This window comes from Schistocerca gregaria, chromosome 3 (genome assembly GCF_023897955.1).
Source record: "Schistocerca gregaria isolate iqSchGreg1 chromosome 3, iqSchGreg1.2, whole genome shotgun sequence".
NCBI classification, from domain to species: domain Eukaryota; kingdom Metazoa; phylum Arthropoda; class Insecta; order Orthoptera; family Acrididae; genus Schistocerca; species Schistocerca gregaria.
This window is the reverse complement of record NC_064922.1, coordinates 21,080,110-21,194,410: the sequence shown is the minus strand read 5'-3', so window position 1 is coordinate 21,194,410 and position 114,301 is coordinate 21,080,110. Positions and strand designations below refer to the sequence as shown.

Sequence of the window (114,301 nt, the reverse complement as noted above, 5' to 3'; positions counted from 1 at the left end):
TAACAGCCGGTCCCCACACTTACATCTTGCTCTCCTTATGACAGTATACATCATATCAGTCTGTGACGCTGGTTTTGCAACTTCTTGCGTGCGTTTATGTTCGCTGCGACCAACACTTACCATGCACTGACCACAAAACATGGAGGAGCCGGGGCTTGAAACCCAGACCGTTCACACGCTAAGCGAACGATCTGCCAACTGAGCTACAGCTACACACACGACCAAGCCTGGCTATTCTCCATTCTTTGCGACTCTGATGTGCACGGACACGATGGTTGGTTGGTTTGTAGCGGCGAAGGTACCAGAATACAAAGGCGCGGACACGTTCATATACACAAGAGTTCCAAGTAGTTTCGATGCTCTGGTATTACGAATGCAAATTCCGTCTGTTTTGAACGTCTTAAATTGAAAGGGCGGTCACAAATTTGTCCATTTCACTCCTTGTCCACAATCACACAGCACCTGAGGTAACAAGCACATCTCAAGCCCCATTGTGCTCTCCATTGTTCATGCCAACTCAGTGCCTCGCTCTTTGCTGCTGTGTCAAACTCTTGTCGTCCAACTGCAAAACACTGGGACACAACAAGTTTCCGCTTCCCCTTTGCACTGATCGTACTACGAAACGCTCCCCAAACTTGGCAATCACCCATGCAGATGACTTTTCCGACTTTACACGACGCTCACGCAACGCTCACGCTAGTGACAGCCTTATTTATAGTTCGACGTCGCGCCAAAGCGAATGAGCACATTTCGCCTACGGCTTAGGCCGCTCTTCTAGTGTGGCTGCCCTGTGTCTGCAGGCAGCGAGGGGCTGCAAGCTTTCTGTGTTCGCACCTATATCACCTGTGCTTCCTTGTCAGAGACAGACTATCGCAAAACATACAACTCACTCCATGAATTGATTGCTACGGCATCTGTTATCAGCAGTCACAACCAGCAACACCAGTAGCAGCCGACTGCACGCAAAGAATGGGAACGTGCAGTGGGATTTACGTGAAATCGGCGCAATTGTGGATGCTAATCGTTCGCTTGTATCTGCCTACACACCTCTGCCGGTTGGGAATTATTCCACTTGCATCGCAAGGTGCGCATGTAGGTGTGTTAAAAATTCTGGAGGCGCTGGGTATCGATCCCAGTACCTCTCGCACGCTAAGCGAGCGCTCTACAACCTGAGCTACGCCCACCCCCCCCCCCCCCCCCGGTAACTAGTAGTGCTACATACAGTCATATCAACGTCACAGACCCTTGCACTCCCATTATTCCGCAGACAAACACTACTCTCTATGTATCAGTGAGGGTGTCTTTCAGGTTTCGTGCATTCTGTATCGAATCGTAGTTGGCCACAATGAAAGTGGCACGCATAACGTCGAAAATAGAGTTCAGACACCGCTCTGAGTAAGACGAACGTGTTGTCCACCTCTAGACTTCAATGACGTTAAGCCGTGATACCTAAGACAGATCTGCACTCGATGACACCACGATAACAGCCGGTCCCCACACTTACATCTTGCTCTCCTTATGACAGTATACATCATATCAGTCTGTGACGCTGGTTTTGCAACTTCTTGCGTGCGTTTATGTTCCCTGCGACCAACACTTACCATGCACTGACCACAAAACATGGAGGAGCCGGGGCTTGAAACCGAGACCGTTAACACGCTAAGCGAACGATCTGCCAACTGAGCTACAGCTACACACACGACCAAGCCTGGCTATTCTCCATTGTTTGCGACTCTGATGTGCACGGACACGATGGTTGGTTGGTTTGTAGCGGCGAAGGTACCAGAATACAATGGCGCGGACACGTTCATATACACAAGAGTTCCAAGTAGTTTCGATGCTCTGGTATTACGAATGCAAATTCCGTCTGTTTTGAACGTCTTAAATTGAAAGGGCGGTCACAAATTGGTCCATTTCACTCCTTGTCCACAATCACACAGCACCTGAGGTAACAAGCACATCTCATGCCCCATTGTGCTCTCCATTGTTCATGCCAACTCAGTGCCTCGCTCTTTGCTACTGTGTCAAACTCTTGTCGTCCAACTGCAAAACACTGGGACACAACAAGTTTCCGCTTCCCCTTTGCACTGATCGTACTACGAAACGCTCCCCAAACTTGGCAATCACCCATGCAGATGACTTTTCCGACTTTACACGACGCTCACGCAACGCTCACGCTAGTGACAGCCTTATTTATAGTTCGACGTCGCGCCAAAGCGAATGAGCACATTTCGCCTACGGCTTAGGCCGCTCTTCTAGTGTGGCTGCCCTGTGTCTGCGGGCAGCGAGGGGCTGCAAGCTTTCTGTGTTCGCACCTATATCACCTGTGCTTCCTTGTCAGAGACAGACTATCGCAAAACATACAACTCACTCCATGAATTGATTGCTACGGCATCTGTTATCAGCAGTCACAACCAGCAACACCAGTAGCAGCCGACTGCACGCAAAGAATGGGAACGTGCAGTGGGATTTACGTGAAATCGGCGCAATTGTGGATGCTAATCGTTCGCTTGTATCTGCCTACACACCTCTGCCGGTTGGGAATTATTCCACTTGCATCGCAAGGTGCGCATGTAGGTGTGTTAAAAATTCTGGAGGCGCTGGGTATCGATCCCAGTACCTCTCGCACGCTAAGCGAGCGCTCTACCATCTGAGCTACGCCCACCCCCCGGTAACTAGTAGTGCTACATACAGTCATATCAACGTCACAGACCCTTGCACTCCCATTATTCCGCAGACAAACACTACTCTCTATGTATCAGTGAGGGTGTCTTTCAGGTTTCGTGCATTCTGTATCGAATCGTAGTTGGCCACAATGAAAGTGGCACGCATAACGTCGAAAATAGAGTTCAGACACCGCTCTGAGTAAGACGAACGTGTTGTCCACCTCTAGACTTCAATGACGTTAAGCCGTGATACCTAAGACAGATCTGCACTCGATGACACCACGATAACAGCCGGTCCCCACACTTACATCTTGCTCTCCTTATGACAGTATACATCATATCAGTCTGTGACGCTGGTTTTGCAACTTCTTGCGTGCGTTTATGTTCGCTGCGACCAACACTTACCATGCACTGACCACAAAACATGGAGGAGCCGGGGCTTGAAACCCAGACCGTTCACACGCTAAGCGAACGATCTGCCAACTGAGCTACAGCTACACACACGACCAAGCCTGGCTATTCTCCATTCTTTGCGACTCTGATGTGCACGGACACGATGGTTGGTTGGTTTGTAGCGGCGAAGGTACCAGAATACAAAGGCGCGGACACGTTCATATACACAAGAGTTCCAAGTAGTTTCGATGCTCTGGTATTACGAATGCAAATTCCGTCTGTTTTGAACGTCTTAAATTGAAAGGGCGGTCACAAATTGGTCCATTTCACTCCTTGTCCACAATCACACAGCACCTGAGGTAACAAGCACATCTCAAGCCCCATTGTGCTCTCCATTGTTCATGCCAACTCAGTGCCTCGCTCTTTGCTGCTGTGTCAAACTCTTGTCGTCCAACTGCAAAACACTGGGACACAACAAGTTTCCGCTTCCCCTTTGCACTGATCGTACTACGAAACGCTCCCCAAACTTGGCAATCACCCATGCAGATGACTTTTCCGACTTTACACGACGCTCACGCAACGCTCACGCTAGTGACAGCCTTATTTATAGTTCGACGTCGCGCCAAAGCGAATGAGCACATTTCGCCTACGGCTTAGGCCGCTCTTCTAGTGTGGCTGCCCTGTGTCTGCAGGCAGCGAGGGGCTGCAAGCTTTCTGTGTTCGCACCTATATCACCTGTGCTTCCTTGTCAGAGACAGACTATCGCAAAACATACAACTCACTCCATGAATTGATTGCTACGGCATCTGTTATCAGCAGTCACAACCAGCAACACCAGTAGCAGCCGACTGCACGCAAAGAATGGGAACGTGCAGTGGGATTTACGTGAAATCGGCGCAATTGTGGATGCTAATCGTTCGCTTGTATCTGCCTACACACCTCTGCCGGTTGGGAATTATTCCACTTGCATCGCAAGGTGCGCATGTAGGTGTGTTAAAAATTCTGGAGGCGCTGGGTATCGATCCCAGTACCTCTCGCACGCTAAGCGAGCGCTCTACAACCTGAGCTACGCCCACCCCCCCCCCCCCCCCCCCCCCCCGGTAACTAGTAGTGCTACATACAGTCATATCAACGTCACAGACCCTTGCACTCCCATTATTCCGCAGACAAACACTACTCTCTATGTATCAGTGAGGGTGTCTTTCAGGTTTCGTGCATTCTGTATCGAATCGTAGTTGGCCACAATGAAAGTGGCACGCATAACGTCGAAAATAGAGTTCAGACACCGCTCTGAGTAAGACGAACGTGTTGTCCACCTCTAGACTTCAATGACGTTAAGCCGTGATACCTAAGACAGATCTGCACTCGATGACACCACGATAACAGCCGGTCCCCACACTTACATCTTGCTCTCCTTATGACAGTATACATCATATCAGTCTGTGACGCTGGTTTTGCAACTTCTTGCGTGCGTTTATGTTCCCTGCGACCAACACTTACCATGCACTGACCACAAAACATGGAGGAGCCGGGGCTTGAAACCGAGACCGTTCACACGCTAAGCGAACGATCTGCCAACTGAGCTACAGCTACACACACGACCAAGCCTGGCTATTCTCCATTGTTTGCGACTCTGATGTGCACGGACACGATGGTTGGTTGGTTTGTAGCGGCGAAGGTACCAGAATACAATGGCGCGGACACGTTCATATACACAAGAGTTCCAAGTAGTTTCGATGCTCTGGTATTACGAATGCAAATTCCGTCTGTTTTGAACGTCTTAAATTGAAAGGGCGGTCACAAATTGGTCCATTTCACTCCTTGTCCACAATCACACAGCACCTGAGGTAACAAGCACATCTCATGCCCCATTGTGCTCTCCATTGTTCATGCCAACTCAGTGCCTCGCTCTTTGCTACTGTGTCAAACTCTTGTCGTCCAACTGCAAAACACTGGGACACAACAAGTTTCCGCTTCCCCTTTGCACTGATCGTACTACGAAACGCTCCCCAAACTTGGCAATCACCCATGCAGATGACTTTTCCGACTTTACACGACGCTCACGCTAGTGACAGCCTTATTTATAGTTCGACGTCGCGCCAAAGCGAATGAGCACATTTCGCCTACGGCTTAGGCCGCTCTTCTAGTGTGGCTGCCCTGTGTCTGCGGGCAGCGAGGGGCTGCAAGCTTTCTGTGTTCGCACCTATATCACCTGTGCTTCCTTGTCAGAGACAGACTATCGCAAAACATACAACTCACTCCATGAATTGATTGCTACGGCATCTGTTATCAGCAGTCACAACCAGCAACACCAGTAGCAGCCGACTGCACGCAAAGAATGGGAACGTGCAGTGGGATTTACGTGAAATCGGCGCAATTGTGGATGCTAATCGTTCGCTTGTATCTGCCTACACACCTCTGCCGGTTGGGAATTATTCCACTTGCATCGCAAGGTGCGCATGTAGGTGTGTTAAAAATTCTGGAGGCGCTGGGTATCGATCCCAGTACCTCTCGCACGCTAAGCGAGCGCTCTACAACCTGAGCTACGCCCACCCCCCCCCCCCCCCCCCCCCCCCCCCCGGTAACTAGTAGTGCTACATACAGTCATATCAACGTCACAGACCCTTGCACTCCCATTATTCCGCAGACAAACACTACTCTCTATGTATCAGTGAGGGTGTCTTTCAGGTTTCGTGCATTCTGTATCGAATCGTAGTTGGCCACAATGAAAGTGGCACGCATAACGTCGAAAATAGAGTTCAGACACCGCTCTGAGTAAGACGAACGTGTTGTCCACCTCTAGACTTCAATGACGTTAAGCCGTGATACCTAAGACAGATCTGCACTCGATGACACCACGATAACAGCCGGTCCCCACACTTACATCTTGCTCTCCTTATGACAGTATACATCATATCAGTCTGTGACGCTGGTTTTGCAACTTCTTGCGTGCGTTTATGTTCCCTGCGACCAACACTTACCATGCACTGACCACAAAACATGGAGGAGCCGGGGCTTGAAACCGAGACCGTTCACACGCTAAGCGAACGATCTGCCAACTGAGCTACAGCTACACACACGACCAAGCCTGGCTATTCTCCATTGTTTGCGACTCTGATGTGCACGGACACGATGGTTGGTTGGTTTGTAGCGGCGAAGGTACCAGAATACAATGGCGCGGACACGTTCATATACACAAGAGTTCCAAGTAGTTTCGATGCTCTGGTATTACGAATGCAAATTCCGTCTGTTTTGAACGTCTTAAATTGAAAGGGCGGTCACAAATTGGTCCATTTCACTCCTTGTCCACAATCACACAGCACCTGAGGTAACAAGCACATCTCATGCCCCATTGTGCTCTCCATTGTTCATGCCAACTCAGTGCCTCGCTCTTTGCTACTGTGTCAAACTCTTGTCGTCCAACTGCAAAACACTGGGACACAACAAGTTTCCGCTTCCCCTTTGCACTGATCGTACTACGAAACGCTCCCCAAACTTGGCAATCACCCATGCAGATGACTTTTCCGACTTTACACGACGCTCACGCTAGTGACAGCCTTATTTATAGTTCGACGTCGCGCCAAAGCGAATGAGCACATTTCGCCTACGGCTTAGGCCGCTCTTCTAGTGTGGCTGCCCTGTGTCTGCGGGCAGCGAGGGGCTGCAAGCTTTCTGTGTTCGCACCTATATCACCTGTGCTTCCTTGTCAGAGACAGACTATCGCAAAACATACAACTCACTCCATGAATTGATTGCTACGGCATCTGTTATCAGCAGTCACAACCAGCAACACCAGTAGCAGCCGACTGCACGCAAAGAATGGGAACGTGCAGTGGGATTTACGTGAAATCGGCGCAATTGTGGATGCTAATCGTTCGCTTGTATCTGCCTACACACCTCTGCCGGTTGGGAATTATTCCACTTGCATCGCAAGGTGCGCATGTAGGTGTGTTAAAAATTCTGGAGACGCTGGGTATCGTTCCCAGTACCTCTCGCACGCTAAGCGAGCGCTCTACCATCTGAGCTACGCCCACCCCCCCGATAACTAGTAGTGCTACATACAGTCATATCAACGTCACAGACCCTTGCACTCCCATTATTCCGCAGACAAACACTACTCTCTATGTATCAGTGAGGGTGTCTTTCAGGTTTCGTGCATTCTGTATCGAATCGTAGTTGGCCACAATGAAAGTGGCACGCATAACGTCGAAAATAGAGTTCAGACACCGCTCTGAGTAAGACGAACGTGTTGTCCACCTCTAGACTTCAATGACGTTAAGCCGTGATACCTAAGACAGATCTGCACTCGATGACACCACGATAACAGCCGGTCCCCACACTTACATCTTGCTCTCCTTATGACAGTATACATCATATCAGTCTGTGACGCTGGTTTTGCAACTTCTTGCGTGCGTTTATGTTCGCTGCGACCAACACTTACCATGCACTGACCACAAAACATGGAGGAGCCGGGGCTTGAAACCCAGACCGTTCACACGCTAAGCGAACGATCTGCCAACTGAGCTACAGCTACACACACGACCAAGCCTGGCTATTCTCCATTCTTTGCGACTCTGATGTGCACGGACACGATGGTTGGTTGGTTTGTAGCGGCGAAGGTACCAGAATACAAAGGCGCGGACACGTTCATATACACAAGAGTTCCATGTAGTTTCGATGCTCTGGTATTACGAATGCAAATTCCGTCTGTTTTGAACGTCTTAAATTGAAAGGGCGGTCACAAATTGGTCCATTTCACTCCTTGTCCACAATCACACAGCACCTGAGGTAACAAGCACATCTCAAGCCCCATTGTGCTCTCCATTGTTCATGCCAACTCAGTGCCTCGCTCTTTGCTACTGTGTCAAACTCTTGTCGTCCAACTGCAAAACACTGGGACACAACAAGTTTCCGCTTCCCCTTTGCACTGATCGTACTACGAAACGCTCCCCAAACTTGGCAATCACCCATGCAGATGACTTTTCCGACTTTACACGACGCTCACGCAACGCTCACGCTAGTGACAGCCTTATTTATAGTTCGACGTCGCGCCAAAGCGAATGAGCACATTTCGCCTACGGCTTAGGCCGCTCTTCTAGTGTGGCTGCCCTGTGTCTGCAGGCAGCGAGGGGCTGCAAGCTTTCTGTGTTCGCACCTATATCACCTGTGCTTCCTTGTCAGAGACAGACTATCGCAAAACATACAACTCACTCCACGAATTGATTGCTACGGCATCTGTTATCAGCAGTCACAACCAGCAACACCAGTAGCAGCCGACTGCACGCAAAGGATGGGAACGTGCAGTGGGATTTACGTGAAATCGGCGCAATTGTGGATGCTAATCGTTCGCTTGTATCTGCCTACACACCTCTGCCGGTTGGGAATTATTCCACTTGCATCGCAAGGTGCGCATGTAGGTGTGTTAAAAATTCTGGAGGCGCTGGGTATCGATCCCAGTACCTCTCGCACGCTAAGCGACCGCTCTACCATCTGAGCTACGCCCACCCCCCCTGTAACTAGTAGTGCTACATACAGTCATATCAACGTCACAGACCCTTGCACTCCCATTATTCTGCAGACAAACACTACTCTCTATGTATCAGTGAGGGTGTCTTTCAGGTTTCGTGCATTCTGTATCGAATCGTAGTTGGCCACAATGAAAGTGGCACGCATAACGTCGAAAATAGAGTTCAGACACCGCTCTGAGTAAGACGAACGTGTTGTCCACCTCTAGACTTCAATGACGTTAAGCCGTGATACCTAAGACAGATCTGCACTCGATGACACCACGATAACAGCCGGTCCCCACACTTACATCTTGCTCTCCTTATGACAGTATACATCATATCAGTCTGTGACGCTGGTTTTGCAACTTCTTGCGTGCGTTTATGTTCGCTGCGACCAACACTTACCATGCACTGACCACAAAACATGGAGGAGCCGGGGCTTCAAACCCAGACCGTTCACACGCTAAGCGAACGATCTGCCAACTGAGCTACAGCTACACACACGACCAAGCCTGGCTATTCTCCATTGTTTGCGACTCTGATGTGCACGGACACGATGGTTGGTTGGTTTGTAGCGGCGAAGGTACCAGAATACAAAGGCGCGGACACGTTCATATACACAAGAGTTCCAAGTAGTTTCGATGCTCTGGTATTACGAATGCAAATTCCGTCTGTTTTGAACGTCTTAAATTGAAAGGGCGGTCACAAATTGGTCCATTTCACTCCTTGTCCACAATCACACAGCACCTGAGGTAACAAGCACATCTCATGCCCCATTGTGCTCTCCATTGTTCATGCCAACTCAGTGCCTCGCTCTTTGCTACTGTGTCAAACTCTTGTCGTCCAACTGCAAAACACTGGGACACAACAAGTTTCCGCTTCCCCTTTGCACTGATCGTACTACGAAACGCTCCCCAAACTTGGCAATCACCCATGCAGATGACTTTTCCGACTTTACACGACGCTCACGCAACGCTCACGCTAGTGACAGCCTTATTTATAGTTCGACGTCGCGCCAAAGCGAATGAGCACATTTCGCCTACGGCTTAGGCCGCTCTTCTAGTGTGGCTGCCCTGTGTCTGCGGGCAGCGAGGGGCTGCAAGCTTTCTGTGTTCGCACCTATATCACCTGTGCTTCCTTGTCAGAGACAGACTATCGCAAAACATACAACTCACTCCATGAATTGATTGCTACGGCATCTGTTATCAGCAGTCACAACCAGCAACACCAGTAGCAGCCGACTGCACGCAAAGAATGGGAACGTGCAGTGGGATTTACGTGAAATCGGCGCAATTGTGGATGCTAATCGTTCGCTTGTATCTGCCTACACACCTCTGCCGGTTGGGAATTATTCCACTTGCATCGCAAGGTGCGCATGTAGGTGTGTTAAAAATTCTGGAGGCGCTGGGTATCGTTCCCAGTACCTCTCGCACGCTAAGCGAGCGCTCTACCATCTGAGCTACGCCCACCCCCCCCGATAACTAGTAGTGCTACATACAGTCATATCAACGTCACAGACCCTTGCACTCCCATTATTCCGCAGACAAACACTACTCTCTATGTATCAGTGAGGGTGTCTTTCAGGTTTCGTGCATTCTGTATCGAATCGTAGTTGGCCACAATGAAAGTGGCACGCATAACGTCGAAAATAGAGTTCAGACACCGCTCTGAGTAAGACGAACGTGTTGTCCACCTCTAGACTTCAATGACGTTAAGCCGTGATACCTAAGACAGATCTGCACTCGATGACACCACGATAACAGCCGGTCCCCACACTTACATCTTGCTCTCCTTATGACAGTATACATCATATCAGTCTGTGACGCTGGTTTTGCAACTTCTTGCGTGCGTTTATGTTCGCTGCGACCAACACTTACCATGCACTGACCACAAAACATGGAGGAGCCGGGGCTTGAAACCCAGACCGTTCACACGCTAAGCGAACGATCTGCCAACTGAGCTACAGCTACACACACGACCAAGCCTGGCTATTCTCCATTCTTTGCGACTCTGATGTGCACGGACACGATGGTTGGTTGGTTTGTAGCGGCGAAGGTACCAGAATACAAAGGCGCGGACACGTTCATATACACAAGAGTTCCAAGTAGTTTCGATGCTCTGGTATTACGAATGCAAATTCCGTCTGTTTTGAACGTCTTAAATTGAAAGGGCGGTCACAAATTGGTCCATTTCACTCCTTGTCCACAATCACACAGCACCTGAGGTAACAAGCACATCTCAAGCCCCATTGTGCTCTCCATTGTTCATGCCAACTCAGTGCCTCGCTCTTTGCTACTGTGTCAAACTCTTGTCGTCCAACTGCAAAACACTGGGACACAACAAGTTTCCGCTTCCCCTTTGCACTGATCGTACTACGAAACGCTCCCCAAACTTGGCAATCACCCATGCAGATGACTTTTCCGACTTTACACGACGCTCACGCTAGTGACAGCCTTATTTATAGTTCGACGTCGCGCCAAAGCGAATGAGCACATTTCGCCTACGGCTTAGGCCGCTCTTCTAGTGTGGCTGCCCTGTGTCTGCAGGCAGCGAGGGGCTGCAAGCTTTCTGTGTTCGCACCTATATCACCTGTGCTTCCTTGTCAGAGACAGACTATCGCAAAACATACAACTCACTCCACGAATTGATTGCTACGGCATCTGTTATCAGCAGTCACAACCAGCAACACCAGTAGCAGCCGACTGCACGCAAAGGATGGCAACGTGCAGTGGGATTTACGTGAAATCGGCGCAATTGTGGATGCTAATCGTTCGCTTGTATCTGCCTACACACCTCTGCCGGTTGGGAATTATTCCACTTGCATCGCAAGGTGCGCATGTAGGTGTGTTAAAAATTCTGGAGGCGCTGGGTATCGATCCCAGTACCTCTCGCACGCTAAGCGAGCGCTCTACCATCTGAGCTACGCCCACCCCCCCTGTAACTAGTAGTGCTACATACAGTCATATCAACGTCACAGACCCTTGCACTCCCATTATTCTGCAGACAAACACTACTCTCTATGTATCAGTGAGGGTGTCTTTCAGGTTTCGTGCATTCTGTATCGAATCGTAGTTGGCCACAATGAAAGTGGCACGCATAACGTCGAAAATAGAGTTCAGACACCGCTCTGAGTAAGACGAACGTGTTGTCCACCTCTAGACTTCAATGACGTTAAGCCGTGATACCTAAGACAGATCTGCACTCGATGACACCACGATAACAGCCGGTCCCCACACTTACATCTTGCTCTCCTTATGACAGTATACATCATATCAGTCTGTGACGCTGGTTTTGCAACTTCCTGCGTGCGTTTATGTTCGCTGCGACCAACACTTACCATGCACTGACCACAAAACATGGAGGAGCCGGGGCTTGAAACCCAGACCGTTCACACGCTAAGCGAACGATCTGCCAACTGAGCTACAGCTACACACACGACCAAGCCTGGCTATTCTCCATTGTTTGCGACTCTGATGTGCACGGACACGATGGTTGGTTGGTTTGTAGCGGCGAAGGTACCAGAATACAAAGGCGCGGACACGTTCATATACACAAGAGTTCCAAGTAGTTTCGATGCTCTGGTATTACGAATGCAAATTCCGTCTGTTTTGAACGTCTTAAATTGAAAGGGCGGTCACAAATTGGTCCATTTCACTCCTTGTCCACAATCACACAGCACCTGAGGTAACAAGCACATCTCATGCCCCATTGTGCTCTCCATTGTTCATGCCAACTCAGTGCCTCGCTCTTTGCTACTGTGTCAAACTCTTGTCGTCCAACTGCAAAACACTGGGACACAACAAGTTTCCGCTTCCCCTTTGCACTGATCGTACTACGAAACGCTCCCCAAACTTGGCAATCACCCATGCAGATGACTTTTCCGACTTTACACGACGCTCACGCAACGCTCACGCTAGTGACAGCCTTATTTATAGTTCGACGTCGCGCCAAAGCGAATGAGCACATTTCGCCTACGGCTTAGGCCGCTCTTCTAGTGTGGCTGCCCTGTGTCTGCGGGCAGCGAGGGGCTGCAAGCTTTCTGTGTTCGCACCTATATCACCTGTGCTTCCTTGTCAGAGACAGACTATCGCAAAACATACAACTCACTCCATGAATTGATTGCTACGGTATCTGTTATCAGCAGTCACAACCAGCAACACCAGTAGCAGGCGACTGCACGCAAAGAATGGGAACGTGCAGTGGGATTTACGTGAAATCGGCGCAATTGTGGATGCTAATCGTTCGCTTGTATCTGCCTACACACCTCTGCCGGTTGGGAATTATTCCACTTGCATCGCAAGGTGCGCATGTAGGTGTGTTAAAAATTCTGGAGGCGCTGGGTATCGTTCCCAGTACCTCTCGCACGCTAAGCGAGCGCTCTACCATCTGAGCTACGCCCACCCCCCCGATAACTAGTAGTGCTACATACAGTCATATCAACGTCACAGACCCTTGCACTCCCATTATTCCGCAGACAAACACTACTCTCTATGTATCAGTGAGGGTGTCTTTCAGGTTTCGTGCATTCTGTATCGAATCGTAGTTGGCCACAATGAAAGTGGCACGCATAACGTCGAAAATAGAGTTCAGACACCGCTCTGAGTAAGACGAACGTGTTGTCCACCTCTAGACTTCAATGACGTTAAGTCGTGATACCTAAGACAGATCTGCACTCGATGACACCACGATAACAGCCGGTCCCCACACTTACATCTTGCTCTCCTTATGACAGTATACATCATATCAGTCTGTGACGCTGGTTTTGCAACTTCCTGCGTGCGTTTATGTTCGCTGCGACCAACACTTACCATGCACTGACCACAAAACATGGAGGAGCCGGGGCTTGAAACCCAGACCGTTCACACGCTAAGCGAACGATCTGCCAACTGAGCTACAGCTACACACACGACCAAGCCTGGCTATTCTCCATTGTTTGCGACTCTGATGTGCACGGACACGATGGTTGGTTGGTTTGTAGCGGCGAAGGTACCAGAATACAAAGGCGCGGACACGTTCATATACACAAGAGTTCCAAGTAGTTTCGATGCTCTGGTATTACGAATGCAAATTCCGTCTGTTTTGAACGTCTTAAATTGAAAGGGCGGTCACAAATTGGTCCATTTCACTCCTTGTCCACAATCACACAGCACCTGAGGTAACAAGCACATCTCATGCCCCATTGTGCTCTCCATTGTTCATGCCAACTCAGTGCCTCGCTCTTTGCTACTGTGTCAAACTCTTGTCGTCCAACTGCAAAACACTGGGACACAACAAGTTTCCGCTTCCCCTTTGCACTGATCGTACTACGAAACGCTCCCCAAACTTGGCAATCACCCATGCAGATGACTTTTCCGACTTTACACGACGCTCACGCAACGCTCACGCTAGTGACAGCCTTATTTATAGTTCGACGTCGCGCCAAAGCGAATGAGCACATTTCGCCTACGGCTTAGGCCGCTCTTCTAGTGTGGCTGCCCTGTGTCTGCGGGCAGCGAGGGGCTGCAAGCTTTCTGTGTTCGCACCTATATCACCTGTGCTTCCTTGTCAGAGACAGACTATCGCAAAACATACAACTCACTCGATGAATTGATTGCTACGGTATCTGTTATCAGCAGTCACAACCAGCAACACCAGTAGCAGGCGACTGCACGCAAAGAATGGGAACGTGCAGTGGGATTTACGTGAAATCGGCGCAATTGTGGATGCTAATCGTTCGCTTGTATCTGCCTACACACCTCTGCCGGTTGGGAATTATTCCACTTGCATCGCAAGGTGCGCATGTAGGTGTGTTAAAAATTCTGGAGGCGCTGGGTATCGTTCCCAGTACCTCTCGCACGCTAAGCGAGCGCTCTACCATCTGAGCTACGCCCACCCCCCCGATAACTAGTAGTGCTACATACAGTCATATCAACGTCACAGACCCTTGCACTCCCATTATTCCGCAGACAAACACTACTCTCTATGTATCAGTGAGGGTGTCTTTCAGGTTTCGTGCATTCTGTATCGAATCGTAGTTGGCCACAATGAAAGTGGCACGCATAACGTCGAAAATAGAGTTCAGACACCGCTCTGAGTAAGACGAACGTGTTGTCCACCTCTAGACTTCAATGACGTTAAGTCGTGATACCTAAGACAGATCTGCACTCGATGACACCACGATAACAGCCGGTCCCCACACTTACATCTTGCTCTCCTTATGACAGTATACATCATATCAGTCTGTGACGCTGGTTTTGCAACTTCTTGCGTGCGTTTATGTTCGCTGCGACCAACACTTACCATGCACTGACCACAAAACATGGAGGAGCCGGGGCTTGAAACCCAGACCGTTCACACGCTAAGCGAACGATCTGCCAACTGAGCTACAGCTACACACACGACCAAGCCTGGCTATTCTCCATTCTTTGCGACTCTGATGTGCACGGACACGATGGTTGGTTGGTTTGTAGCGGCGAAGGTACCAGAATACAAAGGCGCGGACACGTTCATATACACAAGAGTTCCAAGTAGTTTCGATGCTCTGGTATTACGAATGCAAATTCCGTCTGTTTTGAACGTCTTAAATTGAAAGGGCGGTCACAAATTGGTCCATTTCACTCCTTGTCCACAATCACACAGCACCTGAGGTAACAAGCACATCTCAAGCCCCATTGTGCTCTCCATTGTTCATGCCAACTCAGTGCCTCGCTCTTTGCTACTGTGTCAAACTCTTGTCGTCCAACTGCAAAACACTGGGACACAACAAGTTTCCGCTTCCCCTTTGCACTGATCGTACTACGAAACGCTCCCCAAACTTGGCAATCACCCATTCAGATGACTTTTCCGACTTTACACGACGCTCACGCTAGTGACAGCCTTATTTATAGTTCGACGTCGCGCCAAAGCGAATGAGCACATTTCGCCTACGGCTTAGGCCGCTCTTCTAGTGTGGCTGCCCTGTGTCTGCAGGCAGCGAGGGGCTGCAAGCTTTCTGTGTTCGCACCTATATCACCTGTGCTTCCTTGTCAGAGACAGACTATCGCAAAACATACAACTCACTTCATGAATTGATTGCTACGGCATCTGTTATCAGCAGTCACAACCAGCAACACCAGTAGCAGCTGACTGCACGCAAAGAATGGGAACGTGCAGTGGGATTTACGTGAAATCGGCGCAATTGTGGATGCTAATCGTTCGCTTGTATCTGCCTACACACCTCTGCCGGTTGGGAATTATTCCACTTGCATCGCAAGGTGCGCATGTAGGTGTGTTAAAAATTCTGGAGGCGCTGGGTATCGATCGCAGTACCTCTCGCACACTAAGCGAGCGCTCTACCACCTGAGCTACGCCCACCCCCCCCGGTAACTAGTAGTGCTACATACAGTCATATCAACGTCACAGACCCTTGCACTCCCATTATTCCGCAGACAAACACTACTCTCTATGTATCAGTGAGGGTGTCTTTCAGGTTTCGTGCATTCTGTATCGAATCGTAGTTGGCCACAATGAAAGTGGCACGCATAACGTCGAAAATAGAGTTCAGACACCGCTCTGAGTAAGACGAACGTGTTGTCCACCTCTAGACTTCAATGACGTTAAGTCGTGATACCTAAGACAGATCTGCACTCGATGACACCACGATAACAGCCGGTCCCCACACTTACATCTTGCTCTCCTTATGACAGTATACATCATATCAGTCTGTGACGCTGGTTTTGCAACTTCTTGCGTGCGTTTATGTTCGCTGCGACCAACACTTACCATGCACTGACCACAAAACATGGAGGAGCCGGGGCTTGAAACCGAGACCGTTCACACGCTAAGCGAACGATCTGCCAACTGAGCTACAGCTACACACACGACCAAGCCTGGCTATTCTCCATTCTTTGCGACTCTGATGTGCACGGACACGATGGTTGGTTGGTTTGTAGCGGCGAAGGTACCAGAATACAAAGGCGCGGACACGTTCATATACACAAGAGTTCCAAGTAGTTTCGATGCTCTGGTATTACGAATGCAAATTCCGTCTGTTTTGAACGTCTTAAATTGAAAGGGCGGTCACAAATTGGTCCATTTCACTCCTTGTCCACAATCACACAGCACCTGAGGTAACAAGCACATCTCAAGCCCCATTGTGCTCTCCATTGTTCATGCCAACTCAGTGCCTCGCTCTTTGCTACTGTGTCAAACTCTTGTCGTCCAACTGCAAAACACTGGGACACAACAAGTTTCCGCTTCCCCTTTGCACTGATCGTACTACGAAACGCTCCCCAAACTTGGCAATCACCCATGCAGATGACTTTTCCGACTTTACACGACGCTCACGCAACGCTCACGCTAGTGACAGCCTTATTTATAGTTCGACGTCGCGCCAAAGCGAATGAGCACATTTCGCCTACGGCTTAGGCCGCTCTTCTAGTGTGGCTGCCCTGTGTCTGCGGGCAGCGAGGGGCTGCAAGCTTTCTGTGTTCGCACCTATATCACCTGTGCTTCCTTGTCAGAGACAGACTATCGCAAAACATACAACTCACTCCATGAATTGATTGCTACGGCATCTGTTATCAGCAGTCACAACCAGCAACACCAGTAGCAGCCGACTGCACGCAAAGAATGGGAACGTGCAGTGGGATTTACGTGAAATCGGCGCAATTGTGGATGCTAATCGTTCGCTTGTATCTGCCTACACACCTCTGCCGGTTGGGAATTATTCCACTTGCATCGCAAGGTGCGCATGTAGGTGTGTTAAAAATTCTGGAGGCGCTGGGTATCGATCCCAGTACCTCTCGCACGCTAAGCGAGCGCTCTACCACCTGAGCTACGCCCACCCCCCCGGTAACTAGTAGTGCTACATACAGTCATATCAACGTCACAGACCCTTGCACTCCCATTATTCCGCAGACAAACACTACTCTCTATGTATCAGTGAGGGTGTCTTTCAGGTTTCGTGCATTCTGTATCGAATCGTAGTTGGCCACAATGAAAGTGGCACGCATAACGTCGAAAATAGAGTTCAGACACCGCTCTGAGTAAGACGAACGTGTTGTCCACCTCTAGACTTCAATGACGTTAAGCCGTGATACCTAAGACAGATCTGCACTCGATGACACCACGATAACAGCCGGTCCCCACACTTACATCTTGCTCTCCTTATGACAGTATACATCATATCAGTCTGTGACGCTGGTTTTGCAACTTCTTGCGTGCGTTTATGTTCGCTGCGACCAACACTTACCATGCACTGACCACAAAACATGGAGGAGCCGGGGCTTGAAACCCAGACCGTTCACACGCTAAGCGAACGATCTGCCAACTGAGCTACAGCTACACACACGACCAAGCCTGGCTATTCTCCATTCTTTGCGACTCTGATGTGCACGGACACGATGGTTGGTTGGTTTGTAGCGGCGAAGGTACCAGAATACAAAGGCGCGGACACGTTCATATACACAAGAGTTCCAAGTAGTTTCGATGCTCTGGTATTACGAATGCAAATTCCGTCTGTTTTGAACGTCTTAAATTGAAAGGGCGGTCACAAATTGGTCCATTTCACTCCTTGTCCACAATCACACAGCACCTGAGGTAACAAGCACATCTCAAGCCCCATTGTGCTCTCCATTGTTCATGCCAACTCAGTGCCTCGCTCTTTGCTACTGTGTCAAACTCTTGTCGTCCAACTGCAAAACACTGGGACACAACAAGTTTCCGCTTCCCCTTTGCACTGATCGTACTACGAAACGCTCCCCAAACTTGGCAATCACCCATGCAGATGACTTTTCCGACTTTACACGACGCTCACGCTAGTGACAGCCTTATTTATAGTTCGACGTCGCGCCAAAGCGAATGAGCACATTTCGCCTACGGCTTAGGCCGCTCTTCTAGTGTGGCTGCCCTGTGTCTGCAGGCAGCGAGGGGCTGCAAGCTTTCTGTGTTCGCACCTATATCACCTGTGCTTCCTTGTCAGAGACAGACTATCGCAAAACATACAACTCACTCCATGAATTGATTGCTACGGCATCTGTTATCAGCAGTCACAACCAGCAACACCAGTAGCAGCCGACTGCACGCAAAGAATGGGAACGTGCAGTGGGATTTACGTGAAATCGGCGCAATTGTGGATGCTAATCGTTCGCTTGTATCTGCCTACACACCTCTGCCGGTTGGGAATTATTCCACTTGCATCGCAAGGTGCGCATGTAGGTGTGTTAAAAATTCTGGAGGCGCTGGGTATCGATCCCAGTACCTCTCGCACGCTAAGCGAGCGCTCTACCACCTGAGCTACGCCCACCCCCCCGGTAACTAGTAGTGCTACATACAGTCATATCAACGTCACAGACCCTTGCACTCCCATTATTCCGCAGACAAACACTACTCTCTATGTATCAGTGAGGGTGTCTTTCAGGTTTCGTGCATTCTGTATCGAATCGTAGTTGGCCACAATGAAAGTGGCACGCATAACGTCGAAAATAGAGTTCAGACACCGCTCTGAGTAAGACCAACGTGTTGTCCACCTCTAGACTTCAATGACGTTAAGCCGTGATACCTAAGACAGATCTGCACTCGATGACACCACGATAACAGCCGGTCCCCACACTTACATCTTGCTCTCCTTATGACAGTATACATCATATCAGTCTGTGACGCTGGTTTTGCAACTTCTTGCGTGCGTTTATGTTCGCTGCTACCAACACTTACCATGCACTGACCACAAAACATGGAGGAGCCGGGGCTTGAAACCCAGACCGTTCACACGCTAAGCGAACGATCTGCCAACTGAGCTACAGCTACACACACGACCAAGCCTGGCTATTCTCCATTCTTTGCGACTCTGATGTGCACGGACACGATGGTTGGTTGGTTTGTAGCGGCGAAGGTACCAGAATACAAAGGCGCGGACACGTTCATATACACAAGAGTTCCAAGTAGTTTCGATGCTCTGGTATTACGAATGCAAATTCCGTCTGTTTTGAACGTCTTAAATTGAAAGGGCGGTCACAAATTGGTCCATTTCACTCCTTGTCCACAATCACACAGCACCTGAGGTAACAAGCACATCTCAAGCCCCATTGTGCTCTCCATTGTTCATGCCAACTCAGTGCCTCGCTCTTTGCTACTGTGTCAAACTCTTGTCGTCCAACTGCAAAACACTGGGACACAACAAGTTTCCGCTTCCCCTTTGCACTGATCGTACTACGAAACGCTCCCCAAACTTGGCAATCACCCATGCAGATGACTTTTCCGACTTTACACGACGCTCACGCTAGTGACAGCCTTATTTATAGTTCGACGTCGCGCCAAAGCGAATGAGCACATTTCGCCTACGGCTTAGGCCGCTCTTCTAGTGTGGCTGCCCTGTGTCTGCAGGCAGCGAGGGGCTGCAAGCTTTCTGTGTTCGCACCTATATCACCTGTGCTTCCTTGTCAGAGACAGACTATCGCAAAACATACAACTCACTCCATGAATTGATTGCTACGGCATCTGTTATCAGCAGTCACAACCAGCAACACCAGTAGCAGCCGACTGCACGCAAAGAATGGGAACGTGCAGTGGGATTTACGTGAAATCGGCGCAATTGTGGATGCTAATCGTTCGCTTGTATCTGCCTACACACCTCTGCCGGTTGGGAATTATTCCACTTGCATCGCAAGGTGCGCATGTAGGTGTGTTAAAAATTCTGGAGGCGCTGGGTATCGATCCCAGTACCTCTCGCACGCTAAGCGAGCGCTCTACCACCTGAGCTACGCCCACCCCCCCGGTAACTAGTAGTGCTACATACAGTCATATCAACGTCACAGACCCTTGCACTCCCATTATTCCGCAGACAAACACTACTCTCTATGTATCAGTGAGGGTGTCTTTCAGGTTTCGTGCATTCTGTATCGAATCGTAGTTGGCCACAATGAAAGTGGCACGCATAACGTCGAAAATAGAGTTCAGACACCGCTCTGAGTAAGACGAACGTGTTGTCCACCTCTAGACTTCAATGACGTTAAGCCGTGATACCTAAGACAGATCTGCACTCGATGACACCACGATAACAGCCGGTCCCCACACTTACATCTTGCTCTCCTTATGACAGTATACATCATATCAGTCTGTGACGCTGGTTTTGCAACTTCTTGCGTGCGTTTATGTTCGCTGCGACCAACACTTACCATGCACTGACCACAAAACATGGAGGAGCCGGGGCTTGAAACCCAGACCGTTCACACGCTAAGCGAACGATCTGCCAACTGAGCTACAGCTACACACACGACCAAGCCTGGCTATTCTCCATTGTTTGCGACTCTGATGTGCACGGACACGATGGTTGGTTGGTTTGTAGCGGCGAAGGTACCAGAATACAAAGGCGCGGACACGTTCATATACACAAGAGTTCCAAGTAGTTTCGATGCTCTGGTATTACGAATGCAAATTCCGTCTGTTTTGAACGTCTTAAATTGAAAGGGCGGTCACAAATTGGTCCATTTCACTCCTTGTCCACAATCACACAGCACCTGAGGTAACAAGCACATCTCATGCCCCATTGTGCTCTCCATTGTTCATGCCAACTCAGTGCCTCGCTCTTTGCTACTGTGTCAAACTCTTGTCGTCCAACTGCAAAACACTGGGACACAACAAGTTTCCGCTTCCCCTTTGCACTGATCGTACTACGAAACGCTCCCCAAACTTGGCAATCACCCATGCAGATGACTTTTCCGACTTTACACGACGCTCACGCAACGCTCACGCTAGTGACAGCCTTATTTATAGTTCGACGTCGCGCCAAAGCGAATGAGCACATTTCGCCTACGGCTTAGGCCGCTCTTCTAGTGTGGCTGCCCTGTGTCTGCGGGCAGCGAGGGGCTGCAAGCTTTCTGTGTTCGCACCTATATCACCTGTGCTTCCTTGTCAGAGACAGACTATCGCAAAACATACAACTCACTCCATGAATTGATTGCTACGGCATCTGTTATCAGCAGTCACAACCAGCAACACCAGTAGCAGGCGACTGCACGCAAAGAATGGGAACGTGCAGTGGGATTTACGTGAAATCGGCGCAATTGTGGATGCTAATCGTTCGCTTGTATCTGCCTACACACCTCTGCCGGTTGGGAATTATTCCACTTGCATCGCAAGGTGCGCATGTAGGTGTGTTAAAAATTCTGGAGGCGCTGGGTATCGTTCCCAGTACCTCTCGCACGCTAAGCGAGCGCTCTACCATCTGAGCTACGCCCACCCCCCCGATAACTAGTAGTGCTACATACAGTCATATCAACGTCACAGACCCTTGCACTCCCATTATTCCGCAGACAAACACTACTCTCTATGTATCAGTGAGGGTGTCTTTCAGGTTTCGTGCATTCTGTATCGAATCGTAGTTGGCCACAATGAAAGTGGCACGCATAACGTCGAAAATAGAGTTCAGACACCGCTCTGAGTAAGACGAACGTGTTGTCCACCTCTAGACTTCAATGACGTTAAGTCGTGATACCTAAGACAGATCTGCACTCGATGACACCACGATAACAGCCGGTCCCCACACTTACATCTTGCTCTCCTTATGACAGTATACATCATATCAGTCTGTGACGCTGGTTTTGCAACTTCTTGCGTGCGTTTATGTTCGCTGCGACCAACACTTACCATGCACTGACCACAAAACATGGAGGAGCCGGGGCTTGAAACCCAGACCGTTCACACGCTAAGCGAACGATCTGCCAACTGAGCTACAGCTACACACACGACCAAGCCTGGCTATTCTCCATTCTTTGCGACTCTGATGTGCACGGACACGATGGTTGGTTGGTTTGTAGCGGCGAAGGTACCAGAATACAAAGGCGCGGACACGTTCATATACACAAGAGTTCCAAGTAGTTTCGATGCTCTGGTATTACGAATGCAAATTCCGTCTGTTTTGAACGTCTTAAATTGAAAGGGCGGTCACAAATTGGTCCATTTCACTCCTTGTCCACAATCACACAGCACCTGAGGTAACAAGCACATCTCAAGCCCCATTGTGCTCTCCATTGTTCATGCCAACTCAGTGCCTCGCTCTTTGCTACTGTGTCAAACTCTTGTCGTCCAACTGCAAAACACTGGGACACAACAAGTTTCCGCTTCCCCTTTGCACTGATCGTACTACGAAACGCTCCCCAAACTTGGCAATCACCCATGCAGATGACTTTTCCGACTTTACACGACGCTCACGCTAGTGACAGCCTTATTTATAGTTCGACGTCGCGCCAAAGCGAATGAGCACATTTCGCCTACGGCTTAGGCCGCTCTTCTAGTGTGGCTGCCCTGTGTCTGCAGGCAGCGAGGGGCTGCAAGCTTTCTGTGTTCGCACCTATATCACCTGTGCTTCCTTGTCAGAGACAGACTATCGCAAAACATACAACTCACTTCATGAATTGATTGCTACGGCATCTGTTATCAGCAGTCACAACCAGCAACACCAGTAGCAGCTGACTGCACGCAAAGAATGGGAACGTGCAGTGGGATTTACGTGAAATCGGCGCAATTGTGGATGCTAATCGTTCGCTTGTATCTGCCTACACACCTCTGCCGGTTGGGAATTATTCCACTTGCATCGCAAGGTGCGCATGTAGGTGTGTTAAAAATTCTGGAGGCGCTGGGTATCGATCGCAGTACCTCTCGCACACTAAGCGAGCGCTCTACCATCTGAGCTACGCCCACCCCCCCCGGTAACTAGTAGTGCTACATACAGTCATATCAACGTCACAGACCCTTGCACTCCCATTATTCCGCAGACAAACACTACTCTCTATGTATCAGTGCGGGTGTCTTTCAGGTTTCGTGCATTCTGTATCGAATCGTAGTTGGCCACAATGAAAGTGGCACGCATAACGTCGAAAATAGAGTTCAGACACCGCTCTGAGTAAGACGAACGTGTTGTCCACCTCTAGACTTCAATGACGTTAAGTCGTGATACCTAAGACAGATCTGCACTCGATGACACCACGATAACAGCCGGTCCCCACACTTACATCTTGCTCTCCTTATGACAGTATACATCATATCAGTCTGTGACGCTGGTTTTGCAACTTCTTGCGTGCGTTTATGTTCGCTGCGACCAACACTTACCATGCACTGACCACAAAACATGGAGGAGCCGGGGCTTGAAACCGAGACCGTTCACACGCTAAGCGAACGATCTGCCAACTGAGCTACAGCTACACACACGACCAAGCCTGGCTATTCTCCATTCTTTGCGACTCTGATGTGCACGGACACGATGGTTGGTTGGTTTGTAGCGGCGAAGGTACCAGAATACAAAGGCGCGGACACGTTCATATACACAAGAGTTCCAAGTAGTTTCGATGCTCTGGTATTACGAATGCAAATTCCGTCTGTTTTGAACGTCTTAAATTGAAAGGGCGGTCACAAATTGGTCCATTTCACTCCTTGTCCACAATCACACAGCACCTGAGGTAACAAGCACATCTCAAGCCCCATTGTGCTCTCCATTGTTCATGCCAACTCAGTGCCTCGCTCTTTGCTACTGTGTCAAACTCTTGTCGTCCAACTGCAAAACACTGGGACACAACAAGTTTCCGCTTCCCCTTTGCACTGATCGTACTACGAAACGCTCCCCAAACTTGGCAATCACCCATGCAGATGACTTTTCCGACTTTACACGACGCTCACGCTAGTGACAGCCTTATTTATAGTTCGACGTCGCGCCAAAGCGAATGAGCACATTTCGCCTACGGCTTAGGCCGCTCTTCTAGTGTGGCTGCCCTGTGTCTGCAGGCAGCGAGGGGCTGCAAGCTTTCTGTGTTCGCACCTATATCACCTGTGCTTCCTTGTCAGAGACAGACTATCGCAAAACATACAACTCACTTCATGAATTGATTGCTACGGCATCTGTTATCAGCAGTCACAACCAGCAACACCAGTAGCAGCTGACTGCACGCAAAGAATGGGAACGTGCAGTGGGATTTACGTGAAATCGGCGCAATTGTGGATGCTAATCGTTCGCTTGTATCTGCCTACACACCTCTGCCGGTTGGGAATTATTCCACTTGCATCGCAAGGTGCGCATGTAGGTGTGTTAAAAATTCTGGAGGCGCTGGGTATCGATCGCAGTACCTCTCGCACACTAAGCGAGCGCTCTACCATCTGAGCTACGCCCACCCCCCCCGGTAACTAGTAGTGCTACATACAGTCATATCAACGTCACAGACCCTTGCACTCCCATTATTCCGCAGACAAACACTACTCTCTATGTATCAGTGCGGGTGTCTTTCAGGTTTCGTGCATTCTGTATCGAATCGTAGTTGGCCACAATGAAAGTGGCACGCATAACGTCGAAAATAGAGTTCAGACACCGCTCTGAGTAAGACGAACGTGTTGTCCACCTCTAGACTTCAATGACGTTAAGTCGTGATACCTAAGACAGATCTGCACTCGATGACACCACGATAACAGCCGGTCCCCACACTTACATCTTGCTCTCCTTATGACAGTATACATCATATCAGTCTGTGACGCTGGTTTTGCAACTTCTTGCGTGCGTTTATGTTCGCTGCGACCAACACTTACCATGCACTGACCACAAAACATGGAGGAGCCGGGGCTTGAAACCGAGACCGTTCACACGCTAAGCGAACGATCTGCCAACTGAGCTACAGCTACACACACGACCAAGCCTGGCTATTCTCCATTCTTTGCGACTCTGATGTGCACGGACACGATGGTTGGTTGGTTTGTAGCGGCGAAGGTACCAGAATACAAAGGCGCGGACACGTTCATATACACAAGAGTTCCAAGTAGTTTCGATGCTCTGGTATTACGAATGCAAATTCCGTCTGTTTTGAACGTCTTAAATTGAAAGGGCGGTCACAAATTGGTCCATTTCACTCCTTGTCCACAATCACACAGCACCTGAGGTAACAAGCACATCTCAAGCCCCATTGTGCTCTCCATTGTTCATGCCAACTCAGTGCCTCGCTCTTTGCTACTGTGTCAAACTCTTGTCGTCCAACTGCAAAACACTGGGACACAACAAGTTTCCGCTTCCCCTTTGCACTGATCGTACTACGAAACGCTCCCCAAACTTGGCAATCACCCATGCAGATGACTTTTCCGACTTTACACGACGCTCACGCAACGCTCACGCTAGTGACATCCTTATTTATAGTTCGACGTCGCGCCAAAGCGAATGAGCACATTTCGCCTACGGCTTAGGCCGCTCTTCTAGTGTGGCTGCCCTGTGTCTGCAGGCAGCGAGGGGCTGCAAGCTTTCTGTGTTCGCACCTATATCACCTGTGCTTCCTTGTCAGAGACAGACTATCGCAAAACATACAACTCACTCCATGAATTGATTGCTACGGCATCTGTTATCAGCAGTCACAACCAGCAACACCAGTAGCAGCCGACTGCACGCAAAGAATGGGAACGTGCAGTGGGATTTACGTGAAATCGGCGCAATTGTGGATGCTAATCGTTCGCTTGTATCTGCCTACACACCTCTGCCGGTTGGGAATTATTCCACTTGCATCGCAAGGTGCGCATGTAGGTGTGTTAAAAATTCTGGAGGCGCTGGGTATCGATCCCAGTACCTCTCGCACGCTAAGCGAGCGCTCTACCACCTGAGCTACGCCCACCCCCCCGGTAACTAGTAGTGCTACATACAGTCATATCAACGTCACAGACCCTTGCACTCCCATTATTCCGCAGACAAACACTACTCTCTATGTATCAGTGAGGGTGTCTTTCAGGTTTCGTGCATTCTGTATCGAATCGTAGTTGGCCACAATGAAAGTGGCACGCATAACGTCGAAAATAGAGTTCAGACACCGCTCTGAGTAAGACGAACGTGTTGTCCACCTCTAGACTTCAATGACGTTAAGCCGTGATACCTAAGACAGATCTGCACTCGATGACACCACGATAACAGCCGGTCCCCACACTTACATCTTGCTCTCCTTATGACAGTATACATCATATCAGTCTGTGACGCTGGTTTTGCAACTTCTTGCGTGCGTTTATGTTCGCTGCGACCAACACTTACCATGCACTGACCACAAAACATGGAGGAGCCGGGGCTTGAAACCCAGACCGTTCACACGCTAAGCGAACGATCTGCCAACTGAGCTACAGCTACACACACGACCAAGCCTGGCTATTCTCCATTCTTTGCGACTCTGATGTGCACGGACACGATGGTTGGTTGGTTTGTAGCGGCGAAGGTACCAGAATACAAAGGCGCGGACACGTTCATATACACAAGAGTTCCAAGTAGTTTCGATGCTCTGGTATTACGAATGCAAATTCCGTCTGTTTTGAACGTCTTAAATTGAAAGGGCGGTCACAAATTGGTCCATTTCACTCCTTGTCCACAATCACACAGCACCTGAGGTAACAAGCACATCTCAAGCCCCATTGTGCTCTCCATTGTTCATGCCAACTCAGTGCCTCGCTCTTTGCTACTGTGTCAAACTCTTGTCGTCCAACTGCAAAACACTGGGACACAACAAGTTTCCGCTTCCCCTTTGCACTGATCGTACTACGAAACGCTCCCCAAACTTGGCAATCACCCATGCAGATGACTTTTCCGACTTTACACGACGCTCACGCTAGTGACAGCCTTATTTATAGTTCGACGTCGCGCCAAAGCGAATGAGCACATTTCGCCTACGGCTTAGGCCGCTCTTCTAGTGTGGCTGCCCTGTGTCTGCAGGCAGCGAGGGGCTGCAAGCTTTCTGTGTTCGCACCTATATCACCTGTGCTTCCTTGTCAGAGACAGACTATCGCAAAACATACAACTCACTCCATGAATTGATTGCTACGGCATCTGTTATCAGCAGTCACAACCAGCAACACCAGTAGCAGACGACTGCACGCAAAGAATGGGAACGTGCAGTGGGATTTACGTGAAATCGGCGCAATTGTGGATGCTAATCGTTCGCTTGTATCTGCCTACAAACCTCTGCCGGTTGGGAATTATTCCAATTGCATGGCAAGGTGCGCATGTAGGTGTGTTAAAAATTCTGGAGGCGCTGGGTATCGATCCCAGTACCTCTCGCACGCTATGCGAGCGCTCTACCATCTGAGCTACGCCCACCCCCCCGATAGCTAGTAGTGCTACATACAGTCATATCAACGTCACAGACCCTTGCACTCCCATTATTCCGCAGACAAACACTACTCTCTATGTATCAGTGAGGGTGTCTTTCAGGTTTCGTGCATTCTGTATCGAATCGTAGTTGGCCACAATGAAAGTGGCACGCATAACGTCGAAAATAGAGTTCAGACACCGCTCTGAGTAAGACGAACGTGTTGTCCACCTCTAGACTTCAATGACGTTAAGCCGTGATACCTAAGACAGATCTGCACTCGATGACACCACGATAACAGCCGGTCCCCACACTTACATCTTGCTCTCCTTATGACAGTATACATCATATCAGTCTGTGACGCTGGTTTTGCAACTTCTTGCGTGCGTTTATGTTCGCTGCGACCAACACTTACCATGCACTGACCACAAAACATGGAGGAGCCGGGGCTTCAAACCCAGACCGTTCACACGCTAAGCGAACGATCTGCCAACTGAGCTACAGCTACACACACGACCAAGCCTGGCTATTCTCCATTCTTTGCGACTCTGATGTGCACGGACACGATGGTTGGTTGGTTTGTAGCGGCGAAGGTACCAGAATACAAAGGCGCGGACACGTTCATATACACAAGAGTTCCAAGTAGTTTCGATGCTCTGGTATTACGAATGCAAATTCCGTCTGTTTTGAACGTCTTAAATTGAAAGGGCGGTCACAAATTGGTCCATTTCACTCCTTGTCCACAATCACACAGCACCTGAGGTAACAAGCACATCTCAAGCCCAATTGTGCTCTCCATTGTTCATGCCAACTCAGTGCCTCGCTCTTTGCTACTGTGTCAAACTCTTGTCGTCCAACTGCAAAACACTGGGACACAACAAGTTTCCGCTTCCCCTTTGCACTGATCGTACTACGAAACGCTCCCCAAACTTGGCAATCACCCATGCAGATGACTTTTCCGACTTTACACGACGCTCACGCTAGTAACAGCCTTATTTATAGTTCGACGTCGCGCCAAAGCGAATGAGCACATTTCGCCTACGGCTTAGGCCGCTCTTCTAGTGTGGCTGCCCTGTGTCTGCAGGCAGCGAGGGGCTGCAAGCTTTCTGTGTTCGCACCTATATCACCTGTGCTTCCTTGTCAGAGACAGACTATCGCAAAACATACAACTCACTCCATGAATTGATTGCTACGGCATCTGTTATCAGCAGTCACAACCAGCAACACCAGTAGCAGCTGACTGCACGCAAAGAATGGGAACGTGCAGTGGGATTTACGTGAAATCGGCGCAATTGTGGATGCTAATCGTTCGCTTGTATCTGCCTACACACCTCTGCCGGTTGGGAATTATTCCACTTGCATCGCAAGGTGCGCATGTAGGTGTGTTAAAAATTCTGGAGGCTCTGGGTATCGATCCCAGTACCTCTCGCACACTAAGCGAGCGCTCTACCATCTGAGCTACGCCCACCCCCCCCGGTAACTAGTAGTGCTACATACAGTCATATCAACGTCACAGACCCTTGCACTCCCATTATTCCGCAGACAAACACTACTCTCTATGTATCAGTGAGGGTGTCTTTCAGGTTTCGTGCATTCTGTATCGAATCGTAGTTGGCCACAATGAAAGTGGCACGCATAACGTCGAAAATAGAGTTCAGACACCGCTCTGAGTAAGACGAACGTGTTGTCCACCTCTAGACTTCAATGACGTTAAGCCGTGATACCTAAGACAGATCTGCACTCGATGACACCACGATAACAGCCGGTCCCCACACTTACATCTTGCTCTCCTTATGACAGTATACATCATATCAGTCTGTGACGCTGGTTTTGCAACTTCTTGCGTGCGTTTATGTTCGCTGCGACCAACACTTACCATGCACTGACCACAAAACATGGAGGAGCCGGGGCTTGAAACCGAGACCGTTCACACGCTAAGCGAACGATCTGCCAACTGAGCTACAGCTACACACACGACCAAGCCTGGCTATTCTCCATTCTTTGCGACTCTGATGTGCACGGACACGATGGTTGGTTGGTTTGTAGCGGCGAAGGTACCAGAATACAAAGGGGCGGACACGTTCATATACACAAGAGTTCCAAGTAGTTTCGATGATCTGGTATTACGAATGCAAATTCCGTCTGTTTTGAACGTCTTAAATTGAAAGGGCGGTCACAAATTGGTCCATTTCACTCCTTGTCCACAATCACACAGCACCTGAGGTAACAAGCACATCTCAAGCCCCATTGTGCTCTCCATTGTTCATGCCAACTCAGTGCCTCGCTCTTTGCTACTGTGTCAAACTCTTGTCGTCCAACTGCAAAACACTGGGACACAACAAGTTTCCGCTTCCCCTTTGCACTGATCGTACTACGAAACGCTCCCCAAACTTGGCAATCACCCATGCAGATGACTTTTCCGACTTTACACGACGCTCACGCTAGTGACAGCCTTATTTATAGTTCGACGTCGCGCCAAAGCGAATGAGCACATTTCGCCTACGGCTTAGGCCGCTCTTCTAGTGTGGCTGCCCTGTGTCTGCAGGCAGCGAGGGGCTGCAAGCTTTCTGTGTTCGCACCTATATCACCTGTGCTTCCTTGTCAGAGACAGACTATCGCAAAACATACAACTCACTCCATGAATTGATTGCTACGGCATCTGTTATCAGCAGTCACAACCAGCAACACCAGTAGCAGCTGACTGCACGCAAAGAATGGGAACGTGCAGTGGGATTTACGTGAAATCGGCGCAATTGTGGATGCTAATCGTTCGCTTGTATCTGCCTACACACCTCTGCCGGTTGGGAATTATTCCACTTGCATCGCAAGGTGCGCATGTAGGTGTGTTAAAAATTCTGGAGGCTCTGGGTATCGATCCCAGTACCTCTCGCACACTAAGCGAGCGCTCTACCATCTGAGCTACGCCCACCCCCCCCGGTAACTAGTAGTGCTACATACAGTCATATCAACGTCACAGACCCTTGCACTCCCATTATTCCGCAGACAAACACTACTCTCTATGTATCAGTGCGGGTGTCTTTCAGGTTTCGTGCATTCTGTATCGAATCGTAGTTGGCCACAATGAAAGTGGCACGCATAACGTCGAAAATAGAGTTCAGACACCGCTCTGAGTAAGACGAACGTGTTGTCCACCTCTAGACTTCAATGACGTTAAGCCGTGATACCTAAGACAGATCTGCACTCGATGACACCACGATAACAGCCGGTCCCCACACTTACATCTTGCTCTCCTTATGACAGTATACATCATATCAGTCTGTGACGCTGGTTTTGCAACTTCTTGCGTGCGTTTATGTTCGCTGCGACCAACACTTACCATGCACTGACCACAAAACATGGAGGAGCCGGGGCTTGAAACCGAGACCGTTCACACGCTAAGCGAACGATCTGCCAACTGAGCTACAGCTACACACACGACCAAGCCTGGCTATTCTCCATTCTTTGCGACTCTGATGTGCACGGACACGATGGTTGGTTGGTTTGTAGCGGCGAAGGTACCAGAATACAAAGGGGCGGACACGTTCATATACACAAGAGTTCCAAGTAGTTTCGATGATCTGGTATTACGAATGCAAATTCCGTCTGTTTTGAACGTCTTAAATTGAAAGGGCGGTCACAAATTGGTCCATTTCACTCCTTGTCCACAATCACACAGCACCTGAGGTAACAAGCACATCTCAAGCCCCATTGTGCTCTCCATTGTTCATGCCAACTCAGTGCCTCGCTCTTTGCTACTGTGTCAAACTCTTGTCGTCCAACTGCAAAACACTGGGACACAACAAGTTTCCGCTTCCCCTTTGCACTGATCGTACTACGAAACGCTCCCCAAACTTGGCAATCACCCATGCAGATGACTTTTCCGACTTTACACGACGCTCACGCTAGTGACAGCCTTATTTATAGTTCGACGTCGCGCCAAAGCGAATGAGCACATTTCGCCTACGGCTTAGGCCGCTCTTCTAGTGTGGCTGCCCTGTGTCTGCAGGCAGCGAGGGGCTGCAAGCTTTCTGTGTTCGCACCTATATCACCTGTGCTTCCTTGTCAGAGACAGACTATCGCAAAACATACAACTCACTCCATGAATTGATTGCTACGGCATCTGTTATCAGCAGTCACAACCAGCAACACCAGTAGCAGCCGACTGCACGCAAAGAATGGGAACGTGCAGTGGGATTTACGTGAAATCGGCGCAATTGTGGATGCTAATCGTTCGCTTGTATCTGCCTACACACCTCTGCCGGTTGGGAATTATTCCACTTGCATCGCAAGGTGCGCATGTAGGTGTGTTAAAAATTCTGGAGGCGCTGGGTATCGATCCCAGTACCTCTCGCACGCTAAGCGAGTGCTCTACCACCTGAGCTACGCCCACCCCCCCGGTAACTAGTAGTGCTACATACAGTCATATCAACGTCACAGACCCTTGCACTCCCATTATTCCGCAGACAAACACTACTCTCTATGTATCAGTGAGGGTGTCTTTCAGGTTTCGTGCATTCTGTATCGAATCGTAGTTGGCCACAATGAAAGTGGCACGCATAACGTCGAAAATAGAGTTCAGACACCGCTCTGAGTAAGACGAACGTGTTGTCCACCTCTAGACTTCAATGACGTTAAGCCGTGATACCTAAGACAGATCTGCACTCGATGACACCACGATAACAGCCGGTCCCCACACTTACATCTTGCTCTCCTTATGACAGTATACATCATATCAGTCTGTGACGCTGGTTTTGCAACTTCTTGCGTGCGTTTATGTTCGCTGCGACCAACACTTACCATGCACTGACCACAAAACATGGAGGAGCCGGGGCTTGAAACCCAGACCGTTCACACGCTAAGCGAACGATCTGCCAACTGAGCTACAGCTACACACACGACCAAGCCTGGCTATTCTCCATTCTTTGCGACTCTGATGTGCACGGACACGATGGTTGGTTGGTTTGTAGCGGCGAAGGTACCAGAATACAAAGGCGCGGACACGTTCATATACACAAGAGTTCCAAGTAGTTTCGATGCTCTGGTATTACGAATGCAAATTCCGTCTGTTTTGAACGTCTTAAATTGAAAGGGCGGTCACAAATTGGTCCATTTCACTCCTTGTCCACAATCACACAGCACCTGAGGTAACAAGCACATCTCAAGCCCCATTGTGCTCTCCACTGTTCATGCCAACTCAGTGCCTCGCTCTTTGCTACTGTGTCAAACTCTTGTCGTCCAACTGCAAAACACTGGGACACAACAAGTTTCCGCTTCCCCTTTGCACTGATCGTACTACGAAACGCTCCCCAAACTTGGCAATCACCCATGCAGATGACTTTTCCGACTTTACACGACGCTCACGCAACGCTCACGCTAGTGACAGCCTTATTTATAGTTCGACGTCGCGCCAAAGCGAATGAGCACATTTCGCCTACGGCTTAGGCCGCTCTTCTAGTGTGGCTGCCCTGTGTCTGCAGGCAGCGAGGGGCTGCAAGCTTTCTGTGTTCGCACCTATATCACCTGTGCTTCCTTGTCAGAGACAGACTATCGCAAAACATACAACTCACTCCATGAATTGATTGCTACGGCATCTGTTATCAGCAGTCACAACCAGCAACACCAGTAGCAGGCGACTGCACGCAAAGAATGGGAACGTGCAGTGGGATTTACGTGAAATCGGCGCAATTGTGGATGCTAATCGTTCGCTTGTATCTGCCTACACACCTCTGCCGGTTGGGAATTATTCCACTTGCATCGCAAGGTGCGCATGTAGGTGTGTTAAAAATTCTGGAGGCGCTGGGTATCGATCCCAGTACCTCTCGCACGCTAAGCGAGCGCTCTACCACCTGAGCTACGCCCCCCCCCCGGTAACTAGTAGTGCTACATACAGTCATATCAACGTCACAGACCCTTGCACTCCCATTATTCCGCAGACAAACACTACTCTCTATGTATCAGTGAGGGTGTCTTTCAGGTTTCGTGCATTCTGTATCGAATCGTAGTTGGCCACAATGAAAGTGGCACGCATAACGTCGAAAATAGAGTTCAGACACCGCTCTGAGTAAGACGAACGTGTTGTCCACCTCTAGACTTCAATGACGTTAAGCCGTGATACCTAAGACAGATCTGCACTCGATGACACCACGATAACAGCCGGTCCCCACACTTACATCTTGCTCTCCTTATGACAGTATACATCATATCAGTCTGTGACGCTGGTTTTGCAACTTCTTGCGTGCGTTTATGTTCGCTGCGACCAACACTTACCATGCACTGACCACAAAACATGGAGGAGCCGGGGCTTGAAACCGAGACCGTTCACACGCTAAGCGAACGATCTGCCAACTGAGCTACAGCTACACACACGACCAAGCCTGGCTATTCTCCATTCTTTGCGACTCTGATGTGCACGGACACGATGGTTGGTTGGTTTGTAGCGGCGAAGGTACCAGAATACAAAGGGGCGGACACGTTCATATACACAAGAGTTCCAAGTAGTTTCGATGCTCTGGTATTACGAATGCAAATTCCGTCTGTTTTGAACGTCTTAAATTGAAAGGGCGGTCACAAATTGGTCCATTTCACTCCTTGTCCACAATCACACAGCACCTGAGGTAACAAGCACATCTCAAGCCCCATTGTGCTCTCCATTGTTCATGCCAACTCAGTGCCTCGCTCTTTGCTACTGTGTCAAACTCTTGTCGTCCAACTGCAAAACACTGGGACACAACAAGTTTCCGCTTCCCCTTTGCACTGATCGTACTACGAAACGCTCCCCAAACTTGGCAATCACCCATGCAGATGACTTTTCCGACTTTACACGACGCTCACGCAACGCTCACGCTAGTGACAGCCTTATTTATAGTTCGACGTCGCGCCAAAGCGAATGAGCACATTTCGCCTACGGCTTAGGCCGCTCTTCTAGTGTGGCTGCCCTGTGTCTGCAGGCAGCGAGAGGCTGCAAGCTTTCTGTGTTCGCACCTATATCACCTGTGCTTCCTTGTCAGAGACAGACTATCGCAAAACATACAACTCACTCCATGAATTGATTGCTACGGCATCTGTTATCAGCAGTCACAACCAGCAACACCAGTAGCAGCCGACTGCACGCAAAGAATGGGAACGTGCAGTGGGATTTACGTGAAATCGGCGCAATTGTGGATGCTAATCGTTCGCTTGTATCTGCCTACACACCTCTGCCGGTTGGGAATTATTCCACTTGCATCGCAAGGTGCGCATGTAGGTGTGTTAAAAATTCTGGAGGCGCTGGGTATCGATCCCAGTACCTCTCGCACGCTAAGCGAGCGCTCTACCATCTGAGCTACGCCCACCCCCCCCCGGTAACTAGTAGTGCTACATACAGTCATATCAACGTCACAGACCCTTGCACTCCCATTATTCCGCAGACAAACACTACTCTCTATGTATCAGTGAGGGTGTCTTTCAGGTTTCGTGCATTCTGTATCGAATCGTAGTTGGCCACAATGAAAGTGGCACGCATAACGTCGAAAATAGAGTTCAGACACCGCTCTGAGTAAGACGAACGTGTTGTCCACCTCTAGACTTCAATGACGTTAAGTCGTGATACCTAAGACAGATCTGCACTCGATGACACCACGATAACAGCCGGTCCCCACACTTACATCTTGCTCTCCTTATGACAGTATACATCATATCAGTCTGTGACGCTGGTTTTGCAACTTCTTGCGTGCGTTTATGTTCGCTGCGACCAACACTTACCATGCACTGACCACAAAACATGGAGGAGCCGGGGCTTGAAACCGAGACCGTTCACACGCTAAGCGAACGATCTGCCAACTGAGCTACAGCTACACACACGACCAAGCCTGGCTATTCTCCATTCTTTGCGACTCTGATGTGCACGGACACGATGGTTGGTTGGTTTGTAGCGGCGAAGGTACCAGAATACAAAGGCGCGGACACGTTCATATACACAAGAGTTCCAAGTAGTTTCGATGCTCTGGTATTACGAATGCAAATTCCGTCTGTTTTGAACGTCTTAAATTGAAAGGGCGGTCACAAATTGGTCCATTTCACTCCTTGTCCACAATCACACAGCACCTGAGGTAACAAGCACATCTCAAGCCCCATTGTGCTCTCCATTGTTCATGCCAACTCAGTGCCTCGCTCTTTGCTACTGTGTCAAACTCTTGTCGTCCAACTGCAAAACACTGGGACACAACAAGTTTCCGCTTCCCCTTTGCACTGATCGTACTACGAAACGCTCCCCAAACTTGGCAATCACCCATGCAGATGACTTTTCCGACTTTACACGACGCTCACGCAACGCTCACGCTAGTGACAGCCTTATTTATAGTTCGACGTCGCGCCAAAGCGAATGAGCACATTTCGCCTACGGCTTAGGCCGCTCTTCTAGTGTGGCTGCCCTGTGTCTGCAGGCAGCGAGGGGCTGCAAGCTTTCTGTGTTCGCACCTATATCACCTGTGCTTCCTTGTCAGAGACAGACTATCGCAAAACATACAACTCACTCCATGAATTGATTGCTACGGCATCTGTTATCAGCAGTCACAACCAGCAACACCAGTAGCAGCCGACTGCACGCAAAGAATGGGAACGTGCAGTGGGATTTACGTGAAATCGGCGCAATTGTATATGCTAATCGTTCGCTTGTATCTGCCTACACACCTCTGCCGGTTGGGAATTATTCCACTTGCATCGCAAGGTGCGCATGTAGGTGTGTTAAAAATTCTGGAGGCGCTGGGTATCGATCCCAGTACCTCTCGCACGCTAAGCGAGCGCTCTACCACCTGAGCTACGCCCACCCCCCCGGTAACTAGTAGTGCTACATACAGTCATATCAACGTCACAGACCCTTGCACTCCCATTATTCCGCAGACAAACACTACTCTCTATGTATCAGTGAGGGTGTCTTTCAGGTTTCGTGCATTCTGTATCGAATCGTAGTTGGCCACAATGAAAGTGGCACGCATAACGTCGAAAATAGAGTTCAGACACCGCTCTGAGTAAGACGAACGTGTTGTCCTCCTCTAGACTTCAATGACGTTAAGCCGTGATACCTAAGACAGATCTGCACTCGATGACACCACGATAACAGCCGGTCCCCACACTTACATCTTGCTCTCCTTATGACAGTATACATCATATCAGTCTGTGACGCTGGTTTTGCAACTTCTTGCGTGCGTTTATGTTCGCTGCGACCAACACTTACCATGCACTGACCACAAAACATGGAGGAGCCGGGGCTTGAAACCCAGACCGTTCACACGCTAAGCGAACGATCTGCCAACTGAGCTACAGCTACACACACGACCAAGCCTGGCTATTCTCCATTCTTTGCGACTCTGATGTGCACGGACACGATGGTTGGTTGGTTTGTAGCGGCGAAGGTACCAGAATACAAAGGCGCGGACACGTTCATATACACAAGAGTTCCAAGTAGTTTCGATGCTCTGGTATTACGAATGCAAATTCCGTCTGTTTTGAACGTCTTAAATTGAAAGGGCGGTCACAAATTGGTCCATTTCACTCCTTGTCCACAATCACACAGCACCTGAGGTAACAAGCACATCTCAAGCCCCATTGTGCTCTCCATTGTTCATGCCAACTCAGTGCCTCGCTCTTTGCTACTGTGTCAAACTCTTGTCGTCCAACTGCAAAACACTGGGACACAACAAGTTTCCGCTTCCCCTTTGCACTGATCGTACTACGAAACGCTCCCCAAACTTGGCAATCACCCATGCAGATGACTTTTCCGACTTTACACGACGCTCACGCAACGCTCACGCTAGTGACAGCCTTATTTATAGTTCGACGTCGCGCCAAAGCGAATGAGCACATTTCGCCTACGGCTTAGGCCGCTCTTCTAGTGTGGCTGCCCTGTGTCTGCAGGCAGCGAGGGGCTGCAAGCTTTCTGTGTTCGCACCTATATCACCTGTGCTTCCTTGTCAGAGACAGACTATCGCAAAACATACAACTCACTCCATGAATTGATTGCTACGGCATCTGTTATCAGCAGTCACAACCAGCAACACCAGTAGCAGCCGACTGCACGCAAAGAATGGGAACGTGCAGTGGGATTTACGTGAAATCGGCGCAATTGTGGATGCTAATCGTTCGCTTGTATCTGCCTACACACCTCTGCCGGTTGGGAATTATTCCACTTGCATCGCAAGGTGCGCATGTAGGTGTGTTAAAAATTCTGGAGGCGCTGGGTATCGATCCCAGTACCTCTCGCACGCTACGCGAGCGCTCTACCACCTGAGCTACGCCCACCCCCCCGGAAACTAGTAGTGCTACATACAGTCATATCAACGTCACAGACCCTTGCACTCCCATTATTCCGCAGACAAACACTACTCTCTATGTATCAGTGAGGGTGTCTTTCAGGTTTCGTGCATTCTGTATCGAATCGTAGTTGGCCACAATGAAAGTGGCACGCATAACGTCGAAAATAGAGTTCAGACACCGCTCTGAGTAAGACGAACGTGTTGTCCACCTCTAGACTTCAATGACGTTAAGCCGTGATACCTAAGACAGATCTGCACTCGATGACACCACGATAACAGCCGGTCCCCACACTTACATCTTGCTCTCCTTATGACAGTATACATCATATCAGTCTGTGACGCTGGTTTTGCAACTTCTTGCGTGCGTTTATGTTCGCTGCGACCAACACTTACCATGCACTGACCACAAAACATGGAGGAGCCGGGGCTTGAAACCGAGACCGTTCACACGCTAAGCGAACGATCTGCCAACTGAGCTACAGCTACACACACGACCAAGCCTGGCTATTCTCCATTCTTTGCGACTCTGATGTGCACGGACACGATGGTTGGTTGGTTTGTAGCGGCGAAGGTACCAGAATACAAAGGCGCGGACACGTTCATATACACAAGAGTTCCAAGTAGTTTCGATGCTCTGGTATTACGAATGCAAATTCCGTCTGTTTTGAACGTCTTAAATTGAAAGGGCGGTCACAAATTGGTCCATTTCACTCCTTGTCCACAATCACACAGCACCTGAGGTAACAAGCACATCTCAAGCCCCATTGTGCTCTCCATTGTTCATGCCAACTCAGTGCCTCGCTCTTTGCTACTGTGTCAAACTCTTGTCGTCCAACTGCAAAACACTGGGACACAACAAGTTTCCGCTTCCCCTTTGCACTGATCGTACTACGAAACGCTCCCCAAACTTGGCAATCACCCATGCAGATGACTTTTCCGACTTTACACGACGCTCACGCAACGCTCACGCTAGTGACAGCCTTATTTATAGTTCGACGTCGCGCCAAAGCGAATGAGCACATTTCGCCTACGGCTTAGGCCGCTCTTCTAGTGTGGCTGCCCTGTGTCTGCAGGCAGCGAGGGGCTGCAAGCTTTCTGTGTTCGCACCTATATCACCTGTGCTTCCTTGTCAGAGACAGACTATCGCAAAACATACAACTCACTCCATGAATTGATTGCTACGGCATCTGTTATCAGCAGTCACAACCAGCAACACCAGTAGCAGCCGACTGCACGCAAAGAATGGGAACGTGCAGTGGGATTTACGTGAAATCGGCGCAATTGTGGATGCTAATCGTATCTGCCTACACACCTCTGCCGGTTGGGAATTATTCCACTTGCATCGCAAGGTGCGCATGTAGGTGTGTTAAAAATTCTGGAGGCGCTGGGTATCGATCCCAGTACCTCTCGCACGCTAAGCGAGCGCTCTACCATCTGAGCTACGCCCACCCCCCCGGTAACTAGTAGTGCTACATACAGTCATATCAACGTCACAGACCCTTGCACTCCCATTATTCCGCAGACAAACACTACTCTCTATGTATCAGTGAGGGTGTCTTTCAGGTTTCGTTCATTCTGTATCGAATCGTAGTTGGCCACAATGAAAGTGGCACGCATAACGTCGAAAATAGAGTTCAGACACCGCTCTGAGTAAGACGAACGTGTTGTCCACCTCTAGACTTCAATGACGTTAAGCCGTGATACCTAAGACAGATCTGCACTCGATGACACCACGATAACAGCCGGTCCCCACACTTACATCTTGCTCTCCTTATGACAGTATACATCATATCAGTCTGTGACGCTGGTTTTGCAACTTCTTGCGTGCGTTTATGTTCGCTGCGACCAACACTTACCATGCACTGACCACAAAACATGGAGGAGCCGGGGCTTGAAACCGAGACCGTTCACACGCTAAGCGAACGATCTGCCAACTGAGCTACAGCTACACACACGACCAAGCCTGGCTATTCTCCATTCTTTGCGACTCTGATGTGCACGGACACGATGGTTGGTTGGTTTGTAGCGGCGAAGGTACCAGAATACAAAGGCGCGGACACGTTCATATACACAAGAGTTCCAAGTAGTTTCGATGCTCTGGTATTACGAATGCAAATTCCGTCTGTTTTGAACGTCTTAAATTGAAAGGGCGGTCACAAATTGGTCCATTTCACTCCTTGTCCACAATCACACAGCACCTGAGGTAACAAGCACATCTCAAGCCCCATTGTGCTCTCCATTGTCCATGCCAACTCAGTGCCTCGCTCTTTGCTACTGTGTCAAACTCTTGTCGTCCAACTGCAAAACACTGGGACACAACAAGTTTCCGCTTCCCCTTTGCACTGATCGTACTACGAAACGCTCCCCAAACTTGGCAATCACCCATGCAGATGACTTTTCCGACTTTACACGACGCTCACGCAACGCTCACGCTAGTGACAGCCTTATTTATAGTTCGACGTCGCGCCAAAGCGAATGAGCACATTTCGCCTACGGCTTAGGCCGCTCTTCTAGTGTGGCTGCCCTGTGTCTGCAGGCAGCGAGGGGCTGCAAGCTTTCTGTGTTCGCACCTATATCACCTGTGCTTCCTTGTCAGAGACAGACTATCGCAAAACATACAACTCACTCCATGAATTGATTGCTACGGCATCTGTTATCAGCAGTCACAACCAGCAACACCAGTAGCAGCCGACTGCACGCAAAGAATGGGAACGTGCAGTGGGATTTACGTGAAATCGGCGCAATTGTATATGCTAATCGTTCGCTTGTATCTGCCTACACACCTCTGCCGGTTGGGAATTATTCCACTTGCATCGCAAGGTGCACATGTAGGTGTGTTTAAAATTCTGGAGGCGCTGGGTATCGATCCCAGTACCTCTCGCACGCTAAGCGAGCGCTCTACCATCTGAGCTACGCCCACCCCCCCCGGTAACTAGTAGTGCTACATACAGTCATATCAACGTCACAGACCCTTGCACTCCCATTATTCCGCAGACAAACACTACTCTCTATGTATCAGTGAGGGTGTCTTTCAGGTTTCGTGCATTCTGTATCGAATCGTAGTTGGCCACAATGAAAGTGGCACGCATAACGTCGAAAATAGAGTTCAGACACCGCTCTGAGTAAGACGAACGTGTTGTCCACCTCTAGACTTCAATGACGTTAAGCCGTGATACCTAAGACAGATCTGCACTCGATGACACCACGATAACAGCCGGTCCCCACACTTACATCTTGCTCTCCTTATGACAGTATACATCATATCAGTCTGTGACGCTGGTTTTGCAACTTCTTGCGTGCGTTTATGTTCGCTGCGACCAACACTTACCATGCACTGACCACAAAACATGGAGGAGCCGGGGCTTGAAACCGAGACCGTTCACACGCTAAGCGAACGATCTGCCAACTGAGTTACAGCTACACACACGACCAAGCCTGGCTATTCTCCATTCTTTGCGACTCTGATGTGCACGGACACGATGGTTGGTTGGTTTGTAGCGGCGAAGGTACCAGAATACAAAGGCGCGGACACGTTCATATACAGAAGAGTTCCAAGTAGTTTCGATGCTCTGGTATTACGAATGCAAATTCCGTCTGTTTTGAACGTCTTAAATTGAAAGGGCGGTCACAAATTGGTCCATTTCACTCCTTGTCCACAATCACACAGCACCTGAGGTAACAAGCACATCTCAAGCCCCATTGTGCTCTCCATTGTTCATGCCAACTCAGTGCCTCGCTCTTTGCTACTGTGTCAAACTCTTGTCGTCCAACTGCAAAACACTGGGACACAACAAGTTTCCGCTTCCCCTTTGCACTGATCGTACTACGAAACGCTCCCCAAACTTGGCAATCACCCATGCAGATGACTTTTCCGACTTTACACGACGCTCACGCAACGCTCACGCTAGTGACAGCCTTATTTATAGTTCGACGTCGCGCCAAAGCGAATGAGCACATTTCGCCTACGGCTTAGGCCGCTCTTCTAGTGTGGCTGCCCTGTGTCTGCAGGCAGCGAGGGGCTGCAAGCTTTCTGTGTTCGCACCTATATCACCTGTGCTTCCTTGTCAGAGACAGACTATCGCAAAACATACAACTCACTCCATGAATTGATTGCTACGGCATCTGTTATCAGCAGTCACAACCAGCAACACCAGTAGCAGCCGACTGCACGCAAAGAATGGGAACGTGCAGTGGGATTTACGTGAAATCGGCGCAATTGTGGATGCTAATCGTATCTGCCTACACACCTCTGCCGGTTGGGAATTATTCCACTTGCATCGCAAGGTGCGCATGTAGGTGTGTTAAAAATTCTGGAGGCGCTGGGTATCGATCCCAGTACCTCTCGCACGCTAAGCGAGCGCTCTACCATCTGAGCTACGCCCACCCCCCCGGTAACTAGTAGTGCTACATACAGTCATATCAACGTCACAGACCCTTGCACTCCCATTATTCCGCAGACAAACACTACTCTCTATGTATCAGTGAGGGTGTCTTTCAGGTTTCGTTCATTCTGTATCGAATCGTAGTTGGCCACAATGAAAGTGGCACGCATAACGTCGAAAATAGAGTTCAGACACCGCTCTGAGTAAGACGAACGTGTTGTCCACCTCTAGACTTCAATGACGTTAAGCCGTGATACCTAAGACAGATCTGCACTCGATGACACCACGATAACAGCCGGTCCCCACACTTACATCTTGCTCTCCTTATGACAGTATACATCATATCAGTCTGTGACGCTGGTTTTGCAACTTCTTGCGTGCGTTTATGTTCGCTGCGACCAACACTTACCATGCACTGACCACAAAACATGGAGGAGCCGGGGCTTGAAACCGAGACCGTTCACACGCTAAGCGAACGATCTGCCAACTGAGCTACAGCTACACACACGACCAAGCCTGGCTATTCTCCATTCTTTGCGACTCTGATGTGCACGGACACGATGGTTGGTTGGTTTGTAGCGGCGAAGGTACCAGAATACAAAGGCGCGGACACGTTCATATACACAAGAGTTCCAAGTAGTTTCGATGCTCTGGTATTACGAATGCAAATTCCGTCTGTTTTGAACGTCTTAAATTGAAAGGGCGGTCACAAATTGGTCCATTTCACTCCTTGTCCACAATCACACAGCACCTGAGGTAACAAGCACATCTCAAGCCCCATTGTGCTCTCCATTGTCCATGCCAACTCAGTGCCTCGCTCTTTGCTACTGTGTCAAACTCTTGTCGTCCAACTGCAAAACACTGGGACACAACAAGTTTCCGCTTCCCCTTTGCACTGATCGTACTACGAAACGCTCCCCAAACTTGGCAATCACCCATGCAGATGACTTTTCCGACTTTACACGACGCTCACGCAACGCTCACGCTAGTGACAGCCTTATTTATAGTTCGACGTCGCGCCAAAGCGAATGAGCACATTTCGCCTACGGCTTAGGCCGCTCTTCTAGTGTGGCTGCCCTGTGTCTGCAGGCAGCGAGGGGCTGCAAGCTTTCTGTGTTCGCACCTATATCACCTGTGCTTCCTTGTCAGAGACAGACTATCGCAAAACATACAACTCACTCCATGAATTGATTGCTACGGCATCTGTTATCAGCAGTCACAACCAGCAACACCAGTAGCAGCCGACTGCACGCAAAGAATGGGAACGTGCAGTGGGATTTACGTGAAATCGGCGCAATTGTATATGCTAATCGTTCGCTTGTATCTGCCTACACACCTCTGCCGGTTGGGAATTATTCCACTTGCATCGCAAGGTGCGCATGTAGGTGTGTTTAAAATTCTGGAGGCGCTGGGTATCGATCCCAGTACCTCTCGCACGCTAAGCGAGCGCTCTACCATCTGAGCTACGCCCACCCCCCCGGTAACTAGTAGTGCTACATACAGTCATATCAACGTCACAGACCCTTGCACTCCCATTATTCCGCAGACAAACACTACTCTCTATGTATCAGTGAGGGTGTCTTTCAGGTTTCGTGCATTCTGTATCGAATCGTAGTTGGCCACAATGAAAGTGGCACGCATAACGTCGAAAATAGAGTTCAGACACCGCTCTGAGTAAGACGAACGTGTTGTCCACCTCTAGACTTCAATGACGTTAAGCCGTGATACCTAAGACAGATCTGCACTCGATGACACCACGATAACAGCCGGTCCCCACACTTACATCTTGCTCTCCTTATGACAGTATACATCATATCAGTCTGTGACGCTGGTTTTGCAACTTCTTGCGTGCGTTTATGTTCGCTGCGACCAACACTTACCATGCACTGACCACAAAACATGGAGGAGCCGGGGCTTGAAACCGAGACCGTTCACACGCTAAGCGAACGATCTGCCAACTGAGTTACAGCTACACACACGACCAAGCCTGGCTATTCTCCATTCTTTGCGACTCTGATGTGCACGGACACGATGGTTGGTTGGTTTGTAGCGGCGAAGGTACCAGAATACAAAGGCGCGGACACGTTCATATACAGAAGAGTTCCAAGTAGTTTCGATGCTCTGGTATTACGAATGCAAATTCCGTCTGTTTTGAACGTCTTAAATTGAAAGGGCGGTCACAAATTGGTCCATTTCACTCCTTGTCCACAATCACACAGCACCTGAGGTAACAAGCACATCTCAAGCCCCATTGTGCTCTCCATTGTTCATGCCAACTCAGTGCCTCGCTCTTTGCTACTGTGTCAAACTCTTGTCGTCCAACTGCAAAACACTGGGACACAACAAGTTTCCGCTTCCCCTTTGCACTGATCGTACTACGAAACGCTCCCCAAACTTGGCAATCACCCATGCAGATGACTTTTCCGACTTTACACGACGCTCACGCAACGCTCACGCTAGTGACAGCCTTATTTATAGTTCGACGTCGCGCCAAAGCGAATGAGCACATTTCGCCTACGGCTTAGGCCGCTCTTCTAGTGTGGCTGCCCTGTGTCTGCAGGCAGCGAGGGGCTGCAAGCTTTCTGTGTTCGCACCTATATCACCTGTGCTTCCTTGTCAGAGACAGACTATCGCAAAACATACAACTCACTCCATGAATTGATTGCTACGGCATCTGTTATCAGCAGTCACAACCAGCAACACCAGTAGCAGCCGACTGCACGCAAAGAATGGGAACGTGCAGTGGGATTTACGTGAAATCGGCGCAATTGTGGATGCTAATCGTATCTGCCTACACACCTCTGCCGGTTGGGAATTATTCCACTTGCATCGCAAGGTGCGCATGTAGGTGTGTTAAAAATTCTGGAGGCGCTGGGTATCGATCCCAGTACCTCTCGCACGCTAAGCGAGCGCTCTACCATCTGAGCTACGCCCACCCCCCCGGTAACTAGTAGTGCTACATACAGTCATATCAACGTCACAGACCCTTGCACTCCCATTATTCCGCAGACAAACACTACTCTCTATGTATCAGTGAGGGTGTCTTTCAGGTTTCGTTCATTCTGTATCGAATCGTAGTTGGCCACAATGAAAGTGGCACGCATAACGTCGAAAATAGAGTTCAGACACCGCTCTGAGTAAGACGAACGTGTTGTCCACCTCTAGACTTCAATGACGTTAAGCCGTGATACCTAAGACAGATCTGCACTCGATGACACCACGATAACAGCCGGTCCCCACACTTACATCTTGCTCTCCTTATGACAGTATACATCATATCAGTCTGTGACGCTGGTTTTGCAACTTCTTGCGTGCGTTTATGTTCGCTGCGACCAACACTTACCATGCACTGACCACAAAACATGGAGGAGCCGGGGCTTGAAACCGAGACCGTTCACACGCTAAGCGAACGATCTGCCAACTGAGCTACAGCTACACACACGACCAAGCCTGGCTATTCTCCATTCTTTGCGACTCTGATGTGCACGGACACGATGGTTGGTTGGTTTGTAGCGGCGAAGGTACCAGAATACAAAGGCGCGGACACGTTCATATACACAAGAGTTCCAAGTAGTTTCGATGCTCTGGTATTACGAATGCAAATTCCGTCTGTTTTGAACGTCTTAAATTGAAAGGGCGGTCACAAATTGGTCCATTTCACTCCTTGTCCACAATCACACAGCACCTGAGGTAACAAGCACATCTCAAGCCCCATTGTGCTCTCCATTGTCCATGCCAACTCAGTGCCTCGCTCTTTGCTACTGTGTCAAACTCTTGTCGTCCAACTGCAAAACACTGGGACACAACAAGTTTCCGCTTCCCCTTTGCACTGATCGTACTACGAAACGCTCCCCAAACTTGGCAATCACCCATGCAGATGACTTTTCCGACTTTACACGACGCTCACGCTAGTGACAGCCTTATTTATAGTTCGACGTCGCGCCAAAGCGAATGAGCACATTTCGCCTACGGCTTAGGCCGCTCTTCTAGTGTGGCTGCCCTGTGTCTGCAGGCAGCGAGGGGCTGCAAGCTTTCTGTGTTCGCACCTATATCACCTGTGCTTCCTTGTCAGAGACAGACTATCGCAAAACATACAACTCACTCCATGAATTGATTGCTACGGCATCTGTTATCAGCAGTCACAACCAGCAACACCAGTAGCAGCCGACTGCACGCAAAGAATGGGAACGTGCAGTGGGATTTACGTGAAATCGGCGCAATTGTATATGCTAATCGTTCGCTTGTATCTGCCTACACACCTCTGCCGGTTGGGAATTATTCCACTTGCATCGCAAGGTGCGCATGTAGGTGTGTTTAAAATTCTGGAGGCGCTGGGTATCGATCCCAGTACCTCTCGCACGCTAAGCGAGCGCTCTACCATCTGAGCTACGCCCACCCCCCCGGTAACTAGTAGTGCTACATACAGTCATATCAACGTCACAGACCCTTGCACTCCCATTATTCCGCAGACAAACACTACTCTCTATGTATCAGTGAGGGTGTCTTTCAGGTTTCGTGCATTCTGTATCGAATCGTAGTTGGCCACAATGAAAGTGGCACGCATAACGTCGAAAATAGAGTTCAGACACCGCTCTGAGTAAGACGAACGTGTTGTCCACCTCTAGACTTCAATGACGTTAAGCCGTGATACCTAAGACAGATCTGCACTCGATGACACCACGATAACAGCCGGTCCCCACACTTACATCTTGCTCTCCTTATGACAGTATACATCATATCAGTCTGTGACGCTGGTTTTGCAACTTCTTGCGTGCGTTTATGTTCGCTGCGACCAACACTTACCATGCACTGACCACAAAACATGGAGGAGCCGGGGCTTGAAACCGAGACCGTTCACACGCTAAGCGAACGATCTGCCAACTGAGTTACAGCTACACACACGACCAAGCCTGGCTATTCTCCATTCTTTGCGACTCTGATGTGCACGGACACGATGGTTGGTTGGTTTGTAGCGGCGAAGGTACCAGAATACAAAGGCGCGGACACGTTCATATACAGAAGAGTTCCAAGTAGTTTCGATGCTCTGGTATTACGAATGCAGATTCCGTCTGTTTTGAACGTCTTAAATTGAAAGGGCGGTCACAAATTGGTCCATTTCACTCCTTGTCCACAATCACACAGCACCTGAGGTAACAAGCACATCTCAAGCCCCATTGTGCTCTCCATTGTTCATGCCAACTCAGTGCCTCGCTCTTTGCTACTGTGTCAAACTCTTGTCGTCCAACTGCAAAACACTGGGACACAACAAGTTTCCGCTTCCCCTTTGCACTGATCGTACTACGAAACGCTCCCCAAACTTGGCAATCACCCATGCAGATGACTTTTCCGACTTTACACGACGCTCACGCAACGCTCACGCTAGTGACAGCCTTATTTATAGTTCGACGTCGCGCCAAAGCGAATGAGCACATTTCGCCTACGGCTTAGGCCGCTCTTCTAGTGTGGCTGCCCTGTGTCTGCAGGCAGCGAGGGGCTGCAAGCTTTCTGTGTTCGCACCTATATCACCTGTGCTTCCTTGTCAGAGACAGACTATCGCAAAACATACAACTCACTCCATGAATTGATTGCTACGGCATCTGTTATCAGCAGTCACAACCAGCAACACCAGTAGCAGCCGACTGCACGCAAAGAATGGGAACGTGCAGTGGGATTTACGTGAAATCGGCGCAATTGTATATGCTAATCGTTCGCTTGTATCTGCCTACACACCTCTGCCGGTTGGGAATTATTCCACTTGCATCGCAAGGTGCGCATGTAGGTGTGTATAAAATTCTGGAGGCGCTGGGTATCGATCCCAGTACCTCTCGCACGCAAAGCGAGCGCTCTACCATCTGAGCTACGCCCACCCCCCCGGTAACTAGTAGTGCTACATACAGTCATATCAACGTCACAGACCCTTGCACTCCCATTATTCCGCAGACAAACACTACTCTCTATGTATCAGTGAGGGTGTCTTTCAGGTTTCGTGCATTCTGTATCGAATCGTAGTTGGCCACAATGAAAGTGGCACGCATAACGTCGAAAATAGAGTTCAGACACCGCTCTGAGTAAGATGAACGTGTTGTCCACCTCTAGACTTCAATGACGTTAAGCCGTGATACCTAAGACAGATCTGCACTCGATGACACCACGATAACAGCCGGTCCCCACACTTACATCTTGCTCTCCTTATGACAGTATACATCATATCAGTCTGTGACGCTGGTTTTGCAACTTCTTGCGTGCGTTTATGTTCGCTGCGACCAACACTTACCATGCACTGACCACAAAACATGGAGGAGCCGGGGCTTGAAACCCAGACCGTTCACACGCTAAGCGAACGATCTGCCAACTGAGCTACAGCTACACACACGACCAAGCCTGGCTATTCTCCATTGTTTGCGACTCTGATGTGCACGGACACGATAGTTGGTTGGTTTGTAGCGGCGAAGGTACCAGAATACAAAGGCGCGGACACGTTCATATACACAAGAGTTCCAAGTAGTTTCGATGCTCTGGTATTACGAATGCAAATTCCGTCTGTTTTGAACGTCTTAAATTGAAAGGGCGGTCACAAATTGGTCCATTTCACTCCTTGTCCACAATCACACAGCACCTGAGGTAACAAGCACATCTCAAGCCCCATTGTGCTCTCCATTGTTCATGCCAACTCAGTGCCTCGCTCTTTGCTACTGTGTCAAACTCTTGTCGTCCAACTGCAAAACACTGGGACACAACAAGTTTCCGCTTCCCCTTTGCACTGATCGTACTACGAAACGCTCCCCAAACTTGGCAATCACCCATGCAGATGACTTTTCCGACTTTACACGACGCTCACGCAACGCTCACGCTAGTGACAGCCTTATTTATAGTTCGACGTCGCGCCAAAGCGAATGAGCACATTTCGCCTACGGCTTAGGCCGCTCTTCTAGTGTGGCTGCCCTGTGTCTGCAGGCAGCGAGGGGCTGCAAGCTTTCTGTGTTCGCACCTATATCACCTGTGCTTCCTTGTCAGAGACAGACTATCGCAAAACATACAACTCACTCCATGAATTGATTGCTACGGCATCTGTTATCAGCAGTCACAACCAGCAACACCAGTAGCAGCCGACTGCACGCAAAGAATGGGAACGTGCAGTGGGATTTACGTGAAATCGGCGCAATTGTGGATGCTAATCGTATCTGCCTACACACCTCTGCCGGTTGGGAATTATTCCACTTGCATCGCAAGGTGCGCATGTAGGTGTGTTAAAAATTCTGGAGGCGCTGGGTATCGATCCCAGTACCTCTCGCACGCTAAGCGAGCGCTCTACCATCTGAGCTACGCCCACCCCCCCGGTAACTAGTAGTGCTACATACAGTCATATCAACGTCACAGACCCTTGCACTCCCATTATTCCGCAGACAAACACTACTCTCTATGTATCAGTGAGGGTGTCTTTCAGGTTTCGTTCATTCTGTATCGAATCGTAGTTGGCCACAATGAAAGTGGCACGCATAACGTCGAAAATAGAGTTCAGACACCGCTCTGAGTAAGACGAACGTGTTGTCCACCTCTAGACTTCAATGACGTTGAGCCGTGATACCTAAGACAGATCTGCACTCGATGACACCACGATAACAGCCGGTCCCCACACTTACATCTTGCTCTCCTTATGACAGTATACATCATATCAGTCTGTGACGCTGGTTTTGCAACTTCTTGCGTGCGTTTATGTTCGCTGCGACCAACACTTACCATGCACTGACCACAAAACATGGAGGAGCCGGGGCTTGAAACCGAGACCGTTCACACGCTAAGCGAACGATCTGCCAACTGAGCTACAGCTACACACACGACCAAGCCTGGCTATTCTCCATTCTTTGCGACTCTGATGTGCACGGACACGATGGTTGGTTGGTTTGTAGCGGCGAAGGTACCAGAATACAAAGGCGCGGACACGTTCATATACACAAGAGTTCCAAGTAGTTTCGATGCTCTGGTATTACGAATGCAAATTCCGTCTGTTTTGAACGTCTTAAATTGAAAGGGCGGTCACAAATTGGTCCATTTCACTCCTTGTCCACAATCACACAGCACCTGAGGTAACAAGCACATCTCAAGCCCCATTGTGCTCTCCATTGTTCATGCCAACTCAGTGCCTCGCTCTTTGCTACTGTGTCAAACTCTTGTCGTCCAACTGCAAAACACTGGGACACAACAAGTTTCCGCTTCCCCTTTGCACTGATCGTACTACGAAACGCTCCCCAAACTTGGCAATCACCCATGCAGATGACTTTTCCGACTTTACACGACGCTCACGCTAGTGACAGCCTTATTTATAGTTCGACGTCGCGCCAAAGCGAATGAGCACATTTCGCCTACGGCTTAGGCCGCTCTTCTAGTGTGGCTGCCCTGTGTCTGCAGGCAGCGAGGGGCTGCAAGCTTTCTGTGTTCGCACCTATATCACCTGTGCTTCCTTGTCAGAGACAGACTATCGCAAAACATACAACTCACTCCATGAATTGATTGCTACGGCATCTGTTATCAGCAGTCACAACCAGCAACACCAGTAGCAGCCGACTGCACGCAAAGAATGGGAACGTGCAGTGGGATTTACGTGAAATCGGCGCAATTGTATATGCTAATCGTTCGCTTGTATCTGCCTACACACCTCTGCCGGTTGGGAATTATTCCACTTGCATCGCAAGGTGCGCATGTAGGTGTGTTTAAAATTCTGGAGGCGCTGGGTATCGATCCCAGTACCTCTCGCACGCTAAGCGAGCGCTCTACCATCTGAGCTACGCCCACCCCCCCGGTAACTAGTAGTGCTACATACAGTCATATCAACGTCACAGACCCTTGCACTCCCATTATTCCGCAGACAAACACTACTCTCTATGTATCAGTGAGGGTGTCTTTCAGGTTTCGTGCATTCTGTATCGAATCGTAGTTGGCCACAATGAAAGTGGCACGCATAACGTCGAAAATAGAGTTCAGACACCGCTCTGAGTAAGACGAACGTGTTGTCCACCTCTAGACTTCAATGACGTTAAGCCGTGATACCTAAGACAGATCTGCACTCGATGACACCACGATAACAGCCGGTCCCCACACTTACATCTTGCTCTCCTTATGACAGTATACATCATATCAGTCTGTGACGCTGGTTTTGCAACTTCTTGCGTGCGTTTATGTTCGCTGCGACCAACACTTACCATGCACTGACCACAAAACATGGAGGAGCCGGGGCTTGAAACCCAGACCGTTCACACGCTAAGCGAACGATCTGCCAACTGAGCTACAGCTACACACACGACCAAGCCTGGCTATTCTCCATTCTTTGCGACTCTGATGTGCACGGACACGATGGTTGGTTGGTTTGTAGCGGCGAAGGTACCAGAATACAAAGGCGCGGACACGTTCATATACAGAAGAGTTCCAAGTAGTTTCGATGCTCTGGTATTACGAATGCAAATTCCGTCTGTTTTGAACGTCTTAAATTGAAAGGGCGGTCACAAATTGGTCCATTTCACTCCTTGTCCACAATCACACAGCACCTGAGGTAACAAGCACATCTCAAGCCCCATTGTGCTCTCCATTGTTCATGCCAACTCAGTGCCTCGCTCTTTGCTACTGTGTCAAACTCTTGTCGTCCAACTGCAAAACACTGGGACACAACAAGTTTCCGCTTCCCCTTTGCACTGATCGTACTACGAAACGCTCCCCAAACTTGGCAATCACCCATGCAGATGACTTTTCCGACTTTACACGACGCTCACGCAACGCTCACGCTAGTGACAGCCTTATTTATAGTTCGACGTCGCGCCAAAGCGAATGAGCACATTTCGCCTACGGCTTAGGCCGCTCTTCTAGTGTGGCTGCCCTGTGTCTGCAGGCAGCGAGGGGCTGCAAGCTTTCTGTGTTCGCACCTATATCACCTGTGCTTCCTTGTCAGAGACAGACTATCGCAAAACATACAACTCACTCCATGAATTGATTGCTACGGCATCTGTTATCAGCAGTCACAACCAGCAACACCAGTAGCAGCCGACTGCACGCAAAGGATGGGAACGTGCAGTGGGATTTACGTGAAATCGGCGCAATTGTATATGCTAATCGTTCGCTTGTATCTGCCTACACACCTCTGCCGGTTGGGAATTATTCCACTTGCATCGCAAGGTGCGCATGTAGGTGTGTATAAAATTCTGGAGGCGCTGGGTATCGATCCCAGTACCTCTCGCACGCAAAGCGAACGCTCTACCATCTGAGCTACGCCCACCCCCCCGGTAACTAGTAGTGCTACATACAGTCATATCAACGTCACAGACCCTTGCACTCCCATTATTCCGCAGACAAACACTACTCTCTATGTATCAGTGAGGGTGTCTTTCAGGTTTCGTGCATTCTGTATCGAATCGTAGTTGGCCACAATGAAAGTGGCACGCATAACGTCGAAAATAGAGTTCAGACACCGCTCTGAGTAAGATGAACGTGTTGTCCACCTCTAGACTTCAATGACGTTAAGCCGTGATACCTAAGACAGATCTGCACTCGATGACACCACGATAACAGCCGGTCCCCACACTTACATCTTGCTCTCCTTATGACAGTATACATCATATCAGTCTGTGACGCTGGTTTTGCAACTTCTTGCGTGCGTTTATGTTCGCTGCGACCAACACTTACCATGCACTGACCACAAAACATGGAGGAGCCGGGGCTTGAAACCCAGACCGTTCACACGCTAAGCGAACGATCTGCCAACTGAGCTACAGCTACACACACGACCAAGCCTGGCTATTCTCCATTCTTTGCGACTCTGATGTGCACGGACACGATGGTTGGTTGGTTTGTAGCGGCGAAGGTACCAGAATACAAAGGCGCGGACACGTTCATATACACAAGAGTTCCAAGTAGTTTCGATGCTCTGGTATTACGAATGCAAATTCCGTCTGTTTTGAACGTCTTAAATTGAAAGGGCGGTCACAAATTGGTCCATTTCACTCCTTGTCCACAATCACACAGCACCTGAGGTAACAAGCACATCTCAAGCCCCATTGTGCTCTCCATTGTTCATGCCAACTCAGTGCCTCGCTCTTTGCTACTGTGTCAAACTCTTGTCGTCCAACTGCAAAACACTGGGACACAACAAGTTTCCGCTTCCCCTTTGCACTGATCGTACTACGAAACGCTCCCCAAACTTGGCAATCACCCATGCAGATGACTTTTCCGACTTTACACGACGCTCACGCAACGCTCACGCTAGTGACAGCCTTATTTATAGTTCGACGTCGCGCCAAAGCGAATGAGCACATTTCGCCTACGGCTTAGGCCGCTCTTCTAGTGTGGCTGCCCTGTGTCTGCAGGCAGCGAGGGGCTGCAAGCTTTCTGTGTTCGCACCTATATCACCTGTGCTTCCTTGTCAGAGACAGACTATCGCAAAACATACAACTCACTCCATGAATTGATTGCTACGGCATCTGTTATCAGCAGTCACAACCAGCAACACCAGTAGCAGCCGACTGCACGCAAAGAATGGGAACGTGCAGTGGGATTTACGTGAAATCGGCGCAATTGTGGATGCTAATCGTATCTGCCTACACACCTCTGCCGGTTGGGAATTATTCCACTTGCATCGCAAGGTGCGCATGTAGGTGTGTTAAAAATTCTGGAGGCGCTGGGTATCGATCCCAGTACCTCTCGCACGCTAAGCGAGCGCTCTACCATCTGAGCTACGCCCACCCCCCCGGTAACTAGTAGTGCTACATACAGTCATATCAACGTCACAGACCCTTGCACTCCCATTATTCCGCAGACAAACACTACTCTCTATGTATCAGTGAGGGTGTCTTTCAGGTTTCGTTCATTCTGTATCGAATCGTAGTTGGCCACAATGAAAGTGGCACGCATAACGTCGAAAATAGAGTTCAGACACCGCTCTGAGTAAGACGAACGTGTTGTCCACCTCTAGACTTCAATGACGTTGAGCCGTGATACCTAAGACAGATCTGCACTCGATGACACCACGATAACAGCCGGTCCCCACACTTACATCTTGCTCTCCTTATGACAGTATACATCATATCAGTCTGTGACGCTGGTTTTGCAACTTCTTGCGTGCGTTTATGTTCGCTGCGACCAACACTTACCATGCACTGACCACAAAACATGGAGGAGCCGGGGCTTGAAACCGAGACCGTTCACACGCTAAGCGAACGATCTGCCAACTGAGCTACAGCTACACACACGACCAAGCCTGGCTATTCTCCATTGTTTGCGACTCTGATGTGCACGGACACGATGGTTGGTTGGTTTGTAGCGGCGAAGGTACCAGAATACAAAGGCGCGGACACGTTCATATACACAAGAGTTCCAAGTAGTTTCGATGCTCTGGTATTACGAATGCAAATTCCGTCTGTTTTGAACGTCTTAAATTGAAAGGGCGGTCACAAATTGGTCCATTTCACTCCTTGTCCACAATCACACAGCACCTGAGGTAACAAGCACATCTCAAGCCCCATTGTGCTCTCCATTGTCCATGCCAACTCAGTGCCTCGCTCTTTGCTACTGTGTCAAACTCTTGTCGTCCAACTGCAAAACACTGGGACACAACAAGTTTCCGCTTCCCCTTTGCACTGATCGTACTACGAAACGCTCCCCAAACTTGGCAATCACCCATGCAGATGACTTTTCCGACTTTACACGACGCTCACGCAACGCTCACGCTAGTGACAGCCTTATTTATAGTTCGACGTCGCGCCAAAGCGAATGAGCACATTTCGCCTACGGCTTAGGCCGCTCTTCTAGTGTGGCTGCCCTGTGTCTGCAGGCAGCGAGGGGCTGCAAGCTTTCTGTGTTCGCACCTATATCACCTGTGCTTCCTTGTCAGAGACAGACTATCGCAAAACATACAACTCACTCCATGAATTGATTGCTACGGCATCTGTTATCAGCAGTCACAACCAGCAACACCAGTAGCAGCCGACTGCACGCAAAGAATGGGAACGTGCAGTGGGATTTACGTGAAATCGGCGCAATTGTATATGCTAATCGTTCGCTTGTATCTGCCTACACACCTCTGCCGGTTGGGAATTATTCCACTTGCATCGCAAGGTGCGCATGTAGGTTTGTTTAAAATTCTGGAGGCGCTGGGTATCGATCCCAGTACCTCTCGCACGCTAAGCGAGCGCTCTACCATCTGAGCTACGCCCACCCCCCCGGTAACTAGTAGTGCTACATACAGTCATATCAACGTCACAGACCCTTGCACTCCCATTATTCCGCAGACAAACACTACTCTCTATGTATCAGTGAGGGTGTCTTTCAGGTTTCGTGCATTCTGTATCGAATCGTAGTTGGCCACAATGAAAGTGGCACGCATAACGTCGAAAATAGAGTTCAGACACCGCTCTGAGTAAGACGAACGTGTTGTCCACCTCTAGACTTCAATGACGTTAAGCCGTGATACCTAAGACAGATCTGCACTCGATGACACCACGATAACAGCCGGTCCCCACACTTACATCTTGCTCTCCTTATGACAGTATACATCATATCAGTCTGTGACGCTGGTTTTGCAACTTCTTGCGTGCGTTTATGTTCGCTGCGACCAACACTTACCATGCACTGACCACAAAACATGGAGGAGCCGGGGCTTGAAACCGAGACCGTTCACACGCTAAGCGAACGATCTGCCAACTGAGTTACAGCTACACACACGACCAAGCCTGGCTATTCTCCATTCTTTGCGACTCTGATGTGCACGGACACGATGGTTGGTTGGTTTGTAGCGGCGAAGGTACCAGAATACAAAGGCGCGGACACGTTCATATACAGAAGAGTTCCAAGTAGTTTCGATGCTCTGGTATTACGAATGCAGATTCCGTCTGTTTTGAACGTCTTAAATTGAAAGGGCGGTCACAAATTGGTCCATTTCACTCCTTGTCCACAATCACACAGCACCTGAGGTAACAAGCACATCTCAAGCCCCATTGTGCTCTCCATTGTTCATGCCAACTCAGTGCCTCGCTCTTTGCTACTGTGTCAAACTCTTGTCGTCCAACTGCAAAACACTGGGACACAACAAGTTTCCGCTTCCCCTTTGCACTGATCGTACTACGAAACGCTCCCCAAACTTGGCAATCACCCATGCAGATGACTTTTCCGACTTTACACGACGCTCACGCTAGTGACAGCCTTATTTATAGTTCGACGTCGCGCCAAAGCGAATGAGCACATTTCGCCTACGGCTTAGGCCGCTCTTCTAGTGTGGCTGCCCTGTGTCTGCAGGCAGCGAGGGGCTGCAAGCTTTCTGTGTTCGCACCTATATCACCTGTGCTTCCTTGTCAGAGACAGACTATCGCAAAACATACAACTCACTCCATGAATTGATTGCTACGGCATCTGTTATCAGCAGTCACAACCAGCAACACCAGTAGCAGCCGACTGCACGCAAAGAATGGGAACGTGCAGTGGGATTTACGTGAAATCGGCGCAATTGTATATGCTAATCGTTCGCTTGTATCTGCCTACACACCTCTGCCGGTTGGGAATTATTCCACTTGCATCGCAAGGTGCGCATGTAGGTGTGTATAAAATTCTGGAGGCGCTGGGTATCGATCCCAGTACCTCTCGCACGCAAAGCGAGCGCTCTACCATCTGAGCTACGCCCACCCCCCCGGTAACTAGTAGTGCTACATACAGTCATATCAACGTCACAGACCCTTGCACTCCCATTATTCCGCAGACAAACACTACTCTCTATGTATCAGTGAGGGTGTCTTTCAGGTTTCGTGCATTCTGTATCGAATCGTAGTTGGCCACAATGAAAGTGGCACGCATAACGTCGAAAATAGAGTTCAGACACCGCTCTGAGTAAGATGAACGTGTTGTCCACCTCTAGACTTCAATGACGTTAAGCCGTGATACCTAAGACAGATCTGCACTCGATGACACCACGATAACAGCCGGTCCCCACACTTACATCTTGCTCTCCTTATGACAGTATACATCATATCAGTCTGTGACGCTGGTTTTGCAACTTCTTGCGTGCGTTTATGTTCGCTGCGACCAACACTTACCATGCACTGACCACAAAACATGGAGGAGCCGGGGCTTGAAACCCAGACCGTTCACACGCTAAGCGAACGATCTGCCAACTGAGCTACAGCTACACACACGACCAAGCCTGGCTATTCTCCATTGTTTGCGACTCTGATGTGCACGGACACGATAGTTGGTTGGTTTGTAGCGGCGAAGGTACCAGAATACAAAGGCGCGGACACGTTCATATACACAAGAGTTCCAAGTAGTTTCGATGCTCTGGTATTACGAATGCAAATTCCGTCTGTTTTGAACGTCTTAAATTGAAAGGGCGGTCACAAATTGGTCCATTTCACTCCTTGTCCACAATCACACAGCACCTGAGGTAACAAGCACATCTCAAGCCCCATTGTGCTCTCCATTGTTCATGCCAACTCAGTGCCTCGCTCTTTGCTACTGTGTCAAACTCTTGTCGTCCAACTGCAAAACACTGGGACACAACAAGTTTCCGCTTCCCCTTTGCACTGATCGTACTACGAAACGCTCCCCAAACTTGGCAATCACCCATGCAGATGACTTTTCCGACTTTACACGACGCTCACGCAACGCTCACGCTAGTGACAGCCTTATTTATAGTTCGACGTCGCGCCAAAGCGAATGAGCACATTTCGCCTACGGCTTAGGCCGCTCTTCTAGTGTGGCTGCCCTGTGTCTGCAGGCAGCGAGGGGCTGCAAGCTTTCTGTGTTCGCACCTATATCACCTGTGCTTCCTTGTCAGAGACAGACTATCGCAAAACATACAACTCACTCCATGAATTGATTGCTACGGCATCTGTTATCAGCAGTCACAACCAGCAACACCAGTAGCAGCCGACTGCACGCAAAGAATGGGAACGTGCAGTGGGATTTACGTGAAATCGGCGCAATTGTGGATGCTAATCGTATCTGCCTACACACCTCTGCCGGTTGGGAATTATTCCACTTGCATCGCAAGGTGCGCATGTAGGTGTGTTAAAAATTCTGGAGGCGCTGGGTATCGATCCCAGTACCTCTCGCACGCTAAGCGAGCGCTCTACCATCTGAGCTACGCCCACCCCCCCGGTAACTAGTAGTGCTACATACAGTCATATCAACGTCACAGACCCTTGCACTCCCATTATTCCGCAGACAAACACTACTCTCTATGTATCAGTGAGGGTGTCTTTCAGGTTTCGTTCATTCTGTATCGAATCGTAGTTGGCCACAATGAAAGTGGCACGCATAACGTCGAAAATAGAGTTCAGACACCGCTCTGAGTAAGACGAACGTGTTGTCCACCTCTAGACTTCAATGACGTTGAGCCGTGATACCTAAGACAGATCTGCACTCGATGACACCACGATAACAGCCGGTCCCCACACTTACATCTTGCTCTCCTTATGACAGTATACATCATATCAGTCTGTGACGCTGGTTTTGCAACTTCTTGCGTGCGTTTATGTTCGCTGCGACCAACACTTACCATGCACTGACCACAAAACATGGAGGAGCCGGGGCTTGAAACCGAGACCGTTCACACGCTAAGCGAACGATCTGCCAACTGAGCTACAGCTACACACACGACCAAGCCTGGCTATTCTCCATTCTTTGCGACTCTGATGTGCACGGACACGATGGTTGGTTGGTTTGTAGCGGCGAAGGTACCAGAATACAAAGGCGCGGACACGTTCATATACACAAGAGTTCCAAGTAGTTTCGATGCTCTGGTATTACGAATGCAAATTCCGTCTGTTTTGAACGTCTTAAATTGAAAGGGCGGTCACAAATTGGTCCATTTCACTCCTTGTCCACAATCACACAGCACCTGAGGTAACAAGCACATCTCAAGCCCCATTGTGCTCTCCATTGTTCATGCCAACTCAGTGCCTCGCTCTTTGCTACTGTGTCAAACTCTTGTCGTCCAACTGCAAAACACTGGGACACAACAAGTTTCCGCTTCCCCTTTGCACTGATCGTACTACGAAACGCTCCCCAAACTTGGCAATCACCCATGCAGATGACTTTTCCGACTTTACACGACGCTCACGCTAGTGACAGCCTTATTTATAGTTCGACGTCGCGCCAAAGCGAATGAGCACATTTCGCCTACGGCTTAGGCCGCTCTTCTAGTGTGGCTGCCCTGTGTCTGCAGGCAGCGAGGGGCTGCAAGCTTTCTGTGTTCGCACCTATATCACCTGTGCTTCCTTGTCAGAGACAGACTATCGCAAAACATACAACTCACTCCATGAATTGATTGCTACGGCATCTGTTATCAGCAGTCACAACCAGCAACACCAGTAGCAGCCGACTGCACGCAAAGAATGGGAACGTGCAGTGGGATTTACGTGAAATCGGCGCAATTGTATATGCTAATCGTTCGCTTGTATCTGCCTACACACCTCTGCCGGTTGGGAATTATTCCACTTGCATCGCAAGGTGCGCATGTAGGTGTGTTTAAAATTCTGGAGGCGCTGGGTATCGATCCCAGTACCTCTCGCACGCTAAGCGAGCGCTCTACCATCTGAGCTACGCCCACCCCCCCGGTAACTAGTAGTGCTACATACAGTCATATCAACGTCACAGACCCTTGCACTCCCATTATTCCGCAGACAAACACTACTCTCTATGTATCAGTGAGGGTGTCTTTCAGGTTTCGTGCATTCTGTATCGAATCGTAGTTGGCCACAATGAAAGTGGCACGCATAACGTCGAAAATAGAGTTCAGACACCGCTCTGAGTAAGACGAACGTGTTGTCCACCTCTAGACTTCAATGACGTTAAGCCGTGATACCTAAGACAGATCTGCACTCGATGACACCACGATAACAGCCGGTCCCCACACTTACATCTTGCTCTCCTTATGACAGTATACATCATATCAGTCTGTGACGCTGGTTTTGCAACTTCTTGCGTGCGTTTATGTTCGCTGCGACCAACACTTACCATGCACTGACCACAAAACATGGAGGAGCCGGGGCTTGAAACCCAGACCGTTCACACGCTAAGCGAACGATCTGCCAACTGAGCTACAGCTACACACACGACCAAGCCTGGCTATTCTCCATTCTTTGCGACTCTGATGTGCACGGACACGATGGTTGGTTGGTTTGTAGCGGCGAAGGTACCAGAATACAAAGGCGCGGACACGTTCATATACAGAAGAGTTCCAAGTAGTTTCGATGCTCTGGTATTACGAATGCAAATTCCGTCTGTTTTGAACGTCTTAAATTGAAAGGGCGGTCACAAATTGGTCCATTTCACTCCTTGTCCACAATCACACAGCACCTGAGGTAACAAGCACATCTCAAGCCCCATTGTGCTCTCCATTGTTCATGCCAACTCAGTGCCTCGCTCTTTGCTACTGTGTCAAACTCTTGTCGTCCAACTGCAAAACACTGGGACACAACAAGTTTCCGCTTCCCCTTTGCACTGATCGTACTACGAAACGCTCCCCAAACTTGGCAATCACCCATGCAGATGACTTTTCCGACTTTACACGACGCTCACGCAACGCTCACGCTAGTGACAGCCTTATTTATAGTTCGACGTCGCGCCAAAGCGAATGAGCACATTTCGCCTACGGCTTAGGCCGCTCTTCTAGTGTGGCTGCCCTGTGTCTGCAGGCAGCGAGGGGCTGCAAGCTTTCTGTGTTCGCACCTATATCACCTGTGCTTCCTTGTCAGAGACAGACTATCGCAAAACATACAACTCACTCCATGAATTGATTGCTACGGCATCTGTTATCAGCAGTCACAACCAGCAACACCAGTAGCAGCCGACTGCACGCAAAGAATGGGAACGTGCAGTGGGATTTACGTGAAATCGGCGCAATTGTGGATGCTAATCGTATCTGCCTACACACCTCTGCCGGTTGGGAATTATTCCACTTGCATCGCAAGGTGCGCATGTAGGTGTGTTAAAAATTCTGGAGGCGCTGGGTATCGATCCCAGTACCTCTCGCACGCTAAGCGAGCGCTCTACCATCTGAGCTACGCCCACCCCCCCGGTAACTAGTAGTGCTACATACAGTCATATCAACGTCACAGACCCTTGCACTCCCATTATTCCGCAGACAAACACTACTCTCTATGTATCAGTGAGGGTGTCTTTCAGGTTTCGTTCATTCTGTATCGAATCGTAGTTGGCCACAATGAAAGTGGCACGCATAACGTCGAAAATAGAGTTCAGACACCGCTCTGAGTAAGACGAACGTGTTGTCCACCTCTAGACTTCAATGACGTTGAGCCGTGATACCTAAGACAGATCTGCACTCGATGACACCACGATAACAGCCGGTCCCCACACTTACATCTTGCTCTCCTTATGACAGTATACATCATATCAGTCTGTGACGCTGGTTTTGCAACTTCTTGCGTGCGTTTATGTTCGCTGCGACCAACACTTACCATGCACTGACCACAAAACATGGAGGAGCCGGGGCTTGAAACCGAGACCGTTCACACGCTAAGCGAACGATCTGCCAACTGAGCTACAGCTACACACACGACCAAGCCTGGCTATTCTCCATTGTTTGCGACTCTGATGTGCACGGACACGATGGTTGGTTGGTTTGTAGCGGCGAAGGTACCAGAATACAAAGGCGCGGACACGTTCATATACACAAGAGTTCCAAGTAGTTTCGATGCTCTGGTATTACGAATGCAAATTCCGTCTGTTTTGAACGTCTTAAATTGAAAGGGCGGTCACAAATTGGTCCATTTCACTCCTTGTCCACAATCACACAGCACCTGAGGTAACAAGCACATCTCAAGCCCCATTGTGCTCTCCATTGTTCATGCCAACTCAGTGCCTCGCTCTTTGCTACTGTGTCAAACTCTTGTCGTCCAACTGCAAAACACTGGGACACAACAAGTTTCCGCTTCCCCTTTGCACTGATCGTACTACGAAACGCTCCCCAAACTTGGCAATCACCCATGCAGATGACTTTTCCGACTTTACACGACGCTCACGCAACGCTCACGCTAGTGACAGCCTTATTTATAGTTCGACGTCGCGCCAAAGCGAATGAGCACATTTCGCCTACGGCTTAGGCCGCTCTTCTAGTGTGGCTGCCCTGTGTCTGCAGGCAGCGAGGGGCTGCAAGCTTTCTGTGTTCGCACCTATATCACCTGTGCTTCCTTGTCAGAGACAGACTATCGCAAAACATACAACTCACTCCATGAATTGATTGCTACGGCATCTGTTATCAGCAGTCACAACCAGCAACACCAGTAGCAGCCGACTGCACGCAAAGAATGGGAACGTGCAGTGGGATTTACGTGAAATCGGCGCAATTGTGGATGCTAATCGTATCTGCCTACACACCTCTGCCGGTTGGGAATTATTCCACTTGCATCGCAAGGTGCGCATGTAGGTGTGTTAAAAATTCTGGAGGCGCTGGGTATCGATCCCAGTACCTCTCGCACGCTAAGCGAGCGCTCTACCATCTGAGCTACGCCCACCCCCCCGGTAACTAGTAGTGCTACATACAGTCATATCAACGTCACAGACCCTTGCACTCCCATTATTCCGCAGACAAACACTACTCTCTATGTATCAGTGAGGGTGTCTTTCAGGTTTCGTTCATTCTGTATCGAATCGTAGTTGGCCACAATGAAAGTGGCACGCATAACGTCGAAAATAGAGTTCAGACACCGCTCTGAGTAAGACGAACGTGTTGTCCACCTCTAGACTTCAATGACGTTGAGCCGTGATACCTAAGACAGATCTGCACTCGATGACACCACGATAACAGCCGGTCCCCACACTTACATCTTGCTCTCCTTATGACAGTATACATCATATCAGTCTGTGACGCTGGTTTTGCAACTTCTTGCGTGCGTTTATGTTCGCTGCGACCAACACTTACCATGCACTGACCACAAAACATGGAGGAGCCGGGGCTTGAAACCGAGACCGTTCACACGCTAAGCGAACGATCTGCCAACTGAGCTACAGCTACACACACGACCAAGCCTGGCTATTCTCCATTGTTTGCGACTCTGATGTGCACGGACACGATGGTTGGTTGGTTTGTAGCGGCGAAGGTACCAGAATACAAAGGCGCGGACACGTTCATATACACAAGAGTTCCAAGTAGTTTCGATGCTCTGGTATTACGAATGCAAATTCCGTCTGTTTTGAACGTCTTAAATTGAAAGGGCGGTCACAAATTGGTCCATTTCACTCCTTGTCCACAATCACACAGCACCTGAGGTAACAAGCACATCTCAAGCCCCATTGTGCTCTCCATTGTTCATGCCAACTCAGTGCCTCGCTCTTTGCTACTGTGTCAAACTCTTGTCGTCCAACTGCAAAACACTGGGACACAACAAGTTTCCGCTTCCCCTTTGCACTGATCGTACTACGAAACGCTCCCCAAACTTGGCAATCACCCATGCAGATGACTTTTCCGACTTTACACGACGCTCACGCAACGCTCACGCTAGTGACAGCCTTATTTATAGTTCGACGTCGCGCCAAAGCGAATGAGCACATTTCGCCTACGGCTTAGGCCGCTCTTCTAGTGTGGCTGCCCTGTGTCTGCAGGCAGCGAGGGGCTGCAAGCTTTCTGTGTTCGCACCTATATCACCTGTGCTTCCTTGTCAGAGACAGACTATCGCAAAACATACAACTCACTCCATGAATTGATTGCTACGGCATCTGTTATCAGCAGTCACAACCAGCAACACCAGTAGCAGCCGACTGCACGCAAAGAATGGGAACGTGCAGTGGGATTTACGTGAAATCGGCGCAATTGTATATGCTAATCGTTCGCTTGTATCTGCCTACACACCTCTGCCGGTTGGGAATTATTCCACTTGCATCGCAAGGTGCGCATGTAGGTGTGTTTAAAATTCTGGAGGCGCTGGGTATCGATCCCAGTACCTCTCGCACGCTAAGCGAGCGCTCTACCATCTGAGCTACGCCCACCCCCCCGGTAACTAGTAGTGCTACATACAGTCATATCAACGTCACAGACCCTTGCACTCCCATTATTCCGCAGACAAACACTACTCTCTATGTATCAGTGAGGGTGTCTTTCAGGTTTCGTGCATTCTGTATCGAATCGTAGTTGGCCACAATGAAAGTGGCACGCATAACGTCGAAAATAGAGTTCAGACACCGCTCTGAGTAAGACGAACGTGTTGTCCACCTCTAGACTTCAATGACGTTAAGCCGTGATACCTAAGACAGATCTGCACTCGATGACACCACGATAACAGCCGGTCCCCACACTTACATCTTGCTCTCCTTATGACAGTATACATCATATCAGTCTGTGACGCTGGTTTTGCAACTTCTTGCGTGCGTTTATGTTCGCTGCGACCAACACTTACCATGCACTGACCACAAAACATGGAGGAGCCGGGGCTTGAAACCCAGACCGTTCACACGCTAAGCGAACGATCTGCCAACTGAGCTACAGCTACACACACGACCAAGCCTGGCTATTCTCCATTCTTTGCGACTCTGATGTGCACGGACACGATGGTTGGTTGGTTTGTAGCGGCGAAGGTACCAGAATACAAAGGCGCGGACACGTTCATATACACAAGAGTTCCAAGTAGTTTCGATGCTCTGGTATTACGAATGCAAATTCCGTCTGTTTTGAACGTCTTAAATTGAAAGGGCGGTCACAAATTGGTCCATTTCACTCCTTGTCCACAATCACACAGCACCTGAGGTAACAAGCACATCTCAAGCCCCATTGTGCTCTCCATTGTTCATGCCAACTCAGTGCCTCGCTCTTTGCTACTGTGTCAAACTCTTGTCGTCCAACTGCAAAACACTGGGACACAACAAGTTTCCGCTTCCCCTTTGCACTGATCGTACTACGAAACGCTCCCCAAACTTGGCAATCACCCATGCAGATGACTTTTCCGACTTTACACGACGCTCACGCAACGCTCACGCTAGTGACAGCCTTATTTATAGTTCGACGTCGCGCCAAAGCGAATGAGCACATTTCGCCTACGGCTTAGGCCGCTCTTCTAGTGTGGCTGCCCTGTGTCTGCAGGCAGCGAGGGGCTGCAAGCTTTCTGTGTTCGCACCTATATCACCTGTGCTTCCTTGTCAGAGACAGACTATCGCAAAACATACAACTCACTCCATGAATTGATTGCTACGGCATCTGTTATCAGCAGTCACAACCAGCAACACCAGTAGCAGCCGACTGCACGCAAAGGATGGGAACGTGCAGTGGGATTTACGTGAAATCGGCGCAATTGTATATGCTAATCGTTCGCTTGTATCTGCCTACACACCTCTGCCGGTTGGGAATTATTCCACTTGCATCGCAAGGTGCGCATGTAGGTGTGTATAAAATTCTGGAGGCGCTGGGTATCGATCCCAGTACCTCTCGCACGCAAAGCGAGCGCTCTACCATCTGAGCTACGCCCACCCCCCCGGTAACTAGTAGTGCTACATACAGTCATATCAACGTCACAGACCCTTGCACTCCCATTATTCCGCAGACAAACACTACTCTCTATGTATCAGTGAGGGTGTCTTTCAGGTTTCGTGCATTCTGTATCGAATCGTAGTTGGCCACAATGAAAGTGGCACGCATAACGTCGAAAATAGAGTTCAGACACCGCTCTGAGTAAGATGAACGTGTTGTCCACCTCTAGACTTCAATGACGTTAAGCCGTGATACCTAAGACAGATCTGCACTCGATGACACCACGATAACAGCCGGTCCCCACACTTACATCTTGCTCTCCTTATGACAGTATACATCATATCAGTCTGTGACGCTGGTTTTGCAACTTCTTGCGTGCGTTTATGTTCGCTGCGACCAACACTTACCATGCACTGACCACAAAACATGGAGGAGCCGGGGCTTGAAACCCAGACCGTTCACACGCTAAGCGAACGATCTGCCAACTGAGCTACAGCTACACACACGACCAAGCCTGGCTATTCTCCATTGTTTGCGACTCTGATGTGCACGGACACGATGGTTGGTTGGTTTGTAGCGGCGAAGGTACCAGAATACAAAGGCGCGGACACGTTCATATACACAAGAGTTCCAAGTAGTTTCGATGCTCTGGTATTACGAATGCAAATTCCGTCTGTTTTGAACGTCTTAAATTGAAAGGGCGGTCACAAATTGGTCCATTTCACTCCTTGTCCACAATCACACAGCACCTGAGGTAACAAGCACATCTCAAGCCCCATTGTGCTCTCCATTGTTCATGCCAACTCAGTGCCTCGCTCTTTGCTACTGTGTCAAACTCTTGTCGTCCAACTGCAAAACACTGGGACACAACAAGTTTCCGCTTCCCCTTTGCACTGATCGTACTACGAAACGCTCCCCAAACTTGGCAATCACCCATGCAGATGACTTTTCCGACTTTATACGACGCTCACGCAACGCTCACGCTAGTGACAGCCTTATTTATAGTTCGACGTCGCGCCAAAGCGAATGAGCACATTTCGCCTACGGCTTAGGCCGCTCTTCTAGTGTGGCTGCCCTGTGTCTGCAGGCAGCGAGGGGCTGCAAGCTTTCTGTGTTCGCACCTATATCACCTGTGCTTCCTTGTCAGAGACAGACTATCGCAAAACATACAACTCACTCCATGAATTGATTGCTACGGCATCTGTTATCAGCAGTCACAACCAGCAACACCAGTAGCAGCCGACTGCACGCAAAGAATGGGAACGTGCAGTGGGATTTACGTGAAATCGGCGCAATTGTGGATGCTAATCGTATCTGCCTACACACCTCTGCCGGTTGGGAATTATTCCACTTGCATCGCAAGGTGCGCATGTAGGTGTGTTAAAAATTCTGGAGGCGCTGGGTATCGATCCCAGTACCTCTCGCACGCTAAGCGAGCGCTCTACCATCTGAGCTACGCCCACCCCCCCGATAACTAGTAGTGCTACATACAGTCATATCAACGTCACAGACCCTTGCACTCCCATTATTCCGCAGACAAACACTACTCTCTATGTATCAGTGAGGGTGTCTTTCAGGTTTCGTGCATTCTGTATCGAATCGTAGTTGGCCACAATGAAAGTGGCACGCATAACGTCGAAAATAGAGTTCAGACACCGCTCTGAGTAAGACGAACGTGTTGTCCACCTCTAGACTTCAATGACGTTAAGCCGTGATACCTAAGACAGATCTGCACTCGATGACACCACGATAACAGCCGGTCCCCACACTTACATCTTGCTCTCCTTATGACAGTATACATCATATCAGTCTGTGACGCTGGTTTTGCAACTTCTTGCGTGCGTTTATGTTCGCTGCGACCAACACTTACCATGCACTGACCACAAAACATGGAGGAGCCGGGGCTTGAAACCGAGACCGTTCACACGCTAAGCGAACGATCTGCCAACTGAGCTACAGCTACACACACGACCAAGCCTGGCTATTCTCCATTGTTTGCGACTCTGATGTGCACGGACACGATGGTTGGTTGGTTTGTAGCGGCGAAGGTACCAGAATACAAAGGCGCGGACACGTTCATATACACAAGAGTTCCAAGTAGTTTCGATGCTCTGGTATTACGAATGCAAATTCCGTCTGTTTTGAACGTCTTAAATTGAAAGGGCGGTCACAAATTGGTCCATTTCACTCCTTGTCCACAATCACACAGCACCTGAGGTAACAAGCACATCTCAAGCCCCATTGTGCTCTCCATTGTTCATGCCAACTCAGTGCCTCGCTCTTTGCTACTGTGTCAAACTCTTGTCGTCCAACTGCAAAACACTGGGACACAACAAGTTTCCGCTTCCCCTTTGCACTGATCGTACTACGAAACGCTCCCCAAACTTGGCAATCACCCATGCAGATGACTTTTCCGACTTTACACGACGCTCACGCAACGCTCACGCTAGTGACAGCCTTATTTATAGTTCGACGTCGCGCCAAAGCGAATGAGCACATTTCGCCTACGGCTTAGGCCGCTCTTCTAGTGTGGCTGCCCTGTGTCTGCAGGCAGCGAGGGGCTGCAAGCTTTCTGTGTTCGCACCTATATCACCTGTGCTTCCTTGTCAGAGACAGACTATCGCAAAACATACAACTCACTCCATGAATTGATTGCTACGGCATCTGTTATCAGCAGTCACAACCAGCAACACCAGTAGCAGCCGACTGCACGCAAAGAATGGGAACGTGCAGTGGGATTTACGTGAAATCGGCGCAATTGTATATGCTAATCGTTCGCTTGTATCTGCCTACACACCTCTGCCGGTTGGGAATTATTCCACTTGCATCGCAAGGTGCGCATGTAGGTGTGTTTAAAATTCTGGAGGCGCTGGGTATCGATCCCAGTACCTCTCGCACGCTAAGCGAGCGCTCTACCATCTGAGCTACGCCCACCCCCCCGGTAACTAGTAGTGCTACATACAGTCATATCAACGTCACAGACCCTTGCACTCCCATTATTCCGCAGACAAACACTACTCTCTATGTATCAGTGAGGGTGTCTTTCAGGTTTCGTGCATTCTGTATCGAATCGTAGTTGGCCACAATGAAAGTGGCACGCATAACGTCGAAAATAGAGTTCAGACACCGCTCTGAGTAAGACGAACGTGTTGTCCACCTCTAGACTTCAATGACGTTAAGCCGTGATACCTAAGACAGATCTGCACTCGATGACACCACGATAACAGCCGGTCCCCACACTTACATCTTGCTCTCCTTATGACAGTATACATCATATCAGTCTGTGACGCTGGTTTTGCAACTTCTTGCGTGCGTTTATGTTCGCTGCGACCAACACTTACCATGCACTGACCACAAAACATGGAGGAGCCGGGGCTTGAAACCCAGACCGTTCACACGCTAAGCGAACGATCTGCCAACTGAGCTACAGCTACACACACGACCAAGCCTGGCTATTCTCCATTCTTTGCGACTCTGATGTGCACGGACACGATGGTTGGTTGGTTTGTAGCGGCGAAGGTACCAGAATACAAAGGCGCGGACACGTTCATATACACAAGAGTTCCAAGTAGTTTCGATGCTCTGGTATTACGAATGCAAATTCCGTCTGTTTTGAACGTCTTAAATTGAAAGGGCGGTCACAAATTGGTCCATTTCACTCCTTGTCCACAATCACACAGCACCTGAGGTAACAAGCACATCTCAAGCCCCATTGTGCTCTCCATTGTTCATGCCAACTCAGTGCCTCGCTCTTTGCTACTGTGTCAAACTCTTGTCGTCCAACTGCAAAACACTGGGACACAACAAGTTTCCGCTTCCCCTTTGCACTGATCGTACTACGAAACGCTCCCCAAACTTGGCAATCACCCATGCAGATGACTTTTCCGACTTTACACGACGCTCACGCAACGCTCACGCTAGTGACAGCCTTATTTATAGTTCGACGTCGCGCCAAAGCGAATGAGCACATTTCGCCTACGGCTTAGGCCGCTCTTCTAGTGTGGCTGCCCTGTGTCTGCAGGCAGCGAGGGGCTGCAAGCTTTCTGTGTTCGCACCTATATCACCTGTGCTTCCTTGTCAGAGACAGACTATCGCAAAACATACAACTCACTCCATGAATTGATTGCTACGGCATCTGTTATCAGCAGTCACAACCAGCAACACCAGTAGCAGCCGACTGCACGCAAAGGATGGGAACGTGCAGTGGGATTTACGTGAAATCGGCGCAATTGTATATGCTAATCGTTCGCTTGTATCTGCCTACACACCTCTGCCGGTTGGGAATTATTCCACTTGCATCGCAAGGTGCGCATGTAGGTGTGTATAAAATTCTGGAGGCGCTGGGTATCGATCCCAGTACCTCTCGCACGCAAAGCGAGCGCTCTACCATCTGAGCTACGCCCACCCCCCCGGTAACTAGTAGTGCTACATACAGTCATATCAACGTCACAGACCCTTGCACTCCCATTATTCCGCAGACAAACACTACTCTCTATGTATCAGTGAGGGTGTCTTTCAGGTTTCGTGCATTCTGTATCGAATCGTAGTTGGCCACAATGAAAGTGGCACGCATAACGTCGAAAATAGAGTTCAGACACCGCTCTGAGTAAGATGAACGTGTTGTCCACCTCTAGACTTCAATGACGTTAAGCCGTGATACCTAAGACAGATCTGCACTCGATGACACCACGATAACAGCCGGTCCCCACACTTACATCTTGCTCTCCTTATGACAGTATACATCATATCAGTCTGTGACGCTGGTTTTGCAACTTCTTGCGTGCGTTTATGTTCGCTGCGACCAACACTTACCATGCACTGACCACAAAACATGGAGGAGCCGGGGCTTGAAACCCAGACCGTTCACACGCTAAGCGAACGATCTGCCAACTGAGCTACAGCTACACACACGACCAAGCCTGGCTATTCTCCATTGTTTGCGACTCTGATGTGCACGGACACGATGGTTGGTTGGTTTGTAGCGGCGAAGGTACCAGAATACAAAGGCGCGGACACGTTCATATACACAAGAGTTCCAAGTAGTTTCGATGCTCTGGTATTACGAATGCAAATTCCGTCTGTTTTGAACGTCTTAAATTGAAAGGGCGGTCACAAATTGGTCCATTTCACTCCTTGTCCACAATCACACAGCACCTGAGGTAACAAGCACATCTCAAGCCCCATTGTGCTCTCCATTGTTCATGCCAACTCAGTGCCTCGCTCTTTGCTACTGTGTCAAACTCTTGTCGTCCAACTGCAAAACACTGGGACACAACAAGTTTCCGCTTCCCCTTTGCACTGATCGTACTACGAAACGCTCCCCAAACTTGGCAATCACCCATGCAGATGACTTTTCCGACTTTATACGACGCTCACGCAACGCTCACGCTAGTGACAGCCTTATTTATAGTTCGACGTCGCGCCAAAGCGAATGAGCACATTTCGCCTACGGCTTAGGCCGCTCTTCTAGTGTGGCTGCCCTGTGTCTGCAGGCAGCGAGGGGCTGCAAGCTTTCTGTGTTCGCACCTATATCACCTGTGCTTCCTTGTCAGAGACAGACTATCGCAAAACATACAACTCACTCCATGAATTGATTGCTACGGCATCTGTTATCAGCAGTCACAACCAGCAACACCAGTAGCAGCCGACTGCACGCAAAGAATGGGAACGTGCAGTGGGATTTACGTGAAATCGGCGCAATTGTGGATGCTAATCGTATCTGCCTACACACCTCTGCCGGTTGGGAATTATTCCACTTGCATCGCAAGGTGCGCATGTAGGTGTGTTAAAAATTCTGGAGGCGCTGGGTATCGATCCCAGTACCTCTCGCACGCTAAGCGAGCGCTCTACCATCTGAGCTACGCCCACCCCCCCGATAACTAGTAGTGCTACATACAGTCATATCAACGTCACAGACCCTTGCACTCCCATTATTCCGCAGACAAACACTACTCTCTATGTATCAGTGAGGGTGTCTTTCAGGTTTCGTGCATTCTGTATCGAATCGTAGTTGGCCACAATGAAAGTGGCACGCATAACGTCGAAAATAGAGTTCAGACACCGCTCTGAGTAAGACGAACGTGTTGTCCACCTCTAGACTTCAATGACGTTAAGCCGTGATACCTAAGACAGATCTGCACTCGATGACACCACGATAACAGCCGGTCCCCACACTTACATCTTGCTCTCCTTATGACAGTATACATCATATCAGTCTGTGACGCTGGTTTTGCAACTTCTTGCGTGCGTTTATGTTCGCTGCGACCAACACTTACCATGCACTGACCACAAAACATGGAGGAGCCGGGGCTTGAAACCGAGACCGTTCACACGCTAAGCGAACGATCTGCCAACTGAGCTACAGCTACACACACGACCAAGCCTGGCTATTCTCCATTCTTTGCGACTCTGATGTGCACGGACACGATGGTTGGTTGGTTTGTAGCGGCGAAGGTACCAGAATACAAAGGCGCGGACACGTTCATATACACAAGAGTTCCAAGTAGTTTCGATGCTCTGGTATTACGAATGCAAATTCCGTCTGTTTTGAACGTCTTAAATTGAAAGGGCGGTCACAAATTGGTCCATTTCACTCCTTGTCCACAATCACACAGCACCTGAGGTAACAAGCACATCTCAAGCCCCATTGTGCTCTCCATTGTTCATGCCAACTCAGTGCCTCGCTCTTTGCTACTGTGTCAAACTCTTGTCGTCCAACTGCAAAACACTGGGACACAACAAGTTTCCGCTTCCCCTTTGCACTGATCGTACTACGAAACGCTCCCCAAACTTGGCAATCACCCATGCAGATGACTTTTCCGACTTTACACGACGCTCACGCAACGCTCACGCTAGTGACAGCCTTATTTATAGTTCGACGTCGCGCCAAAGCGAATGAGCACATTTCGCCTACGGCTTAGGCCGCTCTTCTAGTGTGGCTGCCCTGTGTCTGCAGGCAGCGAGGGGCTGCAAGCTTTCTGTGTTCGCACCTATATCACCTGTGCTTCCTTGTCAGAGACAGACTATCGCAAAACATACAACTCACTCCATGAATTGATTGCTACGGCATCTGTTATCAGCAGTCACAACCAGCAACACCAGTAGCAGCTGACTGCACGCAAAGAATGGGAACGTGCAGTGGGATTTACGTGAAATCGGCGCAATTGTGGATGCTAATCGTTCGCTTGTATCTGCCTACACACCTCTGCCGGTTGGGAATTATTCCACTTGCATCGCAAGGTGCGCATGTAGGTGTGTTAAAAATTCTGGAGGCGCTGGGTATCGATCCCAGTACCTCTCGCACGCTAAGCGAGCGCTCTACCATCTGAGCTACGCCCACCCCCCCGGTAACTAGTAGTGCTACATACAGTCATATCAACGTCACAGACCCTTGCACTCCCATTATTCCGCAGACAAACACTACTCTCTATGTATCAGTGAGGGTGTCTTTCAGGTTTCGTGCATTCTGTATCGAATCGTAGTTGGCCACAATGAAAGTGGCACGCATAACGTCGAAAATAGAGTTCAGACACCGCTCTGAGTAAGACGAACGTGTTGTCCACCTCTAGACTTCAATGACGTTAAGCCGTGATACCTAAGACAGATCTGCACTCGATGACACCACGATAACAGCCGGTCCCCACACTTACATCTTGCTCTCCTTATGACAGTATACATCATATCAGTCTGTGACGCTGGTTTTGCAACTTCTTGCGTGCGTTTATGTTCGCTGCGACCAACACTTACCATGCACTGACCACAAAACATGGAGGAGCCGGGGCTTGAAACCCAGACCGTTCACACGCTAAGCGAACGATCTGCCAACTGAGCTACAGCTACACACACGACCAAGCCTGGCTATTCTCCATTCTTTGCGACTCTGATGTGCACGGACACGATGGTTGGTTGGTTTGTAGCGGCGAAGGTACCAGAATACAAAGGCGCGGACACGTTCATATACACAAGAGTTCCAAGTAGTTTCGATGCTCTGGTATTACGAATGCAAATTCCGTCTGTTTTGAACGTCTTAAATTGAAAGGGCGGTCACAAATTGGTCCATTTCACTCCTTGTCCACAATCACACAGCACCTGAGGTAACAAGCACATCTCAAGCCCCATTGTGCTCTCCATTGTTCATGCCAACTCAGTGCCTCGCTCTTTGCTACTGTGTCAAACTCTTGTCGTCCAACTGCAAAACACTGGGACACAACAAGTTTCCGCTTCCCCTTTGCACTGATCGTACTACGAAACGCTCCCCAAACTTGGCAATCACCCATGCAGATGACTTTTCCGACTTTACACGACGCTCACGCAACGCTCACGCTAGTGACAGCCTTATTTATAGTTCGACGTCGCGCCAAAGCGAATGAGCACATTTCGCCTACGGCTTAGGCCGCTCTTCTAGTGTGGCTGCCCTGTGTCTGCAGGCAGCGAGGGGCTGCAAGCTTTCTGTGTTCGCACCTATATCACCTGTGCTTCCTTGTCAGAGACAGACTATCGCAAAACATACAACTCACTCCATGAATTGATTGCTACGGCATCTGTTATCAGCAGTCACAACCAGCAACACCAGTAGCAGCTGACTGCACGCAAAGAATGGGAACGTGCAGTGGGATTTACGTGAAATCGGCGCAATTGTGGATGCTAATCGTTCGCTTGTATCTGCCTACACACCTCTGCCGGTTGGGAATTATTCCACTTGCATCGCAAGGTGCGCATGTAGGTGTGTTAAAAATTCTGGAGGCGCTGGGTATCGATCCCAGTACCTCTCGCACGCTAAGCGAGCGCTCTACCATCTGAGCTACGCCCACCCCCCCGGTAACTAGTAGTGCTACATACAGTCATATCAACGTCACAGACCCTTGCACTCCCATTATTCCGCAGACAAACACTACTCTCTATGTATCAGTGAGGGTGTCTTTCAGGTTTCGTGCATTCTGTATCGAATCGTAGTTGGCCACAATGAAAGTGGCACGCATAACGTCGAAAATAGAGTTCAGACACCGCTCTGAGTAAGACGAACGTGTTGTCCACCTCTAGACTTCAATGACGTTAAGCCGTGATACCTAAGACAGATCTGCACTCGATGACACCACGATAACAGCCGGTCCCCACACTTACATCTTGCTCTCCTTATGACAGTATACATCATATCAGTCTGTGACGCTGGTTTTGCAACTTCTTGCGTGCGTTTATGTTCGCTGCGACCAACACTTACCATGCACTGACCACAAAACATGGAGGAGCCGGGGCTTGAAACCGAGACCGTTCACACGCTAAGCGAACGATCTGCCAACTGAGCTACAGCTACACACACGACCAAGCCTGGCTATTCTCCATTCTTTGCGACTCTGATGTGCACGTACACGATGGTTGGTTGGTTTGTAGCGGCGAAGGTACCAGAATACAAAGGCGCGGACACGTTCATATACACAAGAGTTCCAAGTAGTTTCGATGCTCTGGTATTACGAATGCAAATTCCGTCTGTTTTGAACGTCTTAAATTGAAAGGGCGGTCACAAATTGGTCCATTTCACTCCTTGTCCACAATCACACAGCACCTGAGGTAACAAGCACATCTCAAGCCCCATTGTGCTCTCCATTGTTCATGCCAACTCAGTGCCTCGCTCTTTGCTACTGTGTCAAACTCTTGTCGTCCAACTGCAAAACACTGGGACACAACAAGTTTCCGCTTCCCCTTTGCACTGATCGTACTACGAAACGCTCCCCAAACTTGGCAATCACCCATGCAGATGACTTTTCCGACTTTACACGACGCTCACGCAACGCTCACGCTAGTGACAGCCTTATTTATAGTTCGACGTCGCGCCAAAGCGAATGAGCACATTTCGCCTACGGCTTAGGCCGCTCTTCTAGTGTGGCTGCCCTGTGTCTGCAGGCAGCGAGGGGCTGCAAGCTTTCTGTGTTCGCACCTATATCACCTGTGCTTCCTTGTCAGAGACAGACTATCGCAAAACATACAACTCACTCCATGAATTGATTGCTACGGCATCTGTTATCAGCAGTCACAACCAGCAACACCAGTAGCAGCCGACTGCACGCAAAGAATGGGAACGTGCAGTGGGATTTACGTGAAATCGGCGCAATTGTATATGCTAATCGTTCGCTTGTATCTGCCTACACACCTCTGCCGGTTGGGAATTATTCCACTTGCATCGCAAGGTGCGCATGTAGGTGTGTATAAAATTCTGGAGGCGCTGGGTATCGATCCCAGTACCTCTCGCACGCAAAGCGAGCGCTCTACCATCTGAGCTACGCCCACCCCCCCGGTAACTAGTAGTGCTACATACAGTCATATCAACGTCACAGACCCTTGCACTCCCATTATTCCGCAGACAAACACTACTCTCTATGTATCAGTGAGGGTGTCTTTCAGGTTTCGTGCATTCTGTATCGAATCGTAGTTGGCCACAATGAAAGTGGCACGCATAACGTCGAAAATAGAGTTCAGACACCGCTCTGAGTAAGACGAACGTGTTGTCCACCTCTAGACTTCAATGACGTTAAGCCGTGATACCTAAGACAGATCTGCACTCGATGACACCACGATAACAGCCGGTCCCCACACTTACATCTTGCTCTCCTTATGACAGTATACATCATATCAGTCTGTGACGCTGGTTTTGCAACTTCTTGCGTGCGTTTATGTTCGCTGCGACCAACACTTACCATGCACTGACCACAAAACATGGAGGAGCCGGGGCTTGAAACCCAGACCGTTCACACGCTAAGCGAACGATCTGCCAACTGAGCTACAGCTACACACACGACGAAGCCTGGCTATTCTCCATTGTTTGCGACTCTGATGTGCACGGACACGATGGTTGGTTGGTTTGTAGCGGCGAAGGTACCAGAATACAAAGGCGCGGACACGTTCATATACACAAGAGTTCCAAGTAGTTTCGATGCTCTGGTATTACGAATGCAAATTCCGTCTGTTTTGAACGTCTTAAATTGAAAGGGCGGTCACAAATTGGTCCATTTCACTCCTTGTCCACAATCACACAGCACCTGAGGTAACAAGCACATCTCAAGCCCCATTGTGCTCTCCATTGTCCATGCCAACTCAGTGCCTCGCTCTTTGCTACTGTGTCAAACTCTTGTCGTCCAACTGCAAAACACTGGGACACAACAAGTTTCCGCTTCCCCTTTGCACTGATCGTACTACGAAACGCTCCCCAAACTTGGCAATCACCCATGCAGATGACTTTTCCGACTTTACACGACGCTCACGCAACGCTCACGCTAGTGACAGCCTTATTTATAGTTCGACGTCGCGCCAAAGCGAATGAGCACATTTCGCCTACGGCTTAGGCCGCTCTTCTAGTGTGGCTGCCCTGTGTCTGCAGGCAGCGAGGGGCTGCAAGCTTTCTGTGTTCGCACCTATATCACCTGTGCTTCCTTGTCAGAGACAGACTATCGCAAAACATACAACTCACTCCATGAATTGATTGCTACGGCATCTGTTATCAGCAGTCACAACCAGCAACACCAGTAGCAGCTGACTGCACGCAAAGAATGGGAACGTGCAGTGGGATTTACGTGAAATCGGCGCAATTGTGGATGCTAATCGTTCGCTTGTATCTGCCTACACACCTCTGCCGGTTGGGAATTATTCCACTTGCATCGCAAGGTGCGCATGTAGGTGTGTTAAAAATTCTGGAGGCGCTGGGTATCGATCCCAGTACCTCTCGCACGCTAAGCGAGCGCTCTACCATCTGAGCTACGCCCACCCCCCCGGTAACTAGTAGTGCTACATACAGTCATATCAACGTCACAGACCCTTGCACTCCCATTATTCCGCAGACAAACACTACTCTCTATGTATCAGTGAGGGTGTCTTTCAGGTTTCGTGCATTCTGTATCGAATCGTAGTTGGCCACAATGAAAGTGGCACGCATAACGTCGAAAATAGAGTTCAGACACCGCTCTGAGTAAGACGAACGTGTTGTCCACCTCTAGACTTCAATGACGTTAAGCCGTGATACCTAAGACAGATCTGCACTCGATGACACCACGATAACAGCCGGTCCCCACACTTACATCTTGCTCTCCTTATGACAGTATACATCATATCAGTCTGTGACGCTGGTTTTGCAACTTCTTGCGTGCGTTTATGTTCGCTGCGACCAACACTTACCATGCACTGACCACAAAACATGGAGGAGCCGGGGCTTGAAACCGAGACCGTTCACACGCTAAGCGAACGATCTGCCAACTGAGCTACAGCTACACACACGACCAAGCCTGGCTATTCTCCATTCTTTGCGACTCTGATGTGCACGTACACGATGGTTGGTTGGTTTGTAGCGGCGAAGGTACCAGAATACAAAGGCGCGGACACGTTCATATACACAAGAGTTCCAAGTAGTTTCGATGCTCTGGTATTACGAATGCAAATTCCGTCTGTTTTGAACGTCTTAAATTGAAAGGGCGGTCACAAATTGGTCCATTTCACTCCTTGTCCACAATCACACAGCACCTGAGGTAACAAGCACATCTCAAGCCCCATTGTGCTCTCCATTGTTCATGCCAACTCAGTGCCTCGCTCTTTGCTACTGTGTCAAACTCTTGTCGTCCAACTGCAAAACACTGGGACACAACAAGTTTCCGCTTCCCCTTTGCACTGATCGTACTACGAAACGCTCCCCAAACTTGGCAATCACCCATGCAGATGACTTTTCCGACTTTACACGACGCTCACGCAACGCTCACGCTAGTGACAGCCTTATTTATAGTTCGACGTCGCGCCAAAGCGAATGAGCACATTTCGCCTACGGCTTAGGCCGCTCTTCTAGTGTGGCTGCCCTGTGTCTGCAGGCAGCGAGGGGCTGCAAGCTTTCTGTGTTCGCACCTATATCACCTGTGCTTCCTTGTCAGAGACAGACTATCGCAAAACATACAACTCACTCCATGAATTGATTGCTACGGCATCTGTTATCAGCAGTCACAACCAGCAACACCAGTAGCAGCCGACTGCACGCAAAGAATGGGAACGTGCAGTGGGATTTACGTGAAATCGGCGCAATTGTATATGCTAATCGTTCGCTTGTATCTGCCTACACACCTCTGCCGGTTGGGAATTATTCCACTTGCATCGCAAGGTGCGCATGTAGGTGTGTATAAAATTCTGGAGGCGCTGGGTATCGATCCCAGTACCTCTCGCACGCAAAGCGAGCGCTCTACCATCTGAGCTACGCCCACCCCCCCGGTAACTAGTAGTGCTACATACAGTCATATCAACGTCACAGACCCTTGCACTCCCATTATTCCGCAGACAAACACTACTCTCTATGTATCAGTGAGGGTGTCTTTCAGGTTTCGTGCATTCTGTATCGAATCGTAGTTGGCCACAATGAAAGTGGCACGCATAACGTCGAAAATAGAGTTCAGACACCGCTCTGAGTAAGACGAACGTGTTGTCCACCTCTAGACTTCAATGACGTTAAGCCGTGATACCTAAGACAGATCTGCACTCGATGACACCACGATAACAGCCGGTCCCCACACTTACATCTTGCTCTCCTTATGACAGTATACATCATATCAGTCTGTGACGCTGGTTTTGCAACTTCTTGCGTGCGTTTATGTTCGCTGCGACCAACACTTACCATGCACTGACCACAAAACATGGAGGAGCCGGGGCTTGAAACCCAGACCGTTCACACGCTAAGCGAACGATCTGCCAACTGAGCTACAGCTACACACACGACGAAGCCTGGCTATTCTCCATTGTTTGCGACTCTGATGTGCACGGACACGATGGTTGGTTGGTTTGTAGCGGCGAAGGTACCAGAATACAAAGGCGCGGACACGTTCATATACACAAGAGTTCCAAGTAGTTTCGATGCTCTGGTATTACGAATGCAAATTCCGTCTGTTTTGAACGTCTTAAATTGAAAGGGCGGTCACAAATTGGTCCATTTCACTCCTTGTCCACAATCACACAGCACCTGAGGTAACAAGCACATCTCAAGCCCCATTGTGCTCTCCATTGTCCATGCCAACTCAGTGCCTCGCTCTTTGCTACTGTGTCAAACTCTTGTCGTCCAACTGCAAAACACTGGGACACAACAAGTTTCCGCTTCCCCTTTGCACTGATCGTACTACGAAACGCTCCCCAAACTTGGCAATCACCCATGCAGATGACTTTTCCGACTTTACACGACGCTCACGCAACGCTCACGCTAGTGACAGCCTTATTTATAGTTCGACGTCGCGCCAAAGCGAATGAGCACATTTCGCCTACGGCTTAGGCCGCTCTTCTAGTGTGGCTGCCCTGTGTCTGCAGGCAGCGAGGGGCTGCAAGCTTTCTGTGTTCGCACCTATATCACCTGTGCTTCCTTGTCAGAGACAGACTATCGCAAAACATACAACTCACTCCATGAATTGATTGCTACGGCATCTGTTATCAGCAGTCACAACCAGCAACACCAGTAGCAGCTGACTGCACGCAAAGAATGGGAACGTGCAGTGGGATTTACGTGAAATCGGCGCAATTGTGGATGCTAATCGTTCGCTTGTATCTGCCTACACACCTCTGCCGGTTGGGAATTATTCCACTTGCATCGCAAGGTGCGCATGTAGGTGTGTTAAAAATTCTGGAGGCGCTGGGTATCGATCCCAGTACCTCTCGCACGCTAAGCGAGCGCTCTACCATCTGAGCTACGCCCACCCCCCCGGTAACTAGTAGTGCTACATACAGTCATATCAACGTCACAGACCCTTGCACTCCCATTATTCCGCAGACAAACACTACTCTCTATGTATCAGTGAGGGTGTCTTTCAGGTTTCGTGCATTCTGTATCGAATCGTAGTTGGCCACAATGAAAGTGGCACGCATAACGTCGAAAATAGAGTTCAGACACCGCTCTGAGTAAGACGAACGTGTTGTCCACCTCTAGACTTCAATGACGTTAAGCCGTGATACCTAAGACAGATCTGCACTCGATGACACCACGATAACAGCCGGTCCCCACACTTACATCTTGCTCTCCTTATGACAGTATACATCATATCAGTCTGTGACGCTGGTTTTGCAACTTCTTGCGTGCGTTTATGTTCGCTGCGACCAACACTTACCATGCACTGACCACAAAACATGGAGGAGCCGGGGCTTGAAACCGAGACCGTTCACACGCTAAGCGAACGATCTGCCAACTGAGCTACAGCTACACACACGACCAAGCCTGGCTATTCTCCATTCTTTGCGACTCTGATGTGCACGTACACGATGGTTGGTTGGTTTGTAGCGGCGAAGGTACCAGAATACAAAGGCGCGGACACGTTCATATACACAAGAGTTCCAAGTAGTTTCGATGCTCTGGTATTACGAATGCAAATTCCGTCTGTTTTGAACGTCTTAAATTGAAAGGGCGGTCACAAATTGGTCCATTTCACTCCTTGTCCACAATCACACAGCACCTGAGGTAACAAGCACATCTCAAGCCCCATTGTGCTCTCCATTGTTCATGCCAACTCAGTGCCTCGCTCTTTGCTACTGTGTCAAACTCTTGTCGTCCAACTGCAAAACACTGGGACACAACAAGTTTCCGCTTCCCCTTTGCACTGATCGTACTACGAAACGCTCCCCAAACTTGGCAATCACCCATGCAGATGACTTTTCCGACTTTACACGACGCTCACGCAACGCTCACGCTAGTGACAGCCTTATTTATAGTTCGACGTCGCGCCAAAGCGAATGAGCACATTTCGCCTACGGCTTAGGCCGCTCTTCTAGTGTGGCTGCCCTGTGTCTGCAGGCAGCGAGGGGCTGCAAGCTTTCTGTGTTCGCACCTATATCACCTGTGCTTCCTTGTCAGAGACAGACTATCGCAAAACATACAACTCACTCCATGAATTGATTGCTACGGCATCTGTTATCAGCAGTCACAACCAGCAACACCAGTAGCAGCCGACTGCACGCAAAGAATGGGAACGTGCAGTGGGATTTACGTGAAATCGGCGCAATTGTATATGCTAATCGTTCGCTTGTATCTGCCTACACACCTCTGCCGGTTGGGAATTATTCCACTTGCATCGCAAGGTGCGCATGTAGGTGTGTATAAAATTCTGGAGGCGCTGGGTATCGATCCCAGTACCTCTCGCACGCAAAGCGAGCGCTCTACCATCTGAGCTACGCCCACCCCCCCGGTAACTAGTAGTGCTACATACAGTCATATCAACGTCACAGACCCTTGCACTCCCATTATTCCGCAGACAAACACTACTCTCTATGTATCAGTGAGGGTGTCTTTCAGGTTTCGTGCATTCTGTATCGAATCGTAGTTGGCCACAATGAAAGTGGCACGCATAACGTCGAAAATAGAGTTCAGACACCGCTCTGAGTAAGACGAACGTGTTGTCCACCTCTAGACTTCAATGACGTTAAGCCGTGATACCTAAGACAGATCTGCACTCGATGACACCACGATAACAGCCGGTCCCCACACTTACATCTTGCTCTCCTTATGACAGTATACATCATATCAGTCTGTGACGCTGGTTTTGCAACTTCTTGCGTGCGTTTATGTTCGCTGCGACCAACACTTACCATGCACTGACCACAAAACATGGAGGAGCCGGGGCTTGAAACCCAGACCGTTCACACGCTAAGCGAACGATCTGCCAACTGAGCTACAGCTACACACACGACGAAGCCTGGCTATTCTCCATTCTTTGCGACTCTGATGTGCACGGACACGATGGTTGGTTGGTTTGTAGCGGCGAAGGTACCAGAATACAAAGGCGCGGACACGTTCATATACACAAGAGTTCCAAGTAGTTTCGATGCTCTGGTATTACGAATGCAAATTCCGTCTGTTTTGAACGTCTTAAATTGAAAGGGCGGTCACAAATTGGTCCATTTCACTCCTTGTCCACAATCACACAGCACCTGAGGTAACAAGCACATCTCAAGCCCCATTGTGCTCTCCATTGTTCATGCCAACTCAGTGCCTCGCTCTTTGCTACTGTGTCAAACTCTTGTCGTCCAACTGCAAAACACTGGGACACAACAAGTTTCCGCTTCCCCTTTGCACTGATCGTACTACGAAACGCTCCCCAAACTTGGCAATCACCCATGCAGATGACTTTTCCGACTTTACACGACGCTCACGCAACGCTCACGCTAGTGACAGCCTTATTTATAGTTCGACGTCGCGCCAAAGCGAATGAGCACATTTCGCCTACGGCTTAGGCCGCTCTTCTAGTGTGGCTGCCCTGTGTCTGCAGGCAGCGAGGGGCTGCAAGCTTTCTGTGTTCGCACCTATATCACCTGTGCTTCCTTGTCAGAGACAGACTATCGCAAAACATACAACTCACTCCATGAATTGATTGCTGCGGCATCTGTTATCAGCAGTCACAACCAGCAACACCAGTAGCAGCCGACTGCACGCAAAGAATGGGAACGTGCAGTGGGATTTACGTGAAATCGGCGCAATTGTATATGCTAATCGTTCGCTTGTATCTGCCTACACACCTCTGCCGGTTGGGAATTATTCCACTTGCATCGCAAGGTGCGCATGTAGGTGTGTTAAAAATTCTGGAGGCGCTGGGTATCGATCCCAGTACCTCTCGCACGCAAAGCGAGCGCTCTACCATCTGAGCTACGCCCACCCCCCCGGTAACTAGTAGTGCTACATACAGTCATATCAACGTCACAGACCCATGCACTCCCATTATTCCGCAGACAAACACTACTCTCTATGTATCAGTGAGGGTGTCTTTCAGGTTTCGTGCATTCTGTATCGAATCGTAGTTGGCCACAATGAAAGTGGCACGCATAACGTCGAAAATAGAGTTCAGACACCGCTCTGAGTAAGACGAACGTGTTGTCCACCTCTAGACTTCAATGACGTTAAGCCGTGATACCTAAGACAGATCTGCACTCGATGACACCACGATAACAGCCGGTCCCCACACTTACATCTTGCTCTCCTTATGACAGTATACATCATATCAGTCTGTGACGCTGGTTTTGCAACTTCTTGCGTGCGTTTATGTTCGCTGCGACCAACACTTACCATGCACTGACCACAAAACATGGAGGAGCCGGGGCTTGAAACCCAGACCGTTCACACGCTAAGCGAACGATCTGCCAACTGAGCTACAGCTACACACACGACCAAGCCTGGCTATTCTCCATTCTTTGCGACTCTGATGTGCACGGACACGATGGTTGGTTGGTTTGTAGCGGCGAAGGTACCAGAATACAAAGGCGCGGACACGTTCATATACACAAGAGTTCCAAGTAGTTTCGATGCTCTGGTATTACGAATGCAAATTCCGTCTGTTTTGAACGTCTTAAATTGAAAGGGCGGTCACAAATTGGTCCATTTCACTCCTTGTCCACAATCACACAGCACCTGAGGTAACAAGCACATCTCAAGCCCCATTGTGCTCTCCATTGTTCATGCCAACTCAGTGCCTCGCTCTTTGCTACTGTGTCAAACTCTTGTCGTCCAACTGCAAAACACTGGGACACAACAAGTTTCCGCTTCCCCTTTGCACTGATCGTACTACGAAACGCTCCCCAAACTTGGCAATCACCCATGCAGATGACTTTTCCGACTTTACACGACGCTCACGCAACGCTCACGCTAGTGACAGCCTTATTTATAGTTCGACGTCGCGCCAAAGCGAATGAGCACATTTCGCCTACGGCTTAGGCCGCTCTTCTAGTGTGGCTGCCCTGTGTCTGCAGGCAGCGAGGGGCTGCAAGCTTTCTGTGTTCGCACCTATATCACCTGTGCTTCCTTGTCAGAGACAGACTATCGCAAAACATACAACTCACTCCATGAATTGATTGCTGCGGCATCTGTTATCAGCAGTCACAACCAGCAACACCAGTAGCAGCCGACTGCACGCAAAGAATGGGAACGTGCAGTGGGATTTACGTGAAATCGGCGCAATTGTATATGCTAATCGTTCGCTTGTATCTGCCTACACACCTCTGCCGGTTGGGAATTATTCCACTTGCATCGCAAGGTGCGCATGTAGGTGTGTTAAAAATTCTGGAGGCGCTGGGTATCGATCCCAGTACCTCTCGCACGCAAAGCGAGCGCTCTACCATCTGAGCTACGCCCACCCCCCCGGTAACTAGTAGTGCTACATACAGTCATATCAACGTCACAGACCCTTGCACTCCCATTATTCCGCAGACAAACACTACTCTCTATGTATCAGTGAGGGTGTCTTTCAGGTTTCGTGCATTCTGTATCGAATCGTAGTTGGCCACAATGAAAGTGGCACGCATAACGTCGAAAATAGAGTTCAGACACCGCTCTGAGTAAGACGAACGTGTTGTCCACCTCTAGACTTCAATGACGTTAAGCCGTGATACCTAAGACAGATCTGCACTCGATGACACCACGATAACAGCCGGTCCCCACACTTACATCTTGCTCTCCTTATGACAGTATACATCATATCAGTCTGTGACGCTGGTTTTGCAACTTCTTGCGTGCGTTTATGTTCGCTGCGACCAACACTTACCATGCACTGACCACAAAACATGGAGGAGCCGGGGCTTGAAACCCAGACCGTTCACACGCTAAGCGAACGATCTGCCAACTGAGCTACAGCTACACACACGACCAAGCCTGGCTATTCTCCATTCTTTGCGACTCTGATGTGCACGGACACGATGGTTGGTTGGTTTGTAGCGGCGAAGGTACCAGAATACAAAGGCGCGGACACGTTCATATACACAAGAGTTCCAAGTAGTTTCGATGCTCTGGTATTACGAATGCAAATTCCGTCTGTTTTGAACGTCTTAAATTGAAAGGGCGGTCACAAATTGGTCCATTTCACTCCTTGTCCACAATCACACAGCACCTGAGGTAACAAGCACATCTCAAGCCCCATTGTGCTCTCCATTGTTCATGCCAACTCAGTGCCTCGCTCTTTGCTACTGTGTCAAACTCTTGTCGTCCAACTGCAAAACACTGGGACACAACAAGTTTCCGCTTCCCCTTTGCACTGATCGTACTAGGAAACGCTCCCCAAACTTGGCAATCACCCATGCAGATGACTTTTCCGACTTTACACGACGCTCACGCAACGCTCACGCTAGTGACAGCCTTATTTATAGTTCGACGTCGCGCCAAAGCGAATGAGCACATTTCGCCTACGGCTTAGGCCGCTCTTCTAGTGTGGCTGCCCTGTGTCTGCAGGCAGCGAGGGGCTGCAAGCTTTCTGTGTTCGCACCTATATCACCTGTGCTTCCTTGTCAGAGACAGACTATCGCAAAACATACAACTCACTCCATGAATTGATTGCTACGGCATCTGTTATCAGCAGTCACAACCAGCAACACCAGTAGCAGCTGACTGCACGCAAAGAATGGGAACGTGCAGTGGGATTTACGTGAAATCGGCGCAATTGTGGATGCTAATCGTTCGCTTGTATCTGCCTACACACCTCTGCCGGTTGGGAATTATTCCACTTGCATCGCAAGGTGCGCATGTAGGTGTGTTAAAAATTCTGGAGGCGCTGGGTATCGATCCCAGTACCTCTCGCACGCTAAGCGAGCGCCCTACCATCTGAGCTACGCCCACGCCCCCGGTAACTAGTAGTGCTACATACAGTCATATCAACGTCACAGACCCTTGCACTCCCATTATTCCGCAGACAAACACTACTCTCTATGTATCAGTGAGGGTGTCTTTCAGGTTTCGTGCATTCTGTATCGAATCGTAGTTGGCCACAATGAAAGTGGCACGCATAACGTCGAAAATAGAGTTCAGACACCGCTCTGAGTAAGACGAACGTGTTGTCCACCTCTAGACTTCAATGACGTTAAGCCGTGATACCTAAGACAGATCTGCACTCGATGACACCACGATAACAGCCGGTCCCCACACTTACATCTTGCTCTCCTTATGACAGTATACATCATATCAGTCTGTGACGCTGGTTTTGCAACTTCTTGCGTGCGTTTATGTTCGCTGCGACCAACACTTACCATGCACTGACCACAAAACATGGAGGAGCCGGGGCTTGAAACCGAGACCGTTCACACGCTAAGCGAACGATCTGCCAACTGAGCTACAGCTACACACACGACCAAGCCTGGCTATTCTCCATTCTTTGCGACTCTGATGTGCACGGACACGATGGTTGGTTGGTTTGTAGCGGCGAAGGTACCAGAATACAAAGGCGCGGACACGTTCATATACACAAGAGTTCCAAGTAGTTTCGATGCTCTGGTATTACGAATGCAAATTCCGTCTGTTTTGAACGTCTTAAATTGAAAGGGCGGTCACAAATTGGTCCATTTCACTCCTTGTCCACAATCACACAGCACCTGAGGTAACAAGCACATCTCAAGCCCCATTGTGCTCTCCATTGTTCATGCCAACTCAGTGCCTCGCTCTTTGCTACTGTGTCAAACTCTTGTCGTCCAACTGCAAAACACTGGGACACAACAAGTTTCCGCTTCCCCTTTGCACTGATCGTACTACGAAACGCTCCCCAAACTTGGCAATCACCCATGCAGATGACTTTTCCGACTTTACACGACGCTCACGCAACGCTCACGCTAGTGACAGCCTTATTTATAGTTCGACGTCGCGCCAAAGCGAATGAGCACATTTCGCCTACGGCTTAGGCCGCTCTTCTAGTGTGGCTGCCCTGTGTCTGCAGGCAGCGAGGGGCTGCAAGCTTTCTGTGTTCGCACCTATATCACCTGTGCTTCCTTGTCAGAGACAGACTATCGCAAAACATACAACTCACTCCATGAATTGATTGCTGCGGCATCTGTTATCAGCAGTCACAACCAGCAACACCAGTAGCAGCCGACTGCACGCAAAGAATGGGAACGTGCAGTGGGATTTACGTGAAATCGGCGCAATTGTATATGCTAATCGTTCGCTTGTATCTGCCTACACACCTCTGCCGGTTGGGAATTATTCCACTTGCATCGCAAGGTGCGCATGTAGGTGTGTTAAAAATTCTGGAGGCGCTGGGTATCGATCCCAGTACCTCTCGCACGCAAAGCGAGCGCTCTACCATCTGAGCTACGCCCACCCCCCCGGTAACTAGTAGTGCTACATACAGTCATATCAACGTCACAGACCCTTGCACTCCCATTATTCCGCAGACAAACACTACTCTCTATGTATCAGTGAGGGTGTCTTTCAGGTTTCGTGCATTCTGTATCGAATCGTAGTTGGCCACAATGAAAGTGGCACGCATAACGTCGAAAATAGAGTTCAGACACCGCTCTGAGTAAGACGAACGTGTTGTCCACCTCTAGACTTCAATGACGTTAAGCCGTGATACCTAAGACAGATCTGCACTCGATGACACCACGATAACAGCCGGTCCCCACACTTACATCTTGCTCTCCTTATGACAGTATACATCATATCAGTCTGTGACGCTGGTTTTGCAACTTCTTGCGTGCGTTTATGTTCGCTGCGACCAACACTTACCATGCACTGACCACAAAACATGGAGGAGCCGGGGCTTGAAACCCAGACCGTTCACACGCTAAGCGAACGATCTGCCAACTGAGCTACAGCTACACACACGACCAAGCCTGGCTATTCTCCATTCTTTGCGACTCTGATGTGCACGGACACGATGGTTGGTTGGTTTGTAGCGGCGAAGGTACCAGAATACAAAGGCGCGGACACGTTCATATACACAAGAGTTCCAAGTAGTTTCGATGCTCTGGTATTACGAATGCAAATTCCGTCTGTTTTGAACGTCTTAAATTGAAAGGGCGGTCACAAATTGGTCCATTTCACTCCTTGTCCACAATCACACAGCACCTGAGGTAACAAGCACATCTCAAGCCCCATTGTGCTCTCCATTGTTCATGCCAACTCAGTGCCTCGCTCTTTGCTACTGTGTCAAACTCTTGTCGTCCAACTGCAAAACACTGGGACACAACAAGTTTCCGCTTCCCCTTTGCACTGATCGTACTAGGAAACGCTCCCCAAACTTGGCAATCACCCATGCAGATGACTTTTCCGACTTTACACGACGCTCACGCAACGCTCACGCTAGTGACAGCCTTATTTATAGTTCGACGTCGCGCCAAAGCGAATGAGCACATTTCGCCTACGGCTTAGGCCGCTCTTCTAGTGTGGCTGCCCTGTGTCTGCAGGCAGCGAGGGGCTGCAAGCTTTCTGTGTTCGCACCTATATCACCTGTGCTTCCTTGTCAGAGACAGACTATCGCAAAACATACAACTCACTCCATGAATTGATTGCTACGGCATCTGTTATCAGCAGTCACAACCAGCAACACCAGTAGCAGCTGACTGCACGCAAAGAATGGGAACGTGCAGTGGGATTTACGTGAAATCGGCGCAATTGTGGATGCTAATCGTTCGCTTGTATCTGCCTACACACCTCTGCCGGTTGGGAATTATTCCACTTGCATCGCAAGGTGCGCATGTAGGTGTGTTAAAAATTCTGGAGGCGCTGGGTATCGATCCCAGTACCTCTCGCACGCTAAGCGAGCGCCCTACCATCTGAGCTACGCCCACGCCCCCGGTAACTAGTAGTGCTACATACAGTCATATCAACGTCACAGACCCTTGCACTCCCATTATTCCGCAGACAAACACTACTCTCTATGTATCAGTGAGGGTGTCTTTCAGGTTTCGTGCATTCTGTATCGAATCGTAGTTGGCCACAATGAAAGTGGCACGCATAACGTCGAAAATAGAGTTCAGACACCGCTCTGAGTAAGACGAACGTGTTGTCCACCTCTAGACTTCAATGACGTTAAGCCGTGATACCTAAGACAGATCTGCACTCGATGACACCACGATAACAGCCGGTCCCCACACTTACATCTTGCTCTCCTTATGACAGTATACATCATATCAGTCTGTGACGCTGGTTTTGCAACTTCTTGCGTGCGTTTATGTTCGCTGCGACCAACACTTACCATGCACTGACCACAAAACATGGAGGAGCCGGGGCTTGAAACCGAGACCGTTCACACGCTAAGCGAACGATCTGCCAACTGAGCTACAGCTACACACACGACCAAGCCTGGCTATTCTCCATTCTTTGCGACTCTGATGTGCACGTACACGATGGTTGGTTGGTTTGTAGCGGCGAAGGTACCAGAATACAAAGGCGCGGACACGTTCATATACACAAGAGTTCCAAGTAGTTTCGATGCTCTGGTATTACGAATGCAAATTCCGTCTGTTTTGAACGTCTTAAATTGAAAGGGCGGTCACAAATTGGTCCATTTCACTCCTTGTCCACAATCACACAGCACCTGAGGTAACAAGCACATCTCAAGCCCCATTGTGCTCTCCATTGTTCATGCCAACTCAGTGCCTCGCTCTTTGCTACTGTGTCAAACTCTTGTCGTCCAACTGCAAAACACTGGGACACAACAAGTTTCCGCTTCCCCTTTGCACTGATCGTACTACGAAACGCTCCCCAAACTTGGCAATCACCCATGCAGATGACTTTTCCGACTTTACACGACGCTCACGCAACGCTCACGCTAGTGACAGCCTTATTTATAGTTCGACGTCGCGCCAAAGCGAATGAGCACATTTCGCCTACGGCTTAGGCCGCTCTTCTAGTGTGGCTGCCCTGTGTCTGCAGGCAGCGAGGGGCTGCAAGCTTTCTGTGTTCGCACCTATATCACCTGTGCTTCCTTGTCAGAGACAGACTATCGCAAAACATACAACTCACTCCATGAATTGATTGCTGCGGCATCTGTTATCAGCAGTCACAACCAGCAACACCAGTAGCAGCCGACTGCACGCAAAGAATGGGAACGTGCAGTGGGATTTACGTGAAATCGGCGCAATTGTATATGCTAATCGTTCGCTTGTATCTGCCTACACACCTCTGCCGGTTGGGAATTATTCCACTTGCATCGCAAGGTGCGCATGTAGGTGTGTTAAAAATTCTGGAGGCGCTGGGTATCGATCCCAGTACCTCTCGCACGCAAAGCGAGCGCTCTACCATCTGAGCTACGCCCACCCCCCCGGTAACTAGTAGTGCTACATACAGTCATATCAACGTCACAGACCCATGCACTCCCATTATTCCGCAGACAAACACTACTCTCTATGTATCAGTGAGGGTGTCTTTCAGGTTTCGTGCATTCTGTATCGAATCGTAGTTGGCCACAATGAAAGTGGCACGCATAACGTCGAAAATAGAGTTCAGACACCGCTCTGAGTAAGACGAACGTGTTGTCCACCTCTAGACTTCAATGACGTTAAGCCGTGATACCTAAGACAGATCTGCACTCGATGACACCACGATAACAGCCGGTCCCCACACTTACATCTTGCTCTCCTTATGACAGTATACATCATATCAGTCTGTGACGCTGGTTTTGCAACTTCTTGCGTGCGTTTATGTTCGCTGCGACCAACACTTACCATGCACTGACCACAAAACATGGAGGAGCCGGGGCTTGAAACCCAGACCGTTCACACGCTAAGCGAACGATCTGCCAACTGAGCTACAGCTACACACACGACCAAGCCTGGCTATTCTCCATTCTTTGCGACTCTGATGTGCACGGACACGATGGTTGGTTGGTTTGTAGCGGCGAAGGTACCAGAATACAAAGGCGCGGACACGTTCATATACACAAGAGTTCCAAGTAGTTTCGATGCTCTGGTATTACGAATGCAAATTCCGTCTGTTTTGAACGTCTTAAATTGAAAGGGCGGTCACAAATTGGTCCATTTCACTCCTTGTCCACAATCACACAGCACCTGAGGTAACAAGCACATCTCAAGCCCCATTGTGCTCTCCATTGTTCATGCCAACTCAGTGCCTCGCTCTTTGCTACTGTGTCAAACTCTTGTCGTCCAACTGCAAAACACTGGGACACAACAAGTTTCCGCTTCCCCTTTGCACTGATCGTACTAGGAAACGCTCCCCAAACTTGGCAATCACCCATGCAGATGACTTTTCCGACTTTACACGACGCTCACGCAACGCTCACGCTAGTGACAGCCTTATTTATAGTTCGACGTCGCGCCAAAGCGAATGAGCACATTTCGCCTACGGCTTAGGCCGCTCTTCTAGTGTGGCTGCCCTGTGTCTGCAGGCAGCGAGGGGCTGCAAGCTTTCTGTGTTCGCACCTATATCACCTGTGCTTCCTTGTCAGAGACAGACTATCGCAAAACATACAACTCACTCCATGAATTGATTGCTACGGCATCTGTTATCAGCAGTCACAACCAGCAACACCAGTAGCAGCCGACTGCACGCAAAGAATGGGAACGTGCAGTGGGATTTACGTGAAATCGGCGCAATTGTATATGCTAATCGTTCGCTTGTATCTGCCTACACACCTCTGCCGGTTGGGAATTATTCCACTTGCATCGCAAGGTGCGCATGTAGGTGTGTATAAAATTCTGGAGGCGCTGGGTATCGATCCCAGTACCTCTCGCACGCAAAGCGAGCGCTCTACCATCTGAGCTACGCCCACCCCCCCGGTAACTAGTAGTGCTACATACAGTCATATCAACGTCACAGACCCTTGCACTCCCATTATTCCGCAGACAAACACTACTCTCTATGTATCAGTGAGGGTGTCTTTCAGGTTTCGTGCATTCTGTATCGAATCGTAGTTGGCCACAATGAAAGTGGCACGCATAACGTCGAAAATAGAGTTCAGACACCGCTCTGAGTAAGACGAACGTGTTGTCCACCTCTAGACTTCAATGACGTTAAGCCGTGATACCTAAGACAGATCTGCACTCGATGACACCACGATAACAGCCGGTCCCCACACTTACATCTTGCTCTCCTTATGACAGTATACATCATATCAGTCTGTGACGCTGGTTTTGCAACTTCTTGCGTGCGTTTATGTTCGCTGCGACCAACACTTACCATGCACTGACCACAAAACATGGAGGAGCCGGGGCTTGAAACCCAGACCGTTCACACGCTAAGCGAACGATCTGCCAACTGAGCTACAGCTACACACACGACGAAGCCTGGCTATTCTCCATTCTTTGCGACTCTGATGTGCACGGACACGATGGTTGGTTGGTTTGTAGCGGCGAAGGTACCAGAATACAAAGGCGCGGACACGTTCATATACACAAGAGTTCCAAGTAGTTTCGATGCTCTGGTATTACGAATGCAAATTCCGTCTGTTTTGAACGTCTTAAATTGAAAGGGCGGTCACAAATTGGTCCATTTCACTCCTTGTCCACAATCACACAGCACCTGAGGTAACAAGCACATCTCAAGCCCCATTGTGCTCTCCATTGTTCATGCCAACTCAGTGCCTCGCTCTTTGCTACTGTGTCAAACTCTTGTCGTCCAACTGCAAAACACTGGGACACAACAAGTTTCCGCTTCCCCTTTGCACTGATCGTACTACGAAACGCTCCCCAAACTTGGCAATCACCCATGCAGATGACTTTTCCGACTTTACACGACGCTCACGCAACGCTCACGCTAGTGACAGCCTTATTTATAGTTCGACGTCGCGCCAAAGCGAATGAGCACATTTCGCCTACGGCTTAGGCCGCTCTTCTAGTGTGGCTGCCCTGTGTCTGCAGGCAGCGAGGGGCTGCAAGCTTTCTGTGTTCGCACCTATATCACCTGTGCTTCCTTGTCAGAGACAGACTATCGCAAAACATACAACTCACTCCATGAATTGATTGCTGCGGCATCTGTTATCAGCAGTCACAACCAGCAACACCAGTAGCAGCCGACTGCACGCAAAGAATGGGAACGTGCAGTGGGATTTACGTGAAATCGGCGCAATTGTATATGCTAATCGTTCGCTTGTATCTGCCTACACACCTCTGCCGGTTGGGAATTATTCCACTTGCATCGCAAGGTGCGCATGTAGGTGTGTTAAAAATTCTGGAGGCGCTGGGTATCGATCCCAGTACCTCTCGCACGCAAAGCGAGCGCTCTACCATCTGAGCTACGCCCACCCCCCCGGTAACTAGTAGTGCTACATACAGTCATATCAACGTCACAGACCCTTGCACTCCCATTATTCCGCAGACAAACACTACTCTCTATGTATCAGTGAGGGTGTCTTTCAGGTTTCGTGCATTCTGTATCGAATCGTAGTTGGCCACAATGAAAGTGGCACGCATAACGTCGAAAATAGAGTTCAGACACCGCTCTGAGTAAGACGAACGTGTTGTCCACCTCTAGACTTCAATGACGTTAAGCCGTGATACCTAAGACAGATCTGCACTCGATGACACCACGATAACAGCCGGTCCCCACACTTACATCTTGCTCTCCTTATGACAGTATACATCATATCAGTCTGTGACGCTGGTTTTGCAACTTCTTGCGTGCGTTTATGTTCGCTGCGACCAACACTTACCATGCACTGACCACAAAACATGGAGGAGCCGGGGCTTGAAACCCAGACCGTTCACACGCTAAGCGAACGATCTGCCAACTGAGCTACAGCTACACACACGACCAAGCCTGGCTATTCTCCATTCTTTGCGACTCTGATGTGCACGGACACGATGGTTGGTTGGTTTGTAGCGGCGAAGGTACCAGAATACAAAGGCGCGGACACGTTCATATACACAAGAGTTCCAAGTAGTTTCGATGCTCTGGTATTACGAATGCAAATTCCGTCTGTTTTGAACGTCTTAAATTGAAAGGGCGGTCACAAATTGGTCCATTTCACTCCTTGTCCACAATCACACAGCACCTGAGGTAACAAGCACATCTCAAGCCCCATTGTGCTCTCCATTGTTCATGCCAACTCAGTGCCTCGCTCTTTGCTACTGTGTCAAACTCTTGTCGTCCAACTGCAAAACACTGGGACACAACAAGTTTCCGCTTCCCCTTTGCACTGATCGTACTAGGAAACGCTCCCCAAACTTGGCAATCACCCATGCAGATGACTTTTCCGACTTTACACGACGCTCACGCAACGCTCACGCTAGTGACAGCCTTATTTATAGTTCGACGTCGCGCCAAAGCGAATGAGCACATTTCGCCTACGGCTTAGGCCGCTCTTCTAGTGTGGCTGCCCTGTGTCTGCAGGCAGCGAGGGGCTGCAAGCTTTCTGTGTTCGCACCTATATCACCTGTGCTTCCTTGTCAGAGACAGACTATCGCAAAACATACAACTCACTCCATGAATTGATTGCTACGGCATCTGTTATCAGCAGTCACAACCAGCAACACCAGTAGCAGCTGACTGCACGCAAAGAATGGGAACGTGCAGTGGGATTTACGTGAAATCGGCGCAATTGTGGATGCTAATCGTTCGCTTGTATCTGCCTACACACCTCTGCCGGTTGGGAATTATTCCACTTGCATCGCAAGGTGCGCATGTAGGTGTGTTAAAAATTCTGGAGGCGCTGGGTATCGATCCCAGTACCTCTCGCACGCTAAGCGAGCGCCCTACCATCTGAGCTACGCCCACGCCCCCGGTAACTAGTAGTGCTACATACAGTCATATCAACGTCACAGACCCTTGCACTCCCATTATTCCGCAGACAAACACTACTCTCTATGTATCAGTGAGGGTGTCTTTCAGGTTTCATGCATTCTGTATCGAATCGTAGTTGGCCACAATGAAAGTGGCACGCATAACGTCGAAAATAGAGTTCAGACACCGCTCTGAGTAAGACGAACGTGTTGTCCACCTCTAGACTTCAATGACGTTAAGCCGTGATACCTAAGACAGATCTGCACTCGATGACACCACGATAACAGCCGGTCCCCACACTTACATCTTGCTCTCCTTATGACAGTATACATCATATCAGTCTGTGACGCTGGTTTTGCAACTTCTTGCGTGCGTTTATGTTCGCTGCGACCAACACTTACCATGCACTGACCACAAAACATGGAGGAGCCGGGGCTTGAAACCGAGACCGTTCACACGCTAAGCGAACGATCTGCCAACTGAGCTACAGCTACACACACGACCAAGCCTGGCTATTCTCCATTCTTTGCGACTCTGATGTGCACGTACACGATGGTTGGTTGGTTTGTAGCGGCGAAGGTACCAGAATACAAAGGCGCGGACACGTTCATATACACAAGAGTTCCAAGTAGTTTCGATGCTCTGGTATTACGAATGCAAATTCCGTCTGTTTTGAACGTCTTAAATTGAAAGGGCGGTCACAAATTGGTCCATTTCACTCCTTGTCCACAATCACACAGCACCTGAGGTAACAAGCACATCTCAAGCCCCATTGTGCTCTCCATTGTTCATGCCAACTCAGTGCCTCGCTCTTTGCTACTGTGTCAAACTCTTGTCGTCCAACTGCAAAACACTGGGACACAACAAGTTTCCGCTTCCCCTTTGCACTGATCGTACTACGAAACGCTCCCCAAACTTGGCAATCACCCATGCAGATGACTTTTCCGACTTTACACGACGCTCACGCAACGCTCACGCTAGTGACAGCCTTATTTATAGTTCGACGTCGCGCCAAAGCGAATGAGCACATTTCGCCTACGGCTTAGGCCGCTCTTCTAGTGTGGCTGCCCTGTGTCTGCAGGCAGCGAGGGGCTGCAAGCTTTCTGTGTTCGCACCTATATCACCTGTGCTTCCTTGTCAGAGACAGACTATCGCAAAACATACAACTCACTCCATGAATTGATTGCTGCGGCATCTGTTATCAGCAGTCACAACCAGCAACACCAGTAGCAGCCGACTGCACGCAAAGAATGGGAACGTGCAGTGGGATTTACGTGAAATCGGCGCAATTGTATATGCTAATCGTTCGCTTGTATCTGCCTACACACCTCTGCCGGTTGGGAATTATTCCACTTGCATCGCAAGGTGCGCATGTAGGTGTGTTAAAAATTCTGGAGGCGCTGGGTATCGATCCCAGTACCTCTCGCACGCAAAGCGAGCGCTCTACCATCTGAGCTACGCCCACCCCCCCGGTAACTAGTAGTGCTACATACAGTCATATCAACGTCACAGACCCTTGCACTCCCATTATTCCGCAGACAAACACTACTCTCTATGTATCAGTGAGGGTGTCTTTCAGGTTTCGTGCATTCTGTATCGAATCGTAGTTGGCCACAATGAAAGTGGCACGCATAACGTCGAAAATAGAGTTCAGACACCGCTCTGAGTAAGACGAACGTGTTGTCCACCTCTAGACTTCAATGACGTTAAGCCGTGATACCTAAGACAGATCTGCACTCGATGACACCACGATAACAGCCGGTCCCCACACTTACATCTTGCTCTCCTTATGACAGTATACATCATATCAGTCTGTGACGCTGGTTTTGCAACTTCTTGCGTGCGTTTATGTTCGCTGCGACCAACACTTACCATGCACTGACCACAAAACATGGAGGAGCCGGGGCTTGAAACCCAGACCGTTCACACGCTAAGCGAACGATCTGCCAACTGAGCTACAGCTACACACACGACCAAGCCTGGCTATTCTCCATTCTTTGCGACTCTGATGTGCACGGACACGATGGTTGGTTGGTTTGTAGCGGCGAAGGTACCAGAATACAAAGGCGCGGACACGTTCATATACACAAGAGTTCCAAGTAGTTTCGATGCTCTGGTATTACGAATGCAAATTCCGTCTGTTTTGAACGTCTTAAATTGAAAGGGCGGTCACAAATTGGTCCATTTCACTCCTTGTCCACAATCACACAGCACCTGAGGTAACAAGCACATCTCAAGCCCCATTGTGCTCTCCATTGTTCATGCCAACTCAGTGCCTCGCTCTTTGCTACTGTGTCAAACTCTTGTCGTCCAACTGCAAAACACTGGGACACAACAAGTTTCCGCTTCCCCTTTGCACTGATCGTACTACGAAACGCTCCCCAAACTTGGCAATCACCCATGCAGATGACTTTTCCGACTTTACACGACGCTCACGCTAGTGACAGCCTTATTTATAGTTCGACGTCGCGCCAAAGCGAATGAGCACATTTCGCCTACGGCTTAGGCCGCTCTTCTAGTGTGGCTGCCCTGTGTCTGCAGGCAGCGAGGGGCTGCAAGCTTTCTGTGTTCGCACCTATATCACCTGTGCTTCCTTGTCAGAGACAGACTATCGCAAAACATACAACTCACTCCATGAATTGATTGCTACGGCATCTGTTATCAGCAGTCACAACCAGCAACACCAGTAGCAGCCGACTGCACGCAAAGAATGGGAACGTGCAGTGGGATTTACGTGAAATCGGCGCAATTGTGGATGCTAATCGTTCGCTTGTATCTGCCTACACACCTCTGCCGGTTGGGAATTATTCCACTTGCATCGCAAGGTGCGCATGTAGGTGTGTTAAAAATTCTGGAGGCGCTGGGTATCGATCCCAGTACCTCTCGCACGCTAAGCGAGCGCTCTACCACCTGAGCTACGCCCACCGCCCCGGTAACTAGTAGTGCTACATACAGTCATATCAACGTCACAGACCCTTGCACTCCCATTATTCCGCAGACAAACACTACTCTCTATGTATCAGTGAGGGTGTCTTTCAGGTTTCGTGCATTCTGTATCGAATCGTAGTTGGCCACAATGAAAGTGGCACGCATAACGTCGAAAATAGAGTTCAGACACCGCTCTGAGTAAGACGAACGTGTTGTCCACCTCTAGACTTCAATGACGTTAAGCCGTGATACCTAAGACAGATCTGCACTCGATGACACCACGATAACAGCCGGTCCCCACACTTACATCTTGCTCTCCTTATGACAGTATACATCATATCAGTCTGTGACGCTGGTTTTGCAACTTCTTGCGTGCGTTTATGTTCGCTGCGACCAACACTTACCATGCACTGACCACAAAACATGGAGGAGCCGGGGCTTGAAACCCAGACCGTTCACACGCTAAGCGAACGATCTGCCAACTGAGCTACAGCTACACACACGACCAAGCCTGGCTATTCTCCATTCTTTGCGACTCTGATGTGCACGGACACGATGGTTGGTTGGTTTGTAGCGGCGAAGGTACCAGAATACAACGGCGCGGACACGTTCATATACACAAGAGTTCCAAGTAGTTTCGATGCTCTGGTATTACGAATGCAAATTCCGTCTGTTTTGAACGTCTTAAATTGAAAGGGCGGTCACAAATTGGTCCATTTCACTCCTTGTCCACAATCACACAGCACCTGAGGTAACAAGCACATCTCAAGCCCCATTGTGCTCTCCATTGTTCATGCCAACTCAGTGCCTCGCTCTTTGCTACTGTGTCAAACTCTTGTCGTCCAACTGCAAAACACTGGGACACAACAAGTTTCCGCTTCCCCTTTGCACTGATCGTACTACGAAACGCTCCCCAAACTTGGCAATCACCCATGCAGATGACTTTTCCGACTTTACACGACGCTCACGCTAGTGACAGCCTTATTTATAGTTCGACGTCGCGCCAAAGCGAATGAGCACATTTCGCCTACGGCTTAGGCCGCTCTTCTAGTGTGGCTGCCCTGTGTCTGCAGGCAGCGAGGGGCTGCAAGCTTTCTGTGTTCGCACCTATATCACCTGTGCTTCCTTGTCAGAGACAGACTATCGCAAAACATACAACTCACTCCATGAATTGATTGCTACGGCATCTGTTATCAGCAGTCACAACCAGCAACACCAGTAGCAGCTGACTGCACGCAAAGAATGGGAACGTGCAGTGGGATTTACGTGAAATCGGCGCAATTGTGGATGCTAATCGTTCGCTTGTATCTGCCTACACACCTCTGCCGGTTGGGAATTATTCCACTTGCATCGCAAGGTGCGCATGTAGGTGTGTTAAAAATTCTGGAGGCGCTGGGTATCGATCCCAGTACCTCTCGCACGCTAAGCGAGCGCCCTACCATCTGAGCTACGCCCACGCCCCCGGTAACTAGTAGTGCTACATACAGTCATATCAACGTCACAGACCCTTGCACTCCCATTATTCCGCAGACAAACACTACTCTCTATGTATCAGTGAGGGTGTCTTTCAGGTTTCGTGCATTCTGTATCGAATCGTAGTTGGCCACAATGAAAGTGGCACGCATAACGTCGAAAATAGAGTTCAGACACCGCTCTGAGTAAGACGAACGTGTTGTCCACCTCTAGACTTCAATGACGTTAAGCCGTGATACCTAAGACAGATCTGCACTCGATGACACCACGATAACAGCCGGTCCCCACACTTACATCTTGCTCTCCTTATGACAGTATACATCATATCAGTCTGTGACGCTGGTTTTGCAACTTCTTGCGTGCGTTTATGTTCGCTGCGACCAACACTTACCATGCACTGACCACAAAACATGGAGGAGCCGGGGCTTGAAACCGAGACCGTTCACACGCTAAGCGAACGATCTGCCAACTGAGCTACAGCTACACACACGACCAAGCCTGGCTATTCTCCATTCTTTGCGACTCTGATGTGCACGTACACGATGGTTGGTTGGTTTGTAGCGGCGAAGGTACCAGAATACAAAGGCGCGGACACGTTCATATACACAAGAGTTCCAAGTAGTTTCGATGCTCTGGTATTACGAATGCAAATTCCGTCTGTTTTGAACGTCTTAAATTGAAAGGGCGGTCACAAATTGGTCCATTTCACTCCTTGTCCACAATCACACAGCACCTGAGGTAACAAGCACATCTCAAGCCCCATTGTGCTCTCCATTGTTCATGCCAACTCAGTGCCTCGCTCTTTGCTACTGTGTCAAACTCTTGTCGTCCAACTGCAAAACACTGGGACACAACAAGTTTCCGCTTCCCCTTTGCACTGATCGTACTACGAAACGCTCCCCAAACTTGGCAATCACCCATGCAGATGACTTTTCCGACTTTACACGACGCTCACGCAACGCTCACGCTAGTGACAGCCTTATTTATAGTTCGACGTCGCGCCAAAGCGAATGAGCACATTTCGCCTACGGCTTAGGCCGCTCTTCTAGTGTGGCTGCCCTGTGTCTGCAGGCAGCGAGGGGCTGCAAGCTTTCTGTGTTCGCACCTATATCACCTGTGCTTCCTTGTCAGAGACAGACTATCGCAAAACATACAACTCACTCCATGAATTGATTGCTACGGCATCTGTTATCAGCAGTCACAACCAGCAACACCAGTAGCAGCCGACTGCACGCAAAGAATGGGAACGTGCAGTGGGATTTACGTGAAATCGGCGCAATTGTGGATGCTAATCGTTCGCTTGTATCTGCCTACACACCTCTGCCGGTTGGGAATTATTCCACTTGCATCGCAAGGTGCGCATGTAGGTGTGTTAAAAATTCTGGAGGCGCTGGGTATCGATCCCAGTACCTCTCGCACGCTAAGCGAGCGCTCTACCACCTGAGCTACGCCCACCGCCCCGGTAACTAGTAGTGCTACATACAGTCATATCAACGTCACAGACCCTTGCACTCCCATTATTCCGCAGACAAACACTACTCTCTATGTATCAGTGAGGGTGTCTTTCAGGTTTCGTGCATTCTGTATCGAATCGTAGTTGGCCACAATGAAAGTGGCACGCATAACGTCGAAAATAGAGTTCAGACACCGCTCTGAGTAAGACGAACGTGTTGTCCACCTCTAGACTTCAATGACGTTAAGCCGTGATACCTAAGACAGATCTGCACTCGATGACACCACGATAACAGCCGGTCCCCACACTTACATCTTGCTCTCCTTATGACAGTATACATCATATCAGTCTGTGACGCTGGTTTTGCAACTTCTTGCGTGCGTTTATGTTCGCTGCGACCAACACTTACCATGCACTGACCACAAAACATGGAGGAGCCGGGGCTTGAAACCCAGACCGTTCACACGCTAAGCGAACGATCTGCCAACTGAGCTACAGCTACACACACGACCAAGCCTGGCTATTCTCCATTCTTTGCGACTCTGATGTGCACGGACACGATGGTTGGTTGGTTTGTAGCGGCGAAGGTACCAGAATACAAAGGCGCGGACACGTTCATATACACAAGAGTTCCAAGTAGTTTCGATGCTCTGGTATTACGAATGCAAATTCCGTCTGTTTTGAACGTCTTAAATTGAAAGGGCGGTCACAAATTGGTCCATTTCACTCCTTGTCCACAATCACACAGCACCTGAGGTAACAAGCACATCTCAAGCCCCATTGTGCTCTCCATTGTTCATGCCAACTCAGTGCCTCGCTCTTTGCTACTGTGTCAAACTCTTGTCGTCCAACTGCAAAACACTGGGACACAACAAGTTTCCGCTTCCCCTTTGCACTGATCGTACTACGAAACGCTCCCCAAACTTGGCAATCACCCATGCAGATGACTTTTCCGACTTTACACGACGCTCACGCAACGCTCACGCTAGTGACAGCCTTATTTATAGTTCGACGTCGCGCCAAAGCGAATGAGCACATTTCGCCTACGGCTTAGGCCGCTCTTCTAGTGTGGCTGCCCTGTGTCTGCAGGCAGCGAGGGGCTGCAAGCTTTCTGTGTTCGCACCTATATCACCTGTGCTTCCTTGTCAGAGACAGACTATCGCAAAACATACAACTCACTCCATGAATTGATTGCTACGGCATCTGTTATCAGCAGTCACAACCAGCAACACCAGTAGCAGCCGACTGCACGCAAAGAATGGGAACGTGCAGTGGGATTTACGTGAAATCGGCGCAATTGTGGATGCTAATCGTATCTGCCTACACACCTCTGCCGGTTGGGAATTATTCCACTTGCATCGCAAGGTGCGCATGTAGGTGTGTTAAAAATTCTGGAGGCGCTGGGTATCGATCCCAGTACCTCTACCATCTGAGCTACGCCCACCCCCCCGGTAACTAGTAGTGCTACATACAGTCATATCAACGTCACAGACCCTTGCACTCCCATTATTCCGCAGACAAACACTACTCTCTATGTATCAGTGAGGGTGTCTTTCAGGTTTCGTGCATTCTGTATCGAATCGTAGTTGGCCACAATGAAAGTGGCACGCATAACGTCGAAAATAGAGTTCAGACACCGCTCTGAGTAAGACGAACGTGTTGTCCACCTCTAGACTTCAATGACGTTAAGCCGTGATACCTAAGACAGATCTGCACTCGATGACACCACGATAACAGCCGGTCCTTACACTTACATCTTGCTCTCCTTATGACAGTATACATCATATCAGTCTGTGACGCTGGTTTTGCAACTTCTTGCGTGCGTTTATGTTCGCTGCGACCAACACTTACCATGCACTGACCACAAAACATGGAGGAGCCGGGGCTTGAAACCCAGACCGTTCACACGCTAAGCGAACGATCTGCCAACTGAGCTACAGCTACACACACGACCAAGCCTGGCTATTCTCCATTCTTTGCGACTCTGATGTGCACGGACACGATGGTTGGTTGGTTTGTAGCGGCGAAGGTACCAGAATACAAAGGCGCGGACACGTTCATATACACAAGAGTTCCAAGTAGTTTCGATGCTCTGGTATTACGAATGCAAATTCCGTCTGTTTTGAACGTCTTAAATTGAAAGGGCGGTCACAAATTGGTCCATTTCACTCCTTGTCCACAATCACACAGCACCTGAGGTAACAAGCACATCTCAAGCCCCATTGTGCTCTCCATTGTTCATGCCAACTCAGTGCCTCGCTCTTTGCTACTGTGTCAAACTCTTGTCGTCCAACTGCAAAACACTGGGACACAACAAGTTTCCGCTTCCCCTTTGCACTGATCGTACTACGAAACGCTCCCCAAACTTGGCAATCACCCATGCAGATGACTTTTCCGACTTTACACGACGCTCACGCTAGTGACAGCCTTATTTATAGTTCGACGTCGCGCCAAAGCGAATGAGCACATTTCGCCTACGGCTTAGGCCGCTCTTCTAGTGTGGCTGCCCTGTGTCTGCAGGCAGCGAGGGACTGCAAGCTTTCTGTGTTCGCACCTATATCACCTGTGCTTCCTTGTCAGAGACAGACTATCGCAAAACATACAACTCACTCCATGAATTGATTGCTACGGCATCTGTTATCAGCAGTCACAACCAGCAACACCAGTAGCAGCCGACTGCACGCAAAGAATGGGAACGTGCAGTGGGATTTACGTGAAATCGGCGCAATTGTGGATGCTAATCGTATCTGCCTACACACCTCTGCCGGTTGGGAATTATTCCACTTGCATCGCAAGGTGCGCATGTAGGTGTGTTAAAAATTCTGGAGGCGCTGGGTATCGATCCCAGTACCTCTACCATCTGAGCTACGCCCACCCCCCCGGTAACTAGTAGTGCTACATACAGTCATATCAACGTCACAGACCCTTGCACTCCCATTATTCCGCAGACAAACACTACTCTCTATGTATCAGTGAGGGTGTCTTTCAGGTTTCGTGCATTCTGTATCGAATCGTAGTTGGCCACAATGAAAGTGGCACGCATAACGTCGAAAATAGAGTTCAGACACCGCTCTGAGTAAGACGAACGTGTTGTCCACCTCTAGACTTCAATGACGTTAAGCCGTGATACCTAAGACAGATCTGCACTCGATGACACCACGATAACAGCCGGTCCCCACACTTACATCTTGCTCTCCTTATGACAGTATACATCATATCAGTCTGTGACGCTGGTTTTGCAACTTCTTGCGTGCGTTTATGTTCGCTGCGACCAACACTTACCATGCACTGACCACAAAACATGGAGGAGCCGGGGCTTGAAACCCAGACCGTTCACACGCTAAGCGAACGATCTGCCAACTGAGCTACAGCTACACACACGACCAAGCCTGGCTATTCTCCATTCTTTGCGACTCTGATGTGCACGGACACGATGGTTGGTTGGTTTGTAGCGGCGAAGGTACCAGAATACAAAGGCGCGGACACGTTCATATACACAAGAGTTCCAAGTAGTTTCGATGCTCTGGTATTACGAATGCAAATTCCGTCTGTTTTGAACGTCTTAAATTGAAAGGGCGGTCACAAATTGGTCCATTTCACTCCTTGTCCACAATCACACAGCACCTGAGGTAACAAGCACATCTCAAGCCCCATTGTGCTCTCCATTGTTCATGCCAACTCAGTGCCTCGCTCTTTGCTACTGTGTCAAACTCTTGTCGTCCAACTGCAAAACACTGGGACACAACAAGTTTCCGCTTCCCCTTTGCACTGATCGTACTACGAAACGCTCCCCAAACTTGGCAATCACCCATGCAGATGACTTTTCCGACTTTACACGACGCTCACGCTAGTGACAGCCTTATTTATAGTTCGACGTCGCGCCAAAGCGAATGAGCACATTTCGCCTACGGCTTAGGCCGCTCTTCTAGTGTGGCTGCCCTGTGTCTGCAGGCAGCGAGGGACTGCAAGCTTTCTGTGTTCGCACCTATATCACCTGTGCTTCCTTGTCAGAGACAGACTATCGCAAAACATACAACTCACTCCATGAATTGATTGCTACGGCATCTGTTATCAGCAGTCACAACCAGCAACACCAGTAGCAGCCGACTGCACGCAAAGAATGGGAACGTGCAGTGGGATTTACGTGAAATCGGCGCAATTGTGGATGCTAATCGTATCTGCCTACACACCTCTGCCGGTTGGGAATTATTCCACTTGCATCGCAAGGTGCGCATGTAGGTGTGTTAAAAATTCTGGAGGCGCTGGGTATCGATCCCAGTACCTCTACCATCTGAGCTACGCCCACCCCCCCGGTAACTAGTAGTGCTACATACAGTCATATCAACGTCACAGACCCTTGCACTCCCATTATTCCGCAGACAAACACTACTCTCTATGTATCAGTGAGGGTGTCTTTCAGGTTTCGTGCATTCTGTATCGAATCGTAGTTGGCCACAATGAAAGTGGCACGCATAACGTCGAAAATAGAGTTCAGACACCGCTCTGAGTAAGACGAACGTGTTGTCCACCTCTAGACTTCAATGACGTTAAGCCGTGATACCTAAGACAGATCTGCACTCGATGACACCACGATAACAGCCGGTCCCCACACTTACATCTTGCTCTCCTTATGACAGTATACATCATATCAGTCTGTGACGCTGGTTTTGCAACTTCTTGCGTGCGTTTATGTTCGCTGCGACCAACACTTACCATGCACTGACCACAAAACATGGAGGAGCCGGGGCTTGAAACCCAGACCGTTCACACGCTAAGCGAACGATCTGCCAACTGAGCTACAGCTACACACACGACCAAGCCTGGCTATTCTCCATTCTTTGCGACTCTGATGTGCACGGACACGATGGTTGGTTGGTTTGTAGCGGCGAAGGTACCAGAATACAAAGGCGCGGACACGTTCATATACACAAGAGTTCCAAGTAGTTTCGATGCTCTGGTATTACGAATGCAAATTCCGTCTGTTTTGAACGTCTTAAATTGAAAGGGCGGTCACAAATTGGTCCATTTCACTCCTTGTCCACAATCACACAGCACCTGAGGTAACAAGCACATCTCAAGCCCCATTGTGCTCTCCATTGTTCATGCCAACTCAGTGCCTCGCTCTTTGCTACTGTGTCAAACTCTTGTCGTCCAACTGCAAAACACTGGGACACAACAAGTTTCCGCTTCCCCTTTGCACTGATCGTACTACGAAACGCTCCCCAAACTTGGCAATCACCCATGCAGATGACTTTTCCGACTTTACACGACGCTCACGCAACGCTCACGCTAGTGACAGCCTTATTTATAGTTCCACGTCGCGCCAAAGCGAATGAGCACATTTCGCCTACGGCTTAGGCCGCTCTTCTAGTGTGGCTGCCCTGTGTCTGCAGGCAGCGAGGGGCTGCAAGCTTTCTGTGTTCGCACCTATATCACCTGTGCTTCCTTGTCAGAGACAGACTATCGCAAAACATACAACTCACTCCATGAATTGATTGCTACGGCATCTGTTATCAGCAGTCACAACCAGCAACACCAGTAGCAGCCGACTGCACGCAAAGAATGGGAACGTGCAGTGGGATTTACGTGAAATCGGCGCAATTGTGGATGCTAATCGTATCTGCCTACACACCTCTGCCGGTTGGGAATTATTCCACTTGCATCGCAAGGTGCGCATGTAGGTGTGTTAAAAATTCTGGAGGCGCTGGGTATCGATCCCAGTACCTCTACCATCTGAGCTACGCCCACCCCCCCGGTAACTAGTAGTGCTACATACAGTCATATCAACGTCACAGACCCTTGCACTCCCATTATTCCGCAGACAAACACTACTCTCTATGTATCAGTGAGGGTGTCTTTCAGGTTTCGTGCATTCTGTATCGAATCGTAGTTGGCCACAATGAAAGTGGCACGCATAACGTCGAAAATAGAGTTCAGACACCGCTCTGAGTAAGACGAACGTGTTGTCCACCTCTAGACTTCAATGACGTTAAGCCGTGATACCTAAGACAGATCTGCACTCGATGACACCACGATAACAGCCGGTCCCCACACTTACATCTTGCTCTCCTTATGACAGTATACATCATATCAGTCTGTGACGCTGGTTTTGCAACTTCTTGCGTGCGTTTATGTTCGCTGCGACCAACACTTACCATGCACTGACCACAAAACATGGAAGAGCCGGGGCTTGAAACCCAGACCGTTCACACGCTAAGCGAACGATCTGCCAACTGAGCTACAGCTACACACACGACCAAGCCTGGCTATTCTCCATTCTTTGCGACTCTGATGTGCACGGACACGATGGTTGGTTGGTTTGTAGCGGCGAAGGTACCAGAATACAAAGGCGCGGACACGTTCATATACACAAGAGTTCCAAGTAGTTTCGATGCTCTGGTATTACGAATGCAAATTCCGTCTGTTTTGAACGTCTTAAATTGAAAGGGCGGTCACAAATTGGTCCATTTCACTCCTTGTCCACAATCACACAGCACCTGAGGTAACAACCACATCTCAAGCCCCATTGTGCTCTCCATTGTTCATGCCAACTCAGTGCCTCGCTCTTTGCTACTGTGTCAAACTCTTGTCGTCCAACTGCAAAACACTGGGACACAACAAGTTTCCGCTTCCCCTTTGCACTGATCGTACTACGAAACGCTCCCCAAACTTGGCAATCACCCATGCAGATGACTTTTCCGACTTTACACGACGCTCACGCAACGTTCACGCTAGTGACAGCCTTATTTATAGTTCCAGGTCGCGCCAAAGCGAATGAGCACATTTCGCCTACGGCTTAGGCCGCTCTTCTAGTGTGGCTGCCCTGTGTCTGCAGGCAGCGAGGGGCTGCAAGCTTTCTGTGTTCGCACCTATATCACCTGTGCTTCCTTGTCAGAGACAGACTATCGCAAAACATACAACTCACTCCATGAATTGATTGCTACGGCATCTGTTATCAGCAGTCACAACCAGCAACACCAGTAGCAGCCGACTGCACGCAAAGAATGGGAACGTGCAGTGGGATTTACGTGAAATCGGCGCAATTGTATATGCTAATCGTTCGCTTGTATCTGCCTACACACCTCTGCCGGTTGGGAATTATTCCACTTGCATCGCAAGGTGCGCATGTAGGTGTGTTAAAAATTCTGGAGGCGCTGGGTATCGATCCCAGTACTTCTCGCACGCAAAGCGAGCGCTCTACCATCTGAGCTACGCCCACCCCCCCGGTAACTAGTAGTGCTACATACAGTCATATCAACGTCACAGACCCTTGCACTCCCATTATTCCGCAGACAAACACTACTCTCTATGTATCAGTGAGGGTGTCTTTCAGGTTTCGTGCATTCTGTATCGAATCGTAGTTGGCCACAATGAAAGTGGCACGCATAACGTCGAAAATAGAGTTCAGACACCGCTCTGAGTAAGACGAACGTGTTGTCCACCTCTAGACTTCAATGACGTTAAGCCGTGATACCTAAGACAGATCTGCACTCGATGACACCACGATAACAGCCGGTCCCCACACTTACATCTTGCTCTCCTTATGACAGTATACATCATATCAGTCTGTGACGCTGGTTTTGCAACTTCTTGCGTGCGTTTATGTTCGCTGCGACCAACACTTACCATGCACTGACCACAAAACATGGAGGAGCCGGGGCTTGAAACCGAGACCGTTCACACGCTAAGCGAACGATCTGCCAACTGAGCTACAGCTACACACACGACCAAGCCTGGCTATTCTCCATTCTTTGCGACTCTGATGTGCACGGACACGATGGTTGGTTGGTTTGTAGCGGCGAAGGTACCAGAATACAAAGGCGCGGACACGTTCATATACACAAGAGTTCCAAGTAGTTTCGATGCTCTGGTATTACGAATGCAAATTCCGTCTGTTTTGAACGTCTTAAATTGAAAGGGCGGTCACAAATTGGTCCATTTCACTCCTTGTCCACAATCACACAGCACCTGAGGTAACAAGCACATCTCAAGCCCCATTGTGCTCTCCATTGTTCATGCCAACTCAGTGCCTCGCTCTTTGCTACTGTGTCAAACTCTTGTCGTCCAACTGCAAAACACTGGGACACAACAAGTTTCCGCTTCCCCTTTGCACTGATCGTACTACGAAACGCTCCCCAAACTTGGCAATCACCCATGCAGATGACTTTTCCGACTTTACACGACGCTCACGCAACGCTCACGCTAGTGACAGCCTTATTTATAGTTCGACGTCGCGCCAAAGCGAATGAGCACATTTCGCCTACGGCTTAGGCCGCTCTTCTAGTGTGGCTGCCCTGTGTCTGCAGGCAGCGAGGGGCTGCAAGCTTTCTGTGTTCGCACCTATATCACCTGTGCTTCCTTGTCAGAGACAGACTATCGCAAAACATACAACTCACTCCATGAATTGATTGCTACGGCATCTGTTATCAGCAGTCACAACCAGCAACACCAGTAGCAGCCGACTGCACGCAAAGAATGGGAACGTGCAGTGGGATTTACGTGAAATCGGCGCAATTGTGGATGCTAATCGTATCTGCCTACACACCTCTGCCGGTTGGGAATTATTCCACTTGCATCGCAAGGTGCGCATGTAGGTGTGTTAAAAATTCTGGAGGCGCTGGGTATCGATCCCAGTACCTCTACCATCTGAGCTACGCCCACCCCCCCGGTAACTAGTAGTGCTACATACAGTCATATCAACGTCACAGACCCTTGCACTCCCATTATTCCGCAGACAAACACTACTCTCTATGTATCAGTGAGGGTGTCTTTCAGGTTTCGTGCATTCTGTATCGAATCGTAGTTGGCCACAATGAAAGTGGCACGCATAACGTCGAAAATAGAGTTCAGACACCGCTCTGAGTAAGACGAACGTGTTGTCCACCTCTAGACTTCAATGACGTTAAGCCGTGATACCTAAGACAGATCTGCACTCGATGACACCACGATAACAGCCGGTCCCCACACTTACATCTTGCTCTCCTTATGACAGTATACATCATATCAGTCTGTGACGCTGGTTTTGCAACTTCTTGCGTGCGTTTATGTTCGCTGCGACCAACACTTACCATGCACTGACCACAAAACATGGAAGAGCCGGGGCTTGAAACCCAGACCGTTCACACGCTAAGCGAACGATCTGCCAACTGAGCTACAGCTACACACACGACCAAGCCTGGCTATTCTCCATTCTTTGCGACTCTGATGTGCACGGACACGATGGTTGGTTGGTTTGTAGCGGCGAAGGTACCAGAATACAAAGGCGCGGACACGTTCATATACACAAGAGTTCCAAGTAGTTTCGATGCTCTGGTATTACGAATGCAAATTCCGTCTGTTTTGAACGTCTTAAATTGAAAGGGCGGTCACAAATTGGTCCATTTCACTCCTTGTCCACAATCACACAGCACCTGAGGTAACAACCACATCTCAAGCCCCATTGTGCTCTCCATTGTTCATGCCAACTCAGTGCCTCGCTCTTTGCTACTGTGTCAAACTCTTGTCGTCCAACTGCAAAACACTGGGACACAACAAGTTTCCGCTTCCCCTTTGCACTGATCGTACTACGAAACGCTCCCCAAACTTGGCAATCACCCATGCAGATGACTTTTCCGACTTTACACGACGCTCACGCAACGTTCACGCTAGTGACAGCCTTATTTATAGTTCCAGGTCGCGCCAAAGCGAATGAGCACATTTCGCCTACGGCTTAGGCCGCTCTTCTAGTGTGGCTGCCCTGTGTCTGCAGGCAGCGAGGGGCTGCAAGCTTTCTGTGTTCGCACCTATATCACCTGTGCTTCCTTGTCAGAGACAGACTATCGCAAAACATACAACTCACTCCATGAATTGATTGCTACGGCATCTGTTATCAGCAGTCACAACCAGCAACACCAGTAGCAGCCGACTGCACGCAAAGAATGGGAACGTGCAGTGGGATTTACGTGAAATCGGCGCAATTGTATATGCTAATCGTTCGCTTGTATCTGCCTACACACCTCTGCCGGTTGGGAATTATTCCACTTGCATCGCAAGGTGCGCATGTAGGTGTGTTAAAAATTCTGGAGGCGCTGGGTATCGATCCCAGTACTTCTCGCACGCAAAGCGAGCGCTCTACCATCTGAGCTACGCCCACCCCCCCGGTAACTAGTAGTGCTACATACAGTCATATCAACGTCACAGACCCTTGCACTCCCATTATTCCGCAGACAAACACTACTCTCTATGTATCAGTGAGGGTGTCTTTCAGGTTTCGTGCATTCTGTATCGAATCGTAGTTGGCCACAATGAAAGTGGCACGCATAACGTCGAAAATAGAGTTCAGACACCGCTCTGAGTAAGACGAACGTGTTGTCCACCTCTAGACTTCAATGACGTTAAGCCGTGATACCTAAGACAGATCTGCACTCGATGACACCACGATAACAGCCGGTCCCCACACTTACATCTTGCTCTCCTTATGACAGTATACATCATATCAGTCTGTGACGCTGGTTTTGCAACTTCTTGCGTGCGTTTATGTTCGCTGCGACCAACACTTACCATGCACTGACCACAAAACATGGAGGAGCCGGGGCTTGAAACCGAGACCGTTCACACGCTAAGCGAACGATCTGCCAACTGAGCTACAGCTACACACACGACCAAGCCTGGCTATTCTCCATTCTTTGCGACTCTGATGTGCACGGACACGATGGTTGGTTGGTTTGTAGCGGCGAAGGTACCAGAATACAAAGGCGCGGACACGTTCATATACACAAGAGTTCCAAGTAGTTTCGATGCTCTGGTATTACGAATGCAAATTCCGTCTGTTTTGAACGTCTTAAATTGAAAGGGCGGTCACAAATTGGTCCATTTCACTCCTTGTCCACAATCACACAGCACCTGAGGTAACAAGCACATCTCAAGCCCCATTGTGCTCTCCATTGTTCATGCCAACTCAGTGCCTCGCTCTTTGCTACTGTGTCAAACTCTTGTCGTCCAACTGCAAAACACTGGGACACAACAAGTTTCCGCTTCCCCTTTGCACTGATCGTACTACGAAACGCTCCCCAAACTTGGCAATCACCCATGCAGATGACTTTTCCGACTTTACACGACGCTCACGCAACGCTCACGCTAGTGACAGCCTTATTTATAGTTCGACGTCGCGCCAAAGCGAATGAGCACATTTCGCCTACGGCTTAGGCCGCTCTTCTAGTGTGGCTGCCCTGTGTCTGCAGGCAGCGAGGGGCTGCAAGCTTTCTGTGTTCGCACCTATATCACCTGTGCTTCCTTGTCAGAGACAGACTATCGCAAAACATACAACTCACTCCATGAATTGATTGCTACGGCATCTGTTATCAGCAGTCACAACCAGCAACACCAGTAGCAGCCGACTGCACGCAAAGAATGGGAACGTGCAGTGGGATTTACGTGAAATCGGCGCAATTGTGGATGCTAATCGTATCTGCCTACACACCTCTGCCGGTTGGGAATTATTCCACTTGCATCGCAAGGTGCGCATGTAGGTGTGTTAAAAATTCTGGAGGCGCTGGGTATCGATCCCAGTACCTCTACCATCTGAGCTACGCCCACCCCCCCGGTAACTAGTAGTGCTACATACAGTCATATCAACGTCACAGACCCTTGCACTCCCATTATTCCGCAGACAAACACTACTCTCTATGTATCAGTGAGGGTGTCTTTCAGGTTTCGTGCATTCTGTATCGAATCGTAGTTGGCCACAATGAAAGTGGAACGCATAACGTCGAAAATAGAGTTCAGACACCGCTCTGAGTAAGACGAACGTGTTGTCCACCTCTAGACTTCAATGACGTTAAGCCGTGATACCTAAGACAGATCTGCACTCGATGACACCACGATAACAGCCGGTCCCCACACTTACATCTTGCTCTCCTTATGACAGTATACATCATATCAGTCTGTGACGCTGGTTTTGCAACTTCTTGCGTGCGTTTATGTTCGCTGCGACCAACACTTACCATGCACTGACCACAAAACATGGAGGAGCCGGGGCTTGAAACCCAGACCGTTCACACGCTAAGCGAACGATCTGCCAACTGAGCTACAGCTACACACACGACCAAGCCTGGCTATTCTCCATTCTTTGCGACTCTGATGTGCACGGACACGATGGTTGGTTGGTTTGTAGCGGCGAAGGTACCAGAATACAAAGGCGCGGACACGTTCATATACACAAGAGTTCCAAGTAGTTTCGATGCTCTGGTATTACGAATGCAAATTCCGTCTGTTTTGAACGTCTTAAATTGAAAGGGCGGTCACAAATTGGTCCATTTCACTCCTTGTCCACAATCACACAGCACCTGAGGTAACAAGCACATCTCAAGCCCCATTGTGCTCTCCATTGTTCATGCCAACTCAGTGCCTCGCTCTTTGCTACTGTGTCAAACTCTTGTCGTCCAACTGCAAAACACTGGGACACAACAAGTTTCCGCTTCCCCTTTGCACTGATCGTACTACGAAACGCTCCCCAAACTTGGCAATCACCCATGCAGATGACTTTTCCGACTTTACACGACGCTCACGCAACGCTCACGCTAGTGACAGCCTTATTTATAGTTCGACGTCGCGCCAAAGCGAATGAGCACATTTCGCCTACGGCTTAGGCCGCTCTTCTAGTGTGGCTGCCCTGTGTCTGCAGGCAGCGAGGGGCTGCAAGCTTTCTGTGTTCGCACCTATATCACCTGTGCTTCCTTGTCAGAGACAGACTATCGCAAAACATACAACTAACTCCATGAATTGATTGCTACGGCATCTGTTATCAGCAGTCACAACCAGCAACACCAGTAGCAGCCGACTGCACGCAAAGAATGGGAACGTGCAGTGGGATTTACGTGAAATCGGCGCAATTGTGGATGCTAATCGTATCTGCCTACACACCTCTGCCGGTTGGGAATTATTCCACTTGCATCGCAAGGTGCGCATGTAGGTGTGTTAAAAATTCTGGAGGCGCTGGGTATCGATCCCAGTACCTCTACCATCTGAGCTACGCCCACCCCCCCGGTAACTAGTAGTGCTACATACAGTCATATCAACGTCACAGACCCTTGCACTCCCATTATTCCGCAGACAAACACTACTCTCTATGTATCAGTGAGGGTGTCTTTCAGGTTTCGTGCATTCTGTATCGAATCGTAGTTGGCCACAATCAAAGTGGCACGCATAACGTCGAAAATAGAGTTCAGACACCGCTCTGAGTAAGACGAACGTGTTGTCCACCTCTAGACTTCAATGACGTTAAGCCGTGATACCTAAGACAGATCTGCACTCGATGACACCACGATAACAGCCGGT

At 49.5% G+C, this 114,301-nt stretch overlaps 49 non-coding genes across 49 annotated transcripts; all 49 read right to left on the bottom strand.

The window, feature by feature from the left end:
- Positions 1-2,592: 2,592 nt before the first annotated feature.
- Positions 2,593-2,666, bottom strand: Trnaa-agc (transfer RNA alanine (anticodon AGC)). The gene has a single exon. It is a non-coding gene; the product is annotated as a tRNA-Ala (tRNA).
- An 8,757-nt stretch (positions 2,667-11,423) lies between these two features.
- Positions 11,424-11,497, bottom strand: Trnaa-agc (transfer RNA alanine (anticodon AGC)). The gene has a single exon. It is a non-coding gene; the product is annotated as a tRNA-Ala (tRNA).
- Positions 11,498-17,297: 5,800 nt separating this feature from the next.
- Positions 17,298-17,371, bottom strand: Trnaa-agc (transfer RNA alanine (anticodon AGC)). The gene has a single exon. It is a non-coding gene; the product is annotated as a tRNA-Ala (tRNA).
- Positions 17,372-18,757: 1,386 nt separating this feature from the next.
- Positions 18,758-18,831, bottom strand: Trnaa-agc (transfer RNA alanine (anticodon AGC)). The gene has a single exon. It is a non-coding gene; the product is annotated as a tRNA-Ala (tRNA).
- A 1,386-nt stretch (positions 18,832-20,217) lies between these two features.
- On the bottom strand, positions 20,218-20,291 carry Trnaa-agc (transfer RNA alanine (anticodon AGC)). The gene has a single exon. It is a non-coding gene; the product is annotated as a tRNA-Ala (tRNA).
- A 5,790-nt stretch (positions 20,292-26,081) lies between these two features.
- On the bottom strand, positions 26,082-26,155 carry Trnaa-agc (transfer RNA alanine (anticodon AGC)). Its single transcript has one exon. It is a non-coding gene; the product is annotated as a tRNA-Ala (tRNA).
- Positions 26,156-31,923: 5,768 nt separating this feature from the next.
- Trnaa-agc (transfer RNA alanine (anticodon AGC)) lies at positions 31,924-31,997 on the bottom strand. Its single transcript has one exon. It is a non-coding gene; the product is annotated as a tRNA-Ala (tRNA).
- A 1,397-nt stretch (positions 31,998-33,394) lies between these two features.
- Positions 33,395-33,467, bottom strand: Trnaa-agc (transfer RNA alanine (anticodon AGC)). Its single transcript has one exon. It is a non-coding gene; the product is annotated as a tRNA-Ala (tRNA).
- Positions 33,468-34,864: 1,397 nt separating this feature from the next.
- Trnaa-agc (transfer RNA alanine (anticodon AGC)) lies at positions 34,865-34,938 on the bottom strand. Its single transcript has one exon. It is a non-coding gene; the product is annotated as a tRNA-Ala (tRNA).
- A 1,399-nt stretch (positions 34,939-36,337) lies between these two features.
- On the bottom strand, positions 36,338-36,411 carry Trnaa-agc (transfer RNA alanine (anticodon AGC)). Its single transcript has one exon. It is a non-coding gene; the product is annotated as a tRNA-Ala (tRNA).
- Positions 36,412-39,271: 2,860 nt separating this feature from the next.
- Trnaa-agc (transfer RNA alanine (anticodon AGC)) lies at positions 39,272-39,345 on the bottom strand. The gene has a single exon. It is a non-coding gene; the product is annotated as a tRNA-Ala (tRNA).
- Positions 39,346-40,742: 1,397 nt separating this feature from the next.
- Trnaa-agc (transfer RNA alanine (anticodon AGC)) lies at positions 40,743-40,816 on the bottom strand. The gene has a single exon. It is a non-coding gene; the product is annotated as a tRNA-Ala (tRNA).
- Positions 40,817-42,206: 1,390 nt separating this feature from the next.
- Trnaa-agc (transfer RNA alanine (anticodon AGC)) lies at positions 42,207-42,280 on the bottom strand. The gene has a single exon. It is a non-coding gene; the product is annotated as a tRNA-Ala (tRNA).
- A 1,397-nt stretch (positions 42,281-43,677) lies between these two features.
- On the bottom strand, positions 43,678-43,751 carry Trnaa-agc (transfer RNA alanine (anticodon AGC)). Its single transcript has one exon. It is a non-coding gene; the product is annotated as a tRNA-Ala (tRNA).
- Positions 43,752-45,140: 1,389 nt separating this feature from the next.
- Positions 45,141-45,214, bottom strand: Trnaa-agc (transfer RNA alanine (anticodon AGC)). The gene has a single exon. It is a non-coding gene; the product is annotated as a tRNA-Ala (tRNA).
- A 1,386-nt stretch (positions 45,215-46,600) lies between these two features.
- On the bottom strand, positions 46,601-46,674 carry Trnaa-agc (transfer RNA alanine (anticodon AGC)). The gene has a single exon. It is a non-coding gene; the product is annotated as a tRNA-Ala (tRNA).
- Positions 46,675-48,071: 1,397 nt separating this feature from the next.
- Trnaa-ugc (transfer RNA alanine (anticodon UGC)) lies at positions 48,072-48,145 on the bottom strand. The gene has a single exon. It is a non-coding gene; the product is annotated as a tRNA-Ala (tRNA).
- A 1,389-nt stretch (positions 48,146-49,534) lies between these two features.
- On the bottom strand, positions 49,535-49,608 carry Trnaa-agc (transfer RNA alanine (anticodon AGC)). The gene has a single exon. It is a non-coding gene; the product is annotated as a tRNA-Ala (tRNA).
- A 1,386-nt stretch (positions 49,609-50,994) lies between these two features.
- On the bottom strand, positions 50,995-51,068 carry Trnaa-agc (transfer RNA alanine (anticodon AGC)). The gene has a single exon. It is a non-coding gene; the product is annotated as a tRNA-Ala (tRNA).
- A 1,397-nt stretch (positions 51,069-52,465) lies between these two features.
- Trnaa-ugc (transfer RNA alanine (anticodon UGC)) lies at positions 52,466-52,539 on the bottom strand. Its single transcript has one exon. It is a non-coding gene; the product is annotated as a tRNA-Ala (tRNA).
- Positions 52,540-53,928: 1,389 nt separating this feature from the next.
- Trnaa-agc (transfer RNA alanine (anticodon AGC)) lies at positions 53,929-54,002 on the bottom strand. Its single transcript has one exon. It is a non-coding gene; the product is annotated as a tRNA-Ala (tRNA).
- A 1,397-nt stretch (positions 54,003-55,399) lies between these two features.
- Trnaa-agc (transfer RNA alanine (anticodon AGC)) lies at positions 55,400-55,473 on the bottom strand. The gene has a single exon. It is a non-coding gene; the product is annotated as a tRNA-Ala (tRNA).
- A 1,386-nt stretch (positions 55,474-56,859) lies between these two features.
- On the bottom strand, positions 56,860-56,933 carry Trnaa-ugc (transfer RNA alanine (anticodon UGC)). Its single transcript has one exon. It is a non-coding gene; the product is annotated as a tRNA-Ala (tRNA).
- Positions 56,934-58,322: 1,389 nt separating this feature from the next.
- Positions 58,323-58,396, bottom strand: Trnaa-agc (transfer RNA alanine (anticodon AGC)). The gene has a single exon. It is a non-coding gene; the product is annotated as a tRNA-Ala (tRNA).
- A 1,386-nt stretch (positions 58,397-59,782) lies between these two features.
- Trnaa-agc (transfer RNA alanine (anticodon AGC)) lies at positions 59,783-59,856 on the bottom strand. The gene has a single exon. It is a non-coding gene; the product is annotated as a tRNA-Ala (tRNA).
- A 1,389-nt stretch (positions 59,857-61,245) lies between these two features.
- On the bottom strand, positions 61,246-61,319 carry Trnaa-agc (transfer RNA alanine (anticodon AGC)). The gene has a single exon. It is a non-coding gene; the product is annotated as a tRNA-Ala (tRNA).
- Positions 61,320-62,708: 1,389 nt separating this feature from the next.
- On the bottom strand, positions 62,709-62,782 carry Trnaa-agc (transfer RNA alanine (anticodon AGC)). The gene has a single exon. It is a non-coding gene; the product is annotated as a tRNA-Ala (tRNA).
- A 1,397-nt stretch (positions 62,783-64,179) lies between these two features.
- Positions 64,180-64,253, bottom strand: Trnaa-agc (transfer RNA alanine (anticodon AGC)). Its single transcript has one exon. It is a non-coding gene; the product is annotated as a tRNA-Ala (tRNA).
- Positions 64,254-65,650: 1,397 nt separating this feature from the next.
- On the bottom strand, positions 65,651-65,724 carry Trnaa-ugc (transfer RNA alanine (anticodon UGC)). The gene has a single exon. It is a non-coding gene; the product is annotated as a tRNA-Ala (tRNA).
- Positions 65,725-67,113: 1,389 nt separating this feature from the next.
- Positions 67,114-67,187, bottom strand: Trnaa-agc (transfer RNA alanine (anticodon AGC)). The gene has a single exon. It is a non-coding gene; the product is annotated as a tRNA-Ala (tRNA).
- A 1,397-nt stretch (positions 67,188-68,584) lies between these two features.
- Positions 68,585-68,658, bottom strand: Trnaa-agc (transfer RNA alanine (anticodon AGC)). The gene has a single exon. It is a non-coding gene; the product is annotated as a tRNA-Ala (tRNA).
- A 1,397-nt stretch (positions 68,659-70,055) lies between these two features.
- Trnaa-ugc (transfer RNA alanine (anticodon UGC)) lies at positions 70,056-70,129 on the bottom strand. The gene has a single exon. It is a non-coding gene; the product is annotated as a tRNA-Ala (tRNA).
- A 1,389-nt stretch (positions 70,130-71,518) lies between these two features.
- Positions 71,519-71,592, bottom strand: Trnaa-agc (transfer RNA alanine (anticodon AGC)). The gene has a single exon. It is a non-coding gene; the product is annotated as a tRNA-Ala (tRNA).
- A 1,397-nt stretch (positions 71,593-72,989) lies between these two features.
- Positions 72,990-73,063, bottom strand: Trnaa-agc (transfer RNA alanine (anticodon AGC)). Its single transcript has one exon. It is a non-coding gene; the product is annotated as a tRNA-Ala (tRNA).
- Positions 73,064-74,460: 1,397 nt separating this feature from the next.
- Trnaa-agc (transfer RNA alanine (anticodon AGC)) lies at positions 74,461-74,534 on the bottom strand. The gene has a single exon. It is a non-coding gene; the product is annotated as a tRNA-Ala (tRNA).
- A 1,397-nt stretch (positions 74,535-75,931) lies between these two features.
- Positions 75,932-76,005, bottom strand: Trnaa-ugc (transfer RNA alanine (anticodon UGC)). The gene has a single exon. It is a non-coding gene; the product is annotated as a tRNA-Ala (tRNA).
- Positions 76,006-77,402: 1,397 nt separating this feature from the next.
- On the bottom strand, positions 77,403-77,476 carry Trnaa-agc (transfer RNA alanine (anticodon AGC)). The gene has a single exon. It is a non-coding gene; the product is annotated as a tRNA-Ala (tRNA).
- A 1,397-nt stretch (positions 77,477-78,873) lies between these two features.
- On the bottom strand, positions 78,874-78,947 carry Trnaa-ugc (transfer RNA alanine (anticodon UGC)). The gene has a single exon. It is a non-coding gene; the product is annotated as a tRNA-Ala (tRNA).
- Positions 78,948-80,344: 1,397 nt separating this feature from the next.
- On the bottom strand, positions 80,345-80,418 carry Trnaa-agc (transfer RNA alanine (anticodon AGC)). Its single transcript has one exon. It is a non-coding gene; the product is annotated as a tRNA-Ala (tRNA).
- Positions 80,419-81,815: 1,397 nt separating this feature from the next.
- Trnaa-ugc (transfer RNA alanine (anticodon UGC)) lies at positions 81,816-81,889 on the bottom strand. The gene has a single exon. It is a non-coding gene; the product is annotated as a tRNA-Ala (tRNA).
- Positions 81,890-83,286: 1,397 nt separating this feature from the next.
- Trnaa-ugc (transfer RNA alanine (anticodon UGC)) lies at positions 83,287-83,360 on the bottom strand. The gene has a single exon. It is a non-coding gene; the product is annotated as a tRNA-Ala (tRNA).
- A 1,397-nt stretch (positions 83,361-84,757) lies between these two features.
- On the bottom strand, positions 84,758-84,831 carry Trnaa-ugc (transfer RNA alanine (anticodon UGC)). Its single transcript has one exon. It is a non-coding gene; the product is annotated as a tRNA-Ala (tRNA).
- Positions 84,832-87,699: 2,868 nt separating this feature from the next.
- On the bottom strand, positions 87,700-87,773 carry Trnaa-ugc (transfer RNA alanine (anticodon UGC)). Its single transcript has one exon. It is a non-coding gene; the product is annotated as a tRNA-Ala (tRNA).
- A 2,868-nt stretch (positions 87,774-90,641) lies between these two features.
- Trnaa-ugc (transfer RNA alanine (anticodon UGC)) lies at positions 90,642-90,715 on the bottom strand. Its single transcript has one exon. It is a non-coding gene; the product is annotated as a tRNA-Ala (tRNA).
- Positions 90,716-92,112: 1,397 nt separating this feature from the next.
- Trnaa-ugc (transfer RNA alanine (anticodon UGC)) lies at positions 92,113-92,186 on the bottom strand. Its single transcript has one exon. It is a non-coding gene; the product is annotated as a tRNA-Ala (tRNA).
- A 1,397-nt stretch (positions 92,187-93,583) lies between these two features.
- Trnaa-ugc (transfer RNA alanine (anticodon UGC)) lies at positions 93,584-93,657 on the bottom strand. The gene has a single exon. It is a non-coding gene; the product is annotated as a tRNA-Ala (tRNA).
- Positions 93,658-96,525: 2,868 nt separating this feature from the next.
- Positions 96,526-96,599, bottom strand: Trnaa-ugc (transfer RNA alanine (anticodon UGC)). Its single transcript has one exon. It is a non-coding gene; the product is annotated as a tRNA-Ala (tRNA).
- Positions 96,600-97,985: 1,386 nt separating this feature from the next.
- Positions 97,986-98,059, bottom strand: Trnaa-agc (transfer RNA alanine (anticodon AGC)). Its single transcript has one exon. It is a non-coding gene; the product is annotated as a tRNA-Ala (tRNA).
- A 2,857-nt stretch (positions 98,060-100,916) lies between these two features.
- On the bottom strand, positions 100,917-100,990 carry Trnaa-agc (transfer RNA alanine (anticodon AGC)). Its single transcript has one exon. It is a non-coding gene; the product is annotated as a tRNA-Ala (tRNA).
- Positions 100,991-114,301: the final 13,311 nt, after the last annotated feature.